Here is a 144179-nt window from a genome sequence, read left to right on the forward strand (position 1 = left end):
CTACTGTAGTAGGTGTGGGCTTCGTATCTATCTTGGCCACATTAATGCGTTCACTATGCTGTTTGTGGTAGCTTACCCGCATTCATATTTTCCTATTCATTATTAAACATACTCCTGCATTACCCCTATTTGATTTTGTGTTTATAACCCTGTAGTCACCTGACAAAAAGTCTTGTTCCTCTTGCCACCGAACTTCACTAATTCCCACTATATCTAACTTTAACCTATACATTTCCCTTTTTAAATTTTCTAACCTACCTGCCCGATTAAGGGATCTGACATTCCACGCTCCGATCCGTAGAACGCCAGTTTTCTTTCTCCTGATAACGACATCCTCTTGAGTAGTCCCCGCCCGGAGATCCAAATGGGGGACTATTTTACCACCGGAATATTTTACCCAAGAGGATGCCATCATCATTTAATCATACAGTAATGCTGCATGTCCTCGGGCAAAATTACGGCTGTAGTTTCCCCTTGCTTTCAGCCGTTCGCAGTACCAGCACAGCAAGGCCGTTTTGGTTAATGTTGCAAGGCCAGATCAGTCAATCATCCAGACTGTTGTACCTGCAACTACTGAAAAGGCTGCTGCCCCTCTTCAGGAACCACACGTTTGTCTGGCCTCTCAACAGATACCCCTCCGTTGTGGTTGTACCTACGGTATGGCCATCTGTATCGCTGAGGCATGCAAGCCTCCCCACCAACGGCAAGGTCCATGGTTCATGGGGGGACTTTTGGCTATGTATACTTTTTACACCGAGGAGACCAATTGAGGATACTAGAAAGTCCAAAGAAGTGCAGCTCATTTTGTATTATTGTGAAACAGGAGAGAGACTGTCACAGATATGATAAGAGAGTTGGGAAGACGTTAATTTAAAAAAAAAAAGACTTTTTTCATTGTCTCAAGATATTTTCACGAAATTTCAGTCTCCAACTTTCTCCTCTGAATGTGAAAATATTTTATTGTCACCAACCTACAAAGAGAGAAATGATCATCATAACAAAATAAGAGAAATCAGAGGTTGTACAGAAGGATTTAAATGTTCATTTTTCCCACACACTGTTAGGCCTTTTAGGGAGTGGGACAGCAGAGAAAGAGTCTGAAGGCAGTTCGAAGAACCCTCTGCCAGGCACTTAAGTGTGAACTGTAGAACAGTGATGTAGATGTAGATGAAGAAAACTGAAATTTTGTGTTTTTTTCCTTCAACTATTTTAATAGCTAAGTGTGGTGTGAATCGCTTATGGTTATAAGCTCTCCTTATTTCTTAAGTCCAGCCTCAAAATGGTTTGTCACCTAATGTGAAAAATTGAGACCCAAGTATTCCATCTGTGCAAGCCATAATGTAATGAGTTAATCACATGCACTCACAAATGACACTAGTAAAATAAGTTTTCTTAAATCAGGACTGAACAGTGAACAAAACAACACAGTTTTCAAGCTGGTGCAAGCCTTCATACCATGCTCCTATTAAACTGTTTTGAATGCAATGTTACATTCTAATTCTAATTACTGTAAGTTTTCTTCAAATTTTTGAGCAGGTTAAGCATCAAAAGCCTCTGAAGAGCTTCACCACTGATGGTGGCATTTTCAGTGTTTTAAATATTAGTTTATATGACTGTATAGCTCTGCTCACTGTAATAATTCTAATGGCTCTTTTATTTTAGATTCTGAAGGTCCCCGGAGCTACTGGAGAATTTCCCAAGAGCATGAATCCATATTTTAAATGTGCATTGAAATATGCATAATAAGAACACATTAGTGCTTGTGCATTTGTGCAGCTGTTTAGAGCACTTAAAAGACAACTGCCTGTACTCATCTCGTCATTAATGTGTTTGATATGTTTGTCCCATTTTAGGTAACTTTCAATGTAAATGCCGAGAACTTTTGCTACGTCTTTATACACAATGGGTTGTTGGTTGATTGTGATATCTGGATAAGGCAAAGTGTTGTTTTGATAGTTAAGCTATGTTTATTATAACTGATTTGTAACAGAGTTTATTTCATGTTGGATATCTTCAGTTTTTGCTTCTTTTACTAATACTGATGTGTCACCAGCAAATAGAATTGTTTTGTGTAATTCAACGTTCACATCCACATCACTGGTATATAACATAAAAGTATACACACACACACACACACACACACACACACACACACACACACACACACACACACACACACACACACACACACACACACACATACAGACTACGGAGAGGCATCCAAATGCACATTCCAGTGGCCACAGAACAAGAGTCCAGTGTGAATACTGTTCTCTGTTACGTGTTCCTGTGCCCAGTACACCGATCTGCTATTTGTTTTCTTAATTGTGCTGTTTCCTTTTTCATGATGTGTTACATAGCTTTTACTTCATTCATAGAATTTTTATATACCTATGAGTGTGCATTCTTTTTGCCTGTTTTGTGACCTTTTTTGTGTGTTTTGTAGTAAGTATGCATATCTGCTGTGACCCTATTTTCCTTGCAGATTTGGTGCAGTTCTCTTTTTTGTGGCAAGAAGTTCTAATTCCTTTAGTAATCCAGTCATTGCCTCTTGCATTATTTCTGATGTTTACCATTTGTACGATGAAGGCTACATCAAAATGGTCTATAATTTTTATAGAAAAATGCTGAGTTTTGTTTTGAGACTTTGTGTTTAACAGATGGCAGACCAATCTTCACTGTGCAATAAGGAATTAAAGTGGTTACCATAACACCTTGACATCATCTTGTACAAGACACTCCGCTGACGGCCCTGAAGTGTGCCACCTTAGTGTAGGGGAATGCAATCTATTCACATATACAGCAAGTCCAGAACTACACATTGAGACTGACACACCACGTACGAAGGGACTTTCCCACAGTGCAACTGCAGCCTCATAGACAGAGAGATGCTGAATTAAATGCATTTGACTGTCAAGAGAGCAATGTGTGATGCCTCCTATGGCAACTGTAGCAAAACCCAAAGAAATTTTGGTCATATGTAAAGGCTGTTCATGGCATCAAAGTTAGTGTCAAGCCCTAGTGAATGAAAAAGGAACTGAAATTGAGGTTAGCAAAGCAAAAGCTAAAATACTTAACTCCATTTTCAAATGTTCCTTTACAAAGGAAAACCCAGCAGAATTGCTTCAGTTTAATCCTCATACCACTGAGAAAATGAGTGAAATATATATTAGTAACAGTGATGTCAAGAAATCAGCAAAATTGTTAAAACTGAACAAAGCTCTGTGGCACATTGAAATCCCTGTCAGATTCTATACTGAATTTGCAGCTGAGTTAGCTCCTCCTCTAACTGTAGCCTATTGTAGATTCCTCAAACAAAAAAACTGTGCTCAATTCTCAGAAAAAGCACAGATCTCACTCATCTACAAGAAGGATAGTGGAAACGATCCACAAAACTACCATCCAATATATGTAACATCGATTGTTGTAGAATCTTAGAACGTATTCTTAGCTTAAACATAAAGAAGTAACTGAACAGAATAACCTCCTCCATTACAACCTGCATTGATTCTGAAAACATCAGTCATGTAAAACCCAACTTGCACATTTTGAATCAAGGCAGTCAGGTAAATGCAGTATTTCTTGATTTCTGAAATGAATTTGACTCAGTACCACACCACACCTATGCCTATTGCAGAGGTATGATTATATTGTGTATTAAGTGAAATTTGTGAATGGATTGAGGACTTTTTGGTAGGAAGAATGCTACATGTTATCTTGGATGGAAAGTCATTATCAGATTTAGAAGTAACTTCAGATGTGCCCCAGGGAAGTGTGTTGGAACCCTCACCGTTCACATTGTGGTCAATATTAATAGTAGCCTCTGATTTTTTCCAGAGGATGCAGTTGTCTGTGGTGAGGGAAGCTGCATAGGTATTCAATCAGATCTTGATAACATTTCAAAGTGGTGCAAAGAATGGCAAATGTTGAAAAATGTAAAATTGTGCACTTCACAAAACAGAAAACTGTAGTATCCTATGACTATAATATCAATAAGTTACTGTTGGGATCAGCCTAATTGTGCAAATACCTGGTTGTAACACTCTGTAGGGATATGAAAGGGAATGATCACATAGGCTTAGCCATGGGTAAAGCAGATGGTAGACTTTGCACTTCCCCAGTATTCTATCAATAAACCAATCAGTCTACTAAGGAGATTGCTCACAACTCACTCATCCGATCAGTTCCAGAATATTACTCAAGTGTGTGGGACCTGTGCCACATAGGACTAACAGGGCATATTGAATGTTTACAGAGAATGGCCACATGATTGGTCAGAGGTTTATTTGACCCATGAGAGAGTGTCACAGAGGTACTAAAGAAACTGCACTGGTGGACTCTTGAAGATAGACATAAACTATCCCAAGAAAGTCTATTAATGAAGCTTCCAGAACTGGCTTTAAGCGATGATTCTAGGAATATATTACAACCTCCTGTGTAATGTTAACATAGAACTTGTGAGGATAAGATTAGAATAATTACAGCACACACAGAGACAGTCAAACAATCATTCTTCCCACATGTGAATGAAATAGGAAGACACCCTAATAACAAGTACAATGGGATGTACCCTTTGCCATGCAGTTCACAGTGGTTTGCAGAGTATAGATGTAGATGGGTATTAAGATCCTCAGGCAGTGTTTTTGGGACATTTCATGATTTTCGCAAGAAATAAAATGGTATTAGTGTGATACATCTCAATATCTGGGAAGCCTTCAGTGGCCCATGTCAGGGTGAGCCAAGTGCAAAACAGTGTGTGTGTGTGTGTGTGTGTGTGTGTGTGTGTGTGTGTGTGTGTGTGTGTGTGTGAGTGGGGGGGGGGGGGGGGGCTGGGTTGTGATGTTTGTTAGCAGTCTTCTTTGAAACAAAAAATTTAACAAAAGAAGTGGCAGACACTCAGTGTAAATGCTTCAGGTCTTCATTCTAATGCTGAAGAAGCTGTTCCAGCAGGCACTGAGGCAATGGACTGCTACCAGCTATGGCTTGTGGTGCATGTTGGAACTAATGGCTTATGATGTCTGGGCTCTGAGGTAGTACTTGGGGAATTCCACCAAATGTCAACAAATGTTAAGAGGATCATTCTCAATCACAGGATTTCAGTGAATCCTACAACCTGTAGCATTGCACTCAGAACTGATTGTGGCCCCTTCATCCTGAGTTGAGGAGAAAACCTGAACCATTGACTTTGAAGATTCAGTAACAAGATAGGCAGTAACTTCTTAAATTTGTGGCATAGAGCTAAGACAGTGGCACCTCCTAAATATCTCAGGGTGCACTGCTCACTGAAATATTCCATCTTGTCCCTTGTCTCAAATATTCTGCAGTCTCTGATGAAGTCCTGATTGCAACTGTGGCTAGAGTCCATGAACTCTTCATGCCATTTGGTGCATGAGACAAATCACAAGACCTCCCTGCAACACTTGGGGGGGGGGGGGGGGGCTGGATAATTTTTATGTACTGCTACACATATGTTATCAAGCTAAATAACGATCACCAGCCTTGCTTTGATCCTCAAGACAGGATTAAAACAGTCACTTCCTCTGTCCCTCTCCTCAATGCCCTCTAGTCATCTGACTCCTTTTCAAAATGATGATGCAAAAGCTTCCAAGTCTGACCATTGGACTAGGCAACAAACACCATGATCAGTCACTGCACCACCACCAACTGGTTACTCCCATCTCTTCTGTGAACAACACAGGATCACAATCTAAAGCAAAGAGAATCACTTACATGAGAACTCCACCCTTCGAATTCTTGCTGGAGTAGAATGCTATTTATTATCATCTAATATTTCTCACCAAGTCCTCTTTATTCATTACACAACACCTCCTGCTAGCCAGTTGCCCCATGCTCTGCTATGTGACCCCTTCCTAAACAGTCCATGTAAGCTCAGTAAACATCATTAGCCTTCTTGAAAACAGGTAACAGACTAAATCACTTCCCACACAAGCACACGAGAATGCATTTCCAAACACTCTCTGAACTTTCTACACAGAGAGAATAACTTTACTGGTCCCTGACTACAGACTTCCAAAATATGCATCCACAACAACTACACCCTACAGGGCTCTAAACTTATCCTACACCCCACCAGGTCTCCCGACTGACTCCTCAATTTTGCGAGCTCCTCACAGCTCAATGACATTCTTTTCACATGCAGATTTTTCAACCACTCAGCCTAAAGAGCAGAAAATAGGTACTGTGATTGGCCATTTAATTTTCATAGTACTAATGTAAAGTGTTGCTGCCTGTCAACACTTTCAGGAGTTTTTTCCCAGCAGGTACTAGGATGTGCTAATCATTCTGTGGAAAACACTGGCTTTAGAAACTAAAAGGTTGGGTCAGGCCACAACCCATTAGTCCCTGTCACATTTAGACTGTGAAACCAACACTGATGGTCCTAGCCCACAAACGATACATTACAACATCATAGACCAAGGTTTCAGACTGTGTGTAGCGTACACTCGAAGTTTTTCCCCCTGCAGTCAACCAAGCAGCACACAGCCTGAAGTATTAGTATAAGAGTCAAAGAAGTATACCTCACATATGGAACTATTAAAACCATAGTACTCAACTGCTGCATAGTGCTCAACTGCTGCATTCACAGAAAAGTGCCAGAAAAAGCAGTGTATCTTGCATAATACTAGGCACAAAAAGCTGGCTAACGTATCTGAAAGATACAGTGGTGAGAATTTTAGGGTAATACTAAGTAAATAATTGCCTAATAGGGGACGAAGGTGGTGTGTTCATTGCAGTAGATAAGATACTCAGATTCACCAAGATATAAATTGAAGCAGGATGAAAGTTTTAATTGAAAAAGACTTAGTTTCAAGGTTGAACATAAACATATTATTTGTGTTATTGTATCGACCATTAGACTCACCCCCAAATGTAACTGAAAACTTCAGGGAAAACCTTAAGTCATTTATATATAAGTTCTCTAAACATATTGCTGTCACTGAAGGAGAGCTCAATAACACTCGTCACCAACATTTTTCTTGCATTGCTATTAGCAGTTGTTCTTATCTAATCTAAGGGTGCTGATTTCAGATCTGAGATCTTTTTTTTGCAAGCTCCAATTTTTTTCAGTCACAAAACACCAGATTTCATGTTTCCATCATTGAAACATAATGTGAGTGGATAAAGATTTGATTTAAATCTCTTCAACTTAGTTGTGTAATAGAAATTAATTAGAAATTAAATAGAAAAACAATCTAAATCTATTCAGAGGCACAAATTGACACATACCATCATGAAGAAGATCACAGTTAAATAAAAGTGATTTATAGCTAACACATTCCATTGAGGCAGATTTTTTCATTTTGAGCTCTTCTGTTTGTGGACTACTTCAGGAAGATTCAATTTAATATTTGAGCCATAATCTGCCATAACACATTTGCCCCATCTCCCTTGATAACATTCTTCCATAGTCTTGAGGTCTCGGTAGAACTATTTGCCTTTTATCTTTTAAATTGTCAGGCAATTTATCAAGATGAGTACATAGGATATGGAATTTGATACTCATTTTCTATCTCTGTCTAATGCTGTAACTAACTGTTTTATCATACCTAGTTTGATATGGAGAGGAGGGAAAATTATTTTTTCTCAACAGGCAATTGGGTCATTGACAACATTTGGCATACTGACTTGCAGACTCTCACATATGAGCCACACTTTCTGGTTAGCATGTCTGTCTCAAACTCGGCTGTCCCACATGCAAATAAAGCAGGGATACTTCATAAATCTTCTGTAATGACCTAGTAGGGAGTTAACAATTTTTAGGTCAATGTGTATCATCCAGTTGTGCTCCGTGCATTTTGTAGGTAAATCATAGTCTTCATGTTATTATGCTCTTCTCATAAACACACAGTATGACCAATTGGAACAAGTGCATAGACATTACCAGTATGTAATAGGGCACAGTTTTGAACTGCCTACAAATAAAAGCTAGTCATCTGGACTGTACAATGTAATCCCTAATTTCTAGAGAAGGCTCAAGGCATTATGGCAATGAACAAACTTACTTTTCTCTGTAAAATATCACACAACGATCTCTTCCCACTTTTGGTAATATGACACTGTTACAGTATCACTCAGTACACATTTTTCTTGCATTCTAGAGGCTAATACTTCAGATGCAAGTTTGGAGAGAGACCAAAATTCATTTAATGCTCTTCCATTTACAGACTACTTCAGGAACACCTTGTTGAACACCCCAGCTACAGTCTGCCATCATGTAGTTGTCCCACCTCTCTTGTATGTACAAGCAATTAATGTAACTGCAAACAGCTGGAATCAAAAAGTTCCAATTGCAAGAAAACCAGAGCATGCAGAGCAAAAACAATTTCAGATTTGAAAGTAGCTGATCAAAAATATTAAGGGTCAGTAAAAATGACTCATGCAACTGAGAGTTTGAAAAAAATTGTTGACCAGTGTAATCCAACAATTGCTTGGAATAAGTACAGTTTTATAGGTGACAAACATCCTGTAAACAATACTAAATGTCTTCTCTGAAAAATACTTAGGTAAGAAAGTTAGTAAACCCACTTATATCAGTAATATGTTAGACTTATGATATTTTTGGACATGACCAGTTTGAGGATGCCCACATTGAAACTTGTACCATACTAGTGACCATGGGGCAGGTGTAGTAAAGTGAGCATCAAAATACAAAGGACAACTGAAGTGTCATGAAACTTTACACATTAAGTAATCTACATAAAGAGGTGCTACTACCACATCTGGAAGTGGTACTTGAGGCATTCAGGTCTATGAAGGAGAATGTAATAATAGAAGATCAAGCACTGTGAATATATGCACCTAGTAGAACAGTCCATGATGAGGCAAACACACTGTGGTATACGGTCTCTGTAAAGAAACTTCTAAACAAACAGCAATCACTGCACAATAGATGTAAAACAAAGCTTAGGAGAGTAAGTAGAAACATGCTAAGTGAAACAAGTTTGGATGTTGAAAGGAGTATGCATGAAGCCTTCAGTGCCTACTGTTACAGAACCTTATGAACTGACCTCTTAAACAACCTAAATAAATTTGGGTTATGTGTAAAGACCACCAGTATCACCTGAAGTCGCTGTCAAGACACTCGTGGATACTACAGGAACTGACATTGACAGAAGCAAAGCAAAAGCAGAAATTTCCTTCACCAAGAAGGATCCAGGAGCACTGCTTCAATTTAATTCTCACCATGCAGCAGAAGTGAGTGATATGGATATTAGTGTCGGTAGCACTGAGATACAGCTGTGACCACTAATACTGAATAAGTCATGGCTCAGTCTGTATTAGATTGTGCACAAAATTTGAGGCTGAGTTAGCCCTCTCTGTTAATCATACAATATATTATAGATCCCCCAAACAAAAACTTGTGGTCAGTAGTTTGGTAAAGTCCAGGTTACACTTAAGCCCATAGGAAGAGTAACAAAAGTGACTCGCAAAACTACCATGCGGTATAACTGAAATCCATTAGTTATAGAATTTTGGAAAATATTCAGAGCTCAAACATAATGAGGTACCCTGAACAGAATAACCTCATCCACACCAGTCAGCATCTATCATGTGAAAGCCATTTCATCCTTTTCTCACGTGACATCCTAAAAGCCACAGCTCAAGTTGCCCATGTAGATGCACTATTTCTTAACTTCCAGAAACCACACCAACACTTATTAATAAAAGTGTGATAATATTGGATACCAAACAGAATTTGTAACTAGACTGAAGATACTTGGCAGGAGGGACACAAACTGTTGCCCTGACTAGACTCACCGCCACATAGTAACTTCAGACATGACCCAGGGAAATGTATTGGGATCCTTGTTGTTCACGTTGAACATTAATAACCTGGCACACAATATTAACAGAAACCTTTGGCTTTTTTTTCAGATTGTGCATGTTGCTATAATGAAATTCTATCTGAATAAAAGCTGTGCAAACGTTTATTTATATCTTGATAAGATTTGTTAATGGTGCAAAGATAGTCAACTTCCTTAAAATATTCAGAACGGTAATTTTTGCGCATTTCATAAAATGCAGATGTATAGTATGCTATGACTGCAGTACCAGTCAGTCACAACTGGGATCAAAAAATTATACAAATACCCAGATGAAACAATTTGTAGATATTGTGACAAAATATTGATAGTGACATGTGAACCAAATGAGAATATTCAATTCAATTCAATTCAATTTTTATTATCACATAACATGCCTTATACAATCAAAGATTGTGAAAAGGTGATGTGCCAGTTTTACACTATATATAATAATACTAAAAAGAGAAATAAACTAATAATATATATGATGTAACATCTTCATATGTTATTACAATGATAATGCATTGTTGCCATTCATGAAATCTTCTACACTATGGTAACATTTATCTTTCAGATATTTTTCCAGATCTCTTTTGGTACCTTTCACATTTGGGTCATCCATATCTTTCCATACTTTATTTACAAATTTCATGCCCATACAGTACGGGGTTTTTTCATATGATTTTCAATGGTGGGTAGGTAACATGTAGCTCGTTCTATAACTAGTATCCTATTGATGCAAGGCTATGGAGTTAACCCAGTATGCTGTCCACATGGTGACTCCATGACAGGTTTTTATTGACTAACACGCGAAGGAATTTGATAGAGTCTGCAGCCTTTAATTTTTTGTCCATATACCTTATTTTACTTATAGACTGTGCCGATTGTTTTGTGGTAAAACAAACAATTTCTGTTTTTGTAAAATTTAATGTCAAGTTATTGTTTTTGACCCATGCCTCCACTTCCCCAAGTGTTTGTTCAGTATAACGAATTAGGTCTACCTCATTTTTACAACAGACTACAACTGTTGAGTCATCTGTGTAGAGGATAGTATCAGACTGGACCTAACATGGCATATCATTAATATAATACAGAAAAAGCAGTGGCCCTAATATTGAACATTGTGGAACACCTAATTGAGTGTTTCTCCAGCCAGACAGAAATTTCTTGCCATTGATGTTAATAAGTACTCTTTGTTTTCTGTTTGCCAAGTATGATGACATCCCGCTAAGAGATTTGCTTTGAAAACCATAGCATGCCAATTTTTGGAGAAGCAGGTCATGTTTTACTGTGTCGAAGGCTTTGGACAGGTCACAAAATATGCCTGACACACACATTCTATCATCAAGACATCTGATGACTTTTGTGACTAATTCATCTATTGCATGGATTGTGCTGCGGCCTTTTCTGAGACCATATTGATTGCCTAAGATAATGCTGTTAGATGAATTGTGATTTTCGATCTGATCACATGCAGCTCTGTCAAATATTTTTGAGAAAATTGGTAACAGTGAGATTGGCCTATAGTTGCCCAATTCATCTTGTTTGCCTTTGTTATGTACTAACCAAACTTTTGCATATTTTAATCGATCTGGGAAACATCCCTCATCAAAAGATTGGTTGATTATGAAAGAGAGTGGATATGCAATACTGTGGCGGACTATTTTTATTATTTCAGTGGGGACCTCATCCCACACCACAGAATTTGAATATTTTAGGGACGTTATGATTTTGATGACATCTGAGATGGAAACATGAGAAAACTTAAAACATGGGCAATTGCTATCTATCATATTGGGCTTTGTTTTTGGTGGTGAAAAGTCACCAAATTTGTTACAATTTATGAAAAAGTCGTTGAATGATTCACAGATGGCACTGGGTTCTGTAACAGCTCTACCATTTATCACTATTTTAGAAGGGCATTTTCTCTCTACCCCACTGCGAACTTCGCTTCTTATAACAGACCAAACAGCTTTTGATTTGTTTTTTGCATCTGAAATGAAGTTATTATTTGCAGTACGTTTTGCTAGTTTAACTATTTTGTCAAATGTTTTTTTGTATGTGCTTACATACTGAAGAAATTGAGGGCTTCGATTTACTTTTGCCCCCATATGCAGTTTCCTCTTAGTAGCACTAGACGCTCTAATTCCTTCTGTTACCCAGGATCTACTTTTTTATGACTTGGTCCTCACTGTTACAAAAGGGAAGCATTCACTGAATATTCCCAAGAATTCAGTTAAAAAGTTATTGTAATTGTCACCTGTGGAAGTGTGTTTGCTGACTGTCCACTTGGTTTGGCTTAGTTTTTTGCAAAATACTTCCACATTTTCTTGACTGAAATTCCTACATCTTTTTGTTGTGCAGACTGAATTTTGCTTCAGTAGTGATACAAATGGTGCTTTATGGTCTGATACTCCTAAATCTAGAAGAAACTTTTCTTTTACATAATAATTATAACTACTAACAATATTGTCAATACATGTTGCAGAGGTTGCTGTAATTCTTGTATACTGATCAAAATTGAGATTTAGCCCATTTGTGGCTACCAGGTTCTTTAAGTGGGAAGAAAATTTGTCATCAGTCCTTACATCTATGTTGAAGTCAGCACATATGACCACTTTCTTCTACAGTTTGTCACATTTTAATTTATGTAGCAATGTATCAAATTTATCTAAGAATGCAGAGATTATATGGTTCCCAGGGATGCGATATATGCTGATAATTAGTATGTTATACTCTTTAAGTTCTATACAACAACTTTCTAATGTACCTTCTTCATTCAGATGGCTAAAATTCCAGTTTGTCCTGCCAAGTGATGAACCATTTAAACTGAAGAGACAAGACAGAACAAGAAGGAAATGGGCAAGTGGCGATGGTATGACTAAATGAGCAACTCAAAGAGAGAAAACCAAAAACATAGTGAAGCAGGGACCGAGAAATAAGACCATCCTATGACACAGCAGCAAAGTGAGTACACGACTCCCTTTTGTGTCACGTAGAGATTTATTTATTCAGCTGCTGCAAGTGGTGGTTGGCCAGTGGCACAACAACAAGCAGGTGGCAACTGGCCCAACTGAGCTGACGTCCAGTTCCATGCTTCTCAGCAGGCTTTGAAAGTCACCAGGCTGAGGTACAGGACCTCAGCCCCCTCAAATGGATGTGTATGGCTGTAATTAAGCACACCGGTTTGTATGTGACGACTGGAACATCAGGCATCGTGTTGGGTTGTAATGATGTAGGAATAATTGGCTGTGACTGTTGAGGCTATGCAGACATTGCCATTTCTGTGTGTACTGATGTTCCTACAGGTTCTCTTGGGTGTAGGTTGTATCTGTACACTTTTGACACAGGAAACAGAGGTCATCCTTGTTCTCGGTGTGGCACCGGTGGTGTCTAGCACCGGTGGTGGTGATGGTGCAGTTGGTAGGCATGGTTGGATTTGTTTTGCATTATGGTGCTCCCAACTCTTTGAAGTGTCCACCCTGGTGATGCACCGTCCTTTGGATGTCCACACTGCTGCTCCTGCTGAGTAGTGGCCTGAATGCTGGGTCTGGGATCCTGGAGTTGTGAGGCCAGGAGATGGAGGAGTGTTTGCAGTTGTCTCCCTTACAGGAGGTACACTGGGCTGTGGAAATCCTCCTGAGGCATGTCTTCTTCACATGTCTGTGTGGTAACATAAGATTTACTGCCTCTCAAAAACTGGGTCCAGTCCTGTAGGAAGGCATAGTAATGCAGCCATGTTGGCGTGTTGCACTGTTGGATTGTACTTAGGCATATAATTGTAAAGGATTAGGCAAAGTGCTCAGTGTTTGAGGTGTTTTCATTTTCTTCCTCGAAAAATGGAGTGTGGCCTGAGTAAGACTACCATCTCTTTATGATCCATGATTAAAGTGAATTTGGTCCCAAATAGGTATACAAGCAACCCCTTAATTCTGAATATAATCTCTAATGAGCTTTCCCTGTCTGAGAGTGGGTCGTGTATGTCAGTGTTTTGATCCACAAGAAAAAATTTTGTTTACCAAAGGAGATTGTTTACAAAATGCTCATGCTGCCCACCCTAGAATATTGCTCAAGCATGTGGGAAATGTAGCAAATCTCAAAGAAGGGCGGCATGAATGGTCACAGGTTTGTTTGGCCTAGCCGAAAAATGATGAAAAACACAAAAGTGCAGACATTTGAGGACTGGTACAAATGATCCCACAAATCCTTCTTACATAGAATTAAGAATCAATATAAAATGAGTGAACTAGGAACATACTACAGTCCTCTACATTTCACTCGTACAGGGACGATGAAAGCAAGAGGCATTCACCCAGTCAGTCTTCCTCTGCTACATACCAGACTGAATAGGGAGAAACCCTAAAATAAGGTGCAATGGAAAGTACACTCTGATATGTACTTCTCAGCGATTAGAAGAGTATAGATATAGATGTAGATTGCATGGCAGTCTAAGAACGTCATATCTATGCACTTGAATATGAAGTCTGTCACAGAGCCAATATAAGATGATGAGATTAAAAATATATGCTCAAAGAATGGAGCAGCTAATGTATAATAACAAAAAATTAAATTTAGTGCACTAATTATTCTTGAATCAAAATGAAGGAAAAACTGGAAGATTGTGGACTTTAACATATCCAGGGTATACAGAAGAAGACCCTGCAGTGGTTCCAACTAGCCCTTTAGTGTTTTTGAATGATAAGGTACAGTTTGAGGGTTAGGCCAAATCTTTAGAAACTTTGAGTCCCTACATCAATAGAATTACTAGACCATGTAGTGAGTGTGACTAGTTGACAACAGTGAGAAGTTTGATGAAGATCAAACTGAATAGGGTACGTACATTCTAAGGTGGCCCCCTCTTGTATGATCATAAGACTATTTCATGGTAGAAGAATATAACTATTATCTGAAACTCATTCTCAGGGAGGGTGAGAGTAAAAAATTTATTTTGTAAAATTATGAGAAATATTTGTTGGGAAATAATCTTCAGGAGAAGTGTCAGTTATGCCAAATACACAGATAAAATTACATACACTACCTAGTTTTTGGAACTAATAGTTCCTTTCTTGGGGAGTAGGGAGGGCTAGATTGGGAAAGGTTAAAAAGGATCTTAGACCCCAGGACAAGAGGGACCCACCTATTGTGAGGATGTGGTGAGACTAAGATGAAAGAGCGAGGGGCCGAGGCGTATCAGTGAGAGTAGGAGGTCAAAGATTAGTGATTTCTCCTCATCCACACAGCTGGTGGTCTCTCTCGTCCTGTGGTCTGAGTGAAGTGCCTTTCTTCTTCAACCTTCCCCAATCTGCCCCTCTCTATTCCCCAAGAAAGGAACTATTAGTTCCAAAAGTTAGGTAGTGTATGTGCTTGTATGTATGTTTATCAGCAGTACTGACATTTATCCTCAAGCCAAGTACTGGCAATCAATTCTGTCTGATAATTTCATGGTATTTTCAAAAACATTGATTGTGTCACTTTGGAAGAGTGTGGCTGCTTTCAGAGATGGTGTAGGAGCCCTGTAACATTAAAATAAAAAAATCGTATAAGAAATAGTATAGCAGGAGGTTGTACATTTAATAGCTGTGAAATGTGGAAAAACTGTAGTGTGAACCTTGCTTTTTGAAATATTTTAATGATTCTTTCCAGACTTCCACTTAGTGAAGTAGGAATATTGAAACTATTGGCAGAGGGTTGTATCATAATGAAAATCCTGATTTTTGGTATGTCCAAAAATTTATTTAATTAATCAGATCAGGAAAGTAAAGTAGGAAGTTAAAACCACTGACAGAGAGTTGCAGCGAAACTAAAATCCTGACTTTCTCTATGTCCAAAAATTTACTTATTTGCTAAAGTCAGAAACATACAGATAGGATTTTACAAATTTACAATTTCATGAAAGGGAATAGAATGAATTTATACATATACAGTCACACAAAATTGAATCCAAACAATCTTTGCCCAGAAATGAGCAACTGCTATAGCATTTTCTCAGTGCTAGTGATCTCCATGTGGTCTAGGCTTTCATGTCTGGCTGGTAAGTGTTGTACTGATTGTAACCCTTACTTGGAGATGACTTATTTTGGCTGACCACTGTTTATCTCTGGTTTCCTTGGCTGGTTTTTATAGTACAGATGTTGACTGTAGAAAGCTCTTCCTAGATTTTTAAACCTAGGTGTTTGTGAAATATATGCATCCAGTGGGAGTAAATTATTTTCTCCAACTTTCTTCCTTTTGGAATTTGCAGCTACTTCTCAACATATGTCAGGAGGAGCAATGCCTGCCATGCAGTATAATTTTTAAATTAGTCCTACCCTGGCACTCAGGAAATGGCCTGGTGACTGATATTTTCAAATCCAGAAGCAAAAATGTAGTGTTGTCTGAAAATGATACATCAATAACCACAGTCTCTATCACCGGTTGACACTATTTGGCCACACAGTTAAACAGCAGGACATTCACCATACAAATGTTGCACGTTTCTTTTGAATAACCAATGTGGGTGGATAGTTCAGGAAAAAAAAGTGTTTTTAAGACTATCTAGACCAAATGAAACACCTGCAGACTCATCACTGCTATGGCAGAAGAGCCAATTGACTGGTTACTGTGTGAAAACTGGTTTTCACATAAAGGTCAGTTAGCAGAAGTGACAGGCAGTGGTTTAGCAGTTCCCTACCACAAGGGAGATGTGTAGCGAAGGTCAAGAGCATTCAGATGCTCTCTCAACATCATGAGCGAAACTTCGTCGAGTTCAGAAAAATCACTGATATAGGTGAGTGACTCAAACTCAAACCTTTCAGTGTCTGCTGTATAAGAACTTAGTTTTTCTGTTTTAGTCTTTGCAGCTATGAACTTGGACACTTTTCTAGCATCATGTAATTTATACTTTATAAACTTTTAACTAGGATCTGCCTTCTTTGTACTTCACTAAACCAAAAGCATACTATCTTATGAGTATAAGCTCAGTGTGTTACAGTTGGAATCAATCAACTAGTACAAATGTGTGGGTGTTACAGTTTGCAGGGATATGAAATGGAACAATCACAAAGGTTCAGTTGTAGGCAAATAGAATAGAATAGAAGTTTATTGTCTTCTAACGTACAATTTCAAGTCATTGACTCATTGACTTAGTGTACAGGAGACCCGTCAAAACACAAAAACTGATTTACAATTTTCCTTATAATATCAGTAATATAATATAATATACAGTACTGATATTTAATTAATTGAGCAATTAGTAATTTTTCTTCAAAAGTAACAAACTTTTAAAAATTAACAGTCCTATGTTCTTGCTCTCTCCTTCTCAGATTTGCATGTTGTCATTCATGAATTCTTCTACTGAATAGTAACATTTCGGCACTAGTTTCTCATACATTTTTTTACGTGCTTCAAAATTTATGCTGAGCAGTTCTCTTCATTTCAATTTATTATACCCATATAATGTGGAGTTTGAGCATAAAGTTTTAAATGTTGGGTGGGCAGCATAAAATAATTTTGATTTCTGGTGTTGTAATCATGTTGAAAATGATTTACTGCAAATAAATCAGGGTTATCACTCTACACTGTGCATTGTGTTTCTAATGATAGTTTTCTGAAGTTTTCATATTTGACAAATATGATTTGAGTTACCCCAAAATACAATTCCATATTTTATTACTGACTCAAAGTAACTGTGATATATTACTTTTCTTATGCCCATACTGGTAGTGTAGCACAATATCCTCATTGCAAATGCTACGCTATTTAATTTATTTGCAAATATTGTGTATGTGAGCCGCATGATAGATTTTTATCCAGTTGCATTCCTAGGAATGTCATACAGCTGGCTTCCTGCAAATCTTGGTTTCTATGACTGGCCTGAATATCATTTAATTTTGCTTGTTTTGTTTTAAACTGTGTTAACTGAGTGGAAGACTTCTGTTTATTGGTAGGATACTAGAGAAATACAATTAGTCTACAAATAACATTTTTATGAAACACTTGTGTAATTCATTTAAGAATATTGCTCAGATATGTGGGACCTATACCAGATCAGACTAACTGGGGATATAGAATGTGCTCAAAGAAGGGCAGTGAGAATGGTGACAGGTTTGTGTGTTTGATTCATAGAATAGTGTCACAGAGATGCAGGGGGTGGGGGTGGGCGGGAGTTGAAGATAGATGCAAACTATCCCTTGAAAGGCTACTTAGAATGTTACAAGAACCAAATTTAAGTGGTGAAACTAGGAATATATTATGACCCCTTACATACTACTTCCATAGGAATCAAGGAGACAAGATTAGGCCAATTACAGCATGCATAAAGGTATTTGAACAGTCACTCTTTCCATGTTACATATTTTTACGGATTGGGAGAAAGCCATAATAATAGATACACTTGGAAGTACCACTGCCATGCACTTCACAGTGATTTGCAGAATATGCATAGAGACATAGATGTAGATGATTATGTCCATAACTGCAGCTACACATCCTGGAAAAAGTAACCTGCACTAATAATTAACAGTGTAAGTAAAGGTAAGCATAACTGTAATTGGTCTTTAGCATATTTCGCAGACAGTGCCTGCAAAGAAAATGAACAAAAATAAAATAATGATATATGGACAACTCTTGTAAAAATGCATAATATTAAATGGATTCCTCTGAAGAAACCAGATTTGATCCAGCAGCATTCTCATTTTGTGCATCCTAAAGGAGAAGGGTACACTTCTTTTAATGAAAATCTCTCCCAAGCAAATCAAAATTTCAAGTTACACAGGAGGTCTGAATAAGAAGGAGGAGAAGAAGAAGAAGAAGAAGAAGAAGAAGAAGAAGTTGAAACAATTCTTATCACCTGGTGTGTGCGTTTGTGACTGCTGCTGCATGGATTGGAGTCTTGTGCTTGTTCTTGAGAACTTAATTTAATGCCAGTTGTGATTATTGTTCAGTCAACAGTTGTCACAAACATAACAATATACAATTAAGACCAATTATGTTCTGCCTACAGTTATGTTCTGCCTTTGTCCAAGTAATTTGCTTATACCAAGCAAAACTTACCAAAATAGTCTTTGTCATCACTGGTGAACTCTCACTAATCTTTTAAAAGGTTTTAATGGTGCCTGGATCCAGAAGTGTGATGATGGATCCATGTTTCACCCACTGTCACAAACGTGACAAACTTTCAGTTGATTGTGCATAAACATTTCTACATTTTTCCACACCACTTTTTAGCCAAAATTTAGAAATCAGGGTATACTTGCTCACAAACACGCAGGTCTTCTTGATAGAAATTTATGAACTGCTGTCACGTATATTTAATGACAACAGTTAATTAAAAGAAAAGGTAATTACACAGAAATGTTTTCTGTGTGACATACGCAGACTCCAGAGGACCCGGGCTCATCACACAGCTGAGCAGGCGCAGCCACAAACAACCTGCTCCAGCATGCTGCCCGTGCTGGGAATATGGTTGTCAGCATTGGTGATGGTGATACTGGCAGTGCTGTCACTGGTGTGGCGTCCACTGTTCTGGCGACAACTCGGTGTCCCCACGATGAACTGTCCTCTGCCATTGGTGGGGGACGTGGCCCCAGTGGTACTTGGTCGTTACCAGATGGGGGAGCTGCTCCATGACTGCTACAAGCGTGGACACAGGCATCAGCTTATAGGTAACATTGCCAATATATCTCATATACCGCACTCATCACTGTGCACACTACTTTCCTCTAGATGCCTGCCACACAGGTACGACAATGTGGAAAGGGTGGAGTGCTACCAATCACATAGAGGAGACACTGCGTTGCAGAGAGGCATATTGGAAAATACAGCTAGAATGTTAAGCATTTGGACAAAGTCCTCCTCCATACACACATTCACACATATTCACATAAGCTGCTATGCTGCTGTGTCTGGATACTGGAACTCAATAGTCAGATGATGGAGAACGTTCAGAGGTTTGGATCAGGTACATATACAGATTAACAAAAAATAGGCAACCTGCAAAAATTTAAACTGTGCAATGTATTAACAGATTAGATTAGATTAGATTTACTTTCATTCCAATTGATCCGTAGTGGGGAGGTCCTCCAGGATGTGGAACATGTCAGAAAAACAACAATACATGACAAATATTTACAACTAAAACAAATAATGTACCATTCCACAGGTCCCAAGTGGAATGATCATCATTTTTTAATGAACACTATATGAAAGTCATTTTACAAATATTAATGCACTGAATTTAAAATAAAAAAGTTTTTTATTTATTTATAAGGTAATAAACATGTAATACAACTACTATAATACAACTACTATAATACTTATTTACAATGAACAGATTGTTGTTGTTGTTGTTGTTGTTGTGGTATTCAGTCCTGAGACTGGTTTGATGCAGCTCTCCATCCTACCCTATCCCGTGCAAGTTTCTTCATCTCCCAGTGCCTACTGCGCAACCTACATCCTTCTGAATCTGCTTATTGTATTCATCTCGTGGTATGCCTCTACGATTTTTACCCTCCACGCTGCCTTCCAATGCTAAATTTGTGATCCCTTGATGCCTCAGAACATGTCCTACCAACCGGTCTCTTCTTCTTGTCAAGGTGTGCCACAAACTCCTCTTCTCCCCAATTCTATTCAATACCTCCTCATTAGTTATGTGATCTACCCATCTAATCTTCAGCATTCTTCTGTGGCACCACATTTCGGAAGCTTCTATTTTCCTCCTGTCCGAACTATTTATCGTCCATGTTTCACTTCCATACATATCTACACTCCATACAAATACTTTCAGAAACGACTTCCTGACACTTAAATTTATACTGGATGTTAACAAATTTCTCTTCTTCAAAAACGCTTTCCTTGCCATTGCTAGTCTACATTTTATATCTTCTGTGCTTCGACCATCATCAATTATTTTGTTCCCCAAATAGCAAAACTCCTTTACTACTTTAACATTAGAAACTTAAAGTTTACAGCTGAATACATGTGTAAGCCAATATTAATGACAGACAGGCACAATGAACAAAACACACAAACACACACACAGAATTACTAGCTTTCGCAACCGATGGTTGCTTCTTCAGGAAGAAGAGGGAAAGATGAAAGGATGTGGGTTTTAAGGGAGAGGGTAAGGAGTCATTCCAGTCCCAGGAGAGGAAAGACTTCCCTTGGGGAAAAAAAGGACAGGTGTACACTCGCACACACACACACACACACACACACACACACACACACACACACACACACACAGACACTGTGTCTGTGGTGTCTGTGTATGTGCGGATGGATATGTGTGTGTGTGTGTGTGTGTGTGTGTGTGTGTGTGTGTGTGTGTGTGTGTGCGAGTGAACACCTGTCCTTTTTTTCCCCAAGGGAAGTCCTTCCGCTCCTGGGACTGGAATGACTCCTTACCCTCTCCCTTAAAACCCACATCCTTTCATCTTTCCCTCTCCTTCCTGAAGAAGCAACCATCGGTTGCGAAAGCTAGTAATTCTGTGTGTGTGTTTGTGTGTTTTGTTCATTGTGCCTGTCTGCCGGCGCTTTCCCGCTTGGTAAGTCTTGGAATCTTTGATTACAGTATTTGCATGATCCTCACTTAAGCTCTAAGGATTTTGGAGGAACTCTTCTACACTATGAATTGACATGTACATTAGAGAATTACATTCACAGAATTTTACTTCATATACTGTACAAGTCGGTATACAACTTATACTTGAACCCCATTAGTAACTTGAGAATTACATCTGAATGTATTTATAGGCCATATTAATGGTTACAGTATTTGCATAATCATCAGTTAGACTCTCAAGGATTTTGGAGGAACTCTTCCATGCTATAAAAGCATTGTGTCAACAGATATTCTTTTAATGCTGCTTTAAAATTTTTTACATGAGTCTTTAATTTCTCTTGGCAATTTATTGTAGATAATTTTTCCATGGTGTAATGTTCCTTTTTGGCACAAACTGGTTTTTGTATGGAGTACATGAAAGTCAGTTTTCTGTCTTGTATTATGATGATGAACATTTTCATTTTTGGGGAGGATACTACGATTTGTTATTGTATATTTCTTTATAAACATTGCATTTTCGAATAGGAAAATGCATGGAAGGGGAAGAATCCCCATCCTTTTAAATAATGGTCTACATGGTTTGTTTCTTTTTATTCCAGCCATGATTCTCACTATTCTTTTTTGCATCCTGAAGAGTTTTAGGCAGGATGGCGAGTTACCCCAACAAGTGATCCCATATTTAAGGACAGAATGTATATTAGAATAGTAAACTGTCATTAGACAGTCCTTATGACAGCAGTTTTCTAGCACCCTCATTAAATAACACATGGTACTTACCTTCTTTAATGTGTTGTCAATGTGAGTTTCCCATCTAAGATTATCCTGTAGACAGACCCCCAGAAATTTTGTATTAGGCACACTTGCAATATCTGTGTCTGACATCTGAATTCTTATATCCTCTTCAGTGTTTCTCTTGACATTATGGAAATTTAATGCTACTGTTTTACTTTTATTTATTATTAGTTTGTTTTGGTTGAACCAGTCTACAACATTTGTTAATGCATCAGACAATCTTGTCTGTAGAACCTCTGCAGTCTTCCCGCTGACTAATATGCTTGTTTCATCTGCAAACTGGATAGTGCTATGGTACTGGTTGGTTGATGTTAGGTCATTTATATATATCAAAAATAGGATGGGGCCCAGTACCGAGCCCTGCGGTACTCCATATTTTACTGCTTTATAATCAGAATAGTGTATTGTTGATTTGTTTTCTTTGTGAAAATGTATTTCTACTCATTGCTTGCGGTCAGTAAGATATGATCTAAGCCAGTTGTTAGGCATACCTCAGATACCAATTCTTTCAAGCTTCTGCAGCAATAGGGTGTTAGATTAGATTAGATTAGTTTTTCGTTCCATAGATCCGTGTTGAGGAGATCCTCGTGGATGTGGAACATGTCACCATTTTTTATATATATATAAGCTGAAATAACAATACTAATAGTATTGTATGTATGAACTGAGCTGTTTGTTGGAAAAAGAGATATATTATTTAGGATAAATTTCATTAAAGAGTAAATATACTGAGAGGCAGTAGTTAGTATACCCAGTTCTTTGAAGAGGTTTCTACAAGACGTCCATGAGTTTACTCCACAAATAATACGTATTACACGCTTTTGGACTCTGAAAACTTTTGTTTGACTTGAAGAGTTACCTCAAACATTATACCATATGACATTATGGAATGAAAGTAGGCAAAGTAAGCAAGCTTTTTCACTTTTATGTCACCTATGTCTGCTAACACTCGAATTACAAATACAGATTTGTTAAGGCATTTCTGCAGTTCTGTGGTGTGCTCCTGCCAACTAAATTTATTATCAAGTAGTAATCCCAGGAATTTAAGACTGTCAACCTCTTCTATCTGCTCTTCTTTGTACTTTATGCATATGCTGGGTGGAAACCTCTTACAGGTTCTGAATTGCATATGGTGAGTCTTTTCGAAGTTTAATGTCAGTGAGTTGGCTTTAAACCATTTATTAATATCCATGAAAATATCATTAGCAGATCTTTCTAGAACTACACTCGACATACTTATTATTGCAGTACTTGTATCACCTGCAAACAAAACGAACTCTGGTTCTGGCAGTGTAACTGATGAGAGATCATTAATGTACACAAGAAAAAGCAATAGCCCTAAGATGGATCCTTGTGGGACACCACATGTAATTTCTTCCCATTCTGATGATGACTGATGACTTAATTCACTAGTCCCTTGCACTGACACCCTTTGTTTCCTGTTAGCGAGGTATGACGTGAACCATTTTGCAGCACTGCCTGTGACACCATAGAATTCTAATTTATTTAAAAGGATGTTGTGGTTTACACAATCGAATGCCTTTGACAAATCACAGAAAATACCTGCTGCTTATAACTTGTTATTTAATGAATTAAGTACATTTTCACTGTAGGTGTAAATAGCCTTTTCGATATCAGAACCCTTCAGAAATCCAAACTGTGTTCTTGATAATATGTTATTTGTGGTCAGATGGTTGAGAAGCTGCCTGTAGATTACTTTTTATAAAATTTTTGAGAATGGTGGCAAAAGTGAAATCGGTCTGTAGTTTGATGGCATCTCTTTATCCCCTTTCTTGAATAGAGGCTTAACATCTGCATATTTCAGCCAGTCAGGAAATGTCCCAGTTATAATTCACTGGTTACACAAGTAACTTAGAATTGTACTAAACTCACAAGAACATGCCTTAATTAACTTTGTTGATATTTCATTGTAACCACTAGAATGCTTTGTTTTTAAAGATTTTATTGTGGAAGTTATTTCTTTTGGTGATGTGAATGACATATTCATGTGCCTGAAGCTACTGGTAAAGGCTAGTTTCAGATATTCAAGGGCATTATTTACTGATCCTGACAATCCCGTTCTATCAGTAATGGATATAAAGTACTTGTTAAATAGATTTGCCACACCATGCCCATCGGTTACTAATGTGTCATCTACCCTTAGTGCCATTTGCTCCTGTTCCTTTCTGGTTCTATCAGTTTCCTCTTTCACTATATCCAATATTGTTTTTATTTTGTTCCCTGCCATAGCTATCTTCTTCTCGTAGTGTATTTGTTTAGATGTCTGAATTACTTTTTTTAAATATTTTACAGTATTCCTTGTATTTAGCTAAATCATCAGCATTGGAGCTATTCTTGGTTGACAGATACATTTTCCATTTTGTCTTATAGGAAATCTTTATTCCTTGTGTGATCCATGGTTTTATTATAGACTCCTGTTTAATTTGAGTAACTTTTAGAGGAAAACAGTTTTCAAACATGGTACTGGCATTGTTCATGAATGTGTTATATTTTTCATTCATGTCATGAGCACCATAAACATCTTTCCAGTTCATATCTTTGAGCAGTTTTCTAAAACACTCAATTTTTGGTTGATTGAATACTCTCCTGTACTCAGATTTAGCAGTCTTGATAATCTGCTTAGACTTAACATCTAAAACAAGGAGCTGCATGTCATGATCTGATAGTCCATTTATTACAGGTTTTATGATATGATTTTGTTCCTTTGATTTGTCTATAAAAATGTTACCAATGGCTGTCCTTGAGGATTTAGTGATCCTAGTTGGAAAGTTTACAGTGTGAGTTAGATTACAAGACAACATTACTAACTGCAGTAAATGTTTACTGGAAGATTGAATTAGAAAATCTGTATTAAAGTCACCAGCAATCAAAATTTCTTTGTTTCTTACAGTTAAATAACCCAAAAGAGCTTCTAGATAATTTATGAATAGATTATAATTTCCTGCAGGTGCTCGGTAAATAGTTACTATTATATAGGATCTGTTATGGAACTCTGCTTCTGTTGCACATGCTTCTAGATGCTGCTCTAAGCAGAATTTATTAATGTCAATGTTCTTGAATTTATGGCAGTTTTTAATAAATGTATCAACCCCTCCTCCCTCCATATCTACTCTGCAGAAGTAGGAAGCTAGCTTAAATCCTGAAATGTCTAACATATCTATACCAGTGGTCACTTGATGTTCAGAGAGGCAGATTATGTCAATTTGGTTAGATGAATTCATTTCATCGATACAAATGAGTAGTTCATCAACTTTATTTCTGAGTCCCAGAATGTTCTGGTGTAATAAAGATAACTGATACTGCATACTAATGGGATTATAACTGCTTTGGTGAAGATGAACTGGCAGTTTCTGATTACTTTCTGTTAAACATTGTTTAAATGGAGGCTGTATGCTAAAATCTGACTCCTGTTCATCTATTTTCTCAAACTGAGCATGTCTGCCAATCTCTCTTAAAACTCGTTTTCTATCCTCCTTCCCTAGCCTAAAAAAGGCATCCCTCTGACACCTGTGACCACTGGTATTTTACCACTTGTGACAGTGTCCCCCCTTAAGTTTTCTGCAATCAAGCCAGACAGTTTTCCCTTCCCTTTCCTATTGAGGTGAAGGCCATGCCTAGTGTAGTCCCACCTATCAATAGCAGCCACATGAATCAAACCAATATGGGACCCTATATCCGTCCTAAGCAGCCACTCCAACTGCAAGTTCACCCTCCCTACAGAAGACTTCAAATGAGGCCGATCATGGCGTCTCAACACAGATACAAATCCCACACTCGTATGCTTCGTTGCTGATGCTATCTTCACCAGGTCACTCTCTATGGAATATTCAGAGTCTCTGTCAATGCTGTTTCCCGGACCACCCACTATAACCACGGCATCTTCCTTCGTAAAATCCTTGCATAGAGAACCAATATCCTCTGTTACCTGACCCAGTTCTGCACTAGGCTTGAAAAAGTTTGTGACCTGGTACTGTGGACCTAGATTTTCCTGCAGTAGTTGGCCAACACCTCTACCATGGGAGTTACCTAACAATAGAACTTTCTTTCTCTTTACAAATTTCCCTACCTTTTTCAAGTCCTTGAAAGCTTGTTGTGCCCTTTCTACAGCTTCAGCTACATGAGGCTCATCTGATTCTGACGGGGGCACCAGGTCAAATCTATTTTCAAGATTTATCACAAATCTGTCTGATGCTCTCCTTTGCCTGTTCCCTCCATTATCTGTTGCCACTTCCCACCTCTGTTCACCCTTCTCCCTCTTTAACCTGTCCAGATCCTCCCTTGCCTTGTCTAGGTCAGCTTGAAGAGCTGCAATTTTCCCTTCCTGTTCCAGTATTTTCCTATCTCTACTGCAGATTCTACAATACCACTGGTGAGCCTCATTTATGTCCCCATTTCCCACGCCACTACATTTGCCCCAATGAAAGAAACTACAGCACCCATCACACCATACCCAAGAACTAACGATCCTATGGCATGTCACACACTTCTCACTCATGGCAAAAACAGAAATCGTATAAACTGATTTAAGTACTGGCTAATACGTAAACAAAGGACCCTAGAAACTATTCAGGCAGATATAAATAAGTTGAAAGAGTAATGAATAAAAAACACTGGTGATTACATATAAGTTTAAGTCACTGTTTACTTACGATACGCGCACATGAAATTTGGCCTCAAGTCTGTGCTATAGGCGCGAGAAGGAAAATACGGTTCTTACACAGTTTAATCTTATTTTATACTTCACTAACACTTCCACTAATTTAACAACACTTATATTATATTTATAACACCTGTACACGTTTAAAAATAGCTTAATAACAACACTTTTTATAATTACACTCCTGAAAATGGAAAAAAGAACACATTGACACCGGTGTGTCCGACCCACCATACTTGCTCTGGACACTGCGAGAGGGCTGTACAAGCAATGATCACACGCAAGGCACAGCGGACACACCAGGAACCGTGGTGTTGGCCGTTGAATGGCGCTAGCTGTGCAGCATTTGTGCACCGCCGCCGTCAGTGTCAGCCAGTTTGCCGTGGCATACAGAGCTCCATCGCAGTCTTTAACACTGGTAGTATGCCGCGACACCGTGGACGTGAACCGTATGTGCAGTTGACGGACTTCAAGCGAGGGCGTATAGTGGGCATGCGGGAGGCCGGGTGGACGTACCGCCGAATTGCTCAACACGTGGGGCGTGAGGTCTCCACAGTACATCGATGTTGTCGCCAGTGGTTGGCGGAAGGTGCACATGCCCGTCGACCTGGGACCGGACCGCAGCGACGCACGGATGCATGCCAAGACCGTAGGATCCTACGCAGTGCCGTAGGGGACCGCACCGCCACTTCCCAGCAAATTAGGGACACTGTTGCTCCTGGGGTATCGGTGAGGACCATTCGCAACCGTCTCCATGAAGCTGGGCTACGGTCCCGCACACCGTTAGGCCGTCTTCCGCTCACGCCCCAACATCGTGCAGCCCGCCTCCAGTGGTGTCGCGACAGGCGTGAATGGAGGGACGAATGGAGACGTGTCGTCTTCAGCGATGAGAGTCGCTTCTGCCTCGGTGCCAATGATGGTCGCATGCATGTTTGGCGCCGTGTAGGTGAGCGCCACAATCAGGACTGCATACAACCGAGACACACAGGGCCAACACCCAGCATCATGGTGTGGGGAGTGATCTCCTACACTGGTCGTAAACCTCTGGTGATCGTCGAGGGGACACTGAATAGTGCACGGTACATCCAAACCGTCATCGAACCCATCGTTCTACCATTCCTAGACCGGCAAGGGAACTTGCTGTTCCAACAGGACAATGCACCAATGCACGTCCGCATGTATCCTGTGCCACCCAACGTGCTCTAGAAGGTGTAAGTCAAATACCCTGGCCAGCAAGATCTCCGAATCTGTCCCCCATTGAGCATGTTTGGGACTGGATAAAGCGTCGTCTCACGCGGTCTGCACGTCCAGCACGAACGCTGGTCCAACTGAGGCGCCAGGTGGAAATGGCATTGCAAGCCATTCCACAGGACTACATCCAGCATCTCTACGATCATCTCCATGGGAGAATAGCAGCGTGCATTGCTGCGAAAGGTGGATATACACTGTACTAGTGCCGACATTGTGCATGCTCTGTTGCCTGTGTCTATGTGCCTGTGGTTCTGTCAGTGTGATCATGTGATGTATCTGACCCCAGGAATGTGTCAATAAAGTTTACCCTTCCTGGGACAATGAATTCACGGTGTTCTTATTTCAATTTCCAGGAGTGTATTTAATGCAGCAAATACTGAAAGAGTCCGCGTCGGCGCAGTCGGTGCAGGAAGATGTCGAAAGCCTTAGACATATCAAGGCATATGCCAGTTACTTTTTGTCCACTATCAATTTTTTCGAGTACCTCATCCAAAAATTCATATTCTGCTGTTTCTGTTGATCGGCCTTTCTGGGATGGGTTGTGGATAATATTTTGCACTTTTCTAGAAAACCTAGCAACCTCCTATGAAAAATTTTTTCTAGTATTTTCGAAAATGTAGATAGCAAGGCAATAGGTATATAATTGGCTATGTCTTCTTTCTTACCCTTTTTGAACAGTGGTTTTAGTTTCACTGTCTTTAAGCAGTAAGGAGAGACTCCATTTGTTCATGAACTGTTGAAAATGTGGGCTAATGGTATTGCAATAAGGTCACCCGCATTTTTAATGACATAATCTGGAATCTCATCCACACCTGTTGAAAATTTTGTTTTTAACTCTCTAATTGAAATTAGAATTTCCTTAGGGTTTGCTGGAGTAAGAAATAGGGAGTTGCAGTTTCTATTTTGATTTGATGGTGTTGTAGCAGGATTTTTATTTGAAGATTTCATGTCAGAGAGTAATTTTTCACTAATAATTGCAAAGTACATATTAAAAGCATTGACTACTTCTTCTGGATTTGTAATTTTTTTTGCCATCTTGGATTACCTGGAGATTTACATTTTGCGAGGTCTCATTTCCTACTTGTTCCCTGACTATCTTCCACATGGCTTTCATTTTGTTCCTGGCCATTTTTATATGGTGATTATTTGTTGTTTTTTAGCTTCTTTTATGACTTTGTGAAGCACTCTCTTATAATTCTTGAAATACACCAGAAATTCTTCTGTAACATTGTCCTCTTTTCAGCACATGATATTTTAATGCCTTTCTACAGCCATGTAACATTTCTTTTTTTAGTTTTTAATGTTTGGTTTTTAACTGGAAAAGAAATATTGAAATAATGGGAGAATATTTCCATGAACATGTCAAACTTTTTACATGTGTCCGCATAGTTGTCTATATCATTTCATGTTTCTTTTTTTAGTAAGTGCCTGAAGTGTTCTAGGTTGTGCTTGCTAAAATTTCTACCTTTTCTTGTGATTTGTTGTTCAGTATTTCCTGCAGTCTCTACTGCAACTGTGCATAATGATCACTGAAACCTGTATTCATATTTCCAGATTTGTATAAAGATTTATTTGTATTTATTAGTATCTGATCTATAGCACTGCTTGACGATTTGGTGACTCTGGTGTGGGATTTGATAGTTGTATGTATATTGTAGGTTTTTAATATGGCCTCAAGGTTTAATCTGTCTTTTGAGTTCTTGTTGAAATCTATATTAAAGTCACCACATATGATGGTTGTTTTACTAACTATTTTTATACTGTTAAGTGCATTCTCAACATTTTCAATGAAAGTAGTTATGTTTCCATCTGGGCTTCTGTATATGCAAATAACAATTATATTTCAATTTGTCAGCTGTGTAGCAGAAATTTCGAAGTTTTGCTCTTCCCCTAGCTGGTTGGTGAACTTTAAATTTTCGTGTTTGATGTCCTCTCTAACATATATGCATGTTCTTCCATGCATGGAGGTTTCCCTACAAAAAAAAAAAAAAAAAAAAAAAAAAAAAAAAAAAAAAAAAAAAAAAAAAAAAAGAAAGGGTAAAGCCCTCTCTATCCTTGTGTGATGTAACATATTTTCTGATAACCAGTGCTCACTAACACATATAACAGACACTTCTTTTAGTTCATCTGATAACAATATTTCTACCTCACTAACTTTATTTGATAAGGATTGTACATTTTGGTGCAGGAGCATAAATTTCGACGATGACGTATTTACTAGGTTGTTTTGGCCTACCTTATGTTCGACAGCTGCTCATGACATATCATTTTTAACACTTTTACAATTCAAGATTTCTTTCTAGAGTGATGTTTTAGAAGATGAAATCAACATTTCTCTGGAATCACTTGCCATAAAAAACGTTGTGGTTCTTTCCTGTTTCGTGTTGGGCGAGTTGACTTGTAGTGTGATGGTGTTTCTGCTGTAATTTTTGGAGTTGTAATTTGAGGAACTGCAACTAGGCTAGATGGGGATCCTCTTCTTGCCATTTCAACACCTCCTGAAGTTATTGGAGTAATATGCTCTTCATTTGAAATTGGTGATTCCATTCCTGCTGCTGCTACAATTGGAGGCTGCACTAAGCCTGGCTGATTTTGGTTTAATTGTTCCATGATCTCATCGCACAGAGCTACTTTCCCTTTCATGTTTCTATGCAATCTATGGGTAGTGAAATCTTCTTTTTTTGACTGTTTGTATTAATATATGTCACATTGCTGAAGAGCTCGCATATTTTCTCGAACTTTCAGTTAGTTGCTTCGATTTCTGCAATCACACACGATGTTTTGATGAGGTCATGTCTCATAGGGATGCTTATTACGAAAACTTTCATGTCCATAACTTTTGCCAATGTTTCCCTTAAAGATTGCAAAGCGAATTTTGCCTCGTTCTTGTAGACATCGTTTGCGCCAGCTAAAATAATGCAAGAGTTACAACTTCCATGATTACTGTGTGTGTCAATATGCTGAATAACTTCTCGCAGTAGAGCACCTGGCTTCACAAATCTAATAACACTTTCATTTATTAGTTTTTCATTCATGATCTTTGCCAGTCCTTTTCCATTACTATCAGAAAATAAATAAATAATGCCAGCATCTTGTTTTTTACGTTGACTGTTTTCGTTTGTTTTTTTCGGTTCCGAAACTTTCATTTGTACATTTCCTTCACTTTGTCTGTTCGTTTTTTTCTGATAGCATACTGAATCTGTTTTTGCACACGATATTAGAATCAGTTAATAACTTCCTTTCCTGTCTCTGACAGAATTACAACGTCATCGGCGAACATCAAAGTTTTTATTTCTTTTCCACGGATTTTAATACCTACTCCGAATTTTTCTTTTGTTTCCTTTACTGCTTGCTCAATATACAGATTGAATATCATTGGGGAGAGGCTACAACCCTGTCTCACTCCTTTCCCAACCACTGCTTCCCTTTCATGCCCCTCGACTCTTATAACTGCCATCTGGTTTCTGTACAAATTGTAAATAGCCTTTCGCTCCCTGTATTTTACCCCTGCCACCTTTAGAATTTGGAAGAGAGTATTCCAGTCAACATTGTCAAAAGCTTTCTCTAAGTCTACAAATGCTAGAAACATAGGTTTGCCTTTTCTTAATCTTTCTTCTAAGATAAGTCGTAAGGTCAGTATTGCCTCACATGTTCCAATATTTCTACGGAATCCAAACTGATCCTCCCCAATGTCGGCTTCTACCAGTTCCTCCATTCGTCCGTAAAGAATTCGCGTTAGTATTTTGCAGCTGTGACTTATTATACTGATAGTTCGGTGATGAACACATTACTGCACTGAAATGGTGCAGAAGTTAGATTGTACTCTCTCTCTCTCTCTCTCTCTCTCTCTCTCTCTCTCTCTCTCTCTCACACACACACACACACACACACACACACACACACACACACACACTCACACACACACACACACACACACACACACACACACACACACACACACGCACACACGCACACACACACACAGATTTACAATATTACTGCACTGAAATTGCGCAGAAGTTATATATATTCATCAATGGAGTAGAGGGAGTTGGCCACCAATAAATCCTTTAGGCTTCTCTTAAACTGAATTTCATTGGTTGTTAAGCTTTTTATGGCTGCTGGCAAGTTATTGAAAATGTGTGTTCCTGAATAATGCACACCTTCTTGTACAAGACTAAGTGACTTTAAATACTTGTGAAGATTATTCTTATTTCTAGTATTGATTCCATGCATTGAGCTGTTGGTTTGAAAAAGTGATATATTTTTAATGACAAATTTCATTAAGGAATAAATATATTGGGAAGCAGTAGTTAGTATCCCTAGTTCCCTAAACAGGCTTCTGCAGGATGCTCTTGAGTTCACACCACATATAACTCTTACTGCCCATTTTTGTGCCTGGAAAACTTTAGCTTGGCTTGATGAATTACCCCCAAAAATAATCCCATGTGACATTATGGAATGAAAGTAAGCATAGTATGCCAGCTTTTTCATTTTTATTTCATTTTTATATCCCCTATGTCTGACAAAATTCGCATTGCAAACACAGATTTGTTAAGACGCTTCAGCAGTTCTGTGGTGTGCTCCTCCCAGTTGAATTTGTTATCAAGCTGTAATCCCAAGAATTTAACACTGTCCACTTCTTCTATCTTCTTGTCATTGTATGTTAGACATATACTCGTGGGACACCCCTTACAAGTTCTGGATTGCATGTAGTGTGTTTTTTCAAAGTTTAGTGACAAAGAATTGGCTAGGAACCAGTGACGATTGTCCACAAATATTTTATTAACTGATCTTTCTAAGACTACACTTGATTTTCTATTTATTGCAATGTTTCTATCATCGGCAAACAAAATGAACTTGGCATCTGGTAATGTTACTGATGAAAGGTCATTGATATACACAGGAAAAAGTAAGGGACTCGAAATGGAACCTTGTGGAACCCCTCATGTAATTAGTTCCCAGTTGGATGATGCCTGATAGCTTGATACATGTCACTTTCCTTATAACACCCTTTGTTTCCTGCCAGAGATATAAGATTTGAACCATTTTGCAGCATTTCCTGTTACACTATAATATTCTAATTTACTTAAAAGGATATTGTGATTTACACAGTCAAATGCCTTTGACAGATCACAAAATATACCAGTTGCCAGCAATTTTTTGTCTAATGAATTAAGCACATTTTCACTGTAAGTGTAGATAGCCTTTTCAATATCAGAATCTGTTAGAAATCCAAACTGTGACTTTGACAGTATGTTATTTAAGATAAAATGGTTATAAAGACAACTGTACATTATTTTTTGAATATTTTTGAGAATGCTGTCAACAGTGAAATTGGACGGAAATTTGATGCTATTTCTTTATCTCCCTTCTTAAACAGTGGCTTAACTTCAGCAAATTTCAGCCATTCAGGAAATATTCCACTGATAAATGACTGGTTACACAGATAGCTTAATATGTTACTTAGCACAGAATCACATTCTTTAATTAACTTTGTTGATATTTCATCATACCCACCAAATGTTTTTGATTTTAAAGATTTTATGATGGACATTATTTCTGTTGGGGTAGTGAGCATCAAATTCATATTATGGAACTTGCTTGAAATTTCTGGTTTGAGGTATTCCTTAGCAGCATCTACCAAACCTGACAACCCCATCTTTTCAGTAACAGTTATAAAATGTTTATTAAAAAGTTCTTAACACTATACACACCTGTCACCAATGTATCATTTACTCTTAATGCTATTTGTTCCTCTTCATGTCTGGTTCTACCGGTCTCCTCCTTCACAATATCCCATATTGTCTTTATTTTGTTATCTTATATGACTATCTTTTCCTTGCAATATATTTGCTTTGACATTCGTATTACAGTCTTTAATATTTTGCAGTATTTCTTGTAATGTGCTATAGCATCAACATCGGAACTGTTTCGGATTGACAGATACAGTTTTCTTTTTGTTTTACAAGATACCCCTATTCCTCGAGTAATCCATGACTTTTTTGTAGACTTTGCTCTAACCTTGGTAAGTTTTGGAGGAAAACTGTTCAAATAAGGTAAGCACTTTACTAGCAAAAGTGTTATATTTTTCATTCATGCCGTGAGCACTGTAAACATCAGCCCAGTGAATGTCTCTGAGGAGTGTCCTAAAATAATCAATTTTTGGCTTATTGATTACCCTCTTGAGCTCAGATTTAACTGTAAATAAGGATATTATTAGTCCTTTGCTAAATGTAGTAAATCAAAATAACTTATTGAAAAGCTTCTGCTTCCTCATTATATTAAATATGTGCTGTTTATCTTCTGCTGATAGCTTAATATTTACTTGATTACAGTAATATTTTTCAAATGAAATAGCTACCTGCATCTTTTCAACAAAGACCTGTTTACAGTACAGTACTACTTTGTCATGCAGCAGTATGGGGAACACTGCATGTGATGCAACTATCAGGAATTTTCTGTCCTTTAATCTATATGCAGATAATTTTGTTATAAATGACTTGAATTTCATCAACAGTTTCAGAAATAGGCTAATGATGTTTGGCAAAAGGTAGATTTTTCTATTTTGTCTCTTTCTTAGAGTAGGTCAGCTTCTTGATGTCTCATGAGAAATTTGTAAGAGTAATTCTGCAACTACTGATGGAAAAACAGAGAATGATGAGAATGACTTTACTGTTTACAAAATGTTTTGTGGAAGTTTCTGAAACCACTATACCATGTGAAAGTCGCTGTCTATTGATTGGGTTCTCAATTATTCTTTAGACATCACTGTCATCCATAGATGATGATGGTCTTTCAAGAGGGAGAATAGATCTTTCTGAAACATAAAGCACCTTGCCACATCTGCAGAAATATATGGCAGATAGCAGTTTGTGTTGTACCACATGTTAGGGTTTCTTTTCTTTCCAATAGTGTATGGAATAACTCCTTAAATGCCTCTATATGTGTTGTACCTAGTCTAATTTTGTCTTCATGCTCCTTACAAGGGCAATATCAAAAGGGATGAAGAAATGTATCTAGACGCTTCACTTAATACCGGTTCTTGAAACTTTGTAAGTAGGCTTCTGTAGGATAACTGGTGTCTTTATTCAAATATCAGTTAATTCAGCTTTTTCAACATTTCTGTGATTTTCTCCCTTGACCATGTTAGTTATTTGATATGGGTGCCACACATCTAAGAGATATTCTAAGGTGGGTGCACAGGTGATCTGTAGGCAAACTCCTTGTAGGTTAACTGCATTTTTTTCAGTATCCAGTCAATAACTACCATCACATTTTACTTGATACCATTTTCCAAAATCTCTGAAAAGGTTCTGTACTCCAGAATAGTATTCTACATGAGCAAAAATAATATCCTTAGTTCATTGCAGTTTGGATTTCAGAAGAGTTGCTCAATTGAAAATGCCATTGACACATGCACTCTCCAAATTTTAGAACCATTAAATAACAAAATAACTCTGGTTGACATTTTCTATGATGCATCTAAGGCATTTGACAGTGAATCACAATATCCTCCTAGACAAACTGAGGTTTTATGAAGGTGATTGTATAGCCAACCAATGCATAGTATCATATCTAACAAAAAGAATGAAGAAAGTTTGTCTTATTAGCTGTACCAATGTAGTCAGGAGAGACCCTTAGGAAATCATTTATGGTGTTCCACAAGGTTCAGTCTTGTATCCACTATCATTTTCTAGTCTACAGAGTGATTCAAATAGGGCTTTACAAATCTAGAATGATATAAAAATTTATTAAGATAAGTTACAGAATTGGTAGATGTGTTATTTTGTAGCAAACAACCTCAAGTTTCACATAAAAGTGTCAAGTGTCATTTTGGTTATATATGGCCACCATTTGTGATGCAGCAAACATTGCATCGGTAATCAGTTTCTTCCCACACTCACTGCAGAAAATCAGGCATAGCTTGTGCAAAGGCACCATAGACTCAATTTTTCAGATTGGTGAAACTGTTCGGCAGGGGAGAAACATCCACATAGCCTTAAATGAAATCCCAGAGAAAGAACTCCAGTGGTGTCAAGTCTGGGAAGTGAGGTGGCAATGCAGTTGATCCTTCCCAACCAGCCCATCAACCTGGGTAGCAATTACTGTGGAAGCCTCGAACTTCCATGAGGAAATGAGATGATGCACCATTTTGTTGGTAGTAAACCAACCCATCTTGGTTATCTTCACTGATGTACATTTCATGAAACTAAAACACACTGTGAGCATGCTCTACACCAGTGAAAGTAGCCATTTTAACAGTGCACTACACTGGCACTCATGACACATCTACCAATTCTGTAAGTTATCTCAATAAATTTCTATATCATTTAAAAGTTGTAAAGTCGTTTTTGACTCACCCTGTATATGTGACCAACCATCGATCTAATATACAACAACTCCAGAATTAGTTCTTTTGCACAGATGTAACTTGTCTTTGAATCAGTCCAAACATACATATAGCAACAAAAGAAATCACAAAAAAAGTTCTTGAATGTATTTCAGTTCTGCACACTAGACCAATAATAAATGTAACACATGGTGAAGAAATAATGAGTATGGTGGAAATTTCAAAAATTTTTGTTGTACCTATTGGTGAGAATTATTTCCTCATTTTGAACTCCTAAAACAACTCAGTTCAGCCACATCTGCCCTTCAAATCATTGCAAATGTGGGGGAGAGACAAATCAGTAAGTTAACATATTCTTCATATTTTCATTCAGTAATGTGGTATGTAATAATATTCTGCTGTAACTCATGTTTAAGAAAGAAGGTTTTGATTGTTAAAAAATATTCTTTGAGTATAATATATTGTGCTCACCCAAAATCATGTTATATGATGATGGTGGTGGTGATGATGATGATGATGATTATCATGAAGATGCAGTTGGCGAGGGTGTATGACAGTAAGGTCTTTACACAGTAACCTAGAAGATGTCTCTTGCAAGAGTCCGGCACTTTGACTACTGCTTCTATTTCCTCATAAAGTTTGTTGTAAATAACCCCCACTACAGTTCAAAAGGAATGCTGGTGTACATTATTACAATACTGGAAGAAAGAAATTACATTAATTATACGACATTAAGGTTGTCTTAAGGGGTGCAAAAGGGTGCAACCAAAACTTTTTACCACTTACTCAGTGATACAAAACATCTGACAACAAAGTTAAATCTGAAAAGAAATTGAAAAACTTTCTCCTTGCCAACTCCTTCTGATCCATAGAAGTAGTTCTATATTTGTAAAAAGTGGTGCTAGAACTTACTAATTCACATCTGAATTGTTTTAAAAAATTGTAAATGGTCAGCATGTAGCTATATTTATATATGAATGTGTAATATGAATGTAAACTGATTTGTTCAACATCATTATGATTAATCATGCAAATGATCTATGGAACCTAAAACTAATTGTTTACTAATGAACTGAATTCTGCACTTGCCTGTGATCATTCCAAAGCAAAGATGATGTTCTTTACAGGAAATGCTCAATATGTCCACCACCATTCCTCAACAATAGCTGTAGTCGAGCACTGTAAAGCATCCCTGGAGTTATGGTGAGGCATTGGCGTCGGATGTTGTCTTTCAGCATCCCTAAAGATGTTGGTCGATCACAATACACTTGCGACTTCAGGTAACCCCAAAGCCAATAAATGCACGGACTGAGGTCTGGGGACCTGGGAGGCCAAGCATGGCAAAAGTGGCGGCTGAGCACACAATCATCATCAAACGATGCGCACAAGAGATCTTTCATGTGTCTAGCAATATGGGGTGGTGCACCATCCTGCATAAACAACGTATGTTCCAGCAGATGTTTATCAGCCAGGCTGGGGATGATGCGATTCTGTAACATACCGGCATACCTCTTATCCATCACGGTAGCAGTTACAAAACCAGAATCACACATTTACTCGAATAAAAAAGGCCCGATAATGGTAGATGTGGTAAATCCAACCGTTACTGTGATGGAGTTTTCATGGCAGTTCTAGGATTTTTGGTAGCTGGCCTGTAGCTGACTTCAAACCACCACCCAAGATAGCTACCACCTGGTCAACGGCTATTTCGGTATCAGATGTTATCCTGTTAGAAGGCACCCAACATTGGAAGTATAGTTAGCTCCAGGATCACTACTGCAGCCTCACCTAGCAGTCCAGCACTACAAATTGGTGAATGTAGTCTTTTTGTTCATGGTGTCCCCCCCCCCCCCCATCCCCCCCGTCCACCATGAGGGTCATGGAGAATCAATGGTTTTTTTTGTTAGATGTCTGATTATATTTGTATGTACAAGCTGAAGGAAATGAATACATATGAGTGCTGACTATGTGCGTTAATTTGTACTGTTTTGAACAGTCAGTGTATTTTAATTAAGGTAAATAGCATGTTTCATTATGTTTAGGTAAGTGACAATGATACAATAGCTATAAGTACCAATTTGAAGTGCAAGTTATGTTGTAAAATGCCTGTGCTAGTGGTTTATTTAAGTGGCTGCACCTCTATTTTAGTGTTTTCTCTTGCTATTTTTTGGGTTTCATATAACTGTTAGAGGGTCAACCATGTCTGAGACAGAAACACAGGAAGTGTTGGGAGCTTTGTCAATGCAAATAGCTCAGGCGCATGTCAGACATGTGAATATGTTTAAGAAAGTACGAGCTATGAATACAGATATGGCAGCTTTAGAGGATGAAAAATGGGTTGAAAGGAGGGGAAACAAGATTGGCATTTTGCTACTCTGGAGGAGATGGAGAAGAGATACGAAGCTTGGTATGAGGAAAACACCAATTTATTTGTCCAGCATTAAAGAATGCTAGGATTATGGGCAAGCAAAAGGAATTATAGAGAAAAGGTGCTTAGGTGGGAGCTGACAGTGAAAACAGGTGTCAGTAATCAAAGGTTGTGAAAGTTCCTGTGAATTTACTTGATGTGAAAATACTGGGCGGAAGTTACAAATTGAAGATATGGGATCTGAAGTAGCTGTTGTGTCAGACAAAGTACACTATGTGATCAAAAGTATCTGGACACCTGGCTGAAAATCACTTATAAGTTTGTGGTGCCCTCTGTCGGTAATGCTGGCATTCAATACGGTGTTGGCCCACCCTTAACCTTGATGACAACTTCCATTCTCGTAGGTGTATGTTCAATCAGGTGTTGGAAGGTTTCTTGGGGAATTGCAGCCTATTTTTCACAGAGTACTGGATTGAGGAGAGGTTCGATGTCGGTCGGTGAGGCCTAGTTCAAAGCGAGCATTCCGAAACATCCCAAAGATTTTCTGTAGGATTCAGCCAGGACTCTGTGCAGGCCATCCATTACGGGGATGTTATCATCATGTAATCACTGTGCCATAGGCTGTGTATTATGAGCAGGTGCTCGATCATGTTGAAAGCTGCAGTCGCCATCCCCAAATTTCTCAATGGTGGGAAGCAAGAAGGTGCTTAAAACATCAATGTAGGCCTGTGCTGTGGTAGTGCCACACAAAACAACAAGGGCCCTCCATGAAAAACATGATCACACCATAACACCACTGCCTCCGAATTTTACTGTTGACGCTACACACGTTGGCAGATGATGTTCACCGGACATTCGCCATACCCACACCCTGCCATCAGATCGCCACATCGTTTACCATGATTTGTCACTCCACACAACATTTTTCCACTGTTGAATTGTCCAATGTTTACACTCCTTACACCAAGTGAGGCATCGTTTGGCATTTACCGGTGTGATGTGTAGCTTATTAGCAGCCGCTCAACCATGAAATCCAAGTTTCCTCACCTCCCACCTAACTGTTGCGGTACTTGCAGTGGATCCTGATGCAGTTTGGAATTCTTGTGTGATGGTCTGGATAGATGTCTGCCTATTACACATTATGACTCTCTTCAACTGTCGGCAGTCTTCGTCAGTCAACAGATGAGGTCGGCCTGAACACTTTTTGTGCTGTACGTGTCCCTTCACGTTTCCACTTCACTATCACATTGGAAACCGTGGATATAGGGATGTTCAGGACTGTGGAAATCTCGGGTACAGACACAAGCGACACGCAATCACCTGACCACATAGAAGTCCATGAGTACCACGGAGCACACCATTCTTCTCTCACACAATGTCTAATGACTACTGAGGTTGCTGATATGGAGTACCTGGCAGTAGGTGGCAGCACAGTGCACCTAACAAGAAAAGCGTATGTTTTTGGGGGTGTCTGGATACTTTTGATCACATAGTGTAAGTGTGCGTGGTATAGTACAGAATGAGTGTGTAATTAGGAATGTTGGTAACACTGATTTAAGTGCAGTAGTATCTACACCATTAGGTGATAATAGTTGTTGTTTTGATACTGTGGAGCCTGGGTCAGAAGTATGGGGAAGAATATGTGCCACTGATTTTTGTGCTGTACAGAAAGGAACTGCAGACAGTGAGTTTATGGTAGATAGTATGGAGAATGCATCAGAGAGTAGTATGATGTTAGTTGTGTTGCAAATGTTGTGGATGAGGAAGTATTACAGACAGATTTATTTCTGGAGAATGCAGGTTCATCCCCACTTATGGCAATGCTGCCTTCTCTGAAGGGGAGAGATAAGAGGAGAAGAAGGAAGCAAAATGTTTGCAAGGCTCTTGATCCAGCTATCAAGACTGAATCCTTTCAGGAATGTGTGCCTGAGGATGAGGGTAAATTTGATGCAGTGTTATAGATTATGAGGATAAGGAAACATGTCATGTAATTGTTACTGAATACACAGTCAAACTCTGGAAGACATTGTTTTTGCCAATGAAGACAGTTGGAAACATTAATTTATGGGAACAGGATATGAATAGCGCTATATGGGATAAACTGTCCCCACTAATATCTGCACATAAATATATTTCAACAATTATCATGCATGTGCACACAGTACAAGATATAAGAACGGACTAAATTAACATGGCAGCTCGGATGAGTGACCTGAGACCCAAAGATTAATGTTGTCTATGGTCGATATGGCCTGTTGACGCCACACAGCCAGCCCCCTCCCTGCAGTACAGAGTACTGCATGTGAGTCTTCAGGGAAGACCATGTGGGTATCGACACTGTTGGTGGTCGTATGAGCTGATAGACACACAACTGGAACCTCCACCACAACCAGGGCAGGGTGTGGAGGCGGTCCACCTCAAAGTCGTTAAACCAGCAAGGATGCACAATGCGGCGGCCAGCCCAAGAGTAGGTGGGTTGAACGGCGGATGCTGGGGAGTAGGTGTGGCAAGCCAGGATACTAATAGAGCTGCCCGGCGAGATGAAGGCGCGATTTGTCATCGCGTCGCCTGCACGCGGGAGGGTGAGGCTATGCACAACACTGACGTTTAACTGGTCGTTGTGTGGCAGGGCCACAGTGTCTGTGAGTAGAATGAGAACTCGGTCATCGAGAGTGACAACTGAAATGTCGTCCACTTGGTGTGGGAGTACGTTGCAGAACAGGGTGACTATGGGAGAGGGGGTCTCCATAGTCAATGAAGTAGCAGCTAAACGTGCATACGGGATGGAGGGTGATGCCTGAGAAACCTGCGAAAGGCAATGGGGAGGTGTCAGGTGAACAAAACAGCATGGTGGCCCGAGGAGAAACACTGTCAGTCTCCACGGCAGGAGAGTTGTTAGGAGAATCAAACTGAGGCAGCAGATGGATGTTGGGGTCCACGAATGTCTGTTTGAGTCAGTGTAACAAAACAGTTTGCGGACTGTCTTTGACTATGACGTCGAAAGTTTTATCGCCACACTGGAAGACTATAAAGGGGCTGAGATAAAGTGGTTGCAGAGGTTGTTGAACCCAATCATCTCTCAGCATTACGTGGGAACAAGTGTTGAGAGCAGTTGACATGCAAGCGTCCTGTGGGGAGTGACTGATAGGTGGGTGGAGGCGTGCAAGTTTGAAGTGAGTGTGCAGGGAGGGGGGAAAGTCCTCAGGTACTTGAGGCTGAATGTGTTCCCCTGGTAGGATGGAGTTCTCCCCAAAAACGAATTCTGAGATAGTCCCCTGTAAGTCGTGCTTGTGCCACATTTTTTTAGGCTGAATGGCATGAAGTTTTATTGGAACAAACAATGCGGTGTGATAATAGCTATTTTAGGGATGTCATCCGGCGCTATGGGAATCTGGTGGTAGGCACATTCACAGTCAATAAAACTGAAGATTGTAGCACCGGATAACACATGAGTGAAATCATTTATGTTAGGCACGGGGTAATTGTCCATGACAGTATAAGCTTTTAAACGTCTGTAGTCACCGCACATTCGGAAAGAACTGTCATGTTTGAGGACAAGGTGGCTCAATGCAGACCAGTTGCTGTCTGATGGTTGCAAGATACTTGCCTCCAAAAGTTCGTTAATTTGCTGCAGGGCTGCGCACAACTTAATAGGGTTGAGGTATTAATCTTGTGCCTAATAGAGGGTCATTCCGTCAGTGACTGAATAAACTGAGAACTGCACATGAGACTGATCAGTGTCTTGATGAAAAGTGTTTGGACAGGTAGGGCATAATGAGGCGTAGCCATTAGTGCAAATGCAAAAAGGCAGCATGAAAGTCACATATCTTGTACGTGAGCATGGCGTGCACATGTTTGGAGAGGGCAGCTGTGTGTGCAGCACGGAGCAGGTCGGAATGTGTGGCGACTGTTTGCTGTCAACCTCGCACATGGTACCTGGAGTGGGCAAGAGCGGCGTTGGCGTCACAGGTGGAACAGTGATGGCCGCCAAGTCACGTGGCTGGCGCATGAGAGAGGGAGAATGTTTATCAATATGCGGGGCAGCTGCCCGCGTGTTGGGCGTGGTCATATCGCGCGCGCAACTGTTATTGGAAGCACTGTCTGACACATATGGCAGTGAACGTGGCGAGCGTGCCGGGGATGCGGAGTCTACCAGATACAAATCATCACATGCAATTAATGTTTTTGGACTAACCTGATGAGCATCTGTGTTGGTGTCTGCGGGAGAAACATGATTAGGTGGTGGGACTTTGGACTACAGTTTCAGCAGTGAGGTACGAGCTGCGAAGAGCTCGTTGTAAATGTGTACTATTCATTGTTTCAGCTCATCATTTTCCCAGCAGAGTTGTGCCACCGAGTCATATTCTGACAGTAGGTTAGTGACGCAGGTCACAATGTCGCCCACGAGGGTGGAGCACTCGTGTACTAACTCACATGTCGCTAGAGAAGCAGAACGTGGAACGTAAGTGCGGAATCACAGTATCTGAGTGTTAGTGGGATGGTGTAGAACTGAGCCCTGAACTACATTCAGAGAGAGTTTGAAATGGGATAAAAAATCCATACCGGGAATTGGTTCATCGATGTTGGCAATGTAGAAAGTCCACGGAAAACACAGAGAAGGAGATAGGTGCACCATAACTTTGACAGAGCTGAGGTTTGTAATGTTGATGTGTTGATAGCTCCTAGAAGTGACATCGTCGGTGAAAAGACGGGGGGAGCCATCAATGTAAGTATGACAGACATGTCAGCACCACTGTTGACAAGGAAAACGAGCCGTGACAAAATGTCAGTCACGTACGAAAGACCGCTCAGCTGGGCGGACGAGTGGACGGAGTGCAACGTATGTGGATGCCTGTGAGATTCCCTGCAGGATTCGGCGTCTTTTAGGTCCTGCGGTCGGTGTTTGGGTGCTGACAAGGTAATCGGCGCTTCTTGGCATTATCGCTGAAAATCTTCTGGTATCAGCAGTACGGATGAGCTGGATGCGGTGGTGGTGGTGACTGCGGCAGTGGACGAGGCTTGTCCTCGTTGATTTGTTCCGGCATGTATACCGGCACGTATGGTGCGTGGGCGATCCTGCAGTGCTCGGACAGTGGAGAGAGCGAGCGGATACTCCCAGACAATGTAGGAGGCACGGAGGTGGAGTGAGCCTTGCTTCTGCCAGCTGACGTCCAGTAAGCAGGAGCAGTTGTGCCAACTAGCGGTGAGTGGTGAGCTGGTCGGTGTTGCCATAGCAATGAATGCAGTTGGTCTGTGATGAGGAGACGAGAGCCGATTGACTCGAAGGAGTGCAGTAGCAGGTGGATCAGTAGGTCAGTTGGCAATTTGGCACACCACATTGCCCACAGCATAACGTCTGGCACGGTATGTTCACTCACAAATAACTGAAGGTGGTGCAAGAGTTGTGATGGAGTTCGGTCCCTCAGGTGTTCCTCGTACAAAATCTTGTGGTGAGCAGGCGAGTCGTTCCATTATCGTTTCTTCGTGAAATCGTACTTTGGTGGAGGTGGTGGCGAGAGGAGTAAATCGCAAATGAAGTCCGAGTGATCATAGAAGTGCATGACGAGACACAGGAATTGAGAGTTGTTGTCGGACACATGATGCAACTCGAAAAGATGCTCGGCAAGCACAAACCATGACACAGGGTTGTCTTCTTATAAAGTTGGCAGCTTCGGCAGATGACCTGGGGGAAGGGACAAAGGCGGCTTCTGTGTCCCTTGGGAAACTGGGTGGTCTGTGGCAGAAGAGGCCGTAGAGCAGGCCAGCACAGTAGTTGTGGGTGTGTTACTGGCAAGAACATCTGTAGCAATGGCGGGTTGCATTGTCCATGACATGTCACAAAAACATGACATGGCTGGCACGGTCGGTACCGTGGGAACGAGAGGTTGCGCGATACGTCTATTGGTCCTGTAAACTGGACCGTAGGTTACAGCTACTAATTTGAATTTGCCCACCTCAGAAATATTGTGGAAGACTGGCATGGCAGAACAGGCAGAGCTATGGGAGAGGTGAGTGGCTGAGCACTCGGAACCGGAGCCCCCTGCGAGTGTGGATGGGTTGGTAACTCGTGTGACAAAAGAGTGAGTTCTCCGCGCACGTTGAGAATATGCCCCGTGGTGTCAGACTATAAATCACTGGTGGAACTTGTGGAAGATCACTGCGGTGTGGTAAGATGCCCCTGGAAGGTGAAATGCCGAAAGGTACTCGAACCCACATGGTCAAAAAGTTGAGCAACAGATCTGGGGGGTGCGTAAGGGGAATTTTGCACACAAAAATGTCAATCGTTAGTCTGTAAATGAGGCAAAACTGGAACAGGTCACGACTGATAGTGGCCTGGTGCATTTTGCACAAATGGCGGCATTGCACACTGCACGACAGTAACTGCTGTTGCGGCCCGTCGACAGTCAAAGTATGCGTGCGAATGTAGATCGCTTTGAACATAATACGATCAGTCGGTAAGTACACAGTTCTGAATATTATCCACTTCACACTTCACATGTTGGCGAACACAGTCAGGTGACACAAAACCCGAGTCCATTGTTTGAGCTAATGGTGTAGCACTCGACCGTTGTAGAAAAACAAAGTTTGAGGTTAACGTGGTTGGAGATTGTAAATCACTACGGAGTCACGGAGAGCCAGCCATTGGCGATGGATTGAAGGAGCCCGGCGGTCATAGTCGGGCTTACAAATCTTCGAACAAAGCGTCGGGCGAGGTGGCCGTGGCGGCGCACTCGTAACCTGTCGATTTACAACACCCAGCGAGGAAGGCGTGGAAGACGTAGAAACTTCAGGGTCACCAGTATGGAAACAGGATATGAATAGTGGTATACAGAAGAAACTGTCCCCACATACAAATATCTGCACATACATATATTTTGACAACTATCATACACGTGCACACAGTACAAGGTATAAGAACAGACTGGATTAACATGGGCGGCTAGGATGAGTGACCTGAGTCCCAAAGATAAATGTTGTCTATGGTCAATATGACCTATCTATGCCACAAATTCATTGCAGTGATCGACTGTAATGAAAGTGAAACGACTTAATATGGATATGGTATCACTACTAGCAACAGTGCATGCCTTCATAAGCAGATGGTGGGCAGCTGCGATTGCTGTGGACGAGCAGAGTGATCAACTATGACTGCAGCCATCTTCCACACTGCGGGTCTCTGATTCCCAACTGGGGATGTGCAGCTGCTCTTCCATATGATGAAGGGTGAGCTGACACAGCTCCCCATCATCTGCTTATGAGGGCAGGTACTGTTAGCGGTGGCTGATTTTTTCCGTGTAAACAGGGTCATGGGTGCCCCAGTCATCTTCTCTTGGAAGCTGTGTGCAGCTACTGCTGTGCATGCACAACCCCATGGTAGTACATGGGGTCATTGGCCTTGCTCATTGCCGGAGCTGAGTTGGTGCGGCCACCCAGTGATGAGCGTATGCTGATCAGCACATACTGCAGCAGCTGACGTGCTGCTGCCTACCAGCATATCTCAACTGTTGTGATTTGTGGATAATAAATACACTGCTGGCCATTAAAATTGCTGTACCAACAGATGATAAATGGGTATTCATTGGACAAATATATTATAATAGAACTGACATTTTTACGCAATTTGGGTGCATAGATCATGAGAAATCAGTACCCAGAACAACCACCTCTGGTAACAATGGCCTTGGTATGCCTGGGCAATGAGTCAAACAGAGCTTGGATGGTATGTACAGGTATAGCTGCCCATGCAGCTTCAACGCGATACCACAGTTCATCGAGAGTAGTGACTGGCGTATTTGTGACGAGCCAGTTGCTCGGCCATCATTGATGAGACGTTTTCAATTGGTGAGAGGTCTGGAGAATGTGCTGGCCAAGGCAGCAGTCGAACATTTTCTGTAACACATCTGAAATGTAATGTCTACTGTTCAAAGTGCCATCAATGCGAAGAAGAGGTGACTGAGACATGTAACCAATGGCACCCCATACCATCACGCCGGGTGATATGCAGTATGGCGATGACGAATACACGCTTCCAATTTGTGTGCTCACTGTGATGTCATCAAACACAGATGGAACCATCATGGTGTTGTAAACAGAACCTGGATTTATCCGAAAAAATGACTTTTTGCCATTTGTGCACCCAGGTTCGTCATTGAGTACACCATCGCAGATGCTCCTGTCTGTGATGCAGTGTCAAGGTAACCGCAACCGTGGTCTCCGTGCTGATAGTCTGTGCTGCTGCAAATGTCATTGAACTGTTCGTGAACGTGGTTGTTGTCTTGCAAACATCCCCATCTGTTGACTCAGGGATCTAGACATGGCTGCACCACCCTTTACAGCCATGCGGATAAGATGCGTCTCAGCTAGAGTGCTAGTGATACGAGCACATTGGGATCCAGCACGGCATTCTGTACTACCCTCCTGAACCCATCGATTCCATATTCTGCTAACAGTCATTGTATCTCGACTAACGCAAGCAGCAATGTCGTGATACGATAAACCGAAATTGCAATAGGCTACAATTCGACCTTTATCAAAGTCGGAAACATGATGGTACATATTTCTCCTCCTTACACAAGGCATCACAACAACGTTTCACCAGGCAATGCAGGTCACCTGCTGTTTGTGTACGAGGAATCGGTTGGAAACTTTCCTCATGTCAGCACGTTGTAGGTGTTGCCGCCGGCGCTAACCTTGTGTGAGTGCTCTGAAAAGCTAATCATTTGCATATCACTGCATCTTCTTCCTGTTGGTTAAATTTTGCACGTGTAGCATGTCATCTTCATAGTGTAGCAATTTTAATGGCCAGTAGTGTATTTCATGTTTCAGTATTGTTTTAATGTTGCCATCAGGTGTCAGACAGGAATGTACCTGCAGAGTCAGCATTACCTAGAGTTCTGCTTGATTCTCCATTGACCTCCTGACTTCGACTTGACCGTGAACCATCACACACCACAGTGCCAGCATGGTTGGCCACTACTGTACCAGCAATGACAAAGACATTACAGGTGGAGCACAAGTTTGGATAGCACAGGCATAGAGAAGGAAATTGGTTTCATTATTTACAAAGGCACCATGCTAGTATTTGTCTTTAAAGATTTAGGAAAATCTAAACTGGAATAGCCAGACACAGAGTTGAGCCCACTTTTCCCAAACATGAGCCAAACACAGTAAATACTGCACAAACCCACTTAGTTTGAAAACACAATCAGACAGATATTCCACACAAATAATATAAAAAATTCAACCAGTGAAAGCGATGACTACAATTTACATCTTTGTACTTGGAAACTTATTATCTTTCATATTACAGTTACACTCAGTTTCAAGACTATATCTTATTTAATTAAACTATTCCAATGCTGTTACCTAATTTAGCTAAAATATTCTTGAGACCTTTTTCTCTGAAATTTGCCGTTGGGTTTTATTCACTACATTCGAGGGTGATTCAAATGAAAACCTTAAATTTGCAATAACAAATCGAAATTTCGCGCTGTTATCCTGTAAGTTGGAAAGAATGCTACAAGTAGATGGCAGCATAGTGCACATACACACATACCGTTGAAGAATCAGTATAAAGATGGCTGCCCCACTTGTGACTTGCATCAGGAAAAGACAGCATTCTGTTATTTGGTTTTTGCGTAGTGGAGGTGTGATACCTATTGAAATTCATTGACGAATGAAGGTTCAGTACGGTGATGCATGTTTGTCACAGCAGCAAGTCTATGAATGGAGTAGGAAGTTCGCGAATGGTGTGACTTGAGTGGAAGATGCTCCTCGTTCAGGTCAGGCACAACAAGTTGTGACTCCACAGAACACTGCAGTAGTTCAAGCCATAGTGAAGGAAATCCACTGAGTGATGCTGAATGACATTGCAGCATGTTTACCGATTAGTCATGGGTCAGCACACCACATTGTGCATGATGTGCTCAAGTTTCACAAAGTGTCTGCAAGATGGGTGCCATAGCAGTTGACTGCTGAAATGAGAGAACGATGTGTTGATGCATGTGAAGAACTTCTTTGGTACTTTGAATGAGAAGGTGATGGCTTCCTTGCAAGAATCATTACTGGGGATGAAACCTGGGTTCACTTCCACCAACTGGAAATGAAGAGAGCGAGCAAGGAATGGCGGCATTCCTCATCACCAAAACCAAAGAAGTTTCGAACAGAACTATCAGCAGGGAAGGTTATGCTGACTCTCGTTTGGAATGAAAAAGGCATCATTTTGGAGCATTACATACCTAGAGGAACCAATGTCACCAGTGCATCATATATACATCTCTTAAAAAATAATCTGCGGCCTGCAATCAAATAAAAGTGACGTGGATTTCTGTCAGCAGGTGTCCTTTTGCAACTTGACAATGCAAGGCCCCACATTGCCTCTACAACAGTTGCAACAATCACAGACTTGCAATTTGAGTGTCTTCATCATCTACCATACTGACCAGACCTTGCCCCAAGTGATTTCCATATGTTTGGACTACTCAGAGACGTAATGGAAGGAAAGAAGTTCCGTTCTGATGAGGAGGTATACCATGTGGTGCACGAGTGGTCGCATGGACTACCGAAAGAATTTTTTCTAAAGGAATTTATTCACTTTGTAAGTGCTGGAGGACTTGCATTTAATGTAGGGGAGATTATGTTGGAAAGTGATACAGCTTTGAACCACTTCTGCTCAATAAATAATATTTAAAAAAATATTTAAGGTTTTTATTTGACTCACCCTCATATATGGTGTATCCCATGGCTGATTTATTTTGGAAGTTGATATGAATCATTTACATTAAAAACACTCAAATACAAAATAATCCTTTTGTGAGCAGGAAAGGGTAAACATGCACTATTACAAGAAGGGTATTTCATATTAGGTAAATCACATAATATATCAAATAATCATCATGATCCCTAAGAAAAGTCACTTAACCTTTATGACTGACCTAGCTGGTTTTCCAGCATTTCCAGGTGATTCCAGTCTTCTATTAAGCAGGAAAAGGAATCATGTATATTAACAGTGTAAAATTATAGTTTTTTACTTACATGTTATGGAGAATGTACTTTATAGAATCAGAACTTTTACAAACTCACTATAAAATTAATTCCACCAATACATGAACTATTAACAACAATTTTAGTTAGGCTTTGATGAGGTGTCCTTTTGAGGTCCACAGCCTTCACAAGCCACATTCATCTTGAAACTGTCACTGATATCACTGGGCACCATATATTATGAAAGATATTCAAATATCTGTTACTCAGTTGTCATCCACACCCTGCAAGTCATCCAACCTGTTCAAAAGATGTCTACAAGTCAACTGAGTTCTGGTAAAGCAGCTTTCCACCTGTTACTCCAGGAACGTATCCAGTGGCTGTTTCATGTGGTACTCTGACTATCAAAAACTTTCCTCCTTGATCTTTTCAACTGAAATTTAATAACACGTTTGGATCACTGTTATGAGTATGTTACACATAATTTATCACTTTTGTGGGGACCGCATTATATGGAACTTCTCATAAACAGTAGGGTACACACGAGCAGGCTATTGAACAGTACACACTTACATGACAATTCAACAAAATAAGGATGGCTCAGTGAATCAAGGACCTCCATTGTTGTATTGTTCCTTGCCCTCCACCATACCCTTCCTTCCTAACTACATCTTCTTGTATTCCACCCTTCTTCTCTTGAAAAATGTATCTGCTAGACACAGAGCAAGACCAAGATGGAGAGAGAGAGAGAGAGAGAGAGAAGTATACAAGTTATTAAAAGTGGCTCTGTACTCATTCCTGAAAATATCTTAAAGAATCTTAACCAGAAAGTTAAATAATATGTAGGGGTCTTAGAACTGTGAAGGCTTCTAGTACATTATAAGTTCAAAAGTGAGGCAGTTTTTATTGGTTGGGGGAAATTTACTACACTTTGTGAGCATCCTCTAGAGTTGACAAGATTATTATGATGTTAACAGTTCTAGCTTCTGAAATTAATTCAAGCAGTACTCTCTTGTCAAGCATTCCGTCATCATTACTATTACTACCTACTGCATTGTACCTAACAAACTGCTACCTTTTCATTCAAAGTGTCAACAATGCACACTTGCCCAGCATTTGTTGGATACTTTCTGGAGACAGTCATAACATACGTTTACTGTTTGGACAAATATATCAAAAAGTATGAGGAAACTACATTACCCACAAACAGTTTTATTCATATATAAAAAGGAAATTGTAGCACAGACTCAAGTTCCATATTTGTAAACTGTTTTCTGTTTCAGGCCTCTTCTGCTTTGATCAACCCCTGTTATTAGTCAGGGATCCAATTATAGCCAGTTACATCCTGTCTACAGACTTCAGCAGTTTTGTGAACCGCAACTTTCACCTTTCTCCAGACACTGATCCACTGGTTGGAAGAGGTCTGCTTGCACTCAGAGGCAACAGGTACGTCTTAATAGCTTTTCTTAAGGAGGCTTTCAGATCTTTATCTCTTAGCCAAATTGTGATTATTTGCATCATGATCCTGATTGACAGATTCAGTTTTGTAATTCACTATGATGGTACTGTAAATGGTTCTCTTTTAGTGTGATTCACTTTAACACAGGGGCGGCCAAGATACTGCATCACAGGCATTGTCCAGGCATGAGTGCCAAAGTGCTTAGCCTTGCTACACATATCCCCCAGCACTATGCCATGCTCTCTGAGTGCCAGGAGGGGAAGCGGGGAAAACTGCAAAGAACATGCTGCATTTAAATGGCAGGGCAGTTGCACTGCATACTATGTTTGTTGTTGTTGTGGTCTTCAGTCCTGAGACTGGTTTGATGCAGCTCTACATGCTACTCTATCATGTGCAAGCCTCTTCATCTCACAGTACCTACTGCAACCTACATCCTTCTGAATGTGCTTAGTGTATTCATCTCTTGGTCTCCCACTATGATTTTTACCCTCCACGCTGCCCTCCAATACTAAACTGGTGATCCCCTGATGCCTCAGAACATGTCCTACCAACCGATCCCTTCTTCTGGTCAAGTTGTGCCACAAACTTCTCTCCTCCACAATCCTATTCAATACTTCCTCATTAGTTATGTGATCTACCCATCTAATCTTCAGCATTCTTCTGTAGCACCACATTTCAAAAGCTTTTATTGTCTTCTTGTCCAAACTATTTATTGTCCATGTTTCACTTCCATACATGGCCACACTCCATACAAATACTTTCACAAATGACTACTTCACACTTAAATCTATACTCCATGTTAACAAATTTCTCTTCTTCAGAAACACTTTCCTTGCCATTGCCAGTCTACATTTTACATCCTCACTACTTCAACCATCATCAGTTATATTACTCCCCAAATAGCAAAACTCCTTTACTACTTTAAGTGTCTCATTTCCTATTCTAATTCCCTCAGCATCACCCGACTTAATACGACTACGTTCCATTATCCTCGTTTTGCTTTTGTTGATGTTCATCTTATACCCTCCTTTCAAGACACTACCCATTCCGTTCAACTGCTCTTCCAAGTCCTTTGCTGTCTCTGACAGAATTACGATGTCATCGGCGAACCTCAACATTTTTATTTCTTCTCCATGGATTTTAATACCTACTCCAAATTTTTCTTTTGATTCCTTCACTGCTTGCTCAATATACAGATTGAATAACATCGGGGAGAGACTACAACCCTGTCTCGCTCCCTTCCCAACCACTGCTTCCCTCTCATGTCCCTCAACTCTTATAAGTGCCATCTGCTTTCTGTACAAATTGTAAATAGCCTTTTGCTCCCTGTATTTTACCCCTGCTACCTGCAGAATTTGAAAGAGAGTATTCCAATCTACATTGTCAAAAGGTTTCTCTAAGTCTACAAATGCTAGAAACGTAGGTTTGCCCTTCCTTAATCTAGCTTCTAAGGTAAGTCGTAGGGACAGTATTGCCTCACGTGTTCCAACATTTCTACGGAATCCAAACTAATCTTCCCCGAGGTCGGCTTCTACTAGTTTTTCCATTTGTCTGTAAAGAATTCGTGTTAGTATTTTGAAACTGTGGCTTATTAAACTGATTGTTCAGTAATTTTCACATCTGTCAACACCTGCTTTCTTTGGGATTGGAATTATTATATTCTTCTTGGAGTCTGAGGGTATTTCGCCTGTCTCATACATCTTGCTCACCAGATGGAAGAGTTTTGTCAGGACTGGCTCTCCCAAGGACGCCAGTAGTTCCAATGGAATGTTGTCTACTCCGGGGGCCTTGTTTCGACTCGTGTCTTTCAGTGCTCTGTCAAACTCTTCACGCAGTATCGTATCTCCCATTTCATCTTCATCTACATCCTCTTCCGTTTCCATAATATTGTCCTCAAGTACATTGCCCTTGTATAGACTCTGTATATACTCCTTCCAGCTTTCTGCTTTCCCTTCTTTGCTTAGAACTGGGTTTCCATCTGAGCTCTTGATGTTCATACAAGTGGTTCTCTTCTCTCCAAAGGTCTCTTTAATTTTCCTGTAGGCAGTATCTATCTTACCCCTAGTGAGATAAGCATCTACATCCTTACATTTGTCCTCTAACCATCCCTGCTTAGCCATTTTGCACTTCGTGTCGATCTCATTTTTGAGACGTTTGTATTCCTTTTTGCCTGCTTCATTTTCTGCATTTTTACATTTTCTCCTTTCATCAATTAAATTCAATATTTCTTCTGTTACCCAAGGGTTTCTACTAGCTCTCGTCTTTTTACCTACTTGATCCTCTGCTGCCTTCACTACTCTGTCCCTCAAAGCTACCCATTCTTCTTCTATGGTATTTCTTTCCCCTATTCCTCTCAATTGTTCCCTTATGCTCTCCCTGAACTCTGTACAACCTCTGGTTTAGTCAGTTTATCCAGGTCCCATCTCCTTAAATTCCCACCTTTTTTCAGTTTCTTCAGTTTTAATCTACAGGTCATAACTAATAGATTGTGATCAGAGTCCACATCTGCCCCTGGAAATGTCTTACAATTTAAAACCTGCTCCCTAAAAATCTGTCCTACCATTATATAATCTATCTGATACCTTTTAGTATCAGGGTTCTTCCATGTGTACAACCTTCTTTCATGGTTCTTAAACCAAGTGTTAGCTATGATTAAGTTGTGCTCTGTGCAAAATTCTACCAGGCAGCTTCCTCTTTCATTTCTTAGCCCCAATCCATATTCACCTACTACGTTTCCTTCTCTTCCTTTTCCAATACTCGAATTCCAGTCACCCATGACTATTAAATTTTCGTCTCCCTTCACTATCTGAATAATTTATTTTATTTCATCGTACATTTCTTCAATTTATTCATCATCTGCAGAGCTAGTTGGCATATAAACTTGTACTACTGTAGTAGGCATTGGCTTTGTGTCTATCGTGGCCACAATAATGCGTTCACTATGTTGTTTGTAGCAGCTTACCCGCACTCCTATTTTTTTATTCATTATTAAACCTACTCCTGCATTACCCATATTTGACTTTGTATTTATAACCCTGTAGTCACCTGACCAAAAGTCTTGTTCCTCCTGCCACTGAACTTCACTAATTCCCACTATATCTACCTTTAACCTATCCATTTCCCTTTTTAAATTTTCTAACCTACCTGTCCGATCAAGGGATCTGACAATCCACACTTCGATCTATAGAACGCCAGTTTTCTTTCTCCTGATAACGACATCCTCTTGAGTAGTCCCCACCCGGAGATACAAATGGGGGACTATTTTACCTCCGGAATATTTTACCCAAGAGGACGCAGTCATCATTTAATCATACAGTAAAGCTGCATGCCCTCAGGAAAAATTATGGCCGTAGTTTCCCGTTGCTTTCAGCCGTTCGCAGTTCCAGCACAGCAAGGCCGTTTTGGTTATTGTTACAAGGACAGATCAGTCAATTATCCAGACTGTTGCCCTTGCAACTACTGAAAAGGCTACTGCTCCTATTCAGGAACCACACGTTTGTCTGGCGTCTCAACAGATACCCCTCCATTGTGGTTGTACCTACGGTATGGCTATCTGTATCGCTGAGGCACGCAAGCCTCCCCACCAACGGCAAGGTTCATGGTTCATGGGGGAGGGGGGGGGGGGGGCTGCATACTATTGCGTTTTATATTTCACATCTCTTAACAACATATCTACATCTACATCTACATCCATACTCCGCAAGCCAATTGATGGTGTGTGGCAGAAAGTACCTTGAGTACCTCCATCAGATCTCCCTTCTATCCCACTCTTGTGTTGTTCGTAGAAAGAAAGATTCTCATTGTGCCTCTGTGTGGGCTATAATCTCTCTGATTTTATCCTCATGGTCTCTTCATGAGATATACATAGGAGGGAGCAATATACTGGTTGACTCCTCAGTGAAGGTATGTTGTCAAAACTTCAACAAAAGCCAGTACCGAGCTACGGAGCGTCTCTCTTGCAGAGTCTTCCACTGGAGTTTATCTATCATCTCTGTTATGCTTTTGCAATTACTAAATGATCCTGTAATGAAGCATGCTGCTCTCCGTTGGATCTTCTCTATCTCTTCTATCAACCCTGCCTGGTACGGATCCCACACAGGTGAGCAGTATTCAAACAGTGGGTGAACAAGTGTACTGTAATCTACTTCCTTTGTTTTTGGACTGCATTTACTTAGGATTCTTCCAATGAATCTCAGTCTGGCATCTGCTCTACTGACAATTAATTTTATAGGGTCGTTAGATTGTAAATCACTCCTACTACCTACTCCCAGATTATTTATAGAACTGACTTCTTATGACCTGCTATATTGTAGCTAAATGATAAAGGATCTTTCTTACTATGTATTCACAACACATTACACTTGTCTACATTGAGATTCAACTGCCATTCCCTGCACCATGAGTCAATTCGTTGCAGATCCTCTTCCATTTCAGCACAATTTTCCATTGTTACAACCTCTCGATATACTACAGCATCATCCACAAAAAGCCTCAGTGAACTTCCGATGTTATCCACAAGATCATTTATATATATTGTGAATAGCAATGGTCCTACGACACTCCCCTATGACACACCTGAAACCAGTCTGACTTCGGAAGACTTCTCTCCATTGAGAATGACATGCTGCTTTCTGTAATCTAGGAACTCTTCAATCCAATCACACAATCAGTCTGATAGTCCATATGCTCTTATGTTGTTCATTAAAAGACTGTGGGGAACTGTATCAAACACCTCGAAGAAGTCAAGAAACACGGCATCTACCTGGTAACCCGTGTCTATAGCCCTCTGAGTCTTGTGGACAAATAGCGCGAACTGAGTTTCACACGATCATCTTTTTCGAAACGCATGCTGATTCCCACATAGTAGATTTCTAGTCTCCATAAAAATCATTATACTCAAACATAATACATGTTCCAAAATTCTACAACTGATCGATGTTAGAGATATAGGTCTATAGATTTGCACATCTGTTCGATGTCCCTTCTTGGGAACAGGGATGACCTGTGCCCTTTTCCAATCTTTTGGAATGGTATGCTCTTCTAGATTAGATGTTTAGGTTAGATTTACTTTCCTTCCAATTGACCCATAGTGAGGAGGTACTCCTGGATGTGGAACATGTCAGAAAACAATACATGACAAATATTTACAACTAAAACAAATAAGCTAATGTACCATTCCACAGGTCCCAAGTGGAATGATCGTCATTTCTTAATGAACATTATATGAAAGAGTCATTTTACAAATACTAATTCACTGAATTTAAAATAAAAAAGTTTATTTATTTATTTATAAGGTAATAAACATGTAACACAACTACTATAATACTTATTTTCGAAATGCAATACTTATTTCGAAATGTAAAAGTGACAATAACAAATGTAATTGTTGGGTTCAGATTAATGATATGAATATAATAGAGGGAAACATTCCACGTGGGAAAAATATATCTAAAAACAAAGATGATGTGACTTACCAAACAAGAGTGCTGTCAGGTCGATAGACACACAAACAAAGACAGCCATACACACAAAATTCAAGCTTTAGCAACCAATGGTTGCTTCTTCAGGAAAGAGGGAAGGAGAAGGAAAGACGAAAGGATGTGGGTTTTAAGGGAGATGGTAAGAAGTCGTTCCAATCCCGGGAGCGGAAAGACTTTCCTTACGGGGAGAAAAGGACAGGTATACAATCTCACACACACACACACACACACACACACACACACACACACACACACACACACACACACACACATATCCATCCGCATACAAACAGACACAAGCAGACATTTGTAAAGGCAAAGAGTTTGGGCAGAGATAGGAGGAAATACAGCAGAGGCAAAGATGTTCTTGAAATTGGCGGAGGTTGAGGCCTGGTGGGTAACGGGAAGAGAGGATTTACTGAAGGGCAAGTTCCCATCTCTGGAGTTCTGACAGGTTGGTGTTAGTGGGAAGTATCCAGATAACCCGGACGGTGTAACACTGTGCCAAGATGTGCTGGCCGTGCACCAAGGCATGTTTAGCTACAGGGTGATCCTCATTACCAACAAACACTGTCTGCCTGTGTCCATTCATGTGAATGGACAGTTTGTTGCTGGTCATTCCCACATACAAGGCTTCAGAGTGTAGGCAGGTCAGTTGGTAAATCACGTGGGTGCTTTCACACGTGGCTCTGCCTTTGATCTTGTACACCTTCCGGGTTACAGGACTGGAGTAGGTGGTGGTGGGAGGGTGCATGGGACAGGTTTTACACGGGGGGAAGTTACAAGGGTAGGAGCCAGAGGGTAGGGAAGGTGGTTTGGGGATTTCATAGGGATGAACTAAGAGGTTACGAAGGTTAGGTGGATGGCGGAAAGACACTCTTGGTGGAGTGGGGAGGATTTCATGAAGGATGGATCTCATTTCAGGGCAGAATTTGAGGAAGTCGTATCCCTGCTGGAGAGCCACATTCAGAGTCTGATCCAGTCCCGGAAAGTATCCTGTCACAAGTGGGGCACTTTTGTGGTTCTTCTGTGGGAGGTTCTGGGTTTGAGGGGATGATGAAGTGCCTCTGATTATTTGCTTCTGTACCAGATTGGGAGGGTAGTTGCGGGATGCGAATGCTGTTTTCAGGTTGTTGGTGTAGTGGCTCAGGGATTCCGGACTGGAGCAAATTCGTTTGCCACGAAGACCTAGGCTGTATGGAAGGGACCATTTGATGTGGAATGGGTGGCAGCTGTCATAATGGAGGTACTGTTGCTTGTTGGTGGGTTTGATGTGGACGGACGAGTGAAGCTGGCCATTGGACAGATGGAGGTCAACGTCAAGGAAAGTGGCATGGGATATGGAGTAGGACCAGGTGAATCTGATGGAACCAAAGGAGTTGAGGTTGGAGAGGAAATTCTGGAGTTCTTCTTCACTGTGAGTCCAGATCATGAAGATGACATCAATAAATCTGTACCAAACTTTGGGTTGGGAGGCCTGGGTAACCAAGAAGGATTCCTCTGAGCGACCCACGAATAGGTTGGCATACGAGGGGGCCATCCTGGTACCCATGGCTGTTCCCTTTAATTGTTGGTATGTCTGGCCTTCAAAAGTAAAGAAGTTGTGGGTCAGGATGAAGCTGGCTAAGGTAATGAGGAAAGAGGTTTTAGGTAGGGTGGCAGGCGATCGGCGTGAAAGGAAGTGCTCCATCACAGCAAGGTGCTGGACATGTGGAATATTTGTGTATAAGGAAGTGGCATCAATGGTTACAAGGATGGTTTCTGGGGGTAACGGATTGGGTAAGGATTCCAGGCGTTCAAGAAAGTGGTTGGTGTCTTTGATGAAGGATGGGAGACTGCATGTAATGTGTTGAAGGTGTTGATCTACGTAGGCAGAGATATGTTCTGTGGGGGCTTGGTAACCAGCTACAATGGGGCGGTTGGGATGATTGGGTTTGTGAATTTTAGGAAGAAGGTAGAAGGTAGGGGTGCGGGGTGTCGGTGGGGTCAGGAGGTTGATGGAGTCAGGTGAAAGGTTTTGTAGGGGGCCTAAGGTTCTGAGGATTCCTTGAAGCTCTGCCTGGACATCAGGAATGGGATTACCTTCGCAAACTTTGTATGTGGTGTTGTTTGAAAGCTGACGCAGTCCCTCAGCCACATACTCCCGACGATCAAGTACCATGGTCATGGAACCCTTGTCCGCCGGAAGAATGACAAAGGATCGGTCAGCCTTCAGATCACGGGTAGCTTGGGCTTCAGCAGTGGTGATGTTGGGAGTAGGATTAAGGTTTCTTAAGAAGGATTGAGAGGCAAGGCTGGAAGTCAGAAATTCCTGGAAGGTTTGGAGAGGGTGATTTTGAGGAAGAGGAGGTGGATTCAATTGTGATGGAGGACAGAACTGTTCCAGGCAGAGTTCAATTTGGATAGTGTCTTGGGGAGTTGGATCATTGGGAGTAGGATTAGGATCATTTTCCTGCGTGGCAAAGCGATATTTCCAGCAGAGACTGCGAGTGTAGGACAGTAAATTTTTGACAAGGGCTGTTTGGTTGAATCTGGGAGTGGGGCTTAAGGTGAGGCCTTTGGAAAGGACAGAGGTTTCGGATTGGGAGAGAGGTTTGGAGGAAAGGTTAACTACTGAGTTGGGGTGATGTGGTTCCAGACTGTGTTGATTGGAATTTTGAGGTTTTGGAGGGAGTGCAGCTGGAAGTGGGAGATTGAGTAGATGGGAGAGACTGGGTTTGTGTGCAATGAGAGGAGGTTGAGGTTTGCTGGAAAGGTTGTGAAGGGTGAGTGAGTTGCCTTTCCGGAGGTGGGAAATTAGGAGATTGGATAGTTTTTTGAGGTGGAGGGTGGCATGCTGGTCTAATTTGCGGTTGACCTGTGGGAGGATGCTCTGAACAGCCGGTGTGGATGTGGAAGAGGAAAGATTGAGGACTTTTATTCAGGATAGGAGTTGATGGGTGTGTTCATTGGCTGAGTTGATGTGTAGGTGAAGGATTAGGTGGGTGAGGGCAATGGATTGTTCAGTTTGGAACTGGTATAGGGACTGGTGGAAAGAAGGGTTGCAGCCAGGGATGGGAACTTTGTGTGAGGTCTTTGGGGGTAATGCCAAATGTCAGACAAGCCTGAGAAAATAAAATATGGGATCGCAATCTGGTTAGGGTGAAGGCATGTTTGCAGAGGGAATGTAAATATCGACCTGCCAGCACTTTTGTTTGGTAAGTCTCATCATCTTTGTTTTAGATATATTTTTCCCACGTGGAATGTTTCCCTCTATTATATTCATATCATTAATTTGAACCCAACAATTACGTTTGTTATTGTCACTGTTGCATTTCGAAATCTTTTCTGTCATCTTATTTTCTCTTTCTGTTTTTGCCAGTAGTTTCACTTTGTATTCACCTTCTCTTTTTCACTGTAATCTACTATACAATTTTGTCCCGCCTATATATACTCAATAATACGTAACCCACTTCGAAACCATAACCAAAAAAAATTTTTTTTCGCTTTCAACACTACCGCTGCTATAAAATCCACTGTTTCTAGTTCACAAACAGTTCCTTTCACCTATTAAACAACCATTTCAGCTAGTTCTAATAACTTTCGCTTTATTTTCATTTCCGTTTTTCCCACATCACTGATCATTTTTAGCCGCTTCCCACAGGTTTTAACGTCATTATTTCTTCATCAGACAATTGTTAGGCTCATTTTCATAGTCTGCCACCACAAAACCACTCATTTTAATAGATTTACACGTAGTTTTTTCGAAATTTTCCCGAATTTCTCCACCCTTTAACGTGTTTTGGCGGCAACACAACCACCTAACCTTTGTGCATATCGTTGTCTAACAACCCAGGTTCACCACAGGATCAACATAGCCCAGCTTTAGCCAACACATTTTCGCCTTTTTTCACACCAGATCTCCAGTTGCTTTCTAGTTCACCTTTATCTCTCACCATATATTTTTTATTTTCATTTTCATTTCAGCCTCATGTTACACTTTCCATCTTCTAATACCATGTCACCCCCACAACACCCTCACAACAACTCCATTAAGTTTTATTTACATTCCCTCCGCAAACATGTCTTCGCCCTAGCTAGATTACGCTCCCATATTTAATTTTCTCAGGCTTGTCTGACATTTGCCCTTAGCCCCAAAGGTCTCACACTTAAAGTTCCCATCTCTGGCTGCAACCCTTCTTTTCATCAGTCCCTATACCAGTTCCAAACTAAACAATCCATTGCCCTCACCCACCTAATCCTTCACCTACACATCAACTTAGCCAATGAACACACCTGTCAACCCCTATCCTTAATAAAAGTGCTCAATCTTTCCTCTCCCTCATCCACACCGGCTGTTCAGAGCATCCTCCTACAGGCCACTTTCCTTGACGTTAACCTCCATCTGTCCAATGGCCAGCTTCACTCGTCCGTCCACATCAAACCCACCAACAAGCAACAGTACCTCCATTATGACAGCTGCCACCCATTCCACATCAAACGATCCCTTCCCTACAGCCTAGGTCTTCGTGACAAACGAATCTGCTCCAGTCCAGAAACCCTAAACCATTACACCAACAACCTGAAAACAGCTTTCGCATCCCGCAACTATGCTTCCGATCTGGTACAGAAGCAAATAACCAGAGCCACTTCCTCATCCCCTCAAACCCAGAACCTCCCACAGAAGAACCACAAAAGTGCCCCACTTGTGACAGGATACTTTCCGGGACTGGATCAGACTCTGAATGTGGCTCTCCAGCAGGGATATGACTTTGTAACGGAACTGAAACGATGGTAGGCCGCCAGTAATTTGGAGCCCGCGCGTCGGAAACGGGCGCGCTGGTGTGAGACTGCCAAGGAGTGCACCCTGATGCCATCTATTGGCGAAACCGGGAATTAGCGCTACATGTCAGACAATGCACTAAGCTCTCGGAGTCAAATGTATTCTTTTTCTTGCTAATTATAAGTTATTACTGTATAATTTAATGTTGCAAAGTGATAGTAGTAAATTATTATGACTGGTATGAACTCCAGGGTAATAAATATAAATTTTATTGAATACTAAATGATTTCGGTAAAAAGGTAGTAGGGGAACGCCCCCACTCTTAGTGATACGAGCATAGCTAAGGGTAGCAGGAGACACAGAGACTGAACAATAGAATGGCCTGGGGAGTGTTGACGTGATCGGACGTGTGTATCTGTGCTCACGCAAAAGTGGTTGTGCAACAGCGAAGAGGCAAATATCATCGCCATTTGTGGAGTAAAATGCAATGAATGGTTATTGAAGCAGCCTCTATGCCACTGGGGCTAATTGTAAGAGTTCCTGCGCCCAGATTTTATGGTGGACGTGCAGTAGCTTATACGAGTGCTACGGCTTGTAGTCCCAGCCGTCATTAAGTGCATGAGGCTTGAAGAGCTGCATTAGCCACATGCATATCACCACCAGCACCGACACGTCTACCCAAGGCAAGACTGCTTGCAATTGTGAATTCGAACTTTGTAGAAATGTAAAAGGAGAATACCAGTTTTCTTTTATGCAATTACAGAGGACAGAATATAGGAATGAGTAAAATTATGAGGCATGTTGTTCATCGTAAAGTGTAGTAACCTCAAACATAGTATAGTGAAATCAAACTGAGGCCACCATCGCCTCTTCCATTTACAATTGTTTTTGTTGTAGAGTACTTTAGCGTATAAGAATGTTGAAAAGAGCAAAGGTCACACCAGAATGAGTCGCCTATTTATAGTTATCTTAATTTTTTCTGAGTAACCTTTCAAGTAACATCATTTAAGTAATTCTACATCAATTGTCCAAAGAGTAATATCCAAAATCATTACATAAAGTTGAAGGATATAATTTTGTTAACCCAAGTTACATAAATAGTTTGGTAGTAATTATCAAGCCAACAATCAGAAATTGAAAGAGTATTTGCTTGAATGATCAGAAATAGTAATATTAAGAATTAAGTTTAAATTCAACTAAAGCTGTTTCACTTTGAAACGAGCCAAAAATTGATTTGTTCTTTTGCTCCTTCAGAGCTGGCGACCGTAGTTATAAGTATTTTCAGGAGGCTTTGACGGTAAGTCTGCTGCTCTTGTCGTGCTGATATGATTATCCACTGCTGCTAGCAGTGGTGATTGGATACATAAGCTCACTACCAAGTTAAGTGGGTCAGGTAGGCAGTGTTACCGTGTGAACTGTAGGGCACTGTAGGCCGTGGATCGAACCCGCTCAATCATCACAGCTCTTTGGGAAATAGTCCAGTTAGGAGTGTGCTAATCATTAGGTAAATACTGGCGAGTAACGGTAAAAATGTCCACGCAAGTGAATTTAATAGCTTAGCAAGGTCCGAGTAGCACATAGTTAATGTGGTGCAATGGCGAGGGTAGGAGCGGAGGACAAGTGAACTGAGCGTGTGGCAGCTGTGCTGTGGTCAAATATTAACAACGTGAATTCACTGCTACCTCTTACCATTAAGACTGAGCTATTTACTGTTAAAGTACAAGCAGTAAGCGCAAAGGCGTGACAGCTACAAGTCTGTATTGGTGGTAGACATACGGAATTAGGAAGCGGGTCATTCCATCAGGGGTGGGGGTTAAAACAATCAAGTCACTTGAGAACAAACCGCATTTACTGACAGAAGGATTTGGTGGTTCGGTTGCAACATCCTCAAATCCTGCCCTGAAATGAGATCCATCCTTCATGAAATCCTCCCCACTCCACCCTCTGGCTCCTACCCTTGTAACCACCCCCGGTGTAAAACCTGTCCCATGCACCCTCCCACCACCACCTACTCCAGTCCTGTAACCCGGAAGGTGTACACGATCAAAGGCAGAGCCACATGTGAAAGCACCCACGTGATTTACCAACTGACCTGCCTACACTCTGAAGCCTTCTATGTGGGAATGACCAGCAACAAACTGTCCATTCGCATGAATGGACACAGGCAGACAGTGTTTGTTGGTAATGAGGATCACCCTGTGGCTAAACATGCCTTGGTGCACGGCCAGCACATCTTGGCACAGTGTTACACCGTCCGGGTTATCTGGATACTTCCCACTAACACCAACCTGTCAGAACTCCGGAGATGGGAACTTGCCCTTCAGTATATCCTCTCTTCTCGATATCTGCCAGGCCTCAACCTCTGCTAATTTCAAGTTGCCGCCACTCATACCTCACCTGTCTTTCAACAACATCTTTGCCTCTGTACTTCTGCCTATACTAACATCTCTGCCCAAACTCTTTGCCTTTACAAATGCCTGCTTGTGTCTGTGTATTTGTGGATGGATATGTGTGTGTGTGAGAGTGTATACCTGTCCTTTTGTCTCCCCTAAGGGAAGTCTTTCCGTTCCCGGGATTGGAATGCCTCCTTACCCTCTCCCTTAAAACCCACATCCTTTCGTCTTTCCCTCACCTTCCCTCTTTCCTGATGAAGTAACCGTTGGTTGCGAAAGCTTTAATTTTGTGTGTATGTTTGTGTGTCTAACGACCTGCCGGCACTTTCGTTTGGTAAGTCACATCATCTTTGTTTCTAGATATATTTTTCCCACGTGGAATGTTTCTCTCTCTCTCTCTCTCTCTCTCTCTCTCTCTCTCTCTCTGTCTCTCTCTCTCTCTCTCTCTCTCTCTCTCTCTCTCTCTCTCTCTCTCTCTCTATATATATATATATATATATATATATATATATATATATATATATATATAGAAAGAAACTTCCACATGGGAAAAATATATTAAAAACAAAGATTCCAAGACTTACCAAGCGGGAAAGCACCGGCAGACAGGCACATGAACAAAACACACAAACACACACACAGAATTACGAGCTTTCGCAACTGGCAGTTGCTTCGTCAGGAAAGAGGGAAGGAGAGGGAAAAATGAAAGGATGTGGGTTTTAAGGGAGAGGGTAAGGAGTCATTCCAATCCCGGGAGCTGAAAGACTTCCCTTAGGGGAAAAAAAGGACAGGTGTACACACACACACACACATATCCATCCGCACATACACAGACACAAACAGCATATATATATATATATGCCTATTATTTGTTGCATGAATCATTCAGCTTGTGATGCAGTAAGCTTTTAAGTAGTTTCATCTGTGTAAAGTGATCATATTGTAAGTTTATCTACATAATATAACTGTTTATATAATTATGTAAATAAAACAGAAAGAAACTTCCACATATATATATATATATGCCTATTATTTGTTGCATGAATCATTCAGCTTGTGATGCAGTAAGCTTTTAAGTAGTTTCATCTGTGTAAAGTGATCATATTGTAAGTTTATCTACATAATATAACTGTTTATATAATTATGTAAATAAAACAGAAAGAAACTTCCACATGGGAAAAATATATTAAAAACAAAGATTCCAAGACTTACCAAGCGGGAAAGCACCGGCAGACAGGCACATGAACAAAACACACAAACACACACACACAGAATTACTAGCTTTCGCAACCGATGGTTGCTTCTTCAGGAAGGAGAGGGAAGACGAAAGGATGTGGGTTTTAAGGGAGAGGGTAAGGAGTCATTCCAATCCCGGGAGCGGAAAGACTTCCCTTAGGGGAAAAAAAGGACAGGTGTACACTCGCGCACACACACACACACACACACACACACACACACACACACACACACACACATATCCATCCGCACATGTGGTGTCTAATGAAGTAAACACATTTTCACTGTAAGTGTAGATAGCCTTTTCAATATCAGAACCTTTTAGAAATCCAAACTGTGACTTTGACAGTATGTTATTTGAGATAAGACGGTTACAAAGCCAACTGTACATAACTTTTTCTAAAAATTTTGAGAATGCTGGCAACAGTGAAATTGGACGGAAATTTGATGCTATTTCTTTATATTCCTTCTTAAACAGTGGCTTAACTTCAGCATATTTCAACCATTCAGGAAATAGACCACTGATAAATGACTAGTTACACAGATAGCTTCATATGATACTTAGCTCAGAATCACATTCTTTAATTAACTTTGTTGATATTTCATCATACCCACCATTTGTTTTTGATTTTAAAGATTTTATGATGGACATTATTTCTGTTGAGGTAGTGAGGGTCAAATTCATATTATGGAAGTTACTTGAAATGTCTGGTCTGAGGTATTCTATAGCAGCATCTACCAGACCTTACAACCCCATATTTTCAGTAACAGTAATAAAATGTTTGTTAAAAAGTTCTTAACACTATACACACCTGTCACCAATGTATCATTTACTCTTAATGCTATTTGTTCCTCTTCATGTATGGTTCTACCGGTCTCCTCCTTCACTATATCCCATATTGTCTTTATTTTATTATCTCTTTTGACTATCTTTTCCTTGTAATATATTTACTTTGACGTCCATATTACAGTCTTTAATATTTGACGTCCGTATTACAGTCTTCAATATTTTTCAGTATTTCTTGTAATGTGCTGTAGCATCAACATCGGAACTGTTTCAGATTGACAGATACAGTTTTCTTTTTGTTTTACAAGATACCCCTATTCCTTGAGTAATCCATGACTTCTTTGTAGACTTTGCTCTAACCTTGATAAGTTTTGGGGGAAAACAGTGTTCAAATAAGGTAAGCACTTTATTAGCAAAAGTGTTATATTTTTAATTCATGCCGTGAGCACTGTAAACGTCAGTCCAGTAAATGTCTCTCAGGAGTGTCCTAAAATAATCAATTTGTGGCTTCTTGATTACCCATTTGAGCTCAGATTTGACAGATTTTATATCCTGTTCAGTATTAACATTCAACAGAAGTAACTGCGTGTCATGGTCTGAGAGACCATTGACTATTGGTTTTCTACTATAATTTTGTTCACTGAACTTTTCTATAAAGATATTATCAATGGCTGTTTGTGAGCAAGTGGCTACCCTAGTGGGGAACTTCACAGTGAGAATTAAGTTGAATGATAGTGTTACTAACTCAAATAAGTTCTTATTGGGAGAGTCTTTAAGGAAATCTACATTGAAATCACCAGCAACCACTATTTCTTTATTTCTGGTTGTTAAATAGGCCAGTACAGCTTCAAGGTGGTTTAGGAACAGATTCAAGTTACCTTTAGGTGCTCGATATACACTTAATATTATTAAGGATGTTTTAAGAAATTGTACTTCTGTTGCACATGCTTCTATATGCTGCTCTAGACAAAAATTATGAATATCTATGTTCTTAAATTTATGACAGTTCCTGATGAATGTGGCATCTCCTCCTTTCTCCATTTCTGATCTACAAAAGTGAGATGCTAACCTAAACCCTGTAACATTTAAAGGTTCTGTACCAGTGGTCACATGATGTTCAGAGAGGCAGATTATGTCAGCTGGGTTTGAAGACTAATTCATCTATGCAGATAGTTAATTCATTAATTTTATTTCTCAGTCCTCGAATATTTTGATGCAATAAAGATAGCTGACATTTCACATTAACTGAGTTAAAATTGGGTAGAGTTAAAATATGTGCCGACTGTTGAAAATTCTTAACCAATAGCTGTTTATGCTGATGTAATAAGCTGGAATTATGTTTTTTGATTTCTTTCTTAAACTGAAGGTTTGTCTCAGTTCTAAACTCTCTTAAATTTGCTTTCTTTCTGTCCTCCCTATCCTAAAAAAGGGTCTTTTCTGAACCCTATAACCACTGGTATTTTACCACTCATGACAGTGCCTCCCCCCTTTAACTTTCCTGTTATTTCCCCAGCAAATTTACCCTTCCCCTTCCTGTTCAGGTGAAGGCCATGCCTTGTATAATCCCACCTACTGAGAGAATCAACAGGAACCACACCAATGTGTGACCCTGCACCCGACATAAGCAGCTGTTCCAGAACCAAATTAACTCTCTTGACAGAAGAGTTCAAATGGGGTTGGTCATGGCACCCAAGAAGAGATGCAAACTCAACACTAATATGCTTCGATGCAGATGCAATCTTTGCCAGGTCACACTCTATACTGTAGCCAGGATCTCTGTCAATACTGTTACCTGCTCCACCCACTATAACCACGGTGTCTTCCTTAGCGAAATCTTTGCAAAGTGATCCCAAATTCTCTGTCACCTGCTCCAGACCAGCACTAGGTTTAAAAAATTGGTGACCTGGTATTCTGATCCTAGTTCATCCTGCAAAAGTTGGCCAACACCTCTTCCATGGGAACTACCTAGAACAACACTTTCTTTCTCTTTACTGATTTCCCTACATTCTTACTTTTCAATTTGCTGCTGAAAGTTTGTTGTGCCCTGTCTACACCTGCAACTGCTTGAGGCTCACCAGCTTCTTACCATGAAGCTGTCAGACAAAGTTCTAGGCCTGTTCCTCCTGTTGCCTGTTGCCACTTCCCACCACTCTTTACCCTTCTCCCTCCTTAACCTGTCAAGATCTCCCTTGGCCTTGTCTAACTCAGCCTGAAGGGTGGCAATTTTCCCCTCCTGTTCTAGTATCTTCCTATCTCTACCACAAATCTTACAAAACCACTGGTGAGTCTCATTTACTTCCCCTATTCCCACACCACTACAGTCACCCACATGGAAAAATCTACAGCACCCATCACACCAAAGCCCCGACCTAACAATTCTACGGCAAGTCAAGCACTTTTCACTCATGATAAAAGTAATCTTTTATTAAGAATAAGTCAGTTTAGTTACAGATAAACACGAAAAGATGGTTCCACAAATTTGGCCTATACACAACAGTGTGTAAACAAAAACAACAGTGCAAAGTTTCTGAAACAACAACTTAAACTTTACGCTACTTTCTGGAAATGCTAGTTAAATAATGAAGAGGTACGCTAAGCTAAATTGCTGGAGAGAGCAAGGAACAACCAAACGAAATTCTATAGATTTACTGCAGCAAAACGTAAACAGAAAATACGACTGTACGATCTTTTCGAGTTTTCTGCTATATCACGAAAAGAAAAATGAAACCTTTAATGGTACACTTAAAAGGCACACTAATACACCTATTTACTACTTAATCAGTACTAAACTATATGTTTTATGATCTAAAATGACTTAGCTTTACGAGCACATCAAAATTCGGGCTAGTCGCCTGGCTGCAGCAAGGGGGGGAAGTTCCTTCTCATACTCTGTGTAAAATTGAAATGGTATCCCATGAAGTCCAGTGGTCTTTCCTCTTTTGAGCAGTTTTAATTGTTTTTCTATCCCTCTGTCATCTATTTTGACATCTACCATTTTGTTATCTGTGCGACATTCGAGAGAAGGAACTACACTGCAGTCTTCCTCTGTGAAACAGCTTTGGAGAAAGACATTTAGTATTTTGGCCTTTAGTCTGTCATCCTCTGTTTCAGTACCATTTTGGCCACAGAGTGTCTGGGCATTTTGTTTTGATCCACCTACCCACCTACCACTTTGACATAAGACCAAAATTTCTTAGGATTTTCTCCCAAGTCAGTACACAGAACTTTACTTTCGAACTCGTTGAACGTCTCTCACATAGCCCTCCTCACACTAACTTTTGCTTCTTGTAATTTTTGTTTGTCTGCTAGGCTTTGGCTATGTTTATTTTTGCTGTGAAGTTCCATTTGCTTCCGTAGCAGTTTTCTAACTTGGTTGTTGTACTACGGTGTCTCTTTTCCGTCTCTTACGCTCTTGCTTGGCACATACTCATCTAATGCATACTGTACAGTGGTTTTGAACTTTGTCCACTGATCCTCAACACTATCTGTACTTGAGATAAAACTTTTGTGTTGAGCCGTCAAGTACTCTGAAATCTGCATTTTGTCACTTTTGCTAAACAGAAAAATCTTCCTGCCTTTTTAATATTTCTATTTATGGCTGATATCATTGATGCTGTAACCACTTTATGATCACTGATTCCCTGTTCTGCATTAACTGTTTCAAATAGTTCAGGTCTGTTTGTCACCAGAAGTTCTAATATGTTATTGCCATGAGTTAGTTCCCTGTTTAACTGCTCAATGTAGTTTTCAGATAATGGACTTAAAAAATTTTCACTTGATTCTTTGTCCCTGCCACCAATTATAAACATCTGAGTCTCCCAGTCTGTATCTGACAAATTAAAATCTCCACCCAAAACTATAACATGGTCAGGAAATCTACTCAAAATATTTTCCAAATTTTCCTTCAAGTGTTCTGCCACAACAGCTGCTACCCAGGGGGCCTATAGAGACTTCCAATTACCATGTTTGAGCCTGTTTTAACCGTGACCTTCACCCAAATTATTTCACATTTTGGATCTCCATCAATTTCCTTCGATACTATTCCACTTTTTATCGCTATAAACACACATCTCCCTTCACTGTCCAGCCTGTCTATGCTATAAATTCCAATCTCAGTTTAGAATTTCATTACTGTTTACATCTGGTTTCAGCCAACTTTCCATCCCTAGTACTATGTGGGCATTGTGACCGTTAACTAATGAGAGCAGTTCTGGGACCTTTCTATATATGCTCCTGCAGTTTACTATTACCACATTAACATTGTCATTCCCTGTTACATTTTTCCTACTGCTACCTTGTTGCATCTCAGGAGGCATCTTGTCGGGCCTAGGGAGTGAATGCTCTAACCTAAAAAACCCACATGTGCACTCCACACGTACTCCGCTACCCTTGTAGCCACTTCCTGTATGTAGTGCATGCCTGGCCTATTCAGGGTGACCCTATATAGCGGAGCTCAAAAAATTTGCAACCCAGATCTCCGCAGAATCATCTGAGCATCTGGTTTAACCCTTCCACTTGACTCCAAACCAGAGGACCACGATCAGTTCTGGGAACGGCACTACAAATAGTTAGCTCAAATTCCACCTCACAAGCCAGGCTTTCCACCTTCACCAGCCTCCACCAACCACCCGTATGAACTGAGGATGACCTCTGAACTAAGACGGCAAGACTCATTGGTGCCAACATAAGCAACAATTTGCAGGTGGGTGCACCCAGTGCTCTCTATTGCCGCCAGCAGGGCCTCCTCCACATCTCGGATGAGACCCCCGGCAAGCAGACAGAGTGAACACTGGCCTTCTTCCCTGACCTTTCCGCTGTTTGCCGAAGGGGCTCCATCACCCGCCTAAAGTTGGAGCTCCCAATCACTAATAAACCCCTCCCCCAGTGTGCCTGCTCGGACCTTGCAGAAGGAGTGGCCACATGTCCACTCACATTCAGAGCAGGTTATGCCACATGGCCAGCCTCCACATTGACCATCTGCCTTGTGTGACATGAAAGCCGTTGAATGCGCCGCTCCCCTTGGGGAGAGGGTGGCCCAACTGTGCCCAGTACCTGCGAAGGTCACAAACAAAACAAATTTTCAGTATTATTTATTTTTGGTATGCAAAGAAATGATATAATTTTTATCTGGTACAGCTGTTGGCCCATGGACAGACACAGACAATTTCACAGAGTTTTGCACTCACGTTATCAAGCACGTTATCAACCTATTTAGTTTCATAACTCTTACACAAATATGTCAATCAAAATATTGTAGCACTTTTGCAGCATCTTTATGCACTTGGAAATTCTATCTGAGGAAAGCAGTGTAGACACCCTGGACAGTTTTAATGTAAAAATATTTGTCATTAAAACTGGAATTACATTGCAGATCAGTCACATCAGGATATGCACAGGGGCGCTGTCAACCGAAATGGCAAAAGGTCTCAAAAACAGCATGGAAACAGATGTAAGGCTGACACTGTCCTTAAACTCATTATAAAACTATCCTTGTCATTCTGTCAGTCACAGTGAATTCTTTGAAACTCATGTTTTCTTTACTGGCAGTGAGCTTAGGGAACTGGACTGTCTTTGTTAGAATGTGTCCCATTCTACAACGTGATTTTATTTCAAATGCACCCCCATCAAACTAGAAAGATGTTACCTTGCAGTGCCTTACTGAGGGCAGTGTGCAGTCAAGTCCACTTATAATGCAATGTCTGCAATCCATTACGGATATCCTAATTCTTATCCCTGCTCTCCTTTTTCCTTCATGAATTCAACAATAGCAAGTTTTCAATAAAAAAAATAGTTTCAGGCATGCCCTTTGATTTAACCAATGTAATGTGCAGTAATATGTGATATCTCCATACTCTTTGTGCAGTTCCACTGAAAATGGTTGCAACTGACAATGGAATAATGTGCGCGAGTTCAGAAATTTTATTGTTCATGTGACCAATTCCTTCACATGCTCCAGACCTGCAAATTTAACATGAAGTGCTTTTTAATATACAGAACAATGAAGCGCATCTATCAAACATAATTTTTTGCTCTTTGATTGTCAACTAAATCTTTAAATTCGTTTTTCATGGTATTGTAATGTCATTTCATAGCAAATATTCAGTACCTGTCATTATGCAAACTGAGGATTTTCATCCTCCTCTTCTGTCATTCCCATTCATTTTCAAGGATAGTCACCATAGATGACTAGGCAGACTCTTTTGTGCAAGCTCCCATTGGACCTGTGAATGTCCTTCATACCACGGACAACTAGTCGACTTTAAACAGCACTGATATCACGATTCTGGTGAACTCAGAGAGCTGCACTGACCAAAAAATGATGCACTGCAATGCTAAATGGAATGTTGCACCATTCCACGGGCTTCCAAGAAAGACCAAGAAAAGCTGAATGACAAGCGGCCCACACGTACTGCATTCGTGAAGTTTGGTACACCGTGGCTAGCCCTGCTTTAACAGATATTTTTCATCCTTTGATAAAGCTTAGCTTGGAACTTGACCCACATTCTATTTCACTATAGGAAACTACATGGTTTTAGCTCTCGTATTCGGCTGCACTTAAGGTGAATGCCTGTTAGAGCAAATGGACCTCAATGAAAGACAGAGGGCAGTGTTGCTGCAGCCCTGCACTCACCTAGTGAGTGCGCCATTGTCTCACCACCCGAAAAGATGAACCAACAGTGTCCCTTGCACTGGAGTAAGTACCGCAACTACATGACCAGTCATGTACTTTGTCTAATGACTTTCATTTTTCTCCACTGAAAATTGGCACCTCTGTCTGACCTTGTCGCCCTCTTCCTTCAGGAGATATGTGTTCTGCTGATTATCGTTCCTAGTGGTACCCTGTTGTTACTGACTTGCAAAGACTCAGCTGAAAATGTGACTTTAGATGCGCCAATCAAGACTGTAAAGCTTCCTATGCTGCCTCCATGATATTGTATGTGGTGCTTCAACTGCACCTGACTCAAGAGCTCCACACGACGGCATTGAAACTGGATAACCCATCATCAGAGGACATCTTGTGCATCGCTCATTCATTCAAAATTGCTCAGGCAGCTAACAACTCACAGCGTGGCAGCAAAAGGTGGCAGTTCACACACCAACATGTGTGCCACCCCAGCATCATAAACGTAGGATGACTCCTGCCACGTTGCTGCAACATCATGATTCATTTTTATCCAATGTCTCTGAGCGTCCAGTCACTCCTCGATGATGGCTACAGAGGCCACACCCTTTGTGCTCTCAGTGTTTTTCCTCTCGCATCTGAGCAGACTGTCCATATTGCTGGGTGTCCTGTACAAACTGTGGCAAGGAGGGTCAACTCTGCTCAGTATGTCACAGTTATATGGCCTGTTCCCATCCAGCACCACAACCACAACCACACCAGGACACAATACACACGCTGCAGACTGTAGTCCACCAGGGTGACCCCCTAAGGCAGAAATTGTTTCTCACACTTCACATGTCCCACCAAGACAACTGCTTTCAGGTGAACACTTGGGTCACCATCTCTTTGAACAATTATTGATTGAATTTTGTCCAACTGTGTTCACGACTTGTCCCCATCCACAAGTATTTTGGTGGGCTATGGAGATGCTGCAATTCCTCTTCACGGACAACTTACAAATATGTCACTCAGATTTTTAATGTTATTTGTCATTACCATCCAGCAGCTACCAACATTTTTGGCCTTGACACCTTCACGGCATTTGGATTTTCTATCTCAGATGAATTCAAGGTAGCTTCAACTGTGGTCCCTTTCCAGGAACTCAACGACCTCTGCACGGCTTTTTCACCTCTCTTTCAACTTGTTTTGTGGTCCTTACAGGATGCTGTGAAGCTGTAGGGACCCTGACCCTGGCATAGCACAACTGTTCTGGTATTGAAAAGGAAGCCTTGGCAAGAGCATTTACTGTCAAAAAAATTTCACGTCTACGTTTTTGAGCTGCAGTTCTCTCTAATTACGGACCACACGCCATAGGTGGCATTATTCAGGCCATGTTCCAACTACCCAGAATGAACAGCCCAATGCCTCCAGTGCTGGGTGTTGTTCCTCAGTGCCCACAACTATAATATCCGATACAATCTGACAGCCCAGTATTCTAATACTGATCCATTGTCCTGTCTCCTGGCCAGCCCAGACCCAGAGTTTGAGCAACGGGAGGTCCTCCTCTTCCACATCAGTACCAAATGACAACACAACTGGGCAGTTTCCTCCTTATTCCATTTGTGCTGCTGTTGCAATGCACTGGGACTCCACCCTGCAATGGGTTATTCACTAAGTAAACCATGGCTGCCCCCATTATCTCACTAGTCAGTTGATGACAGGGCTCCACCCTTGGAAACAGCTTTCTCACCAACTCTCGGTTGTGGATGATGTCATCTTTTTAGATACTGAGATGGATGCACATTGAGTGGTCATTCCAGTAGAACTGCACCATCAGGTATTGAGTTTGCTCTACTGGGGTCATTGGCTCATGTCCAACAAGACGACGCTGGCATGCCGCCATGTTACTGGCCTGGGACCAATGCCGACATCAAAAAGACGGTCCACAGACATGCAGCACGCACCCAGCACCACACAGCACCCCCTCAGTCCTTGCCCTCTGGCCTACTCCTCGCCTCCCTTGGGACTGCATACATTTATATTTTGCAGGCCCATTCTTGGGATCTATATGGTTGCTCATTGTGGATGCTTATTCAGAGTACCCCTGTGTCATATGCATGATACCCAACACAACTGAGGCCACCACTACCACCTTAGCTCAAGTTTTGGCCATCCGTGGGCTGCCTCGCACATTGTTCTCTGACAGTAGCCCACAATTTATGGCCTCTGCATTTAAGGACTTCTTTAGCGCCAATGGCATCAAACACATCTGTAGCCTTTCATTGCACCCTCCCTCCAATGGTGAAGCTGAATGATGGTCTGTACTTCTAAGCAGCTGATGAAGAAAGCTATTGAATCCTCTGCCACTATGGCAGCCATTACTTTGTTTTTGAGCTATTATCGCACCACACCTTTTAACAATCGTAGCACCACTGAGTTTTTCCACAGTCACTAGCCTTGGATCTTGCTTAATCTGCTGACACCGTCACTGTTGGAACCTCACTCACATCCCTCCTGATGTTACACAGCCAGCACAGAAGTGTGGGCATGTCCTAAGGGAGTGCTGAGGCTTCGACAACAGAAACAGTGATGTCCATCCATTGGCGGCGAATTACATTTGTCCAGATGCAGAAGCGGCTTGAGCTCCATCACTACAACCAGCTTTGGCCTGGGACACCAGTTTCCCCTCCGCAGCCCCATCTTCCACTGCCTTCTGGTGCCAATCCAACACAACAGCCAGAGACCCAGGCAGCTGCTGCTGATGTCCCACTGTTGCCCCGGCTCTCTCCTCTGGCTCCCCGTGGATCAGTGGTGCCCCCTGGCATGCCCATCTCCAGCGCTGATCCAATGGACACTACCAACTGCACTTCCTCCTGACAGCTTGCAGCCAACGAGACTGCATCTTCAAACTTACCTTCATTCCACCTTCCGAGGCACTGTCCAGGGTGTTTCTGTCCGTATGCACCCATTTCGGGAGGGGAGGGACCTGGTATCGGACTGCGTGGAAGTTGAATGCCTACCAGAGCAAATGGACATTGATTGACGATAGAGGGCAGTGTTGCCACAGTGCTGCTTCCACCTAGCGAGTGTGTTACCGTCTCGCCACACGAATACACTGGCCCTCACGGCTGGCATAAATCCTCCACACCTCGAATGCTCAGTCAGCCATGTACTTTGTCTGATAGCATTCATTACTGCATCCACTGTACTACTGACTTCTCATTGACAACTTCATTTTGATATTGGTTAACCTCTTTGCTTTCAATTTGGACTGTGGCTCATACTTGACCTGTTGAAAGTGTTGTATTGAAAGTTCATTGCACATAATGGCTGCATAAGTTGCTATTGACTTGCTCTTATTGTGTTGGGTGCACCGTTGGATCAGCCCTGTTGCTTGACTCTGACATGGGTTATAGTTCTGTTCACAGGCAGTCTTCTCGCCTTGCGCCATCACTCTCTCCTGTTTTTCTGTCATTTGCACTGATATCTGGCTACTTGTGGTTATAACATTAGCGTGCGCGCGCGCGCGTGTGTGTGTATGTGTGTGTGTGTGTGTGTGTGTGTGTGTGTGTGTGTGTGTGTGTGTGTGTGTGTGTGGGGGGGGGGGGGGAGGGGGTAAATGATGGTAAATTGATCATCCAAGCTTATGGTAAAAGTTAAATGAACTCCATAATCAGCACCTGTATAACACATTTTGCTGATCAAAAACTGTGTGATCTCCTGTCTCAGATTTTATTAGACTTTGCTATGGATGGAGATTATGATATCACTCTCCTGATGTCACATAACTGAGCCAACAGTACTTCAAGAGTTCCTCATCACTTTACAATCTTACATGCACCCTCTTCTCCCAACAAGGAAAAGTAACAAGAAAGTGTATGAAACGGCTGCTTGCTGTCTATAATATCATTTATATTTTTCTGTGATATTTACAGTCAAGTGTTATTGTTACGTTAAAATTACTACTCATGTTTGAATATACTCATTTTTTTTTAAATGTTGGAAATGGCAGGCATGCTGATCACTCAGCTATGAAAGCACATTAAAATTTGGAAATTATTTTATTTTTGTACTCTGACACCCTAAGCACCATTTAACGCAGGGGAGAATAGACATATGTGATATTTGTCTGTGTCTGTGTCTGTGTGTGATTATCTTTACTTTAAAAATTTGTGTGTTGCATTTTTAAGCAGAGATTTGGAACCAGACCAGGGTTTGCAAAGGCTTGTATGGAAAAAAGACTAAACCATACTCTGGCTGGATGACACGTAAAACCAACAGTTGAAAATCTGGTTCCAGATGATTCAGTCTGAAGAAGTCTAGGAAGCATCAGCCTCTGCAGCTGATATTGAGGAAAATCAATGAAGGTCACCTGGGTCCTACCTGGTAGGGTTATAGGTTCGGCACCCCAAAGGCGGGTGGCAGGTCACTGGTAGCATCTAGTGATGTGGATGGCCAGGATGATTACTTCATGTGTTACCTGACAAAAAAACCTATTTAACATATAATTTGCACTTTATTTAGTCCTCCAGTTGATAGAACAACTAGCTGTGACTTAAGTTCAACACTGTTGCCTGTAGTAGACAGTGCACCAATGCTGGGGGTCGAAGCGGTGTCTGGGGGCAGAGACCCTGCATCCGGAGAAGGTCCCTGTTGTATAAGCACTGTCACTGTTGGACCTCCTCAGTAGGGCCTCACTAAAGCCTGTTTACATTGCACCAGCAGTGACTGGTATCTTCATATACATCATGTCTAACACACTGCCACTTCTGCCCTCTAATAACACCAGATATCAGCAGTCACTATCCTGTGCAAGCCTCATCACTGCTGCATAACTACTGTAACTTCATCCATTTGGACCTGCCTGTTGTTTTCCAGCATTGTTCTCCCTCTAGAATTTTTATCTCCCACAATGTATTCCATTACTAAATTGAAAATTCCTTGAGCCCTTAGGATCTGTCCTGTCAACCAACCCCTTCATTTAGTCAAATTGTGCCATAAATTTCAATTTTCTCCAATTCAGTTCAGTACATCCTAATTTGTTATTCAATCTACCAATCTAATCTTCAGTATTCTTCTACAGCAAAACATTTCAAAAGCTTCTATCTTCTTCTTGTCTGATTTCAACAAAGCCCTCTTTTTCAGAATCTCTCTTCTTGCTGATGCAACTCTGCATTTTACATCTTCCCTACTTTGGACATCATCAGTTCTTTTGCTGCCCAAATGACAAAACTCATTTTCAGCATTTAGTGTCTCCTTTCCTAACTTAATTCCCTCAGCATTACCTGATTTATTTTGACTGCATTCAATACCACTGTTTTATTTTTATTGATATTCATCTTGCAATCTCTTTTCAAGCCATTATATATTCTCTACAATTGCCCTTCCAAGCCTTTATCCATCTCTGACAGAAATACAATGTTATTGGCAAATGCCAAAGTTTGTAATTTCTTCTCCCTGAACTTTAATTTCTTTTACAAATTTCTCCTCTGTTTCCTTCACAGTTTGCTCAATGTACAGACAGAATAACATTGGGGATGGGCTACAGCCCTATCTCACTCCCTTTTCAGCTATGCCTTCCCTTTCACGTCCTTTGACTGTTGTAAGTACAGTATGGTTTCCACACAACCTGTAAATAACCTTTAGCTCCTTGTATTTTATCCCTGCTACCTTAAAAATTACAACGAGTGTAGTCCACTCCACATTGCCAAAAGCTTTCTCTAAATCTACAAATGCTATGTACACAGGTTTGCTCTTCTGCTACCTACCTTGTAATAGAGTGTTGCCTTCTCTGGACCCCAAACTGATCTTCCCCAGGCTATCTGTATCAGTTTTTTCATTCTTCAATAATGTAGGTACATGGTAGAGAAGGAATATCAGAGATCTTAAACTGTGATTTACATTGTTGTTGTGATCTTCAGTCCTGAGACTGGTTTGATGCAGTTCTCCATGCTACTCTATCCTGTGAAAGCTTCTTCATCTCCCAGTACCTACTGCAACCTACACCCTTCTGAATCTGCTTAGTGTATTCATCTCTTGGTCTCCCTCTATGATTTTTACCCTCCATGCTGCCCTCCAATACTAAATTGGTGATCCCTCGATGTCTCAGAACATGTCCTACCAACCGATCCCTTCTTCTAGTGTGATTTACATAAGTCTCTGGATTTGCACTCTAATATGACTGCAATAGCTCTTTCTTTGCAATCTGAATGTGCTGGTAACTCCTCTATAGTTTCCCCAAAATATGAACCATATTTAAGATGAGAATAAAAGTAGGACTTAGGTGAGCAAAAAAATGTAGCAGGTCTTGCTCAATTCTGCATTCAGATATTTTATATGCTTCTTCTATTTTACATTGATTTGCCGTGATAATCCAGAATCTGGTTTCTGTAATGTTATGAACTAGTTCATAATTGATAGAGGGAAATGGGATGTATATATTCTTGCACAGAGTATTGTCAAATTCTAGTGTGATACTTTTTTTACTATTTGTTAAAATGTTTTTATTCGGTGCCCAGTGTTTTATGACAGTGTTTACCGATTTTGGTAATTCTTCCATAACTTTCCATTTTAATAAAAGTGAGGTGGTGTCATCTTTAAATCAGCATTTTATGAGCATCTGCATCTAAGCTTAGATGGTTAATGTATAAAAGGACCAGAAGGTGTGACTGACATTCACTGCTTGCTTATGATTGCTTAGGAAGGAAATGGATCAACTGTTGGATGTACCTTGAATAATGCACTTTTCAAGCTTAGACAGCAGAATCTTATGATCCACCATGTCAAAAGCTTTTGACTGATCAATAAATACTCCTGTTGATTTTGGTTTAGTGAAGCTATGAAAAATGTAGATTTTGATGGAAAGACAGGGATTTGATCTCATTTTTTCAAAATCACGTGCGTTAAACGTTGTACTGCCTCACTCAAATTCAATACACATTGCCAATACGTATAATGGGAGCTATGCCATTAAGTGACATATATTGCTTTATCATACACTTTTAATGTAATAGCAAATACTCATTTTGCTTACAAATTTAATATGGGTGTATTTTTCAGAAGTGTTGATGGTAAGTTCAGTCACCTTTATAATTTGACAAAACACATCTTAAAACTGATTCTTCTTTATGTCACTTTGAAAACAGTAAGTTCTCAGGAACAGAAAATACTTCCTTGTTTTTCAGTAGCTTTCAAAGTACTTATAAAGATTTTATTATATAAAATCTTGTCACACAGGTGGAGGCAGACACGCATGAGACTAACGCCAACATTCACCTTACGAAACATGAGGAACTTGTTTCATGTTGTGGATTACATCAGCAGACAACTGACGTTGTATGTGGAAACTGCTGCAGCTAAGCACACAGGTATGGGATTATTGTTTTGGCAAATTAGATTCTATTAACTTTTTGGGCACATTTTATCCTCTTCTTTAATTTCTGGACAGCTCTGTTTCAGTTGTCATTCTTTCGTCAGCCAACTTTTTCTTTCACATATATTGAATACTTCCTAAATAATGAAATACGATCAATTTTGATTTTATAACTGCCTGAACGAGTTTATATGCCAACTAGCTCCACAGATGATGAAGAGATTGAAGAAATGTCTGATGTGATAAAAGAAATTATTCATATAGTTAACGGAGACGAAAATTTAGTAGTCATGGGGGACTGGAGTGCAACTGTAGGAAAAGGAAGAGAAGGAAAAGTAGTAGGTGAATATGTACTGAGGGTAAGGAACAAAAGGGGAAGAGAATTTTGCACAGAGCATAACTTTATCATAGCTGACACTTGTTTTAAGATTCATGAAAGAAGGTTGTATATATGGAAGAGGCCTGGAGACACTGGAAGGTTTCAGACAGATTATATAATGGTAAGACAATATTTTGTTTCACACAATATTTCGTCCTCTTCAAGTGCTATGAGTTGTGTAATTCTGTGTACTAGCTGCCTGGTTGGAGTTCACACTGCTTGACTTGCAGAAGGCATTTGTTACAGTTCCACACTGCTGCCTAATGAACAAAATATGAGTGTAAGAAAATCAGAAGAGATGTGTCACTGGACAAAAAGTTTCTAGCAAGCAGATCACAGCATGTCATTCTGAATGGAAAGAAGTTGTTAGCAGTAAACGTAACTTCAGGTGTGCCACAAGGGTGCATATAGAACCATTAATTTTCACAATAAGTATAAATGACCTTGTAGATAATGTCAGAATTTCCATGAGGCTTTGCGTGGATGACACGATTGAATACAGAGAAGTTGCAATTTCGGAAAACTGTAGCAAAATGCTGGACGACCTGCAGAGCACTGATGCTTCTTGCAGATAGTGGCAGTTGACCCTGAGCATAAACAAATGTAACATATTACAAAACATAGACAGAAAGACACTGTACTGTATGATTACACAATTGCAGAACAATCACTGGAAGCAGTTACTTCCATAAAATATCTAAGAGCATGACAGAGTGATTTGAAGCAGGAAGACCAATAAAACTAATAGCAGAAAAGGTAGACACCAGACATGATTCTTTGGAAGAATCCTCAGGAAATGTAGACCATCAACAAAGAAAGTAGCTTATAAAACAATTGTTCAACCAATACTAGAATATTGCTCACCATTCTAGGATCCATACCAGAGAGTATTGACAAAGGAATTAGAGAAGATCCTAAGAAGAGCAGCATGTTTCATTACAGGTTCATTTAATAAGCATGAAAGCCTCATTGAGATGCTCAACGAACCACAGAGGGAGATGCCACTAGAGAGGCATTCTACATCACAGTGTCTTCTACTGGTGAAGTTCCAAGAGTGTATGTTCCTAGAAGAGTCAACCAATATATTCTTCCTTCTACATATATGTCATGAAAAGAGCATGAAGTTAAAATTAGAGAGATTTGAGCTCCGCAATCATTCTTCCAACAAACAACATGACTGGGAAATTGGTACTGGTACACAAAGCAACATCCATCATACACAAAAAGATGGCATACACAGCACCTGAAGAAGAGGATGGGGTTGGTCATCAAAATAGTGTGCAAAAATGAAAACAACAAGTCAGCTGGACACCTAGAAGTACACCATTAATCATGTGTATCCACTTTGGAGTGTTTCATATTTTAAATAAATTGTCTCTTTACAATTCATAATGCTTTATACAACTGACAGTGCAATATTTCTAAATCACAGTACAGTAAGGAAATTTTGTCATTTTTTAAGAGGAAATGAACTACTGAAATGGAAGATTCTTTGAACACTGGTAAAGTTACTAATTGTGTTGCATCCAGGCTACAGGACTTGTTTCCATTGTTACAGAAGCAGTTATTGAGTTAAGGGAAATGTCAGCTTGCTTCATGACTGACATTGTGGGAACGGCATTTCTTGGAATAGAGAGTGAATCACTGAGGGACAACACAGCGCCGTTGCGAGTAAATCTGAAACAACAGATGCATTTCAGCAACTGGCGCTATATCAAGCTGATGCTTGCATTTCTGGCACCAAAACTTAGGGATTTTTTGCGGCTCAGCATTTCAGTGCCTGAAGTTGACAACTTCATTCGTGATGCAGTATGTAAGGTAAGTTTTCTTCTGCATAACAGATTATACTGGCTGTATTGCATATTTACTGATAATCAGTGAAATCTTATAACAAACTTAAAAGCTATTGAACATTTCATACACAAAGAAATAACCACTCAGAAAAATTTTCTTGAAGATAACAGAAAATTTGGTCACGCAGTATGGTAATACACACATGAGAGACAAAATATACTTGATGAAAATACTGTTTCTCAGAATATGCATAGATTGCCATGTGCAGACTCCTCACAACTAAGAGCAATTGAGCTGTGCTGCCCATCAATGGCTGAAAATATTGTAATTCTTTACAGGTGTAGTGTACCATAATAAAAAGTATTAATATTTATGCTATTTTCTTTTCATGCATGAATCCAACACAGGAGATTGCCATATGTATGACTGTGTCACCACAAATGTTGCGAGAAGCATCTAGTACATGCCAGTACATATAGTTGCTAATGATATTCATGATTAACAAGATTGAATTTAGGATGAACTGTAAAATTCACAATACAGTACTAGAGATAAAAATAATTCCATGTCAACAAAGCATCCCTATCCAGAATCAGAATGGAGTTTCATACTCTGAAGCAAAATTCTCTAAAAGGTTGTTGGTAAACATATGGCAGGGAATTGAAAATCCTGAAAGATTCAGAAACAAAGTGAAGTAATACTTTATCAGCCCCTCCTTCCACAATTTATAAGTGTATTTGTACTAAAAAATGTAAATTCTCCTAAACCCTAATATTTGTATTAAATGGATCTAGACTTTGCAAATATACAGAAAGCTGATAGTGTTCTGAGTAAACTTACATAAAATCTTTGTTTGGCATGTTAGATAAAATTGGGAACTGAGTTGTGTAAGAAGAGGAGGAGTAGTGACTTTATTTAAAGCAGTTGTTTTCTCCTAATGTTCGTAATAAATAGTCCCATACTCAGGAATGAGCAGAGGGGAGCAGACACAAAAATCCTCCATTGCCAGTCATGGCAAGGTCCTACTGGAGTACTGGAGGTGGTTTGCTGTTGCCTTCTTCTGGCCTGTTATGAAATGTCATATGGATGACTGTGGTGAGTGCTTACAGGGTAGTGTTGGGTTTCTTTTGTGGATGTAGGGAAGGAAGAGGATGAAAGACAGTGCCAGCACATAGCCTACTGCTCTTCAGAGGCACAAAGGGGCCTTCCAAGCTTAATGTCCCCATCCAACGGATGTATCACCAGAGCATCACCTGCCCTCACCCTATGAGACACTGCAGAGAGGTTTGGAACTTAATTCAGGACACTGTGTTCAGGAACCTCTCCTCCCTTGGTTGGCCAAACACTGGCAATGATAATTTCATCCACCACCTGGATTCAAACCAGCTTACCTCCAAGCAGAGCACCAGAGCACCACTGCACAGATGTGCATTAGTGACCTTGGCTACAAAGTCAGGTGCCCAATATACATGTACACATTAAAAATAATCTAGAGCAATTTATATACTTAGCAGTGCGTGTAGATTAGCACAACTCAATTTATTTTTTGTGTACATTAACATAAGTAGCCTCGCATGACTGTTTCTACTTTCTCATGCATGACTTGTGTTTCCACAGCCTTTAAACGCTTCAGTGTTTGCTGTATCTACAAAAAGTTTTCAGTTTTTCTTCAGGATATGAAGTATTCAAATTTCACCATTTAAACTATATTACAGACAACAAAATCACAGTTTTATTTTGTTTCATACTGTTCTTTACCTCATTCCTGACATGTAGAGGTTACCCTTCTTGATGGGATCTCCAGGACATTATGGATGAATTAATTAATCCTTTAAAATATTTAAATGCTATCAATGTCATGAAATAATAACACTGTTATACAAAAAAAACCTTTTTTTCTATTTCTGATAAAAAATATTGTGATCCTAGTTGTATTTTGAGTGCTGAATTGAAAACTGTTTTTGGTTTTTTTTCTGTCAGGGATAGTTTATGAGTAATCATAATTTTATTTCTCTTTTCAGTTTCTGATATAGTGCAGCAAACGTGAGGTAACATTCGACAAAGAAATGCACATCTTTATGATGTTATAAGTTCATCACATTAATGGAGAGTGGGGTCTAACATATAATTCAGTAACCTTTGCGTATACACTTTGAAGCATTTATTTGACATGAGAAATTACAGAAAATTGACAAACAATGAGCCACTGCCTTGTAATGCACATTACTTTTTTCTCGTGTATTGTGAATCTTTCTTCTCTCGAGTAATATTTCAGCTATAATCCGCTAACATAGAAAGTACCCACTTCCCTTCATAGCACCTTTCTATGGTAGAAATGTCTTTATGGAATCTTTCCCCATGTTCATCCGATACGTCACTACAACTCTCTGTGAAGTAGTCCAGATGAGAGTCCATCATATGTACTTCAAAGACATATTGCACCCCAAATCCTGATATGCTTTGATCAATCATATCCTTCACCACTGCTTTGTAGTTAGTAGCTCTTCTTCCGAGGAAGTTTTCCGACACCGTCTTGAAACAGTACCATGCAGTTTTTTCTTTATCAGTTAAACATGCTTCAAAATTTGCATCTTTCTACAGCTCCATGATTTGTGGGCCCACAAATAAACCTTCCTTTATTTTTGCAGATGAAAGACAGGGAAATTTGGTAGCTAGATATGCAAACCCACAGCCTGTTGGATCCATGGCCTTCAAGAATTGTTTCATCAGGCCAAGTTTGATGTGAAGCGGTGGAAGTAGTATATATTCAGGAGCTACCAGACTTTCACGTTGTGCATTCTTTTCGCCAACTTTCCATCTTCGTCTAGGCCACTTCTTTTTCACGTAGTGAGAATTTCAGTCTCGACTATCCCACTCGCAAAGAAAACAGGCATACTTTGTGTAGCCTTGTTGCATTCCCAGTACCATAGCAATTACCTTGAAATCTGCACATATTTTCCATTTGTGTTCATTGTATTTTAATGAATTTAGCATCCTTTGTATGAATTCGTAATTCTCTTGTGTCAAACTAGCATAAGCCACTGGAACAGAAGGCATTTTATTTCCATTATGGAGCAAAACACCCTTCAGACTTGTTTTCGATGCATCTATGAAAAGTTTCCACTCCTGTGAAATATAAGTGAAGTTCAGCACTTTCATCAGGCCAGCAACGGAAATGCAAAATGTCAGTGCTTTGTCAGTTGAAAAATAAGAAATAAAGGCATGTTCTCTGTGCCTGAACACACTGATTTTAGTACTTTGGAGCAGTAGATTATACTCCTGTAATCTTGAACCAAGCAGCTGCGCCTTTTGTTTACTTAGTCCTAGATCACATACTGAATCATTTAAATCTGCCTGTGTTAACAAATGTGGTGATGACTCACTTGTGCAGTGATATAAAGAATCATCATCTGTGATTTCTTCAGTACTACTTATTTCACTGTCACTCAGAATTTGACCTCGAACTCTTGAAGGTACTGGAAGGTTGTCAGAATGCTGCACTGGCGTTCTCGCTGAAGGCAGATCTGGGTAAACAATGTGCCTCTTTGACTTTTTGTTTGTAAAACCCTGAATTTTTGTTAGACTGAAATAACAATCAGTAACATGGTCTTTAGGCTCCCTCCACACCATGGGAACAGCAAACAATGCCATATTCTCTTTCCCTTCCCACCACTGAATTAGTTTGCAGTAACATGTAACACAACAGAAATGTGGTGCCCATTAATTATCTTGGTCTCCTACCTCTACTCCAAAGTAATGTTTGTGTGCTTTCTTTATGACTGAAGAAATTGTCTTCCTATTTCTGGCAAAAGTGAACTTCCCACAGATGTAGCAGTTGTCCGGCTTATATCGACATCCACGATGACGTGGCAGTTCTGCAAATTTAAAAATACCACTTTGGTAATACACCTGTATTAAATTAATAGTAGGGATCTAGAGGAACGCTGATGTGTAAAAACAAGCAGTCGTTTTACCTTCAGCACCAGGCTCAATCAGTTTACACACAGGAACTAAAAAATTCAACCGTGCTCGGAAATATGACAGTTACTTGTCAGCCAAAACACCCACTCGTTAAGACTGACACAAATTGCGGCTAACACCACTGTTGTAAACTCAATGCACGTGCCCCTTGGAGGTGTGAAGCTTTACTGCCGAGGCAGTAACTGGCTGTCGCCGTTCAAAAGTTAATGAGATGTTTCAGGTGGTCTTAATGACATTGGTGTGGCGGGGAATAACCTAATGATGTCTGATTCTTCCCACCTGCTGTTACACAAGAAATTATCATGTTCTATCACTACTGGTAGCGGCAACATACCCTTATTTCTCTATAATGTCTCTGTGTTTGCCATGAATTGTGAATATACATATATATACATATTACATAAAAAGTATCCCTGACAAGGATATTTTGTTTACATATTTGAATTTCCCACGGTAAAGTGGTCTAGAAGCACATACTTTAATATCAGAAATAGAACCCATGTTGAACAGTGTAATTAGGAAAATAGGAGTTATTACAAATAGATTGAGATATTAGTTATAAAAATAGTAAATGTGATGGAAACCAATATATAGTTCAAATTGCGTAAGCTTTGAAGAGGAAGCCTCTTCAGACATCTATGATTTCTCTCACTCACTTCTCAATACAATTACTCCTTTCTGACTTTGGATGCTGATAATAAAATCAATTTCAGATGTTTGTTCTCAAACAGACTTCATGTCTTTGTTGAAATATTCTGCATTCTAAAATAAAAATCTGCAGTAAGCTGCTGGCAGACATAAAACAAGAAATTGTGGATCTGTGCAGACTCAAAAAGGTGTAATAAAGCTCACAGAAGAGGCAAGTAAATATTGACAGGTGAAAGTTAAGTAAGTCAGTGGTATGCAAATTACAGAAAGACATACAGGATGCCAAATGGAGCAGTATTCAAGGATCTGCTCCAAATCAGAAAAAGGAAAATATATATAATAAGTATTTCGATGATGATACAGATAAATGAATTATTAGGTAACAATTTCTGTGGTATTGTGAATAACACAAAGAAAACTATCTCTGCAAAAACTCGACAGCATTTGTCACAAAAGAATGGACTACAAGACAAGCATAGAAGCCCTGAGGAACAACTGTTCCAGCTATGGGATTTGATTTCAAAAGTCCCTGAGTAAACATGTCATTATTTATTTTTCATACTTACTTGACAGTGAACAAATTTCAACAGCTCATGGACTTTTCTTGAGCACTGCTGACTCTCAATCACAGTGCCCAGGTTTGATTCTTGATCTGGTCAGGGATTTTCTCCACATGGGACTAGGTGTTTGTGTTGTCCTCATCTTCATTTCTTTATCACCAATGTGCAAGTCGCCAAAGTAATGTGGAATAAAAAAGACTTGCCCCAGGTGGCTGAACTCCCCTGACGGGGGGGGGGGGGGGGGGGGGGGGGGGGGTTCCAGCCAAATATGCTCTATGCACATTTTGTTTTTGTGAATAAATGCTGAAAAGTGACAGTGTCTAATGAGTATTGTCAAACAACAGAGCCAGACGATGTACCACTGGTGTGAATGCAGACTTTTGTTTCATGGTCATTTCTCCTATAAGACTATAATAGGAAAACTTTGAACTTTCATGTACGAATGGAGAAAAATAAAATTAAAAATGCGTAAAGACAAGGGAAGGCAAACTTTTGGCATTAATTAAGGAACACCAAACTTCTCCTCATTACCCACCTGAAAATTTTTGCAAGAAAATGGTTCCTTATCTATTGCTGCCATACCATCTAGACTTAAATCCTATACAGCTGATGTGGGATCTTGCAAAGAATAAGATCTATAACTGTAATACATCAAGCATCTTATTCTAGAACCCAAATAAATAAAAACTGATGCCTTTGTTGCTAATAAGTTAATGTCACGTCACCATGCCTGGTGCAAGCCTCTATGTAATGCTACTTTGATCACACCAAATAAGTGTGTGAGACTGTTGAAGGACAAATACTCTGTCAGACAAAGAAACTGGAAATATAGTAAAACCAGGTGGCATAAATTCAGATAAAGAGTCAGCATTATTATCTATGTCTAAAACAGCAAATGATTAATCTTGGTGTTGCTGTGGAAAATAATTACATCATTTGGAAATGTTGTTTTACAAAAACTGCCAGCAAAGCAGCTAAGGAGAGAAATACTTAAGTTCTCTTTCTCACTCTAATATCCTGACCTGATGAGCTTGAAAGCCTGCCAGAACACACAGACCTAGACAACAGCCACCAGGTGGTGGTCCTAAAATTTGCGAGCACTGTTGTCACTGCGTCAGTGCTATTCATGAGCCACATCCCCTGCAGCAGCCTATATGCTCTCACAGCCACACTATAAAGATAACAGCACATGGGATCTCAGTTGTGTCTGGACTGTGCTCTAGTATTGACGACTGTACTCGTCATTGTTTCGTTCCTGAGATTGCTGCATCAAAGCTCTCAATTCGGTTCACTCTCCGGACTTGTCATTTTGTTGTGTGTCATTTCTTGTCCATCCATGGTTTTTGGTGACTCATCACTGCCGCCCTCAGCTGGTTGGTCTTCCCTCCTGGTCGTGTCTGATTCCAGATACTACAGTCACTTCATTCAGTTGCAAGTAAAGATGTGTAGTGTGTGACAGCACCCCAGTTGTAAGAGTGTTGGAGTGTACACTATTGCTATGTCCACTCCTTGCTTCCTGAGTGTAAACACAATAGTGCTGCCCCCAGGGCTGGATTGTCAGTTATGTTTGGTGAGTAATACCTTATTACATTACCACACCAGTCTAGGTCTCTTTTACTTTCTTTATTTATCTTTTGCTCTTACTCAAGATCCTCCATGGTTCTCCTAAAGCTTCTCTATAATGCTTCCTGCAAAGGTGCTAACCATCTCATCAACATGTCATTATATTTTCTATACTACAGCAGTCTTTTCTAATTCCCTTCTCTATTTTTTCCCTCATCCAATCTTGCCCAGCATTCCTTCCTGTCTCTACAACCCAACCCAGCTAAATTCGATACTGGCTCTGGCTGAGTAGTCAGTCTGAAAGACAACAGTGGATGCTTGGCATTTATTAACTCTGATGCAAAGACAGACTTGAGCAAAAATTTTGCAATTTCTCTCGCTCTTTTCTTTCTTTCTTTTGACTTTAGGGACCTTACCATAATGACCACCTGCTTAACAACACGTTTATCTGCCTCCAGAACAAAATGCATTAGCAACTGTGTATGGGATGGATTAAAAAAAAAACTTGTAGGCTTCCAAGGGTATGTGGCACCAGATGTCTAAGCACAGGTAACACAATTCCTGTAAATTACAGGCTGGTGGTAGGTGGGTATGGAGCTGGACACTGGAGCATCCCAGATGTCTTCCACTGGGTTTGGATCAGCCAAATTTGGTTAGCAAGAAATCAGTGTGAATTGGCTCATAGAGATGGTTAGAGAATGATGTTGGTATCATATTCCCAAACCACTGTAGCATGATTTTGGCCTTGTGACAAGGACAATTATCTTCCTAGAAGATGCCATCACCGTCAGGGAAGACCTCAACCATGAATCTACATCTACATTTGTACTCTGAAAACCACTGTAAAATGCATATAAGAGGGTATGTCCCACTGTAACAGTTATTATGGTTTATCCCATTCCATTCACATACAGTGTGTGGGATGAATGATTATTTAAATGCCTCCAAGTGTAGTGTAATTAATCTAACATCGTCCTCATGATCACTATAGGAGCAATACATGGTGGATGTAATATATTCCTAGGAACATAATTTAAAGCCGGATCTTGAAACTTTGTAAGGAGGCTTTCGTGTGATAGTTTACCTCTTGTCTTCAAGAGCCTGCCTTTTCATCTTCTTCGACATCTTTGTATCTCTCTCCCAATGATGAAACCTGTAACTATTTGTGCTGCCTTTCTCTGTATACATTCGGTATCTACAGCTAGTCCTATTTGGTATGGGTCCACACACTTTAACTATATTTTAATCTACCACTTGCTTTACCCACAATGGAACCTACATAATCATTCCATTTCATGTCCCACAAAGTGTTACACCCAGGTATTTGTTATGAGATGACTGATTCCAATTGTGGCTCACTGATAGTATAGCCATAGGCTACTGGTTTTTTTGTTTTGTTTTACATTTCTGAACATTTAAAGCAAGTTGTCAGTCGTTGTAACACTTAGACATCTTATCTAGATCTGACTGCATATTTGTGTGGCTCCTTTCAGACAATTTTTTGTTATAGATAGTTGCATATCTGCTGAAAGTCTGAGGTTACTATTAATATTGTCCACAAGATCATTAGTATACTAACATGAATTGCAAAGAATCCAAACATACTTCCCTGGGGTACATCCTAAGTTAAGCCTACATCTGGTGATGCCTCTCCCTCCAAGATAACTTCCTACATCCTCCCTACCAAGAAATCCTCAGTCTAGTCACATGAATTCTGCTAACTCCCTTTGGTGATGGTATGTGCCACTTAAAGCTTCAGGATGCCTCTGCAAGGAGAAATCAACGAGCCAGCCTGCAGTAGTGAAGAAACGGTTGACCGCAAGTGGGCTAGTTTTGCACGTAGCCCAAGTTTATGAACAGAGCAAGCAGCCATAACCAACCATTTCTAAGATCTTAAGGAGATGACTGAAGCATAAGCCTTACTGCTTGCAATTGCTAAAATCTCTGCTGCCTGATGACAAAGTTGGGCACTTTGAATTTTCCGCATGGTTGCAGAAACTTATGAAAGAGGATGGGTTTTGTGAGAAACACATCTTAAATGATGAAACAACATTTTTTGTGAATGGACAGTGAACAGACATAATGTGTGAATTTGGAGACAAAGAATCCCTTTGCTATCGTGCAGCCCCTTTATGATTCACCAAAAGTTAATGTGTTCTTTGCAGCCTCACAGTTCAAAGTTTACAGTCCATTTTTCTTCTGCAAGAAGACTGTTAGAGGACATGTGTATCTGGACATGCTAGAAAACTGGTTCATGTTGCAACTGGTGAGCAACAGTGTGGACTTCATCTACCTATGGTATGGTGCTCCACCCACATCCACCATAATGTTCGTGAATTTCTTAACAGGGAATTTAGAAACAGATGGATCAGTCATGTGGCACTGATGATCAGCAATTCATGTCATGGCTTCCACATTCTCCCAACCCAGACTTGTGCAATCTTTTTTTTGTGTAGGGCTATGTGAAAGATTCAGTAATTACACCTCATCTACCAACAACCTTAACAGAACTGCAGGCTTGCATCAAAAATGCTTTTGAACAGACTGATCAGGACATGCTGCACCAATGATGCGAAGAACTTGATTATCAATGGGATATTTGTAGAACCAGTAGGGGGCACACTTGGAGCACTTGTGATATGTCAAAATAAAACTTTTTGAGTTGTACTATGCATGTGCAAAGCTGTGTGACAATATATTGAATGACATAACTTCAGCAAATGTGCGAAATCACTTTAATTATTTATAACTATGCTGTATTTCCATCATGGCTGGAGTTCCGAACCATGTGTTCTAGGTAGTTTTCAGAGAAGGTATTTAGTAATGTATTACAGGATGTTTTGTCATGTCCCACCACTAACAAACATGTAATTTTCCCATTGATTGTTGGGTGATTAAAGTCTCCACCGATGATTACAATATGACTTGGGATTTACATACTGGTGAGCATAAGATATCTCTAAAGTTTTCATTTAACATGAGGAGATGAGTCAGGTGGTTGATAGAGGGATTCAATTACAATTTTATGCTCACCCCTATACTGAGTCTTGCTCAGTCAACCTTGAATACAGCTTCAATTTCCATCTCAGTGGATCTGAGTGTCTTGCCTATTGTGATAGATACATCATCTCCATTTCACACTAGCCTTTCCTTTCAATATTTGCTCAAATATCCCCCCAAAATTTCACTATCGACTCCAGGTTTTAATCAGCTGTCTGTAACTAATATTATGTGAGCATCACTGCTTTTCAAGAGCACTTCAAACTGGCACTTTGCTGTGAATGCTTTGGCAGTTAACTACTAGGTTTTAATGCCCTCACATGTAGGGGAATCCCTTACGTTAATACTTCTAGATCTCCTATCACTGTAGTTATCTAGACTGGATGAAGGGTTGCCTAATTTTTTAAACAACCTTGTATGAAACCCACACAGAGTAGCAGCCCCTGATGTGCAGTGCACACTTACCCATTACAGGGACTCACCAGTTCTCAACTCTATGGCACAAGTCCAGGAAGTCACAACCTAGTTTATTACAGAACCTTCAAAGTCTCTGGTTCAATCCTGTGTTGCAACTCTGAACCAGGGTGGCCATGATCAAGTCTGGGGACAATGATGCAATTTGTGGGCTTTATTGAAACTCGAATGTGCAAGGGTAGTCTTCTGAATCTTCATTGCCAGTCAGTGGAATGGCCTAAGCATGAGCTTCAGACCCAGATGACAGGCATCATTTATTCCAAAATGCACATCACTTTGCAGTTTGTTGTACACCATCCCTCAAAGGCTTCTGGAATAGCCTCTTCAGTATGTTGAATGAGGCACCCAGACATAAACACTAAGTGCACTGGTGTTCCTTTCTGCCTCTTGCTGCCGTTTCCCTAAGGGGTACCATTATTTGCCATACATTTGAACTACTGAAGGTTAAAAGGCCATTTCCTTTTCCATTTGCCTCCTATTGACACAGGCTAAAGGTATTGTTCACATAGTCCACAGTTGTCATGACACCTCTGATTACTGCTGCAGGTCCCATGATGAATGTCCTCCATAGCATAAAACTGTCCCAACAGCCTGTGTCTGTGGTGCGATGCATGTTTCACAGCTGTTCCCCTCAATCTGCCCCTCAGGACACTACCTTGACCTGGTGTAACAAGAAATGTATCCATTCGACCCAGGCACAAGTTTCCATTGAACAAAGGTCTAGTCTCAATGACACCGTGGTTATTGCAATTCTAATTAACATTGTCGTTACGTGAATATGGGAACACATAGGGGTTGTCTGCTTGGGAGCCCCGTGTTCAACAACATACTGTGTTGTCAGACATGGCACATATTGCTACCTATATTGCAGTACAAAAGAGGCAATGCTCCTACCAATGCATACTGGATGAGCAAATACATTCAATACAATGTCGCCTACTTCTTGTTTCACTGTCCTTCATCTGCTCTATAGATGCTCACAACAGTAGCAAACTGTAGCATGTGAACAGTCGACCAGGTTTACATTATCTGAGATGCTCATTCTGAGGTGCCAGGCTATAACACTTTGCCCTTTGTCAAAGCCACTTATGTCAGTGGATTTCCCCATTTTCAGCCTGTATTATCATTAGAATGATTCCCCATTCATCTCTGCTCCACTTATATACTTTCCTTATCATGCCCACAAAACCATCAGATAGAATTCAGTCTCATCATGGGCAGTTGTCATAGTGTTGTCTCACATCAGTGTATGTCAATATGTATAACTAATATAAGTTCAGGTGTAGATGCGCACAATGATAGTGGAGAATGATTGTTATTAAATGAAAATGGATCTACATTTACAGGTTTTAGAATACAGAAAAAGACATAAAGTGAAGCATGGAGACCTCCTGGATATACTCATGAGAGTACAAAAGAAAAACTATATGACTGATGAAAAGCTATCAGTCAAAAAAAATACAAATGAAAGCATTTCCAATAGAGATCCACATTTTTGTGAGTATTATTCCATTAGCTCCCCATGAATTTCATTTTGCAGGATAAGTGCCAGTATCATTACAGTAAATTGCTGAACATGCTTATATGCTTGAAATAAATAGCTTAATCATTTATCTTATAAGAATTCATTAACAAATACTGATGTTCCCTGCCCAGAAGTAAATATTGTTAGTTGCTTACTCCATGAAATTTCATTTTTAAAATTTGTTATGTTATGATAAAGAAATTAAAATAGATGCCACACATATATAAGCTGACAAACTCAGTTCATCCTGCTTTGCAATTAGAAGTAAATTCATGTACCCTCTTTTGCCTTGATGACAGTGGTAATGCACCATTGAATTATCTCCATGATGCTGTAAAAGTGTTGGGAACCCATCTTGAGCTCGGGCTGCTCAACCTCTGCCGAAAACTAATGGAGGTAATCAGAACTGGAGCTAAGATACAAACGCGATGTATGGTACGTGCTTGAAAGAATTGTGGTTTAAAAGTAATGTGGGAGACAACACAAGGATCCTCTTATCTGTGGAGTGTTCTTCAAATTCTTATGATACAAACAGAGCAGTTGGGTGGTGCATTATTATTCTGACAGTACAGGTCTCCTTTATTGCTTGCTGGTGAGAGACATTTGTAGAGATATCTGGGCCTCATGTCAACCAGTGTAAACATCCTCCACATGAGAATCCTTCTAAGATCTATCTGATTGGTATTCTGTTAGCAAGAAGGTTGTTCCTGTACTAGCAGAAATATCTTTGCACAGTGACTTAAAGTTGGGTGGTACAGCTGCTCATCAGCTGTTATAGTCTTGCACTGGACTTGTAGATGACATTTCATAAAGCAATCCATCTATCCAATCTGTGACAGTTGAGCCGCACTGAGTGGCCGTGTGGTTTGAAGTGCCACGTCACGGGCTGAGTAGCTCCTCCCCACCAGAGGTTTGAGTCCTCCCTCAGGAGAGAGAGTGAGTGTGTGTGTGTGTGTGTGTGTGTGTGTTTTGTTCTTAGCATAAGGTAGTTTAAGTAGTGTATAAGTCTAGGGACCAATGACCTCAGCAGATTGGTCCCTTAGGAATTCACACACATTTGACAGTTGAGAGCAACCCCTGTCAACAACACATTGTTGCCCATTGTAGCTATGATGCTGCTGGTTTTTCCTGAATGGCATGTTAAAAGTATCTGCATGGGGACAGGGATGAAATGTAACGTGCATCAGGTACACACAAGCTCTTGTAAGTTATCCAGTGCAAAATAATAAAACTCAATTTGGAATTATGTGTGGTATGTTGAACTGTAACGCAAACTATAAAAATAATTACCATAATCCAGAATGAGATTTTCACTCTGCAGCGGAATGTGCGCTGATATGAAACTTCCTGGCAGATTAAAACTGTGTGCCGGACCGAGACTCGAACTCGGGACCTTTGCCTTTTGCGGGCAAGTGCTCTGCCAACTGAGCTACCCAAGCACGACTCACACCCCATCCTCACAGCTTTACTTCTGCCAGTATCTCATCTCCTACCTTCCAAACTTTACAGAAGTTCTCCTGCGAACCTTGCAGAACTAGCATTCCTGAAATAAAGGATACTGTGGAGACATGGCTTAGCCATAGCCTGGGGGATGTTTCCAGAATGAGATTTTCACTCTGCAGTGGAGTGTGTGCTGATATGAAACTTCCTGGCAGATTAAAACTGTGTGCACGACTGAGACTCGAAAGGCAAAAGTCCCGAGTTCGAGTCTCGGTCGGGCACACAGTTTTAATCTGTCAGGAAGTTTAATTACCATAATGATTCTATGTACCTACCTAGTGCACATAGAAGGCTTATTTCTCCAGGTGCGGATATTTTTAGCTGGTGCCTCACAGACAAGAGATTGGTTCAAATGGCTCTAAGCACTATGAGACTTAACATCTGAGGTCATCAGTCCTCTATACCTGGAATTATTTAAACCTAACTTACCTAAGGACATCACACACTTTCATGCCTGAGGCAGGATTCAAACCTGCGACCATAGCAGCTGTGCGGTTCCGGACTGAAGCGCCTAGAATCGCTCGGCCACAGCTGCCGGCAAGGAACACAAAAACATATCTTTCTAGCTGTAATTGTTACATATGTTATAGAACGCGACAAGAAGCTGAAAAGTATCATTACAAAAGCAGCTTCTTTAAAATTAGCAGGTTTTCTGCTAATTATGTCAGACAACATTAAAAAATGAAAAGTCCAGCATGGAATAGTCACAATATTATGAAAATGATAGATTGCTAATCATTGTATAGAAATGTTAAGTCGAAGACATGCACAACAAAAAGAGTGCCATACATTTAAACTTTCAGCTGAAAGGTCTTCTTCTGAAGTAGATAATGCACACACAAGTGGTTCAAATGGCTCTGAGCACTATGGGACTTAACATCTGAGGTCATCAGTCCCCTAGAACTTAGAACTACTTAAACCTAACTAACATAAGGACATCACACACATCCATGCCCGAGGCAGGATTCGAACCTGCGACCGTAGTGGTCGTGTGGTTCCAGACTGAAGAGCCTAGAATTGTTCGGCCACTCCGGCCAGCAAACGCACACACATTCACAATTCACACACACATGACCACTGTCTCTGGTTATTGAAACCAGACTGTGGACTGCAACAGCAGTCTTTTTGTTGCACCTGTCTGTGACTCAACGTCTCCTTTATATGGTTGTTATGTAGGACACTAATTTGCTTACTTTTTAAGTGCTAATGAAAATGGCAAGTCCCTTTAACATGTAACAAAGATTGTTTTCACTTCATTTTCTTCTAATGTAATCAGCAACTGCTGTTCATTAAAGCTGACCTCCTTTGTAAATGTATGCTTATATTTGTTTCACATTCCTTAGAATGTTGTTATTTGAACATGAGGATGAACGAATGAAGGAATGAATTACAAGAAAATGTGTTTCATACTGAGATAACACTGAATATTTTTTCAGGGATGGATAATGAAGATATAGTAGCACAAGTGTTTATTTTTCTTGTGGCAGGATTTGAGACTTCCAGTTCAACAATGATGTTTACATTGTATGAGCTTGCTCAGCATCCAGATGTACAAGATAAACTCAGACACAATATAGTGACCTCACTGTCAAAACATGATGGCAAAATGACATATGATGCTATCCTGGAAATGACATACCTTCATATGGTCATTGCTGGTAAGTTGGAACTATTAATGAAGTCTGTAAGTTCATTAAAAATGAATTGGGGAACCCATGTTGTTCAGGAATACCAGCAACCTTTCATGTTTAATAACAGTTTGTTTACCATTATAGATGCTCCTCTGTTAAAAAATGTAGTGGGACCAGTTCAGTTCTTTTTGTATAGGAATGCTCTAAGCTTAAACATGGATGCTCTGAAAAACTATTATATCTGCAGATGTCGTGCCATATCTACTAAACAGGGAAAACAAAGAAGAATTACAGCAGTCAGAAAACACTGACACAAAACAACTTAGCATTTGGGTACAGAACAATCAGCTTATACTAAATAATGAAAAACAAAACTCTCTCACTAAAATTTCACAGTCCTCTAAACAGGTATGTGTATGTCCCAGATATCTCTGTTAATGATGAACCAGTTGGTAACAATATAGAAATCAAATTCTGTGGGTTATGACTACAAAGCAATGTAAAATGGAATAAACATATAGAATATGTAAATGCAAAATTTAATAAGACTTGTTACCTTCTTTACTCAATAAAGTCCTGCTGTAGTAATTTGTTAATGGCAATCTACACCCAATACTAATGGATACTCCTCCACTTTACTTGACAAATTAAGATATATAACACTCCCCGGAGCAGTGCAAGCTATCTTTAAGCATGCAATTCACCAAAAGTCCAGTTTGTGCAATGTCAGAGTCCAGCCAGTTACTCAGAGAGTCCAAAGAGTAAACACTAATAAACAAAGTCTATAGCAAGAACCAAACCAATAGACCAACTGGGACACATTGGATCAATCCTGCAAAATAATTGAAATTGGCACAGATTGACTCTGGTCTGGCTTGTACAAGGTGTGTTGAAAAAGTAAGGTGACTTTACATTTTTATGAAAAAATATTTATTTACTCATCAGTATTCATGCTGTCCCCTTCAAAGTAATCCCCCCACATATACAATACACTTGTGCCAATGCTTCTTCAATCCTTGATCACTTCTCATAAGCACTTTTTGGTGCAGCCTTGAGTTCTTCCAGCAATGCAGATTTTATTTCCTCAGTCACTGAAAATCTTTATCCTTTAGTTTTGGGAGCAGGAAAAAGTTGCAGTGGGCCAAATCCGTTGAATATGATGGCTGAGGCATGATTGTCCTGTTGTTTTTGGCCAAAAAATCTCTCACAAGCAACAATGCATGATCAGGTGTATTGTGCTGCAAAAGCCATGAATTGCTTTTCCACAATTCTGGAATTTTTGGCGTATTGCTTCTTGCAAATGGTGCATAATATCAAGGTAATGCTCCTTACTGACCAAACGACATTAAGACAAAAATTCATGATGCATAACACCATGGTAACTGAAAAAAAACAGTGAACAAAACTTTGACATTTGATCAAAGTTGGCGTGCTTTTCTCAGTCTTGGCTTTCCAGGTTGCTTCCATTGGGACGATTGGGCTTTGGTTTCAGCATCATAACATTAAACCCAAGTTTTATCACCAGTTATGACCATTTTGAGAAAATCAGGATCATCACTCACATCATTCAAGAGCTCCTGAGTGATGCTCATGTGATGGTTCTTTTGATCAAAACTGAGAAATTTTGGAACAAACTTCACTGACACACGTCTCATCCCCCAAACATCCAAAAAACTGCATGATATGAGCAGAGCCATTCTCAGCAACTTCTCTTACAATAATTCAAAGATTTTCCAAAACAATTTTCTTCACATCTTTGACGTTATCATTTGTTGATGTGCTGGGGCGTCCAGAGTGAGGTTCATCATTGGCATCTTCTCGGCCATCTTGGAAGAAGCATACTCCTGTATGCCACTGTCACTATTTGAAGCATTTTAGAGCACTTCATTCCATTTTTCACATAAAATTTGATGAAAATTCTTTGCTCCATTTTTTATAATAATCTAAAATCACCAAGCACACTAAAACATGTCTAACCTTTCTATCTGCAATTCATTATATATGATGTACACTTGAAACTAAGAATATATTTTCAAGGCATGTGTACCGACATGAAAAAGAGAGAGAGAGATCGATATTTGAATGTACATTGCCCATTTGAAAAGTCACCTTACTTTTTGAACATTGAACAACCCTCATCAGAGGGCACTTGTGGTGATGACATGTGCTGTCTAGGCTGTACAATATCCTGACCTGCTTGATCACATGATTTCTCTCCCTGTGGAACAAACTTACGGGTCAAAAATATTACTGCTGCTATCCCTGAGGCACAGCTGGTAAATGTCTCACAGTTTGATGAATTGAGCACAGTGACAAAGATAGTTTTATTTTATCCACCCTGTACACCTGCTGGAGAACCAGTGTGACAGCATCATCATAATATACTGCTAATTAGCATGAAAACAGAAGATATGTCCTAATGTAAACAGTATTCACTGTTTCAGGAAACATGCTGTTTTGATCCCTACAAAACTCTAATAGTGCCTCAGTTTCTAAATAACCAATTTATGTAATTGTATAATTGGCTTATACATGTTGGAAACAAATTTTGTGATGAACTAATGTTGTGTGTGTGTGTGTGTGTGTGTGTGTGTGTTTTTTTTTTTTCCAGAGACTCTTCGCTTATACCCTCCATTACCATTTATTGATCGTGAAGTGACAAAGGACTATGTTATTCCTGGAACTGGCATTGGCCTTCCAAAAGGCATGGGAGTAGTAGTGTCATTACTTGGCCTGCACAGGGATGCTCTATTCTGGGATAACCCAGAGGAGTTTGTGCCAGAACGATTCAACAGACAGAAACAAAATAAGAGAACAAATTATGTGTACATGCCGTTTGGGATTGGACCACGAAACTGTATTGGTAAGTAAATGTTCCTCAGATGAACTTGTTACATAGTAGTGGCAGAGGAAGATGACAAACCATCACATACATGATTTTTTTCATGTAGGTGAGAGATGGTAACTGACTTACCCTCTCTGGTGCCTCCCCGCTCCATTTTTGTGCACCCTCAAGCTCACTGAAGTGGTCAATCTCATCCTAAGACTTGTGTGACCTATCTTTTCTTATTAAACTTTCCCAACCTATTCATCTCTGTTCCCCAAGCAAAGAAATACTAATTCTGAAAACTACATAGTTTGTTGCTTTTACTTTTATATGTTTCTGTCGGCTGTACTACACGTTTCTCCTCCTGAAGGTAAATTTGGCGTTAACGAGATATGGCAGCAGACAACCGATGCAAGTGCCCTAGCTAACAGCACATTGCTTGCAGCACCCCTCCTGAGCTTGTGACCATATCAGTTGGAGCCTACATGACTGAACAACCATGGCCTGGTCAGATGAGTCCCAATTTCAGTTGGTAAGAGCTGATGGTAGTGTTTGACTGTGGCACAGATCCCAGAAAACAGTAGTCCAAAGTTGTTAGCAAGACACTCTGCAAGCTTGTGGATCGTACATAATTGTGTTGGCTGTGCTTACACAGAACAGACAGGGTTTTCTGATCCAATTGAACCAATAATTGACTAGAAATGGATATCTTTGGCTGCTTGGAGACCATTTGCAGCTATTCATGGACACCATGTTTCCAAACAACAATGGAATTTTTATGGATTACAATGCACCATGTCACTGGGCCACAATTGCTCATGACTGGCTTGAAGAACATTCTGGGGAGTTTGAGCAAATGATTTGGCCACCCCGATCATCTGTTGGCTCAATATTTCTGCAGAGGACTTCCAATGACTTGTTGAGTCCATGCCATGTCAAGCTGCTGCACTACATTGGGCTAAAGGAGGTCTGACACAATGTTATGAGGTCTCCCATGACTTTTGTTACCTCAGGGTATGACATATACGGCCTACCAACAGATAGCTCTTCCAGATACTCTTGCAGTTTTACTTCTGTGCTACAGATTGTTTTCTTCTGAGAATTATTCATTCTTTCATTCACTTACATTTTGTGTTCTGCAAGTCCCACCTTTTGGGATGTGGAACAGTCCAAGTTGTCATTAAATAGGTAAAATCAACCAGACAAGAATGGGGGTCAAAAAGAGGTACCAGAAATGTCAAAATGGAGAATGATGCACAAGATGAGGGTAAGGAGAAAAGTAGTTTGCTTTGCCCAAAGATGACACTGCTTTCAATGACATTTGGTATTTTTGAGTTGGTGCATGCTACATAAGAACATGAGTCAAGTGCCACATGACCCGCAGAACAGTTTCATTTATATGGTTTATTAATGCAGTAATGTTGTGTATGTCTGGTCCAAATGGGGAAACCAGGATACTTGGCAATAATAAGAGTCTTCATTTTGGATGGAAATTCACGCAAATTTTGTCACACTTCTTAAAGAACCTACTCCTTTATTTCAGTGAGTTAAGAAATGGGTAGCGGAACTCCTTGTGGCTGTAGTTACCTTGAAGATGATTTATGTGAAGGACACCTCAAAAATTACAACCACATATTAAAAAGATGGGAGTAATTAGTCAAACTATCTTGTGCAAGATATTCCTCATGTTCAGTGGTGAGTTACGGAACATTATGCTTTAGCTTTCTGAAAACGTAACCTTCACATCTCCTCAAAATACTCTTAATTAATTTGTAACCACTAAATGAATCTAGTTGTGGTCTAAAGCCATTAAGTGCACTCTCCAAGAGATGCATCCTTGGAAAAATTCTTCAGGAATGTTTTGTGCACAAACAGTTATTATCATACTGGATTATAATCTACACACAACAAAAAAAGTTTTGCATCACCTCAGTTCCCAGAACTCCTGAAGATAGATGTTGACTGCAGATATCGTATCACAGGCACAGTCCCTCTAACTGTTCAGAGGTGTTACATAACCCACCCAAAGATGTAAACAACCATGCATGAGCAGCAGCCAATCAGTTCCAGTTATTCCACCAGGAAGGAGGGACGTGGCTCATGTCTGTTGTTCAACCATGCCTAGACGGTCAATACCGCGGTTTGATCATGTCCACATTGTTACTTCGTACCAGAAAGGTCTCTCAACAAGGGAAGTGTCCAGGTGTCTCCGAGTGAACTAAAGTGAAGTTGTTCGGACATGGAGGAGATACAGAGAAACAGCAACTGTCAATGACATGCCTCGCTCAGGCCACCCAAGGGCTACTATTGCAGTGGATGACCACTAACTATGGAGTGCGGCTCGGAGGAACCCTGACAGCAACACCACCATGCTGAATAATGCTTTTCGTCCAGCCACAGGATGTCGTGTTACAACTCCAACTGTGCGCAATAGGCTGCATGATGCGCAACTTCACTCCCGAAGTCCATGGCAAGGTCCACCTTTGTAACCAACAACATGTCGAATGGACCACACACGAGTGGCATCAAGTTTTCTTCAGCGATGAGTGTCGCATATGTCTTCACTCAGACAATCATAGGAGACGCCTTAGACACACTGTCCAGTGAGTGCAGCAAGGTGGAGGTTCCTTGCTGTTTTGGGAAGACAGTATGTGGGACCGATGTACGCCGCTGGTGGTCATGGAAGGCGCTGTAAGATACGTGAATCCCATCCTCCAACCGATAGTGCAACCATGTTGGCAGCATATTGGTAGGGCATTCATCTTCATGGAGGACAATTTGCACCCCCCCCCCCCCCCCCCCCCACCCTGTTCTCATCTTGTGAATGACTTCCTTCAGGATAAAGACATCACTCGACTAGAGTGGCCAGCATGTTCTCCAGACATGAACTGTATCGAATGTGCCCAGGATAGATTGAAAAGGGCTTTTTATGGACAACATGACCCACCAACCACTCTGAGGGACCTATGCCAAATCGCCATTTAGTAGTGAGACAATCTGGAGCAACAATGCCTTGATGAACTTGTAGATAGTATGCCATGACAAATACAGGCGTGCATCAATGCAAGAGGACATGCTACTGAGTATTAGAGGTGCCGGTGTGTACAGCAATCTGAACCACCACCTCTGAAGGTCTCACTATACAGCGGTATACAGCACTATACAGTGGTACAACATGCAACATGTGGTTTTCATGAGCAGTAGAAAGGGCAAAAATGATGTTTATGTTGATCTCTATTCCAATTATCTCTACAGGTTCCAGAACTCTTGGAACTGAGGTGATGCAAAAGTTTTTTTGATGTGTGTATATACATAGCGTATCATACTTAATAGCGAAAACTGACATGGATGAAAAATTTACAGTAGTAGAAGGAAAAACATTCCAGTAAACATAAAGTGGCAAATGAGCTGTTTGTGAGGTAATTGCAAATCTGTAGTCATGAACTGCCACTGACTTCAGTACAAAGCATTGTTCTGTTGAATTCCTGGGAGTTTATTTAGACGAAAAGTTATCCTGGGGCTAACATGTAAACTATATTAGTAGTAAGCTATCTAGAGTAATTTATTTATTAAGACAACTCAGAAATTGTGTACCTGAAACATACATCAGATCATCTTATTTTGCATTTTTCCAAAGTATAATATCCTATGGCTTTATCTTGTGGGGTAACTGTAGTCATATACATGACATCCTATTACTGCAGGAGAAAGCCATTAGGATAATTACAAATTCTTCAGATAAGGCTCACTGCAAACCCTTATTTACTAAACAAAAAATTATGACTGTAATAAACCTCTATATATACAATGTCTTAATCTTTATGAAGAAGAACCTACAAGATGTGATACGTAGAGAAAATGTACATTGTTACAACACAAGAAGCATCAAACACATATACACGCCTTATCACAGACTATCAAAATCAATAAATAGCTATGAAGTCACAGGGCACAAACTATTTAATAAGCTGCCACATACCATACAGGATCTTCCTGAACATACATTCAAAGAAAGACTGCATGAATGGTTTATTGCCCACCCGTTCTATGATATCAATGAATTCTTCAACTGTAAAATGCAGTAATCCAACAGATGACCCACTGTACATTTATTGCAATATAAGCTAAAAGACAGGGTTGTAGCCTCTCCCCGATGTTATTCAATCTGTATATTGAGCAAGCAGTAAAGGAAACAAAAGAAAAATTCATAGTAGGTATAAAAATCCATGGAGAAGAAATAAAAACTTTGAGGTTCGCCGATGACATTGTCATTCTGTCAGAGACAGCAAGGGACTTGGAAGAGCAGTTGAATGGAATGGACAGTGTCTTGAGAGGAGTATATAAGATGAACATCAACAAAAGCAAAACGAGGATAATGGAATGTAGTCAAATTAAATTGGGTGATGCTGAGGGAATTAGATTAGGAAATGAGACACTTAAAGTAGTAAAGGAGTTTTGCTGTTTGGGGAGCAAAATAACTGATGATGGTCAAAGTAGAGAGGATATAAAATGTAGACTGGCAACAGCAAAGAAAGTGTTTCTGAAGAAGAGAAATTTGTTAACATCGAATATAGATTTAAGTGTCAGGAAGTCTTTTCTGGAAGTATTTGTATGGAGTGTAGCCATGTATGGAAATGAAACATGGGCAATAAATAGTTTGGACAAAAAGAGAATAGAAGCTTTCGAAATGTGGTGCTACAGAAGAATGCTGAAGATTAGATGGGTAGATCACATAACTAATGAGGAAGTATTGAATAGGATTGGGGAAAAGAGAAGTCTGTGGCACAACTTGACCAGAAGAAGGGATCGGTTGGTAGGACATGTTCTGAGGCATCAAGGGATCACCAATTTAATATTGGAGGGCAGCGTGGAGGGTAAAAATCGTAGAGGGAGACCAAGAGATGAATACACTAAGCAGATTCAGAAGGATGTAGGTTGCAGTAGGTACTGGGAGATGAAGCAACTTGCACAGGATAGAGTAGCATGGAGAGCTGCATCAAACCAGTCTCAGGACTGAAGACCACAACAACACACAAGATAAAATATTTCAATAGTCAATACCTTATCACAGTGTATTATAAATTGTAACTTCATTTGACGCTGTCAATTGCTGTAATGGCCTAAAGACAATAAAATCTTTATTATTGTTATTATTATTATTAGTTAGTACAAATGCATTTGAAATGTAAACTTTTCAATTAAATACCCCTTCTAATTCAGCTCAAATTTTACTCATGACCTACTGTAACAAGAAATACAATACTGCTTCACAGCATTAAGTTACAATTTATTGTACACTCGTACCTGTAAAAGAGGGTGTTGGAATGTCATCCTTCCATTTTGGTGTAACATTGCAATCATCTCTTTAGCCAGTTAGGAATTTTTCAAACATTTGCAGATCATTTCATAAATTTTGATAAGACTGTACAATTTGCTGCTTCAGCTCTTCTACCACACCGGTGGGAGTACTTTACAGTTCACATTTGAGCTGAAGCTACAGGACTGAGGTCCAGTCATCTTGGAGACCAAGTTACATGCCTATTCAACCTATCCATTTTGGACCATATTGGTGCGTTAGATGTGATGGTGACCATCAAGTATGTATTTTTCTCATCCATGGGTCATTGGTGAAATTTCATGCCAGGTGTGGACTTAATCAAAAAGCTTATGTTTTTAATACTGTTCTTGTAACTAAGGCATCAGTTCATAATGAAGTCAGTTGGAGTTTCATATACGGCTAGCAGATACATGTTTAGTAGAATGTTTTTGCTTTTATTATTGCATACTTTCCTCCGTGTCAGTTTTCACTATTAATTATGATACAGTCACTGTATTTTGACTTGTTGTAACCTAACCTATCAACCTGTTAACGGAACTGCAAATACTGTCCTTTCTGTCCCTGGGCTACATAACAAGGCATTCACAACTACAATCTCATTAGTATACATTGACTTGTGTAGGATTTGAGAGATGGCTTGCAATCCAGCATGTTTACTTCCTCTTGAAGTTTGCTGAAAGTAATTCACTGCTGTTAAAAAGGAACAATGATGCACATAATTACAATGCCAGAAGGAAAAATGACACTCATTACTAGACACTAAGGGTGTCCGTAACACATGAAAGGGTGCACAATGCTGCAACAAAATTTTTGCTCACTTGCCCAGCGACATAAAATGTTTGATAGGCAGTGGAGTTAAATTTGAAAACAAACTGAAAAAGTTTCTTCTTAACAACTCTGATTCCATACGAGAATTTTTATTTTATAATATGTAACAGATGGTGAGTAGGAAGATTTACTAACTCTCATCTGTACCTAAGAAAATTACTTGTAAATGGTCAGTATGTAGCCATATTTGCATAATCACATCTGTATCTAAGGAGAAAAACTTGTAAATGGTCAGCATTTAGCCATATTTGCTTATGAATGTATAATGTGAATGTGAAATGACTCACTCCACATCATTACAATTAATAGTACAAATTGTCCATGGTACATGTAACTAACTAACTAACTGACCAATCAACCTACCAACCAACCAGCGGCATACAAATAGCGACCACTGCAGTATGCGCTGTGAGTACCCTCCTATTTTATAAACATGAAATGCAGTGTCTTTGGTAAAGACATTGCTAGGCAACCTAACCAATATTCATCTTGAAGGACATTTACATATCTTTTTAATCTGTGGTATCAAACACGGATTGTGCCTATGACAGGAGATGAATATGATTAAGGAGGAGGAGGAGTCCTAAAATGGCATAGTTCACTGCTTGAGGACTGGCTTCCACTCAGACTCCATTTTAAATCACGAAAATTATCATTCAGAAGTGTCCCTATGTGTGCTACCTAGCTCGCAGTGGCTGAACTCCACTCAGAGCTAAATGAACACCCTTATGTTTGATGCACATTGTTGAAACTTGCAACAGTGCATTAGAGTGGATTCTGTATGTCTTTCTTGTCAGCAACAGTGGACTGTAATACCGTCACTCCCAGACGTCTATCAATAACTGGCCATTAATACCACAGTCAATAAAAAAATATTATCCTTTCCCATTGAAGAAATAGTCAGAGAACATACACAACAAAAAAAGGAGCATTTATGTCTTTAATCAGTATTTTGTGTGCAGGACAGCCAATAAACACCATAAAAATCTACTCCAATCTTTTGAAACATAGACAATAACATGATACTTTCTCATTTCATTCTCTGGGAAGAGTGAGCATGACGACTTCACAAGTCCAGGGTATTACATGAATTGTAATTCTTTTTTTATACAAACTGCTGATTATTTTCCATTCAGCAATCCCAATCGTCATGTTGTAACAGATAAGCTTAAATTGCAAATATGCGAATCTCACTTATCATGTTCTGTATCTTTAATGCATCCAACTTTTCATGCCTTCCCAAAAGTCCTACTGATATACCCACACAAACAAATTTAAAAAATCTCATCTGAAGCACTTTGCCCTATCCTTTCATCACCTTTAACTTGCGCCAAAATGTTTTCATAACACAATGTTCATCAGTATCCACTTTTTTTCCAGGTATGAGGATGGGTCAGATGCAGATCAGAGTTGGAATAGCACACATCATGGCAAATTTCAGTGTACATCTTGCACCATCCACTCCAAATTCTTTACAGATGGATCCAAGTCATGCAGTGCTGACTCCCAGGGGTGACCTTCCTCTTTTGTTCAAAAAACTCAAGCCCTTTCCAGCTATGAAACAATGATCACATAAAACTGTACTAGAGTAAAAGGCAAAAAACAGCCTTGACAATAGTTATATTAGAGAAATTAGCCATTCATACATAATGCTTAGTTAATATGACTGTTCGGAGATGATAAAAACTGAGAATATAAGTTTCACTTTGGATAGAGTCACAGTCATTCATTAGTAAGCCACACCACAGTAAAGAAGAAGAAGAAGAAGCAGAAGAAGAAGAAGATATAATATAAAAATATATCAAACAGTGCATTAAAGAATAAGTCAAATGGGAATCACAGAGCAGAGAGTAATTTTTGCTGGTAATAGATAAAGGAATTTGACAACAGTTGTGTAAATGAAATGTTCAGACAAGTTTTGTAAATCTACCACTGTCGTGATTTTTACGATAATGTCAATGATTTGGCAAAGCAGCCACATGTGGTACTACCACAGTCACTTTGATACAGTGAGACAAGAGGAACAGGGGAGGAAGGGGGCAATAAACTAAAATACTTTGATTACAGTACCCGCTTCTGACATTTTTGTTTATCTCCAAAAAATTACTCTCCTGAGAACATAACGTTGACAGTAAAAGATTGTATTAACTATTTAAAAATTAGGCTTATGATATTTCACATCAACCAGAATATCAAACTTACCAACTATCAATAATTGTGACACAATTGTTGACTGAATCAGCTACACATGATTGTCATGAATTTTTATTAACATAAGGTAATGAATTAATTTAACACTAAAATGTAATTTATTTTTGTGTTATATGAGTCAATTTCTTAATTTCAGACAGCTAGTGAAAGCATTTTCTTCATATGTCTGCTATCTTAAAGGCACATTACTCAAGATATGCCCACTTGCAAACTTTAAATAAATGTTGGAAAGCGAGACAAATTGTTTTGTTACTTTTTCTTCTACTTTGATTTCTTAATCTAAAAATTCAATAAAGGTATGAAGGTGATGTACAAGATTTTTTTAACTTATGGCACTGAGTTGCAGGATGCAGGGAAAATCAGGTTTTAACATCGCATCGACAGTGAGATTGTTAGCACGGCTGCCACAAATTTCCCCAAGTGAAATTCCCTAATATTTCGCTGATTTCCAGGCACCTTTCGGGATTTTTCTCTGGCAAATTTTGAGATCTCAAGGATAAGTTAAGACATAAGTTGACAATCTGTCTTTTCAGCTATGGTACAAGAAACAATAGTGCAAATGAGGAAAGATTAAAAAAAAAAAAACATGACGTTAATTCTTAAGTACTAACATCAACATCTTTTGTAATGAACTGTTTTTAAATAGCAAAAGCAAGCCAAATAGTATGTATGTTTCACTAAGACCACTGATGTTATTATATTTCAATAAAACAAAAAACATTTTGTGACAAAAATATGCACTTCCTTGGAGTTGTGAGACAGGTTTAAAATACCTTCACTGATTTCAGAAATAACCTCAGAAAAAAGTAGGTCTCTTGAAAGTAAAATTTAAGGTGCAGAAGAATTGTGTAAATCAGGATTGTAGGTGCCCGCCAATAAAATGTCGGTTCTACTAAGTTCATTATTGTCAGTTATTAACCATTCTGTTTTATCTATTATTTTACTGGTGTCACACGACTTTTCTTTCGAGAATTATATGAGCACATAGCGTGCTAACCGCCAGCAACTGACACAATTTTCTTCTTCTTATCATCCATACTTTCTAACATATAAACTACATTTCAAGTGCCAAAATGTACTAAAACAAATAAAATGTCTATAAAATACCACACTGCACAACACACTTGAGGTGGCCTGCTAAGGAGCACTGCGGACCTGGGTCCACTGATAAGCCACGAAAATCCACTGTGTTATGCCACACACAAACAGACCTGTCCTGCAGGCAGATTGGTGAGATTAGATCTGATGGGCAGGGTCTGCTCATTAGTGGGAACTGAATGGTTTCAGACTGGCAGGCCCTATCCATTACAGATACCTGCAGAAACAGCCTGCGGTTTTGGCCCATCGTGGAAATCCACTCGTGTGGCCAGCTATTCACGAGCCATAGACAGCATGTCGATGAAACGAGTTTGCGGTGATCGATCCGTGCAACCGATAACTTGTTCAAATACTCTGAGAGACAATAATAATGAGGAGGACAGGTAGCAATTCACTGTGAAGATGATTGCTGACACACAGACAGTCACATAGAAAAGACAATCACACTCTCACAACTAAATTTTCAGCCATAGCTTTTGTCAGAAAAAGAGAACACACACATTCACACAATCACTCAGACACAATTCGTGAAAACATTACCGCCGCCTCTGGCCACTGCATCTACAGTCTCTGAGAATCAGATCCAAACAAACAACTCTTCATGCCTCCTTGCCTCTCATCAGCAGCTGCCAGGCTAGCTGCAAGAAGTGGTGGCAGCACTGACTGCAAGCTGAGAGGAGGGGACGGGTAGGGAGGGGGGGAAGAGAAGCAGCAGCAGTGAGGAAATAGGCAAGTGGCGCACATACTCAGCTGCACCCAGAAAGCGACAATGCGTGACATCTCAGTAAACAAACCATTTCACCTACTGAGACAAAAATCAGATTTTTCCAGTGCTTTCTCAAATTTCCCCGATGTGTTTGAAATTCCCTGTTTTCTGTGATTTCCAGAACCTGTGCTAAGCCTAATTAGAGATGTAACACAAGCTGAAATTTATGTGGATGGAGCACAAAATTTGTCATATTTTCAATGAAACCACATCAGCCTTTAAAGGTGGCGTTTTTTTCCACTTCGTTTGTTATTTATTTAAACTTTTTCTTTGTTTCACAACTAGTTTCAGCTTTTTAAGGAGTTATCCAGTATTTAGCTGTGCAAACCTTAATGATTCTGTATGTTTTGTCAGGAAAAGCAGGATATGTTATAAAAAATACCAGCTGACATCATTACCAAATATAGGACAGGAGGAAAAAAATGGAACCGTGGAAAGTGGGATGAATTTTGGTGAGTGTATGTTATGACTGACAATTTGCTATTTTTCACAAACACAACTTTTATTGATGTAAGTTGACAATGTTGTTGACTGAATGACAGACAAAAGATAACAATAATGACGCCAGCAAAAGTCTCCTAATTGAGGCGAACAAAAGTTCACTTCTAATTTTCCACAAAGGTTTGTGGTAACACACACACACACTAGTAACAGTTTAATTCTTAGACAAAGATGTAATCTTCAAGGGTCGCAGTACATGAGGTCGGCATCGCGCATGAACTAAATAGCTGTCTCCAGCCAATCAGGTTTTGGTGTAGTGGTACTTCCTGCAGGGCGCAGCTCGAGCTACCCCTACAGGAAGTAATGCTCGGAATGTTTGTTTCCTGTATCTTGTATGTAAATAGCCAGTGTTTACCACGGTGCTTTTGGTATGCCTTGGGTATAGACATCATCATCCTCTATGGCAGGCTGTTCCAGCTCGTCGGCTCCGTTGTGAGCCGCGGAGCGCTCCCTGCTCCAGGGAGCCGTGTCGCTCGCTGTGACCATCCATATGGGCCGGCACGCTGGCACGTGGCACGGCTGGCTGCGGCAGGTGGCAAGGCGAGCGTTTTGGTGTGCCAGCTGCGTCTTACAAGATCGACAACCTCATACTCTTAGCTGCTAAGACGTAGTGACATGCTACACCAGGAAATATGATGTTCAGGAAATAAATAAGAAACAACTGTTTTACAAGAAATTGCATACTAAATTTATTGGGCCTCTGTAGCTTGACATGTTCTTTTCGTGACAAGATCTGAAATTCAGGCATCAAAGTGTTAGCAGTGTTAATGCGGAGGATGACCTTCATTGTTGCATCCCGAAGAAACGATCGTTCTTTACTTTTTACTCCTTTCATTGCTGAGAAAATCTGCTCACAACAATACGTAGATCCATACATGAACATGATCTGAGTGGCATTGTTGTGAAGCTTGGGAAATGTTTTTTGCTGTAATGAAAGATACCATCGTGACAAATACAACGTGTTGTAGTACCTCTCTGTCAACAAAGTTGAATTTTGCAAATCAATAATCTCCAATTGAAGTGACTATGACAATTCATCGGGGGAAACTGAAAAAAGAGTGCTGAACACCTTAAGTTCCATTTCCAAACTAGTGAGGTCCCGGAATCGTGTTTCAAACAACGTGATGGGCTGCTTTAACTTTGCTTGGTAATCGCCAAAAGTAGTACCTTCAGGTAGTTTTAAAGAAGCAAGACGATTGAAGAACGTTAAATGTCCATTACTCATTTGCCTCTCAAATAAATGTAACTTTCCCACGAACGCTTTGATCTGGTCGTGCATGTCAATGATTAGCTGCCCTTTGCCCTGCAATGACAGATTTAAGTTATTCAGATGCATAGTTATGTCAGCTAGGAACGCCAGGTCCGATATCCATTTTATATCTTTCAGACAACGCATTTCTTCCCCTTTCATTTCAAGAAAAAGGGATATTTCCTCACGAATGGCAAAGAAAACATCAAGAACTTTTCCCTGACTCACCCAACGAACTGTACTGTGGTAAGGTATACCCCCATACTCCGCTTCCCTATCTTTCAGGAATCCTTTGAATTGGCATTGATTCATACCGTGACGCCACACAAAATTCACACACTTCACGACGTCTTTCATTACGCCAGCCAGCTCTGCTGTTTCAGCCTATTGTTGAATAAAACAATGAAGAGTCAAAGTGTCTTTCCCGAATTCGTCCCTGAGTTTATTTTTCAAACAAGAAGCAGAACCTTGGTGACGCCTGATCATTTGTGGTGCACCGTCTGTCGCTACAGAATGGAGCCTATCCCACAGCAAATTCATATTTTCCACTGATTCACAAACAGCTTAAAAAATGTCACGTCCTGTTGCGGTGTAATCGAGTGGTACCACATCAAGAGTTCTTCAGTTAAATCTGCTGCCATGTGCAGGATTCGACGAGACATTGTCTGCTTCGGCAGGCAAACCCCTTCAATTGCCTTCACCTCCCTTGGAAACAAACATTCTGCAACTGCTTTCATGCTTGATTTTATGAGTGGCCCCACCGTAAATGGCTTGCCACTCGTCGCAATGATGTGAGCAACCCTGTAGATTGCTCGAATTGCAGATTCAGTAGTGTTTTCTCCACTCTCATTCACCTGAAAATTATAAACGCGTTACAGAACACGAACTATGTTGCATGTTTTGATACACTCCGTATTACGAAACCGTTTTTAAACTTACGTATCTTGGTATGTCGTTCTTAAGCCTGGCTACCAGTTCTCTGTGTGCAATGCCTTGTACCTGATCGTAGTGCACTGCATGAAGACGTGTGTAATGTCGTTGTATATTGTACCTCTTCGTAGAATTAAATACTTTACGACATACAAGACACTGCAGACGACCATCCCTCTCAATGAATAGAAAGGTATCCTCCAATAGAGGTACAGGGCTCCCGTGGCTAGTCATAGCTGTCATTGAACATGGATTATTGCTTCAGTTGCGGCTGCATGCGACCAGAGGGCAGTGAGTTCGCTTAGCCCCTCCACCCGGGCTCCGAGCTGCCGCAGTGAGTGCCCCGGAGTGCTCCGGCTCCCTGGAGCTCGGTTGGAACAGCCTGCTCTATGGTGTAATATGGGTTGCCAGCCCTCATTGGCTACCTTGGCTCTGGTATAACACACCTTCCCCCTTTGGTAAATCTGGTGCGGCACAGGTGACTGCGAGGGAGAGAGTATCAATATAGCCTAGTGCCTTAGGCTGATATGCAGCTAAGTCCTCCTGAATGAGGTGGTGGAACCCGGCCGCCGGAGAGTAGCGCACCGCTTTCCGCGCGAGTTGACTAGAATGCCGCATTGGTGGCGGTTGCGAGGCGAAGTCGGGTGGCCAAGCGGCATGGGGACGTCTTTGTCGTCCAACCTAGGTGGCACCGAAGAGCGGGCCAGGGAGTGGGTTCAGGGGAAGGTCCTGGAGCTATCCTGCGTCCGGAGTAGCTGACAGTGCAGGGCTAGCAGCCAGCGTATGTTGGCTATCTCCGGGAAGATCATCCACCAACTGAGGAGAGGGCATCAACATAGGCCCGAAGGAAGGGTTCAGCGATTGGGGGGATGAGAGAGAGAGAGAGAGAGAGAGAGAGAGAGAGAGAGAGGAGCCGGCATTTGGGGCTGCTGCTGCTCGAGGAAACGAGGACGCAGTTGGTTGCAGTGATGCGAAACCACCCTGTTGTTCAGGCATATGTCGAACGGCTGTCGACCACAGGGCCAGATAATGACCCCCGGAAGCCAGCTGGGCCAGAGCCCGAAACCACAAGCCCACACCTTGGAGCCGGATGAATATTGGGAAGCGCCTGGCAGGGCGTGTGGTCCAACCTGTGGCGGGAGGAGATGGAGTAGGGTAGGAGGCTGGTGACCACGGAGCAGTTCAGCTGGACTCCACCGGTGTGGCCCTGTAGGACTGAGAAATAACGTAAGCGCTTTTTCCGGAGAATGGTTCTCCATGTATTTCTTCATTTGAGTTCTAAATGTGCAAACAAGGCGCTCCGCATCTACATTGAATTGGGGATGGAAAGGAGGGGTAAAGACGTGGTGGATACCATTATCGTGACAGAATTTGGTGAACTCTTAACTGCGAAATTGCGGGCCGTTGTCTAATACCACGGTGGAGGGAAGGCCTTCAGTGGAAAATGTTTTTGACAGGGCCACGATGATTTTCTCTGTGGTGATAGAGGAGCATTGGATAATGAAAGGAAAGTGGGAGTAGGCATCTGTGAAGAGTAACCAGTAAGCGCCGAGGAAGGGTCCTGCAAAATTCACGCGGCTGCATTTCCATGGGAGGGAAGTGGCCAGCCGGGACTGGAAGGACTGGGGCAATGTGGGAACGGCCTGGGTACACTACTGACAACCCCAAACAATGGCGGCGTGCGAGGGTTTTCGTCTCGGCAATACCCCAGTGACCTTGATGTAAGGTGTGGAGAATCCAGGACCCCAGGGAAGTTGGTACGATGACTCATGGAGTGGCATCATTTTCTGCACAGAGGAGCACCCCGTTGATGGCCACCAGTTGATGGTGGATGGAGAAGAAGAATCGGAGGTCAGCCTGGGCACGAGGCAGACAAAGCGTCGGCCAGCTGTGGAGAACACAGCGGTGCACCAGGTGGAGGAGCAGATCTGCAGTCGTCGCTGTGGCCACCATCTCAGCTGTGACTGAGAATTCAGGTAATGCATTCTGTATGTCGTCATCGACCTGAAAAATTAGGAGGTCCGACGAATCGAATGCCGAATCCTGACCAGAGGGGAGCCGAGACAAGGCATTGGCGTTGGCATGCTGAGAGGTGGACTGGAAATGGATGGTGTACCTAAAACGTGAAAGGAATAAGGCCCATCGCTGCAGGTGGTGGGAAGTCCTTGTGGGTAACTGGGCTGAAGGGGAAAATAAGGCCAGGAGGGGCTTTGGGCCAGTGATTAAGCGAGAAGACCTACCGTAAAGGTACGGGAGAAATTTGGTACAGGCAAACACGATTGCTAGGGCCTCCTTCTCAATTTGAGAACATTTGCATTGGACCTCTGTAAGGGATTTAGATACGTATGAAACCAGGAGTTCTGATTCATCCAGTAGACGGTGCGAAAGGACAGACCCAACACCATAGTCTGAGGCATCTGTAGCCAAGAGGAGAGAAAGACAGGAGAGAAAGGTTTGGAAAGCTCATTCACAAGCCGGGGACCAATGAAAAGGCACATTCTTTCGACATAGGTGATGGAGGGGTGCCACAATGTGGGTGGCAGTGGGAATGAACTCTCCATAGTAAGCAATTTTAATCAGGAAAGACTGCAATTGGTGGACATCGCACGGACAAGGAAGGGCCATTGTAGCGGTGATGTGAGAGGAGGTAGGCAATATGCCATCGCGGGAAATGATGTGACCCAGGTAGGAGATAGCAGGTTGAAAAAATGAGCATTTAGCAAGGTTGCATTTTAGGCCTGCAAATCAGTCCGCAGGCGCAGGAATAATTGTCACAGATGACTGAGATGTAGATCAGCGGTACGGCCAGTGGCGATGTCATCGAGATAGTTTATACAACGTCCCGAAAGAGCTGTTCCAAGTAATGCTAAAAGATGGCCAGCGCACTAACTATGCCATACATGAGGCGGTTCAGCCGGAACAGCCCAAATGGTGTGTTGGCTACGGCCAAGTGAGTAGAAGGCTCATCTAGAGGTATTAGGACATAGGCCTCGACCAGATCGAACTTCGAAAAAAATTGCCCCCTGCGAGCTTGGAGAACAGGTCCTCGGGATGCAGGAGGGGTAGTCTTCAACTTGTAGCTGAGCGATAAGTGTAGCCTTGAAGTCACCACAAACTCAAAGACACCCATCTGGTCTCTTGAGGCCCGCGAACTGTAATGGTCCGGAGTGATGACTCCCTCCATGGTGAGACGGTCCATTTCTTGTGGAAGAGGCTGCTGTGGGGTGTGGGGAACCTGCCGGGCTCAGAAGTACTTCGGGTGAGCAGACGGTTTCAATTGAAGTGACGCATGAAAATCTTGAGCACAGCCAAGGCCCGGCGAGAAGAGGTCCTGGAATTCCGTGCAGAAGGAATCGACTGCCGGGAAAGGAACCTGGCAAGACACCAGATGAACATTGTCGTCGATGGTGAAGCCAAAGGCCCAGAAGGCATCCAACCTGAAGAGATCTGCCATGGCCACATTCTACAACTACATCTACATCCATACTCTGCAAGCCACCTGACGGTGCGCGGTGGAGGGTACCTTGAGCAATATACTGCTTGACTCCTCAGTGAAGGCATGTTCTTGAAACTTCAACAAAAGCCTGTACCGAGTTACCGAGCGGCTCTCTTGCAGAATCTTCCACTGGAGTTCATCTATCATCTCCGTAACACGTTTGCGATTACTAAAATGATCCTGTAACAAAGCGCACTGCTCTCCGTTGCATCTACAGTATCTCTTCTATCACCCTTATCTGGTACGGATCTCACACTGGTGAGCAGTATTCAAGCAGTGGGTGAACAAGCATACCGTAACCTACTTCCTTTGTTTTTGGACTGCATTTACTTAGGATTCTTCCAATGAATCTCAGTCTGGCATCTGCTCTACTGACAATTAATTTTATAGGGTCATTAGATTTTATATCACTCCTACTATCTACTCCCAGATTATTTATAGAATTGACTATTACAGTTGCTGACCTGCTATATTGTAGCTAAATGATAAAGGATCTTTCTAACTATGTATTCACAGCACATTAAACTTGTCTACATTGAGATTCAATTGCCATTCCCTGCACCATGCGTCGATTCACTGCAGATCCTCCTGCATGTCAGTACAATTTTCCATTGTTACAACCTCTCGATATACTACAGCATCATCCGCAAATAGCCTCAGCAAACTTCCAATATTATCCACAAGGTCATTTATGTATATTGTGACTAGCAACGGTCGTATGACACTCCCCTGTGGCACACCTGAAATCACTCTTACTTCGGAAGACTTCTCTCCATTGATAATGACATGCTGCATTCTGTCACCTAGGAACTCTTCAATCCAATCACACAATTGGTCTGATAGTCCATGTGCTCTTGCTTTGTTCATTAAACAACTGTGGGGAACTGTATGAAATGCCTTGAAGTCAAGAAACACGGTATCTACCTGGGAACCGTGTCTATGGCCCTCTGAGTCTTGCATTGTTGACCACAAGGAAGGTAACTTCCCGGCGAACCAATTTATACATGACGGAATGACGGAAGACTTGAACTGAACCAAGAGGGTGATCACTTGCTTATTATAAGTAAGGCAGAAAGGCAGCCGGAGGGGCTGGTGGCGCTGTCGAGGGTGCGGGGGCCTCCGTGCACTGACGTTTTGTCCCAGACCTGCAGAGCTGTCTGAGGACACAAAGTCACGGACAGGGCAGCTGCCCTGTCAATGCTGTGCAGAATAGAATGGCCGGCACCAGTCATTGGAATGGATGGCAGCAATGTCTTCGACCTCTGCCAGTGATGCGACGGGCTCCGAGGCATCATGGCGCGGAGGGCCGCCACTTCCGCCCACGATTCCAAATGGTTGTCAGCTGCCGTAGAGGCTTCATACTTTAACGCTAGATCAATGATCTGGTCTGGAGTAGGATCATCAAGTCTGAGGGCATCGCGCCAGAAAGCTGCGTCAGGGGCGGCCTGGATGAGGTGGTCGCAGACCATCTCATCCGCGTAGGATTCTTTGGAGACTCGTGTGTTGAAGTGACATTTCTGGCTGAGACCTTGCAAATCTGCTGCCCGTTGACTGTAGGATTGGCCAGCCTTCTTGCGACACTGGTAAAATTTGATATGGGCAGTTAACACATGGAACTGGCATCGGTAGTAAGCCATGAGATCCTCACAAATGTGGAAGAAAGTCAAAGAATTCGCAGGTCGAGGTTGGAGTTTCATCAAGAGAACATATACTTTGGACTGGTTCAGGACAAAAAGTAGGACTGATGAGAAGCCTCCTGGATAAGCTGGAAGCTGGTGGATTTGAAAATGCTGCTGCAGCCGCTTCTCGTATGTTTCCCAGTCTTCAGCACCCTCATTGAAAGCGGGAAACGGCAGGGACAACGGAACCGGGCAGTTTTGCAAGAATTCCGTAAATAAATGTTCCTGTGTATCCTGAGAGTTCTTGCAAAACTGTTGAAAACCTTGTAGTAAGTCATGTACACTTTGGACCAGCTGCTGAAGGACAACTTCTGCCATGATGAAGACACATGCAGGCACCAACTCGTCGCCACTTGTGTTGTGACTGACGATTTGCAATTTTTTCACAAACGCAACTTTTATGGATGTAAATCCACAAGGTTGATGACTGAATAACAAACAAAAGGTAACAACACCAATGCCAGAAAAAGTCTCCTAATTGAGGCAAACAGAAGTTCTCTTCTAATTTTCCACAAAGGTTTGTGGTAACACGCACACACACTAGTAACAGTCCAATTCCGAGATGAAGACATAATCTTCAATGGTCGCAGTACACGAGATCGGCATCCAGCGTGAACTGAGCCTCGGGGCTGGTTCTAGCCCCTAAATAGCTGTCTCCAGCCAATCAGGTTTTGGTGTAGTGATACTTCCTGCAGGCCGTGGCTCGAGCTCCCCCTACAGAATGTCTGTTTCCATTATCTTGTATGTAAATAGCTTGTGTTTACCATGGTGCTTTTGGTATGCCTTGGGCATAGACAACTCATCCTCTGTGGTGTAATATGGGTTGCCGGCTCTCAGGGGCTACCTTGGCTCCAGTATAACAGTGTACAACTTAATTTATGAAATAGAAAAAAAAGTATCACTAATCCTCTCCAAACCTGAGCAGTAGTGTATTAAGTAAATCAGGCACCAACTCAGTGACTTGAAAGTTGTTTTGTACACTACAGTTGTTTAGTGAACAGGGTCTTAATCTTGTATTATTAATAAAATTAGATTGATGGTGGGATTGATTTTTTATTTTTTTACAGGATTAAATTATACTGTTAGTTTCAAACTTATGAAATTTCATTTTTTTCAATCAAGAAAATGAAACTGATAAAACATTAAGGAAAAATAAAGCAGCAAAACTGATTTAGCTCCTGCAGTACCAAAATAAACTCAGTTAAACAAGGTGAACATTTAACACTTCAAAGCACTGATACGGAAATGGCTAAAATCTGAAACAGGGGGATGGGGGACAGGGGGGGGGGGGGGGGGGGGGGGGATGGTTTGCCTTCCAAACATTTAAGGTAAAATATTCATTCCTTCATTAAACACTGAAGAGGCATTCAACATTAGGTATGTCATTGGCCAAATTAGAGGGTATGTCATTTGTCAAACTCTTTGATGCCCACTCCTCAGCATTGAAACTGCACTCCATCAAGCTGTGGTGCACTGCTACACTTGCACCATGTCACATCACATACAGAAGCAGATGTGTAATTTACAGGTGTTATTAAGCCACGCATTATCACATACAAATACACATTCCAGAGAAAAGGCTGACACCAAAACTAATAAATTTTCAAAAACATAATAATTATAACATTTTACTTTCCAAACACAACATACTTATTTTTTTATAAGTCAGTAGCTTATGATTTTTAGAAATCCATACAGTGTAGTCTCATCAGTTATTTCAGATTCTGGCTATCTGTTAACGGTGAGTTCTTACCTTTAATTATGTAGCATATCCTACAGTAAATAAGACCAAAGCAATAATAACCGTGACTCCATATACATTTTGTTGTACAGTTGCCTTCTTTTGTGAATGCAAGCATGCAAACTTGCAAGCATTGTGTCATACAGATGGCAGACGTCAGTTTGTGGTTTGGAATTCCATGCATTTTGCACTCGGTCAGTAAATACGGCGACAGTTACTGCTGGTTGTGGATGATGCTGGAGTTGTTTGATAATGTCCCACATGTGCTTGAATGGAGACGGATCTGGTGATCTAGCATGCCAATGCAACATGTCAAGACTCGACCATGTTGGGTTGCAACAGTGTAGACTGGTTTTCAAGTACTGGCTCTGTAAGGAGGGGCAAATAATGTGGATTATTTTGAGGTGTACGGCTGGCTACTTTCACTAGTAGCAATTCATGCACGGAAGTTCGACTCTCCACAGTCCCTCGCTACGATTACCATTGCAACAGGCTAAATGGACTGATATATTAACTCTCCTTTGAACAGGGTGACATTCACATCATCTTTCTTGAAGAGGAAGGAAGGAAGGAATATTGAATTTAACGTCATGTCGACATTGAAGTCATTAGAGATGGAGCACAAGCTCAGATGGTGTCAAGGATGGGGAAGGAAATCGGGTGTGTCCTTTCAAAGGAACTATCCCAGCATTTGCCTGCAGCTATTTAGGGAAATCATGGAAACCCTAAATCTGTATAGCTGGATGCAGGTTTGAACCATCATCCTCCTGTGAATGCGAGTCCATTGTGCTAATCACTGAAGCACCTCACTGAGTCCTTGAAGAAGAAGATGCAGTGTGCAGCTTTGGATAAAGAATGCAGTACAATAAATAATGTTGCCACGTGTTCTGAAGCATGCAGGCTACAGTTTATCCTGGTATCATTTTCAAGATGAAGCAATTTAAAAATTAAAGAATCTGCCTCCCTTTCCAGAAGATAAGTTGCAAAAACTTTTGCACGAATATACATTGTTGTCTGACATACACATAATACAACCATCTAGAATAACAGACAGGAAGAGACTGATAGTTGAAGACTGAAAAATTTGATATCAGCTTAAGGAAACATTAGAAAACAGATATATTTTCATCTTTCTTTTCGTACCTATCTCTTTTTGGCATCGGCCTGTTTATATTGCATCTTTGCCACAGACGGCATTCTGATACTTATTAAATGATGTATACTTTATGGCTAAACCAAAATAAGATCTATCACAATTGTCCTGCACTGTATACTGGTGTTGTTCATGATTACAGGGTGACAATATACAGTAATGGTGCATTTTGCAAACATACATAACATAAACAACCAAATTTCATATGGAAGTACCACTTAAAACTACTTTTTGGTCTGGCTGTGGATCAAATCCCTTAATTTGTGGCCAAGTCCATACCTTATCTATCCCCTGCACATGTCAGCTTTATTTATATTATAATTAATTTACAGGAAATTTACGAAACTTTAAAGGTGCACTTTCTGAGAGATCATGACTCGACAAAGGACACATTTGAATTAGAGTCTTTCACTCCTGAGGTGTAACCGCCACCCATAATTTCTGTGGCCACATCTCCAAATGTTAAGCTGTGTTTGTTGTGTGCATGCCTTGCTCTACCATCAATGCAATTGCGAAGAACAGATCAGCCTCGAGCCCATAACCTTGTTGATGACAAAGAACTGCATGTCGTTTTAGTGTCCAGAGGGTAGCTCCATAGCACAAGTGCACATTGATGTATGTTTGGTTACAAAGTTCGATGCTATGACTGAGAAGGCATAAAGTTCTGACCTTGGGTATATAAGGCCATCCCGTATGAACCCCCCCCCCCCCCCCAAACAAAAAACACACACACACACACACACACACACACACACACAGACAGACAGACAGACAGACAGAGAGAGAGAGAGAGAGAGAGAGAGAGAGAGAGAGAGAGAGAGAGAGAGAGAGAGAGAGAGGGGTCACTTACACAAACTTACAGAGCCAGTGGCTCCTCCTTCCAGCAGAAGAGTTGAAGGGGGAGGAAGAAGGGTGAAGGAAAAGTACTGGAGAGGTTTACAAAAAGAAGTATAGTTCAGAAAAGCCACCAACACCACCAGGTCAGGGACTTACCAGATGGATAAAGCTCTTCCTTCCCCTTCAACTCTTCTGCCAGAAGAAGGGGCCACTGCCTCTGAAAGCTTGCATAAACTTTGTGTGTTATACATGAATGTGTCATATAATATTTGATGTTTGTATAATAATACTTAAATACAAATGAATAACATTTAACAAGTTGTTTTTGCCTTCAAAATGGGTAAGGCAGCATTTCAGTCCCAAGTTAATTCATATTAATTCTCATCATTATTAAGTGATTTATGTTTACAACTTTTATGGTCCTCTAGTAATCCCTTTAACTTTTAACTTTTAATCTTTGTTTATGTGAATAATTTGCTTGCCTGAACTACCACCATCATCCTATTTAACTCGAGCGTTAATAATTCCAGACTGCTAACACAAGGAATAGAGAACTTCACTCTCACATTTTGAACACAGGCATGCCTAGTTATGCTTAACCCCACCTCTCTCAAATCTACCATGCTAAGGAATGGAAAGAAGCATTTATCATCATCTGCTGGAATCCACTGTTTACACATCGCGCAATAACTGAGGAAATATCTGGGGATTCTTTTTTGTGTTTTGTAACAAACTATTTACTCAGTGTTTGCAGCACCATAGATAAAAATTGTAACATTTTGTCATACAAGCTTATTAATGTCATTTGCTTCAGTGTACTTAATTTATACAACTCATGTGTGTGTGAATTTGTTATGGTTCAAAGGGCTCTGAATTTGTTATGAAAGTTGCGTCAAAAGAAATGTTCATGGTAAGACATTCAGGTAAGCCATGATCATGTGTAACTGTCTTGAACAATTGTATTTGGCATCCATACCTGTTACATTCTTCAAAGTACAGTCCGAAACTGCCCCAGCCCCTTTTTTATTTCAATCCTTTGGTAGTACAGGACCTCTACTTCATTTCACAACATTTTCCGTATCATAACTTCTTCATATTCATACATAAAATTCATACTATCAATTCATCCACATATTTATTTATATATAATTACTCAAGTTTGCAGTGTGGCCCATTTCTTTTGGTATCAGCTACCTAAATTATCTTTCTTCGCATTACTGGGCTAAGTCCTTGAATCATTCCCTGTAAAAAAAAAACTAACTTATAAACTAAGTACATAGTTTCTCCAAGTCCAACCAAAGTATCATTCACATTTATCGTACATATATTTTTAGTTCATTATTTTCTGACTGCGTCTCAGTTTCAAACCCCCCCCCCCCCTTTTTTTCCTAAGAGTGCAAATATCCACAGATATTAACAGCATACCTAATGCTTCAACGTACCTTTTCTGTCTCTTCCTACTCATACAGTGAGTGCACATGAAACTAATAGGTATCTTCCTTGATGAGGCAATGTCGTTACCCCCCTCCAGTAGCTTATTCAGAGTGTGAGCAAATCCTTAGAATTATTCCTTCTTTTGCAGTATATACAGATTTCCTATACTATAGTGCTTAGTTTATTTTGTTCATAGCAATGATGTATATTTTTGTGTACACATTGTAAATAGTAGCCTGTTGTGTGTATATCTTGCTTTAGTTATTTTCTTTCCTCCAATGCAAATGTTTCCTTATCTTCGTCGTCTTTTCTTGTATTAGTTTTACTCTAATAATGTAGGCCTTGGTATTTATTTTAGTAATCAATCTGTACAGATCTAATGGTAGTTGAGCATCTGGCATGTTAAGCAGTATGTTGGACTTTTTGCCTTCGCGCATCCACCTAGATCACTTGTCGTAACACTAAGTGATTTATTTCTCCCCTCCACACTTATCAACTTGCGGTTGGAAGGTGCGTGTATTTTAGTAGTGAATTCGCATCATCTTGATTAAATTCAGCTTATTACTTATTTCACAACATCCTTTTTTCAGTACAAAATCATGAATAACTAATGACTTATCTTTTTTCTGTTTACACACACACACATATAAATAACAAGAGAGAAACTTATCCTAAAACTAAGTGATTATCTTTCATAATTTATAGTGAAATATTTACAATCTACTTATGCATAATATTTTCACAAGTTCGTTTAACCTTTGTCAAAACCATTCAGTGTACAAATTCCTTCAAATACTTGTGTGGATAAAGTCCCTTGTCCTTTCCACTTATAGTGTAAGCTAGTCTATATGATCCTGGATGGCGAACTTATGTAAATACAAATGGGCCAGTGTACAAGAGTTGCCATTTGTGATCAAGCTTTCCCTGTTTGGTAGACTATATATGCATTCACAGCAATACTTGTCCTGTATGGAACTGTGCAGTACACCCTAACCTTGGCACAGTACTTTTTCTCTGCTCAATCTTTTCTGCTAGATTAATCAAGGCTTGGCACATTTTTCCTTCCCTTGGGTACTTTAGGTAGTGGTTTTTCCCACTCATCCATTTCTCATTTCTTAAACATTAATTCAATTGATGTAAGACCTTTCGTAAGTGTGTGGTAAGTTTTAATGATTTGATGAAATGGCAAGATGAACTTGATCCATTTTATGTTTTGTGGTGTGTAGCAGCATATAAACTTATTAAATTTCTTAAACACTCATTCTATGGGGGCTTGCTTCAGGCTGGAAACATCATACCAGTATATGTTTTATTTTATTTGTGGTTGTAAATTCCTTCCATGTGTTACCTATTAAGAATGATGCATTACCAGTTAAGCCTGTACAGCTTCCCTACTCTACGGAGACAGTCATCTGTTATTCTTCTAATAATAGAACCAGCAATCACTGATCTCACTACATACGGCTTAATATACTTACAAAGATCATCATAGAAGGCAGTTACATACTTAACATCACCTTATTCTTTTGGATAAGGACTGACAGCATCCTCTGATAGTAATTCTAAAGGTTTTGTGACAATTGGATGCAGTTCAATTGATTTTGATTTGTTGGAATGTTTGGTCTTGTGACAAATAATACATTTTCAAATTACTTGGAGAATTCAGTGACGCATGTTAGGGAAGTAGCAGTACGCGTTTGCCTTCTCTGTGCATTTAGAGACACGATAATGACGCCACGTGCTGTGAGTAAAGAATGAATTAGTCTACAAATTTTTCATGTAAACAAATGCACCATTATTCCTGGGTAGGTGTACATTAGTGAAACAGTACCTTTTTTTATAAATTCTACATAAATTTAAGTTTTTACAATCACAGTATATACTCTTTGCCATTAAATATGTCTGCTTGTGTCTGTGTATGTGCGGATGGATGGGTGTGTGTGTGTGTGTGTGTGTGTGTGTGTGTGTGTGTGTGTGTGTGTGTGTGTGTGTGTGTGTGTGTGCGTGCGTACACCTGTCCTTTTTTTCCCCTAAGGGAAGTCTTTCCGCTCCCAGGATTGGAATGACTCCTTACCCTCTCCCTTAAAACCCACATCCTTTCGTCTTTCCCTCTCCTTCCCTCTTTCCTGAAGAAGCAACCATCGGTTGCGAAAGCTAGTAATTCTGTGTGTGTGTGTTTGTTCATTGTGCCTGTCTGCCGGCGCTTTCCCGCTTGGTAAGTCTTGGAATCTTTGTATATACATACAATTATTGTCATCATCTCCTTCACTTGGTTTGAGACTTACCTTAATCTGGTGTGGGTCTTCTTGCAACTGCAGCAGGCTAGAGCACACTTTTATATAATAGGGTGGGTGCATTTTGCGTAAGCAGCACACAGACTTCAGAATTCTGTTTTTTTTTTTTTTTTTTTTTTTTTTTTTTTAACCTATGATGTGCACTACCTTGAAACTGAATTCCTGCACCCAAAAACACCATCTGTCTGTCTATCTATCTATCTATCTATCTATCTATCTATCTATTCTCCTGTGCAGCAACATGCACTTCAAGAAAAAAGCAAGCACTTTGAGATCACAGCAGACTTAGGTGTGTTTTCCCACAAATAATATTCGAATTTCTTACAAGCTCACACTGTAGAGAGAGCTTCAAGCTCCTTTAATGAATATGATCACTCACATTCAGTAAGAGTTCTGCTTCCAAAACTAATTTCTTGGGTGTTTGTTGTCCATCTGTCTTTGTGATTTGGAATTGGCATACCGCAGACCCTGCGAAGACGCATCAGTGCTTAAAAAAAACACTTGTGGCATATCTGGGTGATGCATAACATTTGCAGTGAGTAGATCTGCTTTTATGTTTTTTAAGTCATCAATTTGACATTTGATTGGTCCGTATCCACAAATTACTCTTCTTTCTAAAGAAAGACACTAACCCACATAAACTGAGTCTTTTTTTCTGAGGGGGAGGGGGTGTCTGATTACATCTAATTTCCCCAGATATGTCAAAATACCATGTGGTGTATCCTAGGAATTTGACCTTTTCCTTTCCAAATTTGGAATTTTTTTTAAAACTTGCATTAACACTGTATTCTGAGAATCGGTACAGTACTTGACCTAAAAGTAACAAACAATCTTGACAAGTGGGCGTTGCTATTAGCAAGTCACCCATGTACACAGTGGCTTCATTAAGTAATTCTGGACCTAAAACTTTGTCTAATGTGGAAATGAAGACACTTGTGCTCACATTTAAGCCAAAAGGCAGACACAAAATTCACAGCTTTTGCCCCCACATACAAAGACTGTGTACTTCCCATTGTATACATAGGGAGTTATCTGCCAACAATTTTCCTTTAAATCCATTATGGTAAGGTATTTGACATTATGAAACTTCAGTAACTGTTGTTCTAAGTTGTTGGGATGTGTGCTAACAGGAACAATGATCCTGTTTATATTACGGGCATCACATACAAGCCTCACGCTACCATCAGGTTTGGCAACAGCTAAAGTAGGACAATAATATAGCAAATATGAGTGTTGTATGATACCCCAATTTATCATCCTCTCAGTTTCCTTCCCTACTGCCTCCTTCAGGGTATGGGGTATGATGGGTAAACATCCATTTTACGTGTGTAACCTTTTATTACTCCTGCGTAATTTCCAAATAGATGCTCATGTTGAAGTATTAATTCCCATAGTTCCTCATTCTGGTCTTCTGACAAACAAACTGATTCATTTACCTTTTCTTGTACTAGTGCTAGGATCCATAATTATTTCATGTAGCTGTTCTTATTTTGTGCACCGCAGAACAAAATATCTGAATTTACTGCTTCCGATTTAATCTACTGATAACCTTTGTTCATTAATTGTAAAGGAACACTTTCCCAGTCATGTGTCAATCTATACATTGTACTGTCAGAAGGTATTCATACCAATAAGACAATTGACAAAGTTATTCCACCACTAGAAAAGTACATTGTACAGAAATTTCTTGAATAGTAATGAGTATTATGCTTGAAGCTGCACCCATTTTGATTTGCTCCCTACTACAGTCAGAATTCACAGTTCTGCAGAGGGAAAATTGGTATGTGTTTTCACTTTTGTAACTCATTAAATAAACCTCGTGAGATGACATTTGTTGATGCACCTGTATCCAGTATAATGTGCATATCTAAATCAACGATCCTGGTGTTTATTAGGGCCTGTGCAGACTCTCTTCTGTCCTCTTCCAAATTGTCCACATTTTGTGACACAAATCATCCTTGATATCTACTTCTTAGTCATATCTCAGAAAATAATGAGAAACTAATTGTATGGCCACATTCCCTTCCTCAGTCTCAGTCTGCAAATGGGACCCTATTGTGACCGGTCTTGTTTTCCTGATTAGTTGGTAGTTGGGAAGGATGGTGGTGGTTGTAGGGGAAAGGGGGGGGGGGGGGGCAGCGATTCAATTTGCGATACCTGTGAAATTAAATTCTTTCTGACGTTAACCCCTGCCCAGTACACAACTGTTGTTCTACTGGTTGTAGGACTGTTCAGGAGGAGGACTGCCTGGTCACCTACTACCGGTTGGCTCTTGCTAATTATATGGGTTATTATTAGAGACCGGATTATATGCAACATAAAAACCTTAAAATATACATAAAAATGCTTAAAAAATGCATGAAAAGGTATCAAAATTTACAAGATCAAATAATAAAAAATCTTGATAGTTACTGCATGCACTATATCTCAAAGACGAACCTGTGCATATCAATTATAAGGAACAGTGCTGGCCACACGAAAAAAACTTTGTGGTAGATGTTAGAAAGGGGGCTATTCTGGGATTATTTTCTAAAAAATTGCAAAATGGGGCTGCATACAGTGTTTCAAGAATTTTTCCATCTTTGCTATTGTTGTCAGTAACAAGTGGAAATGATGCGAGTGAGTCGCAACGAAACCATTGATATGTACAGGAATGTACAGGACCAACTCAGATATATCGCACAGAGAGGGGCACACTCAAAAACTCCAAAATATTTTATTTAAAAAACAACATACAATCATGAAATTTTTTGAACGGCATTAACTATTAATTAATACTATTGGACCAGAACTTCATTTACAATTTATTTACATTTTTCTACTATTGTAAACATAAACAACCAAATACTGTTCCAAGTGTTCGGTAGTAAGATTCTGTCTTCGATCACTCAAAACATTTTTATAAACAGAAAAGGACCATTCTACATCAATTGAGGTAACTGGGCAACATTTGAATTTGGGTGCTATGTTGACACTTATTTTTTTCTGGTAAAGTTCAGCCATCCTATAAATAAAACTGTCAATTTGGCACGAGGGTTCAAAGCCTCGGCTATTGTTTAAAACATATTCAAACTTTTCTTCAAGTTTTCTTGGGAATACCTCCGGCAATGAAGGGTTGACTACAATAATTTTATTCATTAACTGAATAGATTTGTTCAACACCAAACCTTGAGTTTCAAGCTTTTTAATACTTATAGGTATATGGGAAAAATGAGTGCTAACCACAGCAATGTCCGCTTTAATAACATAATCATTAAAAGCTTCCTTGCACTGGCTAGCTGCCAAAGCCTCTGCACTATTGACGTTGTTTACTACCCCTTTAAGGGCCTCGAAAAGTTGATTGTAAAACAACACAGCTACGAACCATGAACCCCAACGAGTTACCGCTGTTTTGGGAGGTGAAGGCACATAGATCAGGAGCCTTTAGGAGCACTTTCTTTGTGGATGGAATCAGTTTATTTGCATTCACAAATGTGGAACATATTTCTTCAGCAAGGCAATGTACTCCATGAACAAAGCATGTCACGTGAATGAAATTTGGATAAAATACTATGAGTGCTTTTGCTGCTTAGATCATATAGAGAGCAGCATCTGAAATAAACACAAACACCCTTTCATCTGCAGAAAATTCTAGAAATATTTTTCTAATACCCTCACTCACGAATCTGGCGATTGTAGAATGATTTACTTTCGCAAGTTCTTTGTAGCCTGCTAAATAGAAGAAGGCTATTCTTTTAAAGCACCAACAATTAAATTTGCAATGTAACAACCACAAAGTGTCTGTAGTTTCATCAACTGAAATCCAGATAATGCTGCCCTTGAGTTCATTGGGTATTTCTTCCAGAACATTTGCGTAAATTGTCAGTATGAAATTTTTACTCAATGTTGATTCATCTGGTGTATTTGGTTTAAGCAATATTTGTGCAGGAGCCTTTGATGATATGGTTTGTAAGTTTGTAAAGAGGAATATTGCTTGCAAAGAATGCTCCACATATATATATATATATTAAATCAACTTTTCTGGTTACCTTCGGACAAATTCCTGCTACAGCAACTTGCTGTTGTCAGAAGTATTGGTCCTTTCTTCTGCATTCCTGCAATATGAAGATTTGTCTTGACATGATGGTCTATTTGAAACTTTTTTGCGCAAAACGTTTTTTCTCGCGATCTTGACAATATAAAACAATTCCATCATACATAAATGTTCCGGATGGTCAGCTATCCATGAAATGACGTTTCTTTTTCGGGCAGCGTAGTGCACAACACGTTAGACCCTTCATGCCGTAAACACATTCAACTGTATACAAGTAAACATAAAGATAAACTGAAACACTGGACGCGCAATTAAAAGCTTGCATAGTTTACTTTAATTGTTGCCGACATCAAAACTAGTCCGAGCTAGAGACTGCCCATCTAAATTTTTAAAATATTGTAAACATAGAGTGAAAATATGAATCATCACTAGCTTTTAGTTAAAATATGCAATAACCGGCGAAATGGAGCCAAATATGCAAATGCATATGCAACATGCATATAATCCCATCTCTAGTTATTAGCAACTGCCGGGATTACATTTTGAATCTGTTGCCTGAAACCCCTCTATTTGGTATACAATGATCAGCTGTAATTAGGGTTGGTTTACCAGTTACCTCTTACGTGATGATATTATTAGTATTATTATGCAGGCAGCACGGGTGCCCACCGTGTTGGTTGCTTCTACCATTACAACTCTGCAGATCTTGTGGAGGTTCATTTAACATGTAATTGTTCTGGGGTTGTGCTACCACTTCATGAATCAGGTCAACCGAATCCAGAATGGATAAAAAGTATTGTACATCATTCTCATATGTTGGGATCAATTTTTACGTTTTATTTGCTGGTATGTGACTTGAGTATTTTTGCAAAGCCATGTGCGAGAATGGATTTGTCCAGTACTTTTTTTTTTCAGGTATTTTTCAAAATACTTTCATAGCCCCCCCCCCCCCCCCCCAAATTTTCTATTGAATGCTGCTGGGTTAAATATCTCTCCTGGACTGCTACCTATTAGAATTTGTTCAAGAGGGCACACTCAAACTGTTCATAAGTATGACGTCACTTGGTCATATTGGTTGCCCATAGTAAAGCACCATCTTGGGTGTACCCCACAATGAACCTGATCTTCTGTGCCTTGGTCCCGTAGCATCTTAACATGTTACGGAAAGCTCTGTTGAATGCCATGGGGTACGTTCTTTTACCCTCTGTAGTAAAAATCGGAAACTGCTTTTATTGGAGTAAGCTTTCATCAACTAGAAGAGTAGACAGGCAGAAGGTACTATCTGCTACTGCCATTGCATTCTTCAGCTATATATGGGTATACTCCGTATAAGATGGTGAAACTGGTACTGACATTGGCAGAGCCTGTTACATTGTATACTCCATTCCTCTCTGCCTGAAGGTCTGGTGGCAAACAGCGGACGGGTATTCTGCCTGACTGCACCTGATTGCTAGCGATTAGTGGCTCCTCCACAAAATCAGCATCACTAGTCAAACTTTCTGCACTTTTTCAATTTTTCTTCCATTTCCTTTAAACCTGATTCTATCCTGGCAATTAAATCATTTTCCTTCTCCTTGACTACCTCTTTGAGTGCTTCTACATAGATCTTAGTTTCTGTGTTAGTGTCATACCCTTATCTAGTTATTCTGATTTGGCTCTCTCTGTAAACTTCTTTAAATCTATATTAATTCTTTCTCGAGTTTTCTTAATGAACTTACTGCTCAGTTCTAAGTTATTCAATTCTGCAGACAGTTCCAGTACTCCCTCAGGCAAATCTTTACATAAAGTTTGCAACTCGTTAATAAAAGTGTAAAAGAGATGCAAGATACTATTAATTTCTGATTGAGTCTGCTGCACTTACATGTTTTTCAGCTTACCTGCCATTTCTTCTTGTGCCTTGTCAACATCCAATACCTTATTACTTAACTTATCTACTTCCTGAGACAGATCTGTGAATAGCTCCACTTTTAACTTTTTTCCCACTTTGGACACCTTACAAGTTAACACTTCGCGGTCTAGCTGTGGGCTAGGCCCACAGTCCCTGTAGTGAGCACTGCTGACGAGCGACGAGCTATGCCCGCAGTGATGTATAAAGATGCATAGAAAACAAACTACGGGCTATACTCGCAGTTCGTGTGTTCCGTTATGCAGCTTGATGGTTTAGTTATGCGAAAAATCCACTAGATAGCAGCACCAACTGGAGAAATGTTCGTTTCTATAGATTCTGTCACATCCATGCATTAGCAGTGGCGGCTAGATGTCACAGTGTAGATGAAGACTTATAGATGAAGAAACTTTGGATCTTATGTTCAATGATTCGGGTTCTGAAGGAGAATTTAGTGACGATTCTGAAGATGATAGAGATACTACCTGTTTACTGGAATTTAGACTGTGATATGTTGAAACATGTAAGAAACAGTAGGCTGCAGATACACATTTGCTACGTATATTTCGAGTAATATATTTTAGACTTACAATGATAATACAAGTTTATCCAGTTGAACATATAACTTATTTATTTAAAGAAGAAGAGCTTCAGAACGATGTTGACTTGACATCTCAGCAGGAAATGCATCCAATAGATTGTGAATTTCGGAATGGTAACTGCTCTCACTCCCTCTCCGCGTTTATAAATAATCAGTAGACTGTAGCAAAAGTAAACGATTTTGGCCAGCGTTATGTAATAACTTGTTTAGGTATTTAGGTAAATAATACAATACATGTTAGCAAATCCTACATAAGACTAATTTACAGAAACTGAAGGTCAAACTGATGGTTTGGAGACATCCCAGCATGTAGAGCAAGCTGCTCCTGATCATTAAGTTGAAGATGGTAATTATTCTCAATCTTATCTTTCTCACTACCAATAAGAATACTGTCGATTTAGAGCAAAATTATGACACCCTAAAATTTACAAATCTACTTTCATATTATCATTTTAGTTCATCAACCGAAACCTGAACTTACATGTTGAGTACATCAAGTAAAAAGACCCAGGGCAGACAGCGATGTTGACTTGGGATGGGATGACCTTCCTGTGTCTGCACCTCCTGTAAGGAATACTGTTTATGGAGAAGTTCAGAGAATTACAGTTTCACTTGATGCCACATCAACTGAATTTGACTTTTTTGAAAACAATTTGAACAGGAATATGGCGAAGCTTGTGAAACACGAAACAAACAGGTATGCTGCAAATACCATTGCAAACTTGAGGTGTACCAATCAAATCAAGGAACACAGTTTGTGGTCGCATTGGAAACCTGTTACTTTAGCAGATGTTTATAATTTTTTTTTTTCGATAGTAAATCACATGTGCCTGGTAAAGAAGTCATCCATAGCAGATTACTGGTCCACAGTTCCCATCCTTCACTCCACATTTGCAGCTAGACTGATGTCCCGAGATCGCTACAAGTCAATTTTGGCAATGCTGCATATAAATAATAATGATGCATACATACAACGTGGACAGCCAAATCATGATTAGGATATTTTGATTATCTTGTGCAGAGCTTCAGAGACTCTGCTAGTGCCAAGTGAGAATTTGACCATAGACAAAGGAATGTGTGCCTTTACAGGCAGGCTACATTTTATGGTCTATATGAAGAACAAACTAGAGAAGTATGGCATCAAACTGTTCTTTGTGTGTGACTCAAACACTGCTATTGTCTAAATATGGAGGTTTACACAGGCAAAGGTGATTGAACGTCTAATTTCACCCTACTTATCTAAAGGTCACACTGTTTACATGGACCGGTTTCATATTAGCCCTAAAGTTATTGACTTCTTATGGAGCAAAGATACTTTAGGTGTTGCCATTGTTATGCTATACAGAAAAGAAATGCGTAAGAGTTTGAAAAAAGCTGTACTGAAGGAAGGTGAAATGACATTAAGACACAGACCACATATGATGGCTTGTAAGTGGAAGGACACCAGAGATGTGGCAGTGTTGTCTTCAAAACATGAATCAACAGTATCTGACGTAACTGTCAGGGCTCAAGGGGGCCATATAAAAAAAATTCAAGCCTGATGCAGTCCTTGATTATAATATAAACAAGACAGGTGTTGACTGAAGTGATAAACTTGTTGCTTACTATTCCTTCAAAAAGAAAAGTATGAAATGGTGGAAGAAGCCTTTCTTCCATCTTTTCATTCGGGGAATAGTAAACAGTTACATAATGTATAAAATGTCACACAGGCAACCATGTTCTCTGCATAAATTCATGTTTCTGACTGGAAAAAAACTGATCATAATGGCAGGGGAGGAACAAGTGGGAGTGAACCCTTCGACTGTAGGTGACAGACTAACTGGGCGTCATTTTGGAAGAAAAATTCCTCCAACTGACAACAAAGCGAGGCCATGCAGATCGTGCAAAGTGTGTGGTGACAGGGCTAAGAAAGAAACTGGAAAGTGGAAGAGGAAAGATACAACTTCTTATTGTGCAATCTGTGATGTTGCACAGTGCAATCCAGAATGCTTTGAACTATTTCATACAAAAGCCAATTACGTATAGAAATGATTTATACAAAATGTAATGTAATTTAGTTGTGCATTGTAATTTTTTAAAATAAATACCTTTCATTTTGTTTTTATAAAACATAATCCAGTGCCATATTCTTTCTACCAACAATTAGTCCAGTGAAATTGCAGATATACCTTGCAAAAGGTGGGGTAGAAGATTTTATTTTTTTAACTCGTTCATATTGTTGGCAAGATTAGAAAACCAAGTTTTGCCAACAAAATTTCTCTTGGGAAAACTTTCTGCAGTCAAAAAACTTCGAAAATATCTGACATTTTTCAGTTTTTTCAAAATACACGCCTGGAAATGGAAAAAAGAACACATTGACACCGGTGTGTCAGACCCACCATACTTGCTCTGGACACTGCGAGAGGGGTGTACAAGCAATGATCACACGCACGGCACAGCGGACACACCAGGAACCGCGGTGTTGGCCGTCGAATGGCACTAGCTGCGCAGCGTTTGTGCACCGCCGCCGTCAGTGTCAGCCAGTTTGCCGTGGCATACGGAGCTCCATCGCAGTCTTTAACACTGGTAGCATGCCGCGACAGCGTGGACGTGAACCGTATGTGCAGTTGACCGACTTTGAGGGAGGGTGTATAGTGGGCATGCGGGAGGCCGGGTGGACGTACCGCCGAATTGCTCAACACGTGGGGCGTGAGGTCTCCACAGTACATCGATGTTGTCGCCAGTGGTCGGCGGAAGGTGCACGTGGTCGGCGGAAGGTGCACGTGCCCGTCGACCTGGGACCGGACCGCAGCGACGCACGGATGCACGCCAAGACCGTAGGATCCTACGCAGTGCCATAGGGGACCACACCACCACTTCCCAGCACATTAGGGACACTGTTGCTCCTGGGGTATCGGCGAGGACCATTTGCAACCGTCTCCATGAAGCTGGACTACGGTCCCGCACACCGTTAGGCCGTCTTCCGCTCACGCCCCAACATCGTGCAGCCCGCCTCCAGTGGTGTCGCGACAGGCATGAATGGAGGGACGAATGGAGACGTGTCGTCTTCAGCGATGAGAGTCGCTTCTGCCTCGGTGCCAATGATGGTCGTATGCGTGTTTGGCGCCGTGCAGGTGAGCGCCACAATCAGGACTGCATACGACCGAGGCACACAGGGCCAACACCCGGCATCATGGTGTGGGGAGCGATCTCCTACACTGGCCGTACACCTCTGGTGATCGTCGAGGGGACACTGAATAGTGCACGGTACATCCAAACCGTCATCGAACCCATCGTTCTACCATTCCTAGACCGGCAAGGGAACTTGCTGTTCCAACAGGACAATGCACGTCCGCATGTATCCCGTGCCACCCAACGTGCTCTAGAAGGTGTAAGTCAACTACCCTGGCCAGCAAGATCTCCGGATCTGTCCCCCATTGAGCATGTTTGGGACTGGATGAAGCGTTGTCTCACGCGGTCTGCACGTCCAGCACGAACGCTGGTCCAACTGAGGCGCCAGGTGGAAATGGCATGGCAAGTCGTTCCACAGGACTACATCCAGCATCTCTACGATCGTCTCCATGGGAGAATAGCAGCCTGCATTGCTGCGAAAGGTGGATATACACTGTACTAGTGCCGACATTGTGCATACTCTGTTGCCTGTGTCTATGTGCCTGTGGTTCTGTCAGTGTGATCATGTGATGTATCTGACCCCAGGAATGTGTCAATAAAGTTTCCTCTTCCTGGGACAATGAATTCACGGTGTTCTTATTTCAATTTCCAGGAGTGTATCTCAGTTTTATTTGCTCCTATCGCTTTAACGTCTAATTTCATTTTTTAAAGAGCACAAAATTCTCTATAAATTTGATTCTTACCATTTTTTTCTACTCCCAGTATATAAGGTGCTACAGCGCGTCAAAAAATACCAATTTTTCAAATTTTGAGCATAGTGGCAAGCTACCTTATTTTTGAACACTATTTTTTCAGTTTCTGTTTGTGTAGTATATATACATTATACATCATTCCATATGTTGGAATTTACCACCTCACTTTCAGGTATTCAATTTCTCTGTATGCAACATGAGGATTGCTGGGCACCCAACTCTTGTGATTCTTACATCACTACCTGAAGTTCACTATGGGCCACCTCAGCCCTGGTATTTGTAAAACTATAAATATAAAAATACACACACACACACACACACACACACACACACACACACAAACAAACACACACACACACACACACACACACACACACACACACACACAAACACAAACAAACAAACAAACAAACAAACACACACACACACACACACACAAACAAACACACACACACACACACACACACACACACACACACACACACACACAAAATAAACTGTCGCAGGAAACTGAACTATTATTAGTGCAATAGGCAACATAATTAGGTAGGTAATTATTCTTGTGTATAAAGGCCACACAGTTGACATTAAAAATAAGTAGCTGTATTACAATTAAACTGCATTGTCAGTTACTAAAAAATGTTGACAGTTCTGGGTGTGTAATACTTGTAATATCGCACTTTAGCGCACCTGAGACAGGTATGAGCATCACTTCCAACGTTTTGGTGGACCAGGTTCCTCAGTGTCCCCAGAAATACCTTGAGTTACGGATTCAGGGTCTGTACATAGAGTTGATCCCAGATCGACCTCTTCTTCAAACAGCGAGTCAGCATCAGCAAGTTCGTTGATTTCGTCAGCGGTTTCCTCAACATCCTCCATAACATCATCTTCACTGTATTCATATAAAAATTTGGCACGTTTTCACAGTTGACCCCAATACATTTCTTACAAATTGAAGAACATTTCACACCCACTTTTCTGCAGGTGCACGCTCTGCCACAGTTTAGCTTGCATAAGCATGAAACAATGTGAAGAAGTGCTTCAGGTGCTGGATCTTGGCTCATTATAACAGATATTGGACCGTGGTCACTGTGATTCTAGCCCCATTTCTCAGGAGGTTTCCAGTTTCCCATCCAACTTTGGACTTGTTGGTAAGTCCGTAATGAATAATGTTGTGCAGCATCTTGTGTAGGTGGCAACCGTGCGAGATTCAGTTTGCTTTTTGTGGCAGACTTGGCGAATAGCTGGTACCGCAGATGGTCTAGTGTGTGGGAGCTGCTGACACCTCCACTATACAATGCGATAGTAACCTGTTCTCCTGCTGTTATTATTTCTTCACTGGTAGCATGTGCTTTATTGGACGTGGAAAGCGCTGAGGTTAGGTGTTCATTTTTCGCAACAATATTGCAGCACTTAATTTTTCCTTGACCAAAAAAGGCAGATGTTGCATCACATCCGCTAAAGGTGTGAGTGAACAGAATATATTCACTGTCAAACTAGTAAGATGCAGTGGAAAACCACTTGTCTTCTGCAATTCCTCTTCCTGGCTTTAAGAAAAGTAAGTTTTCAATGCCTTGCCCCAAACTGGTCACCCGCAAAAGCAGGTCAACATCTTCTCCTACAATGACAACACTTCCAAAATCTTTGGTTCTTGAAATGGCAGATGTTGCAATCATAACGTCAGCATCTTCTTGTGCCTGGCTTTGAAGCTGTTTCAGCTATCACCACGTCGTCACCATATTTCTGGAAAAGGCGAGCCTTGACAGTTCGAATATCAGGACGAGGTGATGTGGGTATTTGCTCTAACAGATCGTCCATAGAAAACTGACATTCTTCCGTATTGGTTTCCAGGTAGGCAAATGTAGCCTCCATGCCTTCATTTACTTGTGTTGCAGGTCGGTAACCTCGATTCTGTCGAGTAGCAGAAACATGATGAAAGAACTCTCTGTAGCAAAATCTGTGGTATCACCCATCTGCAGCAAGCAAATCATTTACATTTTGAATCCGCTCTATCACTTGTTGACCAAATTCATCACCACGTCATTTAGCCTCTTCTAATACTGTCGATTGCACTTCCAATTTCATTACTTTGTAAACAAAATTTCGTCTGGCATATGGCAATCTTAACTGCCTGGTTAAAAAGTCATCAGAATCCCATTTTGCAAATAAGAAGCATTTCTCTTTGAAATTGAACTGACCTTTTTCCTGCGACCAACGTAGCATGCCTGTTGGTTCCTGAGGATGTCGAAGGCTAGCTGCTATCATTCTCTCATTAATGTACTTCTTGTAGCATGCTTCATGCAACATCACTTCACTGAGCATTTTCAAAAAACGGGTGTGAGCAGACTCCCTGCGTTTAGCACTGCAATCGATAAGTGTGCTCAGTCCTTTCTTTATCACAAATGGTTAAAATGGCTCTGAGCATTATGGGACTTAACATCTATGGTCATCAGTCCCCTAGAACTTAGAACTACTTAAACCCAACTAACATAAGGACATCACACACATCCATGCCCGAGGCAGGATGCCTGTAGGAACGAGTATAGATGGTGTTAACAGATCATTTTCGGACAGCAACAGATGGTGAATCTTGGTCACTTTTGTGGGTGACTGTGTGTGTTTACTGTCTCTGTAGGTTTCTGTTTTGTTCTGATCTGTTTTAGGGTGCAAAAACAACTGGGATTATATGCGCCCACATCGAAACTATAGAACATGAAGGCAGAGAAGAGTTAAAAAACAACTAAACGTCAGTCCCAATTGACATAAGAGAAGACTGCTAAAAACAGGGATGTGTAGAAAGGACTACTACAGACACCATACAGAAACAGAGGTCCAAAACTAAAAGTTAAATGGACTTTGCCATATTGCTTTGACTGATAAAAAGTAAAATGCGGACGACAGCATGCACGTCATTTGCTAAAATGGCCGATAACTCAGATGGCAAACCCAAGCGGGAACATAAATGGTGTAAAAAAAGGGGCATTCCTTCAAGAAGTGGTGGACAGTTACAACTTGGTACAATGTAAGCAAATGATTAGCCATCATCAAATGATGATGGCTAAAAAGCCAGTGCCCAATACACAACCTAGTTAAAATGACCACCTGCTGGCAGGATGTCTGAGAGGAGGTCGTCCAAGCCCCAGGGAGAGGCTTAATAATACTGAGCTTATTCCCATGAAAGGAGGGCTAATGGCAATGCCAAAGGGACACCACCTCCTGACAGATGGCAATACGCAAGTACCGCAGACTTGGCAGCTGCGTCAGCAGCCTCGTTTCCTGGCAGACCGACATGGCCAGGAATACACAAACTTCACATTGGCTCCACCAGGCGTGAGCTAATGGCTGTTTTCCTGGACCTGTTGCATTAAGGGATGGGCGGTGTACGGTGCACATAGACTTTGAAGGGCGCGGAGAGAGTCTAGGCAGAGGACACAATTGAAAAGTCTTCGTCACCAGGTGTACTCCACAGCTTGATACAGGGTGAAGAGCTCGGCTGTAAATACTGAGAAGTGTGCTGGAAGCTGATATCTGAAGACACGGGTGCCAATGACGAAGGCACACCCGACACCACGGTCAGTCTGAGAGCCACCAGTGTACACAAAGGTACTATCACGAAATTCCATGCGAAGGTTGTGAAACTGAAGGTGATAGAATGAGGCTGGAGTAGTGTCCTTAGGAAGCGAATGAAGCCCAAGGTTAACATGGGCCACTTCACAATGCCAAGGTGATGAAGGGTTCACACCCTCCGGTAAAGTTGCAGGTAGTGTGAATTTAAACTGCCGGAGCAAGTGCTGAAAGGGGACTCCAGGAGATAACAGAGAAGAAGGAATCGCCAAAGAAGGAAGCAGAAGATGGGTGGCCACGCATGGCAGGCAAACGGCTTGCATACATGCTGAGAAGAAAGTCACAGTGATAGGACAATGATAGTTCAGCAGCTTCAGCATACAGATTCTCAATCAAGCTAGTGTAAAAGGTGGCAGTGGCCAAACGGATGCCACAATGGTAGATAATGTTGAGATGGCCCAAGACGGATGGACATGAAGAAGCATAAACAAAGCACCCGTAGTCTTAGTTTCGAATGGACAAGGGACCGGTACAAACAGAGGAGGGTGGTTCGATCGGCACCCCAGGAAGTACCATTGAAGACACGTAGGACATTGAAGGACCTTGCACAGCAGGCTGCCAGGTAAGACACATGGGAGAACCAAGAGTTTTCTCTCGAGAATGAGCTCCATGAATTTTGTTGTTTCAATGAATGGAAGAGCAACAGGCTCAAGATGTAAAGATGGTGGGAGAAACCATTTGGCCACCAGAAATTCATACAGACAATTTTGTCAGAGGAAAAACGAAAGCCACTGTTGCTGCTCCAGAAGTAAAAACGATCAAAACATCGTTGAAGATGCCACTCAATTAAGATGTCACTCAATTAGACATGTCCATGGATAACTGCAACAGATGGCAAAATCGTCAACAAAAAGGGAGCCAGAGACGCCTGGTGGGAAACCGGCCATTATAGGGTTAATGGCAATAGCAAAGATGATGACCCTCAGGATGAAACCTTGAGGCACACTGTTTTCCTGGATACGGATGTCCCACAAGGCATAACCCGTACTACCTTGAAAACATGGTCTTTTAAAACTTCCTGAAGGAAACAGAGCAGGCAGCCACGGAATCCCCACGCTTAAAGAATATGGAGTATACCAGTTCTCCACCAGGTGTCGTAGGCCATCTCCAAATCGAAAAACACGGGCACAGTTTCGGATTTCTGCAGAAAACCATTCATGACATGAGTGGACAAAGTAAAGAGATGATCAACTGCAGAACGGTGCACTCATAATCCACACTGTGCAGTCATTAGTAAATTGTGAGACTCGATCCAACATGTCAGCCTGGCATGAATCATATGTTCCATCACCTCGCAAATGCAGCTAGTGAGACTGAGAGGGCAGTAGCTAGAAGGAAGGTTTGTGTCCTTGCTGGGCTTAGGTATGGGTGGAACAGTAGCTTCACGCCAACATCCGGAAATGTGTCCTCAGCCCAGAAGTGGTTGTACATGTTAAGCAGAACACGCTTGCCTGCAAAAGAAAGGTGCTGCAACATCTGAATGTGAATGGTGCCTGGCCCTGGGTCAGAGGATCAGGATGAGCTGAGAGCATGAGCCAGCTCCCTCACAGTAAAGGTGGCATTGTAGCACTCATGATTCTGAGAAGAGAATGGTATTGCCCGAGTGTCCGCCACTTGTTTCCGATGGAGGAAGGCATGGTGATAGGGGCAAGAGCTTGAAATTCCTGCAAAATGGCGGCCCAAGGTGTTGCAGACAGCAATAGGGTCCACAATAACATCATCTACCACTGTCAGGCCGGAAGTTGGCGAATGGATCTTTGTCCCAGAGAGTTGTCGGAAGTTGGCCCACACAACAGAGGAAGGGGTGGAACTGTTAAATCAACTAGTGAATGAAATTCAGCTAGCTTTTCCACTATCCCAAAGAACACGATGACACTTTGCATGTATCTGTTTATAACAAATGCAGTTTGCCATTGTAGGATGATGGTTAAAAATGTGGACAGCATGTCTCCATGTGCGAACTGCGTCACAGCATGCCTCAGTCCAGCAATGGACTACGACACGGCACGGTAAAGAGGAAGTGTGAGGTACGGAACATTCTGCAGCAGCAAGGATAAAGTTTGTGAGATATTTCACTTGGTCATCACAATTGGGGAAATCTTGTTCTTCGAAGGTCGCCAGGGAGAAGTAAAGCTGCCAATTAGCCTTAATAAGCTGCCATTTGAGTGTGCACGGAGGTGGGGTAGGAGTCAGCAAATGGATAGCATGTAGGAAATGGCCAATCGAGCAGGTGTCAGAAAGAACAGACCACTTGATGACGGGCAAGCTGGGCAGTGCAGAAGGATAGGTCCAAATGGGAACAGGTGTGCGAGGAGTCAGAAAGGAATGTGGGTGTTCCAATGTTAACACACAAGATGTTGAGTTGATTAAGAACATCAGTGAAGAGGACACCTCTATCACAGGTTCTGGAAGAACCCCAAACGGGATGATGCGCATTAAAGTCACTGAGTAGGAGAAATGGAGAAGGGAGCTGCCCAATACGCTGAATGAAATCTGCCCTGGTGACTTCCAATGACGGACGGATATAAATGGTACAAAGGGAAAAAGTCAGGTGAGGAAGGGAAAGGTGAACTGCAACAGGTCAAAGAGGGGTAGTCAAGGAGATGAATTGACTATTAACATCATCCCGTATGAGCAGCATGATGCCCCTATGAGACGGAATGCTGACCTCAGGATGAAGGTCAAAACGAACCTGGAAGAAATGTGAAAGCTCAAAGTGGTCATGAGGACGCAGTTTTGTTTCCTGGAAGCAGAGGACAATGGGACGTTGCGATACTAAAAGCAGTTGTAAATCCTCTATATGGAACTGAAGGCCGCAAACATTCCATTGGAAGAGAGTCATGATGAGGAAGAGATGAAGGGTGTGTCACCTCGGTGGCTGCCGAGTGACAGCCTGCGAAGACTCGCTACAGGGCACGGAAGCACGAGTATCCTGCTCCGTGAGGTACACAGGAGCATTGGCTTGCTTGTGCTGTCAGTCTGTGGAGTCAAACAGGGAAAAATGGTCAGTGATGTGCACCGGCAACACGGAGGCCAGCCGGGCTAAGGTATCACGTAACAACACCATTGAAGAGGCCAAGGAGAAGACCATTTACCTTTGGTGGACTTCTTCGAACCTTTCTGGATAGCAGAGGAAAGTAGGCTGGAGGGAAGTAGGAAGTCTTCATGGGAGTACTCCTTTTGTCCTTTCCAGCCTACCAGATGTGTAGCTGGTGGCTTTGCCCCTTGAGGTGAGAGTTTGATTGCTTGTTGCACAGCTGCTCAGGGGGATGGCAATGCTACCTCGACACTGGCGATTTCACAGCCTCAGAGCTGCATTTGAGGTCACATATCTGCATGGCAATGTCCTTTATGGAGCAAGGGGGTAACAAGAACAGAACTATGAATGCCAGATGAGAGAATGCAGGGTTTGCGACTAGCCAATAACTTGTGAGCGAATGGTTAGGGCACTTTTTCCTTTACCCGCATCTCCTGGACAACCAGCTCCTCAAGACACAGGGGAAAATCCCAAGAAGAGTTGGTATGGTCGCCATTGCAGTTGATACAGTGGGGAGAAGGAGGTGGACAGTCACCCTCGTGTACATCCTTACCACAGGTTAACACGTTTGACTGTGCTGGCAAGATGTTCTAGTGTGATTGAAATGATGACACTGGTAGCAGCCCATCAGGTTCAGAATGTACGGTTGGACTGAGCTAATTTCATAGCCTGCTTTGATCTTAGGCAGAAGCAACACTCTACCAAAGGTGAGAAAAAAGAGTGCAGGTGGGCACTATGAAGGAATCTACCTTTTTCATCACCCGATGGATGGCAATGACATTCTGATCAGAGAGGTAAGACTGGATTTCGGCGTGGGTCATACAGTTGAGCAGCCTAGTGTGGATAACCACAGGAAGAGTTCAGAGTTCTATGGCCCTCGACACGAACAGGGTAACCGTGGAGAAGTGAGGCGGCAGGCAGTTGTCATGCTTGAGAATCAGAAGTAGTCTCCAAAAGCAAAGTACCATTCTATAAACAAGAGCAGGATATCACAGGGCCAGCAACTGCATAAAAACCTTTCTGAATAATAAATGGATTTACCATGGTGAGGGGCTCACCGTCCAAAGTATGTGAGACCACGAGGAACCGTGGTGCAGCTGGAAGCGTCTTTGAATCGTTAGCCTCATTCTGTTTACGTTTCGTAAATGTTGATTGTGAAGACGAATGGCTCATTGCGAGAAAATTCCCCATTATTGCCAACATCTATGATGGTGCGCTCCTTTCAACTAGGGACTCCTTCATAAGGGGGTGCATCCACCTTAGGTGATTGTTCACACCTGAGGTCACACCTCCCGAATACACCTGACAGAGGGACCAATTGGCAATTTGGGTAGGTAGCAGCTCAGGCAGTCACCCCTCCCAGGGCCTGGCCTGTATCAGGGGGCACGTGCAAACCCTACCTGTTGACCCGGGGCTGGGAAATACATGTTACCCAGTCTCCTGTTATGCATCAGATACATGGGCTGGGCTTCAGGAGCGCACAGTGAGGAAGAAGAAGAAGAAGAAGAAAAAGAGGAGTCTCAAATGACGAAGTGGAGGAACGAGAGGAGATGGGAATCAAAGAAAGGGAAAGGGAACAAAAAAACAGTGGTGAGACTGTTCTTGTGTCAGTGACAGACAATGCGGAACATCCCCAAAAATACCCCACACATATTCCCCAAGGGGAGGGAAAAAGAATAGCAGGAGGATAGACATGCAGCACAGAAGGAAAAGATGCTGCAAAGATTGGAGGGGGTCATCTCTGTAGGTGGGGGAATTGTTCTCATGCCCAGAGCGAAGTGAGCTTAATCTAACGGGTGTAACCCAGACCAACTG

The 144179-nt window shown here is 40.8% G+C and overlaps 1 protein-coding gene across 1 annotated transcript; it reads left to right on the forward strand.

Moving 5' to 3' along the window:
• The first annotated feature begins 12710 nt into the window (after positions 1-12710).
• Positions 12711-108701, forward strand: LOC126284567 (cytochrome P450 6k1-like). The gene is made up of 9 exons (XM_049983580.1): positions 12711-12794; positions 19182-19468; positions 51075-51237; positions 79749-79879; positions 81822-82081; positions 93630-93780; positions 96745-96966; positions 99551-99802; positions 107313-108701. The coding sequence occupies exons 2-9, from the start codon at positions 19246-19248 to the stop codon at positions 107498-107500; spliced, it is 1590 nt and encodes a 529-aa protein (XP_049839537.1). The 5' UTR covers positions 12711-12794; positions 19182-19245; the 3' UTR covers positions 107501-108701.
• Positions 108702-144179: the final 35478 nt, after the last annotated feature.

Source organism: Schistocerca gregaria, chromosome 8 (assembly GCF_023897955.1).
Source record: "Schistocerca gregaria isolate iqSchGreg1 chromosome 8, iqSchGreg1.2, whole genome shotgun sequence".
Lineage (NCBI taxonomy): Eukaryota > Metazoa > Arthropoda > Insecta > Orthoptera > Acrididae > Schistocerca > Schistocerca gregaria.

Excerpts from the sequence above, each read along its gene's own strand:
- LOC126284567 (XM_049983580.1), top strand. The coding sequence starts at position 19,246 with ATGCTGCCCGTGCTGGGAATATGGTTGTCAGCATTGGTGATGGTGATA. Across the intron at positions 79,880-81,821 it reads TGCTGCAGCTAAGCACACAG|AAGCAGTTATTGAGTTAAGG; the intron begins GTATGGGATTAT and ends CCATTGTTACAG. Across the intron at positions 99,803-107,312 it reads TGGACCACGAAACTGTATTG|GTATGAGGATGGGTCAGATG; the intron begins GTAAGTAAATGT and ends CTTTTTTTCCAG.